The following is a 144179-nucleotide window of genomic DNA, read 5'->3' as shown; positions in this document are numbered from 1 at the left end:
AGTCGGACCAGTTTCAAAGTCCCTGCCGATTAAAAACATCCCCACAGCATGATGCTGCCACCACCATGCTTCACTGTGGGAACTGAACGGCACCTCCGTACCTTCAGGCTCTGATCAGTCCCTACACCCAAAGAAGGGCACTGCGTTCATCCACCTCTGGCCTGCTCGCCTCCCTACCTCTGCGGAAGCACAGTTCCCGCTCAGCCCAGTCAAAACTGTTCGCTGCTCTGGCACCCCAATGGTGGAACAAGCTCCCTCACGACGCCAGGACAGCGGAGTCAATCACCACCTTCCGGAGACACCTGAAACCCCACCTCTTTAAGGAATACCTGGGATAGGATTAAGTAATCCTTCTAACCCTCCCCCTACCCTCCCCCCCCAAAAAAGATATAGATGTACTATTGTAAATTGGTTGTTCCACTGGATATCATATGGTGAATGCACCAATTTGTAAGTCGCTCTGGATAAGAGCATCTGCTAAATGACGTAAATGTGTTCTCGGGGCGATGAGAGGTGTTGGGATTGCGCCAAACATGCGTTTTCCTTGATGGCCAAAAAGCAAAATTTTTGTCTGATCTGACCAGAGTACCTTCTTCCATACATTTGGTGAGTCTCCCACATGCCTTTTGGTGAACACCAAATGTGTTTGCTTATTTTTTTTCTTTAAGCAATGGCTTTTTTTCTGGCGACTCTTCAGTAAAGCCCAGCTCTGTGGAGTGTACGGCTTAAAGTGATCCTATGGACAGATACTCCAATCTCCGCAGCTCCTTCAGGGTTATCTTTGGTCTCTTTGTTGCCTCTCTGATTAATGCCCTTTTTGCCTGGTCTGTGAGTTTTGGTGGGCGGCCCGCTCCTGGCAGGTTTGTTGTGGTGCTATATTCTTAAACATTTTTAAAAGGACCATTCACTGTTATGACTGCAGGGAACCAGACCCCAGGACCACTCAGTGTTATGACTTAGGGGACCGGACCCCAGGACGAGGAATGATGATGTGGGCCGGAAATAGGAATGAATGAATGAATGAATGACACAGGCAGGAAGACAACAGGAAAAGAATCACTTGTAATGTTGCCAATGCTCCGATGAAAGAAGCAACCATAACTGTTAATTAACACAGGAGTCACTGTCTCCTATTGGTGTTGGAGGTATTTTTTATTTTTTATTCAGTCAGTTAAGAATACATTTTTATTTACAATGATGGCCTACCCCGGTCAAACCCGGATAACTGTGCGCCGCCCTATGGGTCTCCCAATCACGGCTGCATGTGACACAGCCTGGATTCGAACCAGGGACTGTAGGGACGCCTCTATCACTGAGATGCAGTTCCTTAGACTGCTGTGCCACTCCAGAGCCCCAAGGTTAATAACTGTTGCCCCTCTAAATACAGTACTATCTTCATATTACCTACAGGACAGTAGAAAAGGGCATGTTTAGGCCCATTGAAGAGAAAATAATCATGAAAATCACCAGACCTTGTATTGTTGTTATTTTATTGTGTTACTTTATTCTATTTTTTACTTTAGTTTATTTAGTAAATATTTTCTTAACTCTATTTCATGAACTGCATTGTTGGTTAAGGGCTTGTAAGTAAGCATTTCACAGTAAGGTCTACACCTGTTGTATTCGGTGCATGTGACAAATAAAATTTGATTTGATCAGACGCAGGTACTAGCAGACAGGATGTAGTTTTATTGGCCTGGCACAGACATGTGGGTGTCAGCATTCACCCATAAAGGCACCAGATTAAATGACATAATTATCTTCACCTGTTTGGAATAGAAACAGTTGTTGTTTCTGTTATTGTTTTTGTAGGGGATATCCTGTTTTCATAAAACCCACATTTCTTAGGGCAAACGTTTGCTCCGATTTCGCCATGGTGAAGGAGTTTTGGTTTGGTATTCTAAAAAGAACATTGTGATCTTATCTTACATAACCTCCCGAACCATCTGTCTGTGTCCCAAAAGGCACCCTATTCCCTACATAGTGCACTACTTTTGACCAGAGCCTCATATGTTCTAGTGCACTATGTAGGGAATAGGGTGCCATTTGGGATGGGAGCTGTGCATGTTTACGTGAGCTATGTTGACAATGTGTGCTCAATTCTATTTCCACATCTGCTATTGTTTAGCTGAAGCGTCTTCTGAATAAATGATATCACCTTAGAGGTATTCTTTAAAAGATGCTCCAGTTTAGCAATGATATTACACTACACACACATGTGGTTGTGCCCAGAGGACATCCTATATTTCTGATTGATTGTTATGAAATCTAATTGGGTTGGTATCTACTAGAGGAAAGTCTCACGACCTTGTAACACTACATTTCTGTCCCTCTGTGTGTTTCTCTCTCTCTCCCTCCTTCTCTACCTCCCTTCAACTCTCCATCCTTCTCCACCTCCCTCCAACTCTCCATCCTTCTCTACCTCCCTCCTCCATCTCTCCCTGACATCCAATGACCTTGCACCTCAGTGTGTTCCATATAAAGCCATGTATGGTGCATGTGTGGATAACTTCTCCCTCTCTATACATGCATGATGTCAACCACTGAACCACCTGAGAGTTGAGGAAATTACAGAATGTAAAAGATAGGCAACAACTCAACCAGGGTCAAACAGTGCTCAGTGCAAGGCTGCTGTCATTCCACATACAGCACTCTTGTCCATTCACACTCATACTGTATCAGTGATGCAAACCATCTGTCTGCGAGCTGCGACGACATATCCCGTGTGGCTCAGTTGGTAGAGCATGGTGTTTGCAACGCCAGGGTTGTGGGTTCGATTCCCACGGGGGACCAGTATGGGGAATTTCTTTTCATGAAATGTATGCATTAACTACTGTAAGTTGCTCTGGATAAGAGCGTCTGCTAAATTACTAAAATGTAAATATTTTGGAGAACCTAAATATGCATGTATTTTCAGTATGCATGACCAAAAAAGTTTCAGAAAGAGGGATGTTGATGTTTTCAATTCCTGTTGTCCAGAATGACGGTCCGATATTGATTAATATCTGTTGTCCAGAATGGTATTGTATGCCTGACATCGTGTAGACTCCTAGAGCATGTCCAGATTTTCCAGATTGTCTTCAAATAACATACAGGGTGCTGGCACCAAATGAAATGGAAAGCCAAACAATTAATTCACTCCTTTCTGATTACCTGCGTCCAAAACACACTCATTGTTACGGCAGTCATATTTTCCATAGCACCTTGTCAATCATGCTAGGAAATGATTCGATTGTATACAATGATGAATTTCATGAAACAGTTGTCAAAGACAGCCTCCTATCCCAGATTGGCATAAATGTGTAAATAAACATGTCAAAATTAATTTAAAACATGAACACAGAAATGGATCGAATTTACATTTAAAAACATTTCTTACATTTTTGGAAGCGAGGGGCGGTTGGAGAATATTCATGCATACTGTACATCTCTCAATATATTTTACAAACAGACAATTCAATGTGTATCTTATTAATCTTATTTTATTTTAAAATCAAAGATACATACAACTCAATGTCTTAAGCATCGCATAAAACACCACAGTCGATGTATTTTAGTAGCAAATCAAAACCTTCGTAAAGGATTGTCACATTGTTATCTATTTTACTTGAGAGAATGTAAATCACTGGAACTGTTAATATCTATTCATTAACAATTTTACTGAATAAAAAATCTGAAATTTGACTTGGTAATCAAATGCACATTTTTGCTAACAATTGTTACTCTGCTTCCTAAGTGCAGATCAGAAAGCCGGTGAAGGTGGTATGGTGAGCCCCGTCATCATAGACCTGATGTTCTGCTTTAAGACGTGTGTAGACCTCTTCACCTTCCTCCAGCTGCAGGGTGACACCATTGGATCCACTGTCTTCTCCATCATGTGGTGTGCTATGGTCAGTCACAGTCACCATAACTTGTCCTCCTTTGTACAGGGACACTCTTCTATGTTTGGAGGTGAATCCAAAGGCAGTGTATCTGAAGTAGTAGATTCCACTCACCGGCGCCTTAAAGATGCCAGTCACCGGACTGTAAGCATTGCCAGTGTTGGTGAAGACATGCTTGTAGACCAGGGTGATGTCAGTATTGTATGGTCCTTTGGTTTCAGACAGTGAAGCTGAGAAGGCTACCTTCGGTCTCTCTCTGTTCTCTCTCTTCAGTTCCTCCACGGTGGCTCTCAGCTCTTGGAGTGCAGAACTCTGTTTCTCCACTGTGGCTCTCAGTGATAGCAGTAGGTCTTTCTGTTCCTCTACCTGGCACTCACTGGCTGTCAGGGTGGCTTCCACGACTGTTTTAGATAGAGACCTTCAGGAACAAGTTGACTCTAAAGGTAAAGGAGAAGAGTTGAGTCTGTGGTTGTGGTTGAGGTAACAGCTTTATGCAGAGTGCTCTGGGGTACAAGCAGTCACATCAAAATGCAAAGGCTAGTACAAATGGAAACTTCTTCGATCTTGAGGTTATATGCGTTGACTTAATTAAGTATGCATTCATCACTTCAGTGTCACAATTATGTAAATTCTCTGTCATAAAACATGAGTTTCGTGGAAACAGGATGAACTTCTGGTGACCGTTTTTCTGCCTATTAGGTAAAATGGTCTGTCTCTGTTGCATTGTGTCCTGTACATGTTCTGCATTTAGGGTAGAACAGACATTTTGGGGTTTTCTCATAAGGCCCATGATCTTCTTTCAAATCATCTGATCCTTAGCGCCAGAAAATACACAGTAACCTCGGCACACTATGAGCGGGTCGCCCTCCTCTGGGTTGACTTTAGCCCATAGACACCCTCCCTACGACTCCTACCAATGCACTCAGTACCTATAGTTGGGTTTCAGGCTAGGTTCCTTTATACCAGCCACATGGGTCCCCAATAAACGAATTAACCAGATGTTAATAAATCCTCAATCAATCCAGTCTATTTCAGAAAGAGTAAAACGACATGCACTTGTATGACTCTTTGATGACACAGGGTTTCAGAACAATAAAGCGAGTTTATTTAAAATTCCAGAAACAGGCATAATTAATCCCAGATCAATCATTCACAAATCAATGATAAGCAAACATTTACAGTAAATTAAGTTGATAGACAACCTTCAGCGCACTTAACTATGCCCTTCTTGGGGTGTACCAATAAAATATTTTTGGTCTGTTACAATTTTATAAGACACACACTATTTAATAACAAGAAAAACGGTTTCTTACCTTCTACAACTCTATAAACAGAGTCTGATCAGTCCGTCAGACGTCTTCTAGAAACTAACCGCTAACTTACCACACCTCTATCAATGAGGTACCATTAAGGATTCCTCCTAGAATTTTACTTTAACTGAGTATAATGCAAATTTAAATATGAGTATAATAAAAATCGAAATATATTGTAGGCTAAAAAGCCGCAGCAAAAAAAATCTTCCAGCAGTCCACAGGCTCTTCTGGCAAGCTCAAAGAGAGTACTCCCTTTCAAAAATCATGGCTCTTTTATACCCTCTGTTCTTCTTTCTGCTAACTCATCGTGAATAACACCTGCTCCAATGATGTGTTCAGTGGTTGACATCTAATGTGCCCATCATTCTAAAAATATGCTTTTTCCACCCACTCAACTCCCACCTGATTCTCAGCTAAGCAGGAAGTCCATCCACTTCAAACCCTAACCGTTTTAACCTGAGGATTTCCAGATCAAGCTAACATCCTTAATGTACCTTATTAACAACTTTTAAAACATTCATTTTTAAACATTACCATTCCCCACTTGGCCCCCCAAAATTCTATTTAATCAATTTTGAATTCAGGCTGTAACAACAACATGTTGAGTACGAATACTTTCTCAAGGCACTGTATATCTTTTAGCAAGAATTTTGGAATCAGTGGCTGCTTATTGCATCTGTCATGGAGCAAATTACCACACTGTGTTTGTGCTAACGTTGAGCACACAATTATGACCTTCAGTACTTTTTTTATTTCTAATAAGTAACCCAACAGCCTCTATTCACTTTCAAGTCATTTTATTGTCCCGATACTGTACATGCACATTGTGATAACCACAAATGTGATACCATAAATCCATTGCATTCTTGGGTAATAAAATACCATAAGACCCTTGTGATGTGTTATCAGGAATGCTCTGGTTGGGGTGTAGGGTTTGAGCATAACCTTAAGGTAGGGAGGGGCAGATCTCAGATAATGGAAATATAGATCATGTATTGGAAATGGAGTAAGCAATAAGCATATCTTTAGTTGTTATACACTAGTTGTTGTTACCTCTGAATCACTCTCTGACATGATGCTGTCATGAGGCACACAATGTGACCTTACCTTCAAATAAGTAACCCAGTGCCTCGACAAACTCCTGTCTCGGAGGTCTACGGACAATTCCTTCGACCTCATTGCTTGGTTTTTGCTGTGGAATCTTATATAAACAGGTGTGTGCCTTTCCAAATCATGTCCAATCAATTTAATTTGCCACAGTTGAACTCCAATCAAGTTGTAGAAACATCTCAAGGATGATCAATGGAAACAGGATGCACCTGAGCTCAATTTCGAGTCTCATAGCAAAGAGTCTGAACACTTATGCAAATAAGGTATTTCTGTTTTTTCCTTTTTTTCTTGTGGAAATTCTTACACAGGGACAAGTCAATCTTATATGAATCATTGTTTATTGTCAGCGCGCAGGAGAGGTTCCAACAATCTTGATGCACGGTGCATCACTATGGTGGCAGACAAGTCATATTTGCATGATTTAGCTCATTCAAAATGAATTCATCATTAACGTTTGCTTCATTCATGTGACCGACCAACGCTGGGTCATGCATGTGACAGACCAATGCCTCACAAGGCTTCTTCTCTCTAAGCTGAGACCTTGAAACTGAGATATTGCTTTCTGAAAACAAGGCTCTGGGCGGACTGCCAAATTGCAGATACTGATAGTGAGGATTCGTCAGTAATTTCCATGAACACAGAAATTGGTTTATAGAAAAGCAAACAGAGAACACAGAAATGTATAAATAGAAAAGCACCAACATAACATTTTCCATCACATATAGTGTATATATATATATTTTTCACTTTGTCGTTATGGGGTATTGTGTGTAGATTGATGAGGAATGTTTTTTTTTATCCCTTTTAGAATAAGGCTGTAATGTAATAAAATGTGGGAAAAGTGAACGGTCTGAATCATTTCCGAATGCACTGTAAGTGGCTTTTTATCTGATGTTCTGAAGACATTTAAATTTAGCATTTCTAGTATATTTACATTTTTGTAATCCAACAGACGCTCTTATCCAGAATGACTTACACAACCACATATCACAGTCATAGTAAAGTAAAACATTTCCTCAATAAAGCAGCTATCAGCAAAGTCAGTTGTAGTGTTCACATAGAGTGGGGTTAGAAATTATTGACACCCTTGACAAAGATGAGCAGAAATGACTGTATAAAATACAGAGCTGTATATATATATATATATATATATATAGATATATATATATTTTTTTTTAATTATTATATTATTTTATACTAATACAATTGCAGAGAGAAAGACATTTTGTAATGACAAGTAATACTTTTTTCTGAAAGGTAGGGGTCAAAATTATTGACAGCCCTGTTTTCAGTACCTTTCAATACCTCACCTTGCGAGGATAAATGTTTTATGAGTTAGAGAACACATTGGGAGGGATCTTAGACCATTCCTCCATACAGAATCCATCCAGATCCTTCATCTGAGCTTATGGACTGCCCTCTTCAATTCAAACCACAGGTTTGAGGTGGCCATTACAAAATGTTGATTTTGTGGCCAATTAACAATTTCTTTGTGGATTTTTGTGTGCTTGGGGTTAGTGTCTTGCTGGAAGACCAACTTGCGGACAAGTTTCAGCCTCCTGGCAGAGGCAAACAGGTATTTGGCAAAAAATCTCCTGGTACTGTATAAAGTTCATGTTGCTGTAGACCTTAACAGGGGCCCAGGACCTGTGGAAGCAAAATATCCCCATAACATAAAGATCCACCACCACATTTTACAGTAGGTATGGGGTTCTTTTCTGCTCAGTCATTCTCATTTTGACGCCAAACCCATCACTGGTGTGGCTGGCCAAAGAGCTCTATTTTCAGTACATACTAAATAAATACACTCAGCATATCAGAGAAAGGAACAAGGGAGGAGAAACCACTGTCCTCTCTTTTTTCATAGCTATACATCTCCTATTGTCAGTACTAAATGTTCTAGCAACAGAAAACAAGTGTCTTTGCTATCAGATTTTTTTGTTTAAGGCTCAATGGGGACTGCATTTGTTTTTGGTTTAGAGCGGAGTGTTCTTGCAGCTATCAGAGAATGGAAATAGAGTAGGCATACCTTTAGTTGTTGTTACCCATTGGTTGCTGTGACCTCTGAATCACTGTCTAACATGATGCTGTCATGAGGCACACAATATGACCACCCATACTTTTTATCTTTAAATAAGTAACCCAACAGCTTATAATAACTTCTAATCAGTTTGTGTATCCAATCTGATACATGTACATTACCTTTGGAAAGTATTCAGATCCCTTGACTTACATTCTGACTTACATAACATTCTGTTATGTTACAGCCTTATTCTAAAATGGATTAAAAATACATTTAAAAAATCCTCAGAAATCTACACACAATACCCCATAATGAAGAAGCAAAAACAGGTTTGTAGAAATGTTAGCAAATTTATAAAAAATAAAAACAGGTACCTATTTACATAAGTATTCAGACCCTTTGCTATGAGACTCAAAATTGAGTTCAGATGTATCCTGTTTCCATTGATCATCCTTGAGATGTTTCTACAACTTGATTGGAGTCCACCTGTGGTAAATTCAATTGATTGGACATGATTTGAAAAGGCACACACCTGTCTATATAAGGTCCCACGGTTGATGTCAGAGCAAAAACCAAGCCATGAGGTCGAATGAATTGTCCGCAGAGCTCCGAGACAGGATTGTGTCGAGGCACAGATCTGGGGAAGGGTACCAAAACAATTTTTGCAGCATTGAAGGTCCCCAAGAACACAGTGGCCTCCATCATTCTTAAATGGAAGAAGTTTGGAACCACAAAGACTCTTCCTAGAGCTGGCCGCCCGGCCAAACTGAGCAATCGGGGGAGAAGGGCCTTGGTCAGGGAAGCCTTGGTCAGGGAACCTGATGGTCACTCTGACAGAGCTCCAGAGTTCCTCTGTGGAGATGGCAGAACCTTCCAGAAGGACAACCATCTCTGCAGCACTCCACCAATCAGGCCTTTATAGCAGTGGCCAGACGGAAGCCACTCCTCAGTAAAAGGCACACGACAGCGTGCTTGGAGTTTGCCAAAAGGCACCTAAAGACTCTCAGACCATAAGAAACAAGATTCTCTGGTCTGATGAAACAAAGATTGAACTCTTTGGTCTGAATCCAAGTGTCACTTCTGGAAGAAACCTGGCACCATCCCTGCGGTGAAGTATGGTAGTGGCAGCATCATGCTGTGGCAATGTTTTTCAGTGGCAGGGACTGGGAGACTAGTCAGGATCGAGGTAAAGATGAACGGAGCAAAGTGCAGAGAGATCCTTGATGAAAACCTGCTCCAGAGCGCTCAGGACCTCACACTGGGGCGAAGGTTCACCTTCCAACAGGACAACGACCCTAAGCACACAGCCAAGACAACGGTGGAGTGGCTTTGGGACAAGTCTCTGAATGTCCTTGAGAGGCCCAGCCAGAGCCCGGACTTGAACCCGATCGAACATCTCTGAAAATAGTTGTGCAGCAACGATCTCAATCCAACCTGACAGAGCTTGAGAGGATCTGCAGGGAAAAATGGAAGAGAAACTCCCCCAAATACAGGTGTGCCAAGCTTGTAGCGTCATACCCAAGACTCAAGGCTGTAATCGCTGCCAAAGGTGCTTCAACAAAGTACTGAGTAAAGGGTATGAATACTTATGTAAATGTCCTATTTCAGGTTACATTTATTTTTAAATTAGCGAATATTTTGAAAAACCTGTTTTTGGGCTATTGTTTGTAGATTGATGAGGGGGGAAAAAATGTTGTAATAAATTTTAGAATAAGACTAACATAACATAATGTGGAAAAAGTGAAGGGGTCTGAATACATTCCGAATGCACTGTACTATATACATTTTACGGACACGGTATATTTTACAATAGTTATATTTTGTTTGTTTCTAGTCCCATCCTTCAGCTCCACTCAACCCCCTCCCATCTATCTCGGAACACCATCCAGTTTCGATTTATATTTGCCATATATTTTTCAACAGTGCTTTGATGTTTCACAAATGTTCTGAACCTTTCTATTCTCATAGATTCTACATATTATAAAATCAAATTAATCATTTTTGCTAAGAGTATTATTATATTATTGATCGATTGACTATGACTTTTTAAATCACCCAGCAGTGTTATCTGCAGAGGGGGACATAACATATTTACTGCATTTCTACACAATCTAATATGACCCATGGACCTTCTAGCCATCTTAGAACATCAGAAGTAAGCAAAACTGCCCACAGTCTTCAAGCTTGGTAAGAGATTATTTAAAATGTTTAAGTGATTGATAAGACTGAACTAGATCCATGATAATTCAATTATTGTGTTGCAATAAAGATGCAAAACAATAATATTGTGTCGCATCTTTAACCAATAGCCTAACAAATGAACAACTCTTACAAATAAAGATTGTCTTTAAGACATCCTCTATATCAGCCAGACTGCCAAGCCAAACCGAGCCGCCTACACGCCCGACCCCCACCAGTCTAGTCAATAACTCAACTCTCTCCCCAACACAACTTCCTTCCCACCTTTTTATGTCTCAAGGGAAAGGTTTGGAAAACAAAAGTTGAATGAAAACACACATACACCTACACATTAACAGACAGAAACAGTATAACCTCCATGTAATTCATATCATAGGCCTAATAGTACTAGAGAGTACTTGCACACAATATAGCTGGGTCACCCCGTCCTGCCCCTAGGGGTCCACGGCCCTGTAGCGCCCCAACCCAACACACCCCACTAAGCTTTAGGATCTTAGTGAAATGTTCATTATTGGTTTCAGGTGTGTTAGGCCAAGGCCAGACTGACAACAGTACAGCAGACCCCCAGGGCCAGGACTGAGCAGCCCAGCAGCTAGGGATTGCCTAATTCTCCCCTGACATGGGCCTGTTTTCAATACAGACTCCTTTTGTTGTACAGTATTCCATATAAGGCATCCAGACCTTATGAAAGTTGCACAGTATACCCTTCATCTTAAAACAAATCTAGTGATACTGTACACAACTTGACATTTCTTCCATACATTGTGGGAGGATAACCAACCTTCCAATTAATGGCAATGCATTTATTAGCCACTACAAATGCTAGGTTACACAGTTTCTTCTGATAACAGTCTCCAGTATCAACATTTCCAAGCAAACAAAAACAGGGAGAAGAGACAATCTGTGGACATGCTGAGATAAAAGAACATACTCTTTGCCAGAATTCAGCCAGCCTTCACAAGACTAGAACATATGCTAATATGTCCCCTTTTGTGCTTTACACCTCCAACAGAATAATACAATTTCTGAGTGCATGATATTCAGTTTCACTGACATATAAACTCAGAAAAAAAGAAGTGTCCTCTCACTGTCAACTGCGTTTTATTTTCAGCAAACTTAACATAACAAAATATTTGTATGAACATAACAAGATTCAACAACTGAGACATAAACTGAACAAGTTCCACAGACATGTGACTAACAGAAATGGAATAATGTGTCCCTGAACAAAGGTAGGGTCAAAATCAAAAGTAACAGTCAGTATCTGGTGTGGTCACCAGCTACATTAACTACTGCAGTGCACCTCATCCTCATGGACTGCACCAGATTTGCCAGTTCTTGCTGTGAGATGTTACCCCACTCTTCCACCAAGGCACCTGCAAGTTCCCAGACATTTCTGGGGGGAATGGCCCTATCTCTCACCCTCTGATCCAACAGGTCCCAGACGTGCTCAATGGGATTGAGATCTGGGCTCTTCGCTGGCCATGGCAGAACACTGACATTCCTGTCTTGCAGGAAATCATGCACAGAACAAGCAGTATGGCTGGTGGCATTGTCATGCTGGAGGGTCATGTCAGGATGAGCCTGCAGGAAGGGTACCACATGAGGGAGGAGGATGTCTTTCCTGTAACGCACAGCGTTGAGATTGAAGGCAATGACAACAAGCTCAGTCCGATGATGCTGTGACACACCGCCCCAGACCATGACGGACCCTCCACCTCCAAATCGATCTCTCTTCAGAGTACAGGCCTCGGTGTAACGCTCATTCCTTCAACGATAAACGCGAATCCGACCATCACCCCTGGTGAGACAAAACCGCGACTCGTCAGTGAAGAGCACTTTTTGCCAGTCCTGTCAGGTCCAGCGATGGTGGGTTTGTGCCCATAGGCGACATTGTTGCCAGTCATGTCTGGTGAGGACCTGCCTTACAACAGGCCTAGAGGCCCTCAGTCCAGCCTCTCTCAGCCTATTGCGGACAGTCTAAGCACTGATGGAGAGATTGTACCACATCTGCAGTCCTCATGCCTCCTTGCAGCATGCCTAAGGAACATTCACTCAGATGAGCAGAGACCCTCGGCATCTTTCTTTTCCGTGCGAAATACAACTACCCACAATTAACAACCCCAAACACATACCTATATATAGGACTCTCAATCAGAGGAAAATAGAAACACCTGCCTCCAATTGAGAGTCCACACCCAAACCTAAACATAGAAAAACTAAACTAGACAGAACGTAGAAAATACAACCTAGAATATACCCAACACCCAGAACTAACAAATCACACACCCTAAACACAACCAACCACCCCGAACCAACCAAAACAAATACCCTCTGCCACGTCCTGACCAAACTACAATACAAATAATACCTAAACTGGTCAGGACGTGACACTGTAGCTTTAAGGATAAGCTGCTTTCCTCTAGCTACTGTAGGTCTACCCATCAATTCAAAATTGAACTTTGTATCATTCACTGAATATACTGCAAGATTCACCTGAGCTCCGTAGACTGGTCTTCCCTTGCTGACTGACCATGCTGGGACCCCTGTCACCATCTGATCCTGCTAAGACATGATGACCATAGTGTTGTGTACTGACTGCATTAGAGGGCTGCATTCCTGTAGGATGCAAGCTGGACCTGGGTCCTGACAGAGATCATTGCAGCACAGTCTGCATTTTTCATTGGGACTAGTTCTTGCGAGTGGGAGAAGGACAGAAAGCCAGCAGAGGATGAAGAAATCGGTCCTGCGCAAACCTGTACTGTGCACCATGACAGTGAATCAACGTTACAGCTGTTTATTACTGTGTCAGTGTGAAAACATGCCAAATTTTTTCAGTCTCCTGAAGTGGAATGGGCATTGTCATGCCCTTTTCACGACGGTCTTGGTGTTTTTGGACCATGATAGTTCTTAGTGATGTGGACACCAAGGAACTTGAAGCTCTCGACCCGCTCCACTACAGCCCCGCTGATATGAATGGGGTTGTGCTCGGCCCTCCTTTTCCTGTAGTCTACGATCAGCTCCTTTGTCTTGCTCATGTGCAGGGGAGGTTGTTGTGCTGGCACCACACTGCCAGGACTCTGACCTCCTCCCTATAGGCTGTCTCATTGTTTGGCGGTGATTAGGCCGACTACTGTTGTGTCAGCAAACTTAATGATGGTGTTGGCGTCGTGCGTGGCCATGCAGTCATGGGTGAACAGGGTGTACAGGAGGGGACTAAGCACACACCCCTGAGGGGCCCTGTGTTGAGTGTCAGTGTGGCAGATGTGTTGTTGCCTACCCTTACCATCTGGGTGCAGCCCGGCAGGAATTCCAGGACCCAGTTGCAGAGGGAGGTGTTCAGTCCTAGGTTCTTTAGCTTAGGACTGAGCTGTAGTCAATGAACAGCATTCTCACGTAGGTATTCCATTTATCCACGTGGGAAAGTGCACTGTGGAATGCAATAGAGATTGCATCATCTGTGGATCTGTTGGGGCGGTATGCAAATTGGAGTGGGTCCGGGCTCTCTGGGATGATGGTGTTGATGTGAGCCACGAACAGCCTTTCATGGCTACGGGGCGGTAGGCATTTGGGCAGGTTACCTTGGCATTCTTGGGCACAAGACTATGGTGGTCTGCTTGAAACATGTAGGTATTACAGAATGGGTCAGGGAGAGGTTGAAAATGTCAGTCAAGACACTTGCCAGCTGGTCAGCGCATGTTCTGAGTATGTGTCCTGGAATTCTGTCTGGCTCTGCAGCCTATTGAATGTTAACCAGTTTGAAGGTCTTACTCACATCGGCCACGAAGAGCGTGATCACACAGTCGTCGGAACATTGCTCTCTTTTCATTTATAAAACTCTTTCACAAACACTCCCGCTGTACCTCACATCATTAATAACCTTTAGACGTACGAGTTACCACAACCAGGCTCAGTGATAGCTTACTCAGGAAATTCCTTTGGTCTGTACAGAGTTAGGTAAATAAGCTTTTTGCACTTTACTTGTGGAACAATCTCCAAAATTCTCTAAAACATGATCTTTTGATGCCTCTAGGACAGGGCTCTCCAAACCTGTTCCTGGAGCGCTACCGTCCTGTAGGTTTCCGCTCCAACCCTAATCTAGTGCACCTGATTCTAATAAATAGCTGGTTGATAAACTGATTGAGATTAGTTACAACTGGGGTTGGATTGAAAACCTACAGGACTGTAGCTCTCCAGGAACAGGGTTGGAGAGCCCTTCTCTAGGACAATTCAGACTGCTGATTGAGGACCTATTTACTAAAGAATGTGTTTTATTTGTTATGCTTGTGTGGCTTCAGAAAGTATTCACAACCCGTGACTATTTCCACATTTTGTTTTGTTACAGCCTGATTGTAAAATTGATTAAATTGTATGTTTTTTGTCACTGGCCTAAACACAATACCCATAACATCAAAGTGGAATTATGTTTTTTGAAGGTTTTAAGAATTAATTAATAATGAAAAGCTGAAATGTCTTGAGTCAATAAGTATTCCATTTCTTTGTTATGGCAAGCCTACATAAATTCAGGAGTAGAAATGTGCTTAACAAGTCACTAAATAAGTTGCATAGACTCAATAATTGTGATTAACTTAAGGATCGGACCCTGTTTTTCAATTTGCGCCTAAAATGACATACCCAAATCTAACTGCCTGTAGCTCAGGACCTGAAGCAAGGATATGCATATTCATGATACCATTTGAAAGGAAACACTTTGAAGTTTATGGAAATGTGAAATTAATGTAGGCGAATAACACATTATATCTGGTAAAAGATAATCCAAAGAAAAAAACCTGCGTTTTATTTTTTATTCCATCATCTCTGAAATGCAAGAGAAATAGCCAATATATGACTTAAGATTATAGGCGCAATTTAGATATTGGCCACTAGATGGCAGCAGTGTATGTGCAAAGTTTTAGACTGATTCAATGAACCATTGCATTTCTGTTCAAAATGTTGTATCAAGACTGCCCAAATGTGCCTAATTGGTTTATTCATATATTTTCAAGATCATACCTGTGCACTCTCCTCAAACAATAGCATGGTATTCTTTCACTGTAATAGCTACTGTAAATTGGACTGTGCAGTTAGATTAACAAGAATGTAAGCTTTCTGCCAATATCAGATATGTCTTTGTCCTGGGAAATGTTACTTACAACCTCATGCTAATCACATTAGACTACGTTAGCGCAACCGTCCCGTGGGGTGGACACCGATCCTGTAGAGGGTATCACTACATTCCTAAAGAAAATAATGTACTTTTTACTCCATACATTTTCCCTGACACCCAAAAGTTCTCGTTGCATTTTTTATGCAGGACAAGAAAATGCTCCAATTCACAGACTTATCAAGAGAACGTCCTGGTCATCCCTCTGCATCTGATCTGGTGGACTCACTAAACACATGCTTCATTTGTAAATGATGCTGGAGTGTACCAAAACAAGAAAATGGTGCTGACAAGTTTGCTTAATATAACGAATTTTAATGATTTATACTTTTACTTTTGATACTTGAGTATATTTGACCAGTTGCTGTGGAACCAGGACCATGAGGGATTTGGATCTCAACTAAGATCAACAGTTGATAAGGTGAAGTATATATCAGTCATTATCATTTCTACACACTTTCTACCTGGTTTTAGTCGTTTAAGTTCAGACTGGAGTATTTGTCATAAAATAATGACACACGTGACACATTCAAAATCTCCAGCAACCCAAATTTGGCTCGTGACCCACCTGTTTAGAATCGCTGCTCTAAAGTAACAGGTAATATAGAGATCCTGTTTGTTAATGCCTCTACCCCTGTCCCTTTTCTACAGACTTGGGAGCTAAACAATTTTTCTCAGGGAGTGAGAGAGATAAGGGGAAGATGAGGGGAAAGGGAAGACCAGGGGGAGGGGAAGACCAGGAGAAAGGGGAGACAAGGAGAAGGGGAGACAAGGATAAGGGGAAGTACAGTAGTGTTTTACATAACTCCCCCCATACACATAGACACACACAAACACATACACAGACACGCACAAACTTCAAGGTGCACCATTCCCACAGTAACTCTCCCCTACATGCACATATGACAGCCACACACACCCTCGACCATACTCTCCCTGACTCCAGTGACTCACATTCCCCCGTCACATTTTCATTCCTCTCCTCTAAGGCATCTGATCTTCCCTTAGACCTCCCACAAGTGAGAACCCAGTGTGTGTGTGGACCTCCCAGGTAGCTGGGTCTTTGTGTTCCAGACAGTGCTGAGTTCAATGGGTCATGTGAAGTGTCTGCTAGACTAGAACAGCTGACCCCTCTGTACCTGCAGTTGTGTGACACACACACACACACACACACACACACACACACACACACACACACACACACACACACACACACACACACACACACACACACACACACACAATTGTCTGTGATACTTGAGGATCTTGGCTCTAGTTTAAAGCCTGATACTTCTTACTCCTGTCTCTGGTTCGAGCCCACTCTCTACTCTGTCTTAGTACAACCTAGTCTCAGGGCAATTCATATTATTCTGCACGTAAATCTGTGACACAATTTCCTATGGTACGTTAGGTTACATTATGAATGGAATAGCGGTCGTACAATATCATATAGGACGTATAGTATCATAATATATTACACAGTCGTACAATAGCATACAAATTGGATAACGTACCTTATCATACTACTTGGAGGATATATAATATTATCGACTTTCTCTGAGACCTGGTTGCTTGATGCACTGTAACGACAAAGGACAATTACGGGGAGAATACCTGATACATAGCATAGCGTCAGGATTACTGGAGGTTACTTCCTGCATAGCGTCAGGATTACTGGAGGTTACTTCCTGCATAGCATAGCGTCAGGATTACTGGAGGTTACTTCCTGCATAGCGTCAGGATTAATGGAGGTTACTTCCTGCATAGCGTCAGTATTACTGGAGGTTACTTCCTGCAAAGCGTCAGGATTACTGGAGGTTACTTCCTGCATAGCATAGCGTCAGGATTACTGGAGGTTACTTCCTGCATAGCGTCAGTATTACTGGAGGTTACTTCCTGCATAGCATAGCGTCAGGATTACTGGAGGTTACTTCCTGCATAGCGTCAGGATTAATGGAGGTTACTTCCTGCATAGCATCAGGATTACTGGAGGTTACTTCCTGCAAAGCGTCAGTATTACTGGAGGTTATTTCTTGCATAGCGTCAGTATTACTGGAGGTTGCTTCCTGCATAGCGTCAGCATGACTGGAGGTTACTTACTGCATAGCGTCAGTCTTACTGGATGTTACTTCCTGCATAGCGTCAGTATTACTGGAGGTTACTTCATGCATAGCGTCAGTCTTACTGGATGTTACTTCCTGCATAGCGTCAGCATTACTGGAGGTTACTTCCTGCATAGCGTCAGCATTACTGGAGGTTACTTCCTGCATAGCGTCAGTATTACTGGAGATGACTTCCTGCATAGTGTCAATATTACTGGAGATGACTTCCTGCATAGCGTCAGTATTACTGGAGGTTACTTACTGCATAGCGTCAGTATTACTGGAGGTTACTTCCTGCATAGCATCAGTCGGGCCCAGTCCCAGATCCTTGACGTAAGCACACGCATGCACCACACACACACCCCAGCACTCAGGTGGGAGAAGTATAGGTACACCGTGACAGGGTTATAGCATCCCTGGGCAGAGCTAGGACAAGAAGCCAGTGTCACAGACACACGTCATTGGCAGGTGACTGATGAAGGCATGACAGGGGTTCAGACGGAGGTCAACATTAAACACAGTAAAGGGGGTTTGTTCAGGAGAGGGCAAATGTCAGAGGATTTTGTAATAACAGGGTATCAATAGACCAATTAAAACAATCCGGCTCTTGAATATGATCTTGTCTTTAAATTGTTGGAGAAAAAAAGCCAGACAGAGATTATACGAGTTCTTCTTTATAGATTATGATTTTTCTTAAATTAATAAAATCAATGAGGTTATTTACAGTATATGGAGACGCAGAACTCATCTTTCGCCAACGTTATCACATCTGTCTGGTATTAGTCGTTTACTGCAGGAGTTATTACACCATAATACATTCAGAGACTTTAACCACTAGCCAGTAGCCGTAGGTGTCTTCCCCTCCACCTCCATTCTGTCCACACAGCTAGCTAGTACAACACTACTGAGACAGACCAGAGAGGCCCTGTCTGTCTGACTGACAGTGAACCAGTAGCAGCATGTTGAAACAGGCTGAGTGACTGACAGTGGACCAAAGACCTTTATCAGGAGACCATGGTTAATGCTCCAGTCTAAAGATTACATAATACTCATCTCAGGTCAAAACAAGGTGTTTTCCTAGCTGATACACACAAACACACACACACACACACACACACACACACACACACACACACACACACACACACACACACACACACACACACACACACTACACTTTTTTTTTCATCTTCAACTCTGTGAAGTTGGTTGTTTATCATTGCTAGATAGACATTTTCAAGCTGATTTAAGTCAAAACTGGAACTAGGCCAATCAGGAACGATCAATGTCGTCTTGATAAGCAACACCAGTGTAATTTTGGCCTCGTGTTTTAGGTAATTTTCCTGCTGAAAGGTGAATTTATCTCCCAGTGTCTGTTGGAAAGCAGACTGAACCAAGTTTTCCTCTGCCTGTGCTTAGCTCTCTTCCGTTTCTTTTTATCAACAAAAAAACTCCCTAGTCCTTGCCGATGACAAGCATGCCCATATCATGATGCAGCCATGTGGTACTCAGTGATGTGTTGTGTTGGATTTGCCCCAAACATAATGCTTTTTATTCAGGAGAAAATGTGAATTTCTTTGCCACATTGTTTTGGAGTATTACTTTAGTGCCTTCCTGCAAACAGGATGCATGTTTTGGATATTTTTATTCAGTACAGGCTTCCTTATTTTCACTCTAATTTAAGTTAGTACTGTGGAGTAGCTACAATGTTGTTGATTCATCCTCAGTTATCTCCTACCGCAGCCATTAAACTCTAACTGTTTTAAAATCACCATTGGCCTCATGGTGAAATCCTTGAGTGGTTTCCTTCCTCTACGGTAACTGAGTTATGATGGGTGGCTTTACCTTTGTAGTGACTGTATTGATACACCTTCCAAAGTGTAATTAATAACTGCACCATGCTCAAAGAGATATTCAATGTCTGCTTTATTTTTTTACCCATCTACCAATAGGTGCCTTTCTTTGCAAGGCATTGGAAAACCTCCCTGGTCTTTGTGGTTGAATCTGTGCTTGAAATTCACTGCTCGACTGAGGGACCTTACAGATAATTGTATATGTGGGGTACAGAGGTGGGGTAGTAATTTAAAAATCATGTTAAGCGCTATTATTGCACATAGAGTGAGTCCATGCAACTTATTATGTGACTTGTTAAGCAAATGTTTACTCCTGAACGGTTTTAGGCCTGCCATAACAAAAGGGTTGAATACTTATTGACTCATTTAAGCTTTTAATTTTTTATTAATTTGTAAACATTTATAAAAACACTGACATTCTGGGGTATTGTGTGTAGATCAGTGACACAAAATCTCAATTTACTCAATTATAATTTCAGGCTGTACCAACAAAATGTGAAAATAAATGTAGGCGTGTGAATACTTTCTGAAGGCACTGTATCATCCAGCTAACCTCAGCAGTCTTGTCTTCTGTCTCCTGGATATGTAAGTAACCTCAATATGACCTATATTGATGACCAATACCTGTCAGCAGTTTTTCAAAAACCTAAAACAGTTTTTCCTGCAATCTAGAGCCATAACCATAAAAACATCTGCAATGGTCATCTAAGTATACCTCCTTACCTGCTCAATTGTCATTTTAATGAGGGTGTCATTCTGACTGTTGTCAAGCACACATCTCAATATACAGCACTAACATGCCTAGGATAGTACATCCACATCAGTACAGTACAAGGGGTCATAACACACATCCTCAGTACAGGCCACTATTGGGAAAGATACTCTGAAATATACTGTATAGTTTACCAAGCTACCAATCACTTCACACTGGAAGAAGTTATGCTACCCTTAAGAATAATATAGTTTTTTTCACTAAAGTTACTTTGAAAAAGTAGTTAACATTGCTGCGGGGATTTGCTTCCGAACAGCCACAAGAGCATTAGTGAGGTCGAGCACTAATGCTGGGCGATTAGGCCTGGCTTGCAGTCGGCATTCCAACTCATCCCAAAGGTGTTCGATGGGATTGAGGTCAAGGCTCTGTGCAAGCCAGTCAAGTTCTTCCACACTGATCTCGACAAACCATTTCTGTATGGACCTAGCTTTGTGCACGGAGGCATTGTCATTCTGAAACAGGAAAGGGCCTTCCCCAAACTGTTTTTTTCATTTCTTTTATATATATATATATATATATTTTTTTTTTTTTTAATTGTAGGGGTGGATCAGCTTAATATTGCGGAAAGAATATTGCTTCCATCAATGTAATTGTCTGGATCATTTCCAATCTCCCATTTCTTTTTTTGGTAAATATATATATCCATACACGCATGCATACATATACACACATATACATACACATACCTATATAGACATACATACTTTTTTAAAGAATATACTTTTATTATTATTCCCCGCATCCCTACCACCGATCGCCCAGTTGGGGTAAACTAATAAACACTTCGGCTTTTACCTTCAATTTATTCATCTTATACACATTTTACAGACACAGTCTATTTTACAATAGTTATTTTTGGTTTGTTTTTAGTCCTTCCACTATTTCTTATGTCCATCCAGTTTGATTTGTATTTGTAACTGTGCTATATCACAACATTTCTGAACTTATATACATTTTAAAGACCCCGTATGTTTTACATTGTTTATCTTGTTATTAGTCCCACCCTTCAGCTCCATTCAACCCCTCCCATCCATCCATCAACATCATCCATTTTGGATTTCTATTTGCCATATATTTTTCAACTGTGCTGTGATGCTTCACAAAACAATTGAACCTTTCTATTCTCATAGCTTCTACAGATTGTAAATTAAAAATAAACATTTTTGCTAAAATAATTATTATATTATTGATTGATTGACTATGGCTTTTCAAATCACCCAGTATTGCTATCTGCAGCGTTAGTTCTAGGCAAATGTTGCAATTCTTCAGCCATTCCTGGACCTTTGACCAAAAACGAGCTACATATGGACATTACCAAAATAAATGATCTAATGACTCTGCCTCCTCACAGCAGAATCTGCAGAGCTGGGAAGATTGTGTCCCCCATATATATAACATTCTATTAGTTGCAAGAATTTTGTATAGTAATTTAAATTGAAAAATTCTAAGTTTTGAATCCGGCGTTGTTTTGCGTATCAATTCATAAACCATGTGCCATGGAATGGGTACATCGAAAATCTCTTCCCAACTATTTTGCAATTTATATGGCACAGCTATCCGTTTTTTGGTCCTTAAATGAAATTGGTATATGTTTTTATTTATCACACTTTTCTTTAACCATTTATGTTCTTTAATACAGGGCCGACATACAAGTTCCTTACTTTTTTCCCCTTCTACTTGCCTCTTCCATTTTTGTGGTAATGCTGCAATTAATTGGTTGTAATTTTGGGTAGAGCAGACATTTCCATATGTCTGTGTTAGCTGCATGTGTGACATCACTCCACCAGTCCTATTTATAATATCATTCACTAAAATTATACCTTTTTTAAACATTTCTTCGAAAAATACAGTTTTTTTAATCAATTACTATATTTGAATTTAACCACAATATTTGTTGTATTATTTGTTCTGTCTTTTCAGGTGGATTAAACTGAAATTGCAACCAACTTTCTAAGACTTGTTTAAAAAAATAAAGATATTTTGGAGATTATTTCCTTTTCAAACAACCGAAAGTGGGCAGGTGTAATCTGAATAAAGGGAAAAAGGCCCTTCTTGAACATAGGATGAGACATTTGTACCAATTTACTAGAAAACCAGTTTGGATTTAAATATAACTTCGGTATGACTGATGCCTTTAGTGAGAGGTCTAATGCTTTAATATTTAATCATTTCTGCCCTCCGAAATCATATTCGTTATATAAATAGGCCCTTTTAATTTTATCTGGCTTGCCGTTCCAAATAAAATGTAAGATTTTTTGTTCATATAATTTAAAAAGTAGGTCACTAGGTGTAGGCAAAACCATAAGCAAATAGGTAAACTGTGATATGATAAAAGAGTTAATCAGGGTGATTTTTCCACAAATAGACAGGTATTTTCCTTTCCATGGTAGCAAGATCTTATCTATTTTTGCTAACTTTCTATAAATATTTATTGGAGTGAGATCATTTCTTTCTTTTGGGATTTGTATACCGAGTATGTCCACATCTACGTCAGACCATTTAATTGGTAAACTACATGGTAATGAAAAATTTGCATTTTTTTGTGATCCAATACGTAATATCATAATTTGGTTTAAATCCAGAGAGGATAGCAAAAGTATCTAGATCCTCTATGAGGCCGTGGAGAGACTCTAATTGTGGTTTTAAAAGAAAACATGAATCATCGGCGTACAATGACACCTTGGTTTTTAAGCCACGGATTTCTAATCCCTTAATTGGGGCTAGGTGGGACGCTAGCGTGCCACCCGTGGTGCACTCCATCAACAGCAGGTGCATTTCAAGAGCGGCAAATTTGAATCCAAATAAATGTCAAAATTCAAATTTTTCAAAAATACAACTATGTTACACCATTTGAAAGATAAACATCTCCTTAATCTAACCACGTTTTACGATTTCAAAAAGGTTTTACGGCGAAAGCATAAATTTAGAGTATGTTAGGACAGTACATTTACAAGAGTTGTGTGTAATGTTTTGTCAAGTCAAAGACAGGGTCACCAAAACCATAAAACCAGCTAAAATGATACACTAACCTTTTACAATCTCCATCAGATGACACTCCTAGGACATTATGTTAGACAATGCATGCATTTTTAGTTCTATCAAGTTGATATTTATATCCAAAAACAGCGTTTTACTATGGCATTGATGTTGAGGAAATCGTTTCCCTCCAATAACCGGCAGTCAAGTCAGCGTCACAAATTAAATAATTAAAATTAGAAAACATTGGTAAAATATTATATTGTCATTTAAAGAATTATAGATTTACATCTTTTGAACGCAATCAACTTGCCAGATTTAAAAATAACCTTACTGGGAAATCACACTTTGCAATAATCTGAGCACTGTGCCCAGAAAAATACGCGTTGCGATACAGACTAGACGTCATGTTGGGGAGATCTAAAATCGAAAATACTATGTAAATAATCCATTACCTTTGATTCTCTTCATCAGATGTCACTTCCAGGTATCACAGGTCCATAACGAATGTAGTTTTGTTCAAAAAAGCTCATCATTTATGTCCAAAAATCTCCGTCTCGTTAGCACATGATGTAAGCCAGCCGGACTTCTCGTCATGAACGAGGGGAAAAAATATATTTCCGTTCGTTCAAACATGTCAAACGTTGTATAGCATAAATCATTAGGGCCTTTTTAACCAGAACATGAATAATATTCAAGGTGGACGAATGCATAGTCTTTTATAACGTATTGGAACGAGGGTACCCAACATGAAGTAGCGCCAGGTGTCTAATGGGACATCATCGTTCCATGGCTCTTGTTCGGTCAGATCTCCCTCCAGAAGACTCAAAACACTTTGTAAAGGCTGGTGACATCTAGTGGAAGCAATAGGAAGTGCCAAAATATTCCTAAACCCCTGTGTTTTTCAATGGGATAGGTTTAAAGTCAATACAACACATCAGGTATCCACTTCCTGTCAGAAAATGTCTCAGGGTTTTGCCTGCCAAATGAGTTCTGTTATACTCACAGACACCATTCAAACAGTTTTGGAAACTTTAGAGTGTTTTCTATCCATATATAATAAGTATATGCATATTCTAGTTACTGGGTAGGATTAGTAACCAGATTAAATCGGGTACATTTTTTTTATCCAGACGTGCAAATGCTGCCCCCTAGACCCAACAGGTTAAAATTATTGTTTGATCTAATCTTAACAGCTAACATTTCAATGGCAATAATAAATAAATATGCCGATAATGGTCAACCTTGTTTTGCTCCTCTAGATAGTTTAAAACTTTCTGAGATGTAGCCATTATTTACTATTTTACACCTAGGGATACTATACATAACTTTAACCCATTTTATAAGAGATTCCCCAAAATTGAAATATTCTAGGCATTTATATATAAACTCCAGTCGTACTTTATCAAAAGCCTTTTCAAAATCAGCTATGAAAACCAGGCCTGGTGTCCCCGATATTTCTTTGTGTACGGAGGCATTGTCATGCTGAAACAGGAAAGGGCCTTCCCCAAACTGTTGCCACAAAGTTGGAAACACAGAATCATCTAGAATGTCATTGTATGCTGTATCGTTACGATTTACATTATCAGTCAAAAGATTGGACAAACCTACTCATTAAAGGGTTTTTCTTTATTTTAACTATTTTCTACATTGTAGAATAATAGTGAAGAGTTCACAACTATGTAATAACACATATGGAATCATGTAGTAACCAAAAAAGTTAAACAAATCAAAATATATTTTAGATTTTAGATTCTTCAAAGTAGCCACCCTTTGCCTTGATGACAGCTTTGCACACTCTTGGCATTCTCTCAACCAGCTTCACCTGGAATGCTTTTCCAACAGTCTTGAAGGAGTTCCCACATATGTTGAGCACTTGTTGGCTGCTTTTCCTTCCCTCTGCAGTCCAACTCATCCCAAACCATCTCAATTGGATTGAGGTCGGGTGATTGTGGAGGCCAGATCATCTGATGCAGCACTCCATCACTCTCCTTTTTGGTCAAATAGCCCTTACACAGCCTGGAGGTGTGTTGGGTCATTGTCATACTGAAAAACAAATTATAGTCCCACTAAGCGCAAACCAGATGGGATGGCGTATTGCTGCAGAATGCTGTGTTAGCCATGCTGGTTAAGTGTGCATTGAATTCTAAATAAATCACAGACAGTGTCAACAGCAAAGCACCCCCACACCACCTCCTCCATGCTTCACGGTGGGAACCACAAATGCGGTGATCATCCGTTCACCTAATCTGCGTCTCACAAAGACATGGCGGTTGGAACCAAAAATCTCAAATTTGGACTCATCAGACAAAGAACAGATTTCCACTAGTCATGTCCATTGCTCATGTTTCTTGGACCAAGCAAGTTTCTTCTTATTATTGGTGTCCTTTATTTGTGGTTTCTTTACAGTAATTTGACAATGAAGGCCTGATTCACGCAGTCTCCTCTTAACAGTTGATGTTGAGATATGTCTGTTACTTGAACTCTGTGAAGCATTTATTTGGGCTGCAATCTGAGGTGTAGTTAACTCTAATGAACTTATCCTCTGCAGCAGAGGCAACTCTGGATCTTCCTTTCCTGTGGCGGTCCTCATGAGAGCCAGTTTCATCATAGCGCTTGATGGTTTTTGCAACTGCACTTGAAGAAATGTTCCAGATTGACTGATCTTCATGTCTTAAAGTAATGGACTGTCAATTCTCTTTGCTTATTTGAGCAGTTCTTTCCATAATATGGACTATGTCTTTTACCAAATAGGGCTATCTTCTGTATACCACCCCTACCTTTTCACAACACAACTGATTGGCTCAAACGCATTAAGAACGAAATAAATTCTACAAATTAACTTTTAACAAGGTACACCTGTTAATTGAAATGCATTCCAGGTGACTACCCCATGAAGCTGGTTGAGAGAATGCCAAGAGTGTGCAAAGCTGTTATCAAGGCAAATGATGGCTACTTCGAAGAATCTCAAATATAAAATATATTTTGATTTGTTTAACACTTTTTTGGTTACTACATAATTCCATATGTGTTATTTCATAGTTTTGATGTCTTCACTATTATTCTACAATGTAGAAAATAGTAAAAATAAAGAAAGTGAATGAGTAGGTGTGTCCAAACGTTTGACTGGTACTGTACATCCAAACTACTTTGTGATAAAGGATCATATCTACATCTGAAATGTTATAGACTACAAATTGCAAAAACAAATCAGTCTGGAGTCAGATGTTCATAGAATATATAATTTGGCCGATAAACACAAAACTATATTTCAAGGGAGAATTAGGCAGGTCTGATGCTGAAAAAGAAAGGAATTCTTGCCTATATTTCACCCATATTTTCTTTTTTTGTTGCAAAAAAAGTAGGGTGTAGTTCTGGTAGTTAGCTACACCGCTACATGGAAAAAAGTAACTACTGAAAACACTACTGAAAACACCAAGCTTCTGCAAAATGCAGTTCAATTACTAGTTGAACTGTATGTAGTTCCCTACTCCCCAACACTGATACAGGCAAATATCATGACATCATAATTAATACACAAATATCATGATATTATCATAAGGTGCCAGATTCCATTTAAACAAAAGCATACATCCTGAGCTGTATCCTCCTGACTGGTGGTTCTTTTTCTAAAGAAACAGAATATGTTTCTCTGCATCACTGAAAGAATCTGGGTTAACGATTGAAAGGAATGTGAGTCTGATTCAGTACAGTAATTGCTTGCTTTTCTAAAGTCTAGAAACCTTGCCAGCAGGCGTGCCAGCTAAGATAGTTAAACAAGCTACTCCAACTTGATTTATAGCCTGAAATGACTTGGTAGCTAATTATGAGGTTAGGAGATTGGGAACTGCTAGCTGGCTAGCTAAAGCTAAATTCATAAAATTGCAGGTGGCTAGTATTACAGAGAAACAAAACATTTTTGTTTTATTTATTCATCAAGAAGGAATCAATAGGCTACATAGCTCGATCAAATTTATTTACAAACAATCCTCCTGAGTCCTGCCCATCAGCGGCAGCTAAAATCAAATCAAATAGTGTGTGTCACTCGACACTCTCTCACTCCTCCTCCACTGATGATACTGTCTTAAAACACTAGGGTATCTAGCATCCTGCCTAGCGTATCTTTGCTCCATGCTGCATACTCCCTCCATGCTCTTTATACATACAGTACCAGTCAATAGTTTGAACACACCTACTCATTCAAGGGTTTTTCTTTATTTGTACTATTTTCTACATTGTCGAATAATAGTGAAGACATCAAAACTATTAAATAACAGATATGCAATCATGTATTAACCGTGTATTAACAAAAAAAGTGTTTAACATATCAAAATATATTTTATATTTGAGATTCTTTAAAGTAGCCACCCTTTGCCTTGATGACAGCTTTGGTACTGTATATATATTTTTTTAACAAGATCAGTTTTGAAAACATTTTTCTCTTTGTCTGGCCCAGTCAGGGGGGGTGGGGGTCTGTGCATATTTGTAAACAACAGATGGTGCACAAAATCTAAGGAAGTCTCTAGATTTTGCTCGCCTGAAGTAGAGTATATTGTGATAAATTGCAGGCAACACTACTTGCCTAGACAGTTTTCAGATATACTTTTCGTGGCTGTTTATTTACCACTACAGACAGATGCTGGCACTAAGACGGCACTCAGTCAGCTCTATAAGGAAATAAGAAAACAGGAAACCACTCACCCAGAGGCGGCGCTCCTAGTGGCCGGAGACTTTAATGCAGGGAAGCTTAAATCAGTTCTACCCAAATTTCTATCAACATGTTAAATGTGCAACCAGAGGGCAAAAAAATCTAGATCACCTGTACCACTCACAGAGACACGTACAAAGCTCTCCCTTGCCCTCCATTTGGTAAATCTGACCACAACTCTATCCTCCTGATTCCCGCTTACAAGCAAAAATTAAAGCAGGAAGCAGCAGTGACTCGGTCTATAAAAAAGTGGTCAGATGAAGCAGATACTAAACTACAGGACTGTTTTCCTATCACAGACTGGAACATGTTCCGGGATTCTTCTGATGGCATTGAGGAGTACACCACATCAGTCCCTGGCTTTATCAACAAGTGCATCGAGGACGTTGTCCCCACAGTGACTGTACGTACAGTGAGGGAAAAAAGTATTTGATCCCCTGCTGATTTTGTATGTTTGCCCACTGACAAAGAAAGGATCAGTCTATAATTTTAATGGTAGGTTTATTTGAACAGTGAGAGACAGAATAACAACAACAAAATCCAGAAAAACGCATGTCAAAAATTTTATAAATTGACTTGCATTTTAATGCTGGAAATAAGTATTTGACCCCTCTCAATCAGAAAGATTTCTGGCTCCCAGGTGTCTTTTATACAGGTAACGAGCTGAGATTAGGAGCACACGCTTAAAGGGAGTGCTCCTAATCTCAGTTTGTTACTTGTATAAAAGACACCTGTCCACAGAAGCAATCAATCAATCAGATTCCAAACTCTCCACCATGGCCAAGACCAATGAGCTCTCCAAGGATGTCAGGGACAAGATTGTAGACCTACACAAGACTGGAATGGGCTACAAGACCATCGCCAAGCAGCTTGGTGAGAAGGTGACAACAGTTGGTGTGATTATTAACAAATGGAAGAAACACAAAAGAACTGTCAATCTCCCTCGGCCTGGGGCTCCATGCAAGATCTCACCTCGTGGAGTTGCAATGATCATGAGAACGGTGAGGAATCAGCCCAGAACTACACGAGAGGATCTTGTCAATGATCTCAAGGCAGCTGGGACCATAGTCACCAAGAAAACAATTGGTAACACACTACACCGTGAAGGACTGAAATCCTGCAGCGCCCGAAAGGTCCCCCTGCTCAAGAAAGCACATATACATGCCCGTCTGAAGTTTGCCGATGAACATCTGAATGATTCAGAGGACAACTGGGTGAAAGTGTTGTGGTCAGATGAGACCAAAATGGAGCTCTTTGGCATCAACTCAACTCGCCGTGTTTGGAGGAGGAGGAATGCTGCCTATGACCCCAAGAACCCCATCCCCACCGTCAATCATGGAGGTGGAAACATTATGCTTTGGGGATGTTTTTCTGCTAAGGGGACAGGACAACTTCACCGCATCAAGGGGACGATGGACGGGGCCATGTACCATCAAATCTTGGGTGAGAACCTCCTTCCCTCAGCCAGGGCATTGAAAATGGGTCGTGGATGGGTATTCCAGCATGACAATGACACAAAACACACGGCCAAGGCAACAAAGGAGTGGCTCAAGAAGAAGCACATTAAGGTCCTGGAGTGGCCTAGCCAGTCTCCAGACCTAAATCCCATAGAAAATCTGTGGAGGGAGCTGAAGGTTCGAGTTGACAAACGTAAGCCTCAAAACCTTAATGACTTGGAGAAGATCTGCAAAGAGGAGTGGGACAATATCCCTCCTGAGATGTGTGCAAACCTGGTGGCCAACTACAAGAAACGTCTGACCTCTGTGATTGCCAACAAGGGTTTTGCCACCAAGTACTAAGTCATGTTTTGCAGAGGGGTAAAACACTTATTTCCCTCATTAAAACGCAAATCAATTTCTAACATTTTTGACATGCGTTTTTCTGGATTTTTTTGTTGTTATTCTGTCTCTCACTGTTCAAATAAACCTACCATTAAAATTATAGACTGATCATTTCTTTGTCAGTGGACAAACACACAAAATCAGCAGGGGATCAAATACTTTTTTCCCTCACTGTACATACCCCAACCAGAAGCCATGGATTACAGGCAACATTCGCACTGAGCTAAAGGGTAGAGCTGCCGCTTTCAAGGTGCGGGACTCTAACCCGGAAGCTTACAAGAAATCCTGCTATGCCCAGCGACGAACCATCAAACAGGCAAAGCGTCAATACATGGCTAAGATTGAATCATACTACACCGGCTCCGACGCTCGTCTTATGTGGTAGGGCTTGCAAACTATTACAGACTACAAAGGGAAGCACAGCCGTGAGCTGCTCAGTGACACGAGCCAACCAGATGAGCTAAATCACTTCTATACTCACTTTGAGGCAAGCAACACTGAAGTATGCATGAGAGCATCAGCTGTTCTGGACGACTGTGTGATCACACTCTCCATAGCCGACGTGAGTAAGACCTTTAAACAGGTCAACATACACAAGGCTGCGGGGCCAGACGGATTACCAGGACGTGTGCTCCGGGCATGTGCTGACCAACTGGCAGGTGTCTTCACTGACATTTTCAACATGTCCCTGATTGAGTCTGTAATACCAACATGTTTCAAGCAGACCACCATAGTCCCTGTGCCCAAGAACACAAAGACAACCTGTCTAAATGACTACAGACCCGTAGCACTCACGTCCATAGTCATGAAGTGCTTTGAAAGGCTGGTAATGGCTCACATCAACATCGTTATCCCAGAAACCCTAGACCCACTCCAATTTGCATACCGCCCAAACAGCTCCACAGATGATGCAATCTACATTGCATTCCACACTGCCCTTTCCCACCTGGACAAAAGGAACAGTTATGTGAGAATGCTATTCATTGACTACAGCTCAGCGTTCAACACCATAGTACCCTCAAAGCTCATCACTAAGCTAAGGATCCTGGGACTAAACACCTCCCTCTGCAACTGGATTCTGGACTTCCTGACGGGTGGTGAGGGTAGGTAGCAACACATCTGCCATTCTGATCCTCAACACTGGAGCTCCCCAGGGGTGTGTGCTCAGTCCCCTGTCCAACCACGGCTGCATGGCCATGCACGACTCCAACACCATCATTAAGTTTGCAGACGACACAACAGTGGTAGGCCTGATCACCAACAACGACGAGACAGCCTATAGGGAGGAGGTCAGAGACCTGGCAGGGTGGTGCCAGAATAACAACGTATCCCTCAACGTAACCAAGACTAAGGAGATGATTGTGGGCTACAGGAAAAGGAGGACCGAGCACGCCCCCATTCTCATCGACGTATTGGAGCAGGTTGAGAGCTTCAAGTTCCTTGGTGTCTACATCAACAACAAACTAGAATTTTCCAAAAACACCAAGACAGTTGTGAAGAGGGCACAACAAAGCCTATTTCCCCTCAGGAAACTAGAAAGATTTGGCATGGGTCCTGAGATCCTCAAAAGGTTCTACAGCTGCAACATCGAGAGCATCCTGACTGGTTGCGTCACTGCCTGGTACGGCAATTGCTCGGCCTCTGACCGCAAGGCACTACAGAGGGTAGTGCGTACGGCCCAGTACATCACTGGGGCAAAGCTGCCTGCCATCCAGGACCTCTACACCTGGCGGTGTCAGAGGAAGGCCCTAAATATTGTCAAAGACCCCAGCCACCCCAGTCATAGACTATTCTCTCTACTACCGCATGGCAAGCGGTACCAGAGTTCCAAGTCTAGGACAAAAAGGCTTCTCAACAGTTTTTACCCCCAAACCATAAGACTCCTGAACAGGTAATCAAATGGCTACCCGAACTATTTGCATTGTGCCCCCCCCAACCCTTATTTTACGCTGCTGCTACTCTCTGTTCATCATATATGCATAGTCACTTTAACAATATCTACATGTACATACTACCTCAATCAGCCTGACTAACCGGTGTCTGTATGTAGCCTCGCTACTTTTATAGCCTCGCTACTGTATATAGCCTCTCTACTGTTATTTTTCACTGTCTTGTTACTGTTGTTTATTTCTTTACTTACCTATTGTTCACCTAATACCTTTTTTTTGTGCTATTGGTTAGAGTCTGTAAGTAAGCATTTCACTATAAGGTCTACACCTGTTGTATTCAGCGCACGTAACAAATAAACTTTGATTTGATTAACTCTCCATGCTCTCATAAACTAGATGATTCAGTGATCTTGATTATCCAGAGGAAGGGTAGCAAATAGAGAAGCACTGATTGCTGTGTGTATACTGGTATCACATTCTGCTGTTTCACTGGTATCACATTCTGCTGTTTCACTGGTATAACAGTCTGCTGTTTCACTGGTATAACAGTCTGCTCTTTCACTGGAATCACATTCTGCTATTTCACCAGAATCACATTCTGCTGTTTCACCGGTATCACATTCTGCTGTTTCACCGGTATCACATTCTGCTGTTTCACCGGTATCACATTCTGCTGTTTCACCGGTATCACATTCTGCTGTTTCACCTGTATCACATTCTGCTGTTTCACCGGTACAACAGGCTGCTGTTTCACCGGTATCACAGGCTGCTGTTTCACCGGTATCACAGTCTGCTGTTTCACCTGTATCACAGTCTGCTGTTTCACCTGTATCACATTCTGCTGTTTCACCGGTATCACATTCTGCTGTTTCACCGGTATCACATTCTGCTGTTTCACCGGTATCACAGTCTGCTGTTTCACCGGTATCACATTCTGCTGTTTCACCGGTATCACATTCTGCTGTTTCACCGGTATCACATTCTGCTGTTTCACTGGTATCACATTCTGGAGATCTGGAGAGGGATGGGCTTACTATTGCCTGGTGACGGGTTGACGGAGTGACTCCTTTTCAGCAGTGTGTGTGTGTGTGTGTGTGTGTGTGTGTGAGAGAGAGAGGAGAGAGATACATACAGGCAGAGAGCTGCTGTGTGCTTGCTACAATCTAATGGTAAGTCTAATGGTCTATAATAGTCTGTTTCCTGATACAAACCACAATCAACGGTCAATGTGCTCAGCAACAACTCTTTTTTTTATACATGAAGGGAAATCATTTAAGAAGGGCTTTGAATAGCTTCTGCTGCACAAAAAAAGGATAATGGGAATATAAATAATGGGATAGGGAAGAGGGGTGAAGGGTTGGAGACAAAAGTACAGCCAAACAACTGCCAATGGCTACCAATGAAGAGAGGATAAGAGAGGATTCCTGCCTAAATTCCCATAAATACTACATTATGAAGTCAATCAAGTTGATGCTGTTAGAGGATAAGTAAGCATCCATGGCTCATCTTTAATGAGGTCACTGCTATGTTTACTGAGATGCATCCAGAAGAAACAACATGCCTCCCGGTTAAAACACAATGAAGCATTTCCTCTTCTCTTCACTAAACCAAACACACCTGCTCTTCACCACACCTGGGAGATACCAGTGGATGTGCATGCTGGCTATCCCTACCCTGGGGTACAATACACTGGCTACACCTACCCTGGGGTACAATACACTGGCCACATCTACCCTGGGGTACAACACACTGGGTATATCTAGCCTGTGGTACAATACACTGGGTATATATCTACCCTGGGGTACAATACACTGGCCACCTCTACCCTGGCCAAAACTACCCTGGGGTACAATACACTGGCTATATCTACCCTGGGTAACAATACACTGGCCACCTCTACCCTGGCCATAACTACCCTGGGGTACAATACACTGGCCAACTCTACCCTGGGGTACAATACACTGGCCACATCTACCCTGGGGTACAATAGACTGGCCACATCTACCCTGGGGTACAATAGACTGGCCACATCTACCCTGGGGTACAATAGACTGGCCACCGCTACCCTGGGGTACAATACACTGGCCACCTCTACCCTGGGGTACAATACACTGGCCACCTCTATCCTGGCAGTATCTTCCCTGGGGTACAATACACTGGCCACATCTACCCTGGGGTACAATACACTGGCCACATCTACCCTGGGGTACAATAGCCTGGCCACATCTACCCTGGGGTACAATAGACTGGCCACATCTACCCTGGGGTACAATACACTGGCCACCTCTAAACCTGGTGTACAATACACTGGCCACCTCTACCCTGGGGTACAATACACTGGCCACCTCTACCCTGGGGTACAATACACTGGCCACCTCTACCCTGGGGTACAATACACTGGCCACCTCTATCCTGGCAGTATCTTCCCTGGGGTACAATACACTGGCCACATCTACCCTGGGGTACAATACACTGGCCACATCTACCCTGGGGTACAATACACTGGCCAGCTCTACCCTGGCAGTATCTTCCCTGGGGTACAATACACTGGCCACATCTACCCTGGGGTACAATACACTGGCCACCTCTATCCTGGCAGTATCTTCCCTGGGGTACAATACACTGGCCAGCTCTACCCTGGGGTACAATAGACTGGCCACACCTACCCTGGGGTACAATACACTGGCCAGCTCTACCCTGGGGTACAATACACTGGCCACATCTACCCTGGGGTACAATACACTGGCCACATTTACCCTGGGGTACAATACACTGGCCACAGCTACGCTGGGGTACAATACACTAGCCACCTCTACCCTGGCAGTATCTTCCCTGGGGTACAATAAACTAGCCATATATGCCCTGGGGTAAAATAAACTAACCATATCTACCCCGGGGTACAATAAACTAACCATATCTACCCTGGGGTACCATAAACTAGCTATTTAACCCAGTTTATCAAAAGTAAACTAGCCATATCTACAATACACTGTCATAGAGCACTCTAAATAACCTAAACAAAAGCCACAACACAAAAGTATTTGGGAGACATCTTGTTTAGTATAGGTAGCTATAACCTATAGTAACACAAGGCATTCATTGGTGTCAATGGGAGACTTTAGTGTCAGACTGGAGCACAGCCACTAATGAAGTAGTGGAGGAGAGGAGACCAACTCTGAATGACCTCAAAACTGTGGCTTCTCTTTGATAACTTTACTTTAGATAAAGTGGGTTAACAGGCCGACCACTAGCCTGCTGTTGGTCATCCACGTCCATGTCTTCATACTCTCTGTCCCTGAAGGATCCAGAGGTCCTGGAAACTAAATTTAGACCTCTGGTATGACAGAAAAAATACATAAATCATACTCTTAACTAACCGCCTCCCCAGACGGTGCTCATATGTAGGTTGGTTGTGACTGTGAGATGAGGTAGGTTAATGTTCACATACTTTACTCCAGAGGAGGCTGGTGGGAGGAGCTGTAGAAGGGCAGGCTCTTTATAACGGCTGGAATGGAATAGATGGAACAGCATCAAACATATAGAAACAACATATTTTATTCTGTTCCATGTATTTTATTCCAGCCATTACAATTAGCCCGTCCTCCTATAGCTCTTCCCACTGGTGGGTTTATGTATAGGCGTCATGGGCAGCCGCCCAGGGCGGTATCTTGCCAGGGGCGGCACGGGGCACCCGCACAACAAAAATTCGGAATGGTGACATTGGTTTTCTATCTCTCATTTGCACGTCACGTCAATGATATCATGTCACCATGTGGGACTGTGGGTCAATTAACCTTGTCGGAGTGGGCGCCCTGATTCTAGTTTGTGAGCTAGGCAGGCTACTGGGAAGGTCTCCCACTCAGAAGTACGAGATGGGGAGGGGGCATGTTGACCTCAGGTCAGTCAGGTTTCAAGACTGGTCATTCAACTGAGACTGCTCTTCTCTGTGTCACGGAGGCTCTCCGCACTGCTAAAGCTAACTCTCTCTCCTCTGCTCTCATCCTCCTAGACCTATCTGCTGCCTTTGATACGGTGAACCATCAGATCCTCCTCTCCACCCTCTCCGAGTTGGGCATCTCCGACGCGGCCCACGCTTGGATTGCGTCCTACCTGACAGGTCGCTCCTACCAGGTGGCGTGGCGAGAATCTGTCTGCGCACCACGTGCTCTCACCACTGGTGTCCCCCAGGGCTCTGTTCTAGGCCCTCTCCTATTCTCGCTATACACCAAGTCACTTGGCTCTGTCATATCCTCACATGGTCTCTCCTATCATTGCTATGCAGACGACACACAATGAATCTTCTCCTTTCCCCCTTCTGATAACCAGGTGGTGAATCGCGTCTCTGCATGTCTGGCAGACATATCAGTGTGGATGACGGATCACCACCTCAAGCTGAACCTCGGCAAGACAGAGCTGCTCTTCCTCCCGGGGAAGGACTGCCCGTTCCATGATCTCGCCATCACGGTTGACAACTCCATTGTGTCCTCCTCCCAGAGTGCTAAGAACCTTGGCGTGACCCTGGACAACACTCTGTCGTTCTCTACTAACATCAAGGTGGTGACCCGATCCTGTAGGTTCATGCTCTACAACATTCGCAGAGTACGACCCTGCCTCACACTGGAAGCGGCGCAGGTCCTAATCCAGGCACTTGTCATCTCCCGTCTGGATTACTGCAACTCGCTGTTGGCTGGCCTCCCTGCCTGTGCCATTAAACCCCTACAACTCATCCAGAACGCCGCAGCCCGTCTGGTGTTCAACCTTCCCAAGTTCTCTCACGTCACCCCGCTCCTCCGCTCTCTCCACTGGCTTCCTGTTGAAGCTCGCATCCGCTACAAGACCATGGTGCTTGCCTACGGAGCTGTGAGGGGAACGGCACCTCCGTACCTTCAGGCTCTGATCAGCCCCTACACCAAAACAAGGGCACTGCGTTCATCCACCTCTGGCCTGCTCGCCTCCCTACCTCCGAGGAAGCACAGTTCCCGCTCAGCCCAGTCAAAACTGTTCGCTGCTCTGGCACCCCAATGGTGGAACAAGCTCCCTCACGACGCCAGGACAGCGGAGTCAATCACCACCTTCCCGGAGACACCTGAAACCCCACCTCTTTAAGGAATACCTAGGATAGGATAAAGTAATCCTTCTAACCCCCCCCCCCCCCTTAAAAGATTTAGATGCACTATTGTAAAGTGGTTGTTCCACTGGATATCATAAGGTGAATCCACCAATTTGTAAGTCGCTCTGGATAAGAGCGTCTGCTAAATGACTTAAATGTCTCCCCACTGGAAGACAGAGGTAGGGGGACGGGGGTATGTCGACCTCAGGTCTCCCCACTGGAAGACAGAGGTAGGGGGACGGGGGTAGGTCGACCTCAGGTCTCCCCACTGGAAGACAGAGGTAGGGGGACGGGGGTAGGTCGACCTCAGGTCTCCCCACTGGAAGACAGAGGTAGGGGGACGGGGGTAGGTCGACCTCAGGTCTCCCCACTGGAAGACAGAGGTAGGGGGACGGGGGTAGGTCGACCTCAGGTCTCCCCACTGGAAGACAGAGGTAGGGGGACGGGGTAGGTCGACCTCAGGTCTCCCCACTGGAAGACAGAGGTAGGGGGACGGGGGTAGGTCGACCTCAGGTCTCCCCACTGGAAGACAGAGGTAGGGGGACGGGGGTAGGTCGACCTCAGGTCTCCCAACTGGAAGACAGAGGTATGGGGAGCGGGGGTAGGTCGACCTCAGGTCTCCCCACTGGAAGACAGAGGTAGGGGGACAGGGGTATGTTGACCTCAGGTCTCCCCACTGGAAGACAGAGGTAGAGAGATGGGGGAATCTATCAAATAGCGCATCTCTAACTGTGTACAGTACTAATGCAATTAGTAAAATCAGTCACACAACAAAATGCTACCAAATAAACCACAATTCATTCATAATACTGTGAATATATAGTTTCACAGACATATTATTGTTTGTTTTTCTGGTTTGTGCGAAATGGTTAAGAATAATATAAAACCAGTCTGCACACCACCAAGGTGAATTGTTTTAGTCTTGACTCTTGGTTGACAGTGTTGGGGGATGGGTAATGGGTGATGCTCGAGTGAAGGGGGGGGGGTTGCCCAGGGAGCCGTACAAGCTAGAACCGCCACTGCCCTCTTCCCACCAGCCTCCTCTGCTTTACACAGCATAGAAGGCCGGCATTGAAACAACTGTAATGCGATTTCTCCTCTGGAATAACACTGACATCTGGTGGCAGATAGTGGAACAGCAAGACACTTCCGTTTTCGACTCTACTGTTACATCCAACTGAACAACTACCATCAAAACTGCTCTTCTTTCAACATGAAATACTACACATAGTTATATTTCCTATTACCCCATCATTTAGTTGTTTTTTTAAATCTAGTCATGGGTTAGGAGAATCCTTTATTAAAACGGCCCATCCTGTTAAGTGTAAATGAAATGCCCGTATTAATCGATCTGTGGACATGTACCATTTCATGTGTCACAGAAAGCAGCTTATTATGATTACAGTGTAGTTGATTGGCAGTGTTTGGCCTGCAGTTAATGCCACATCACCAGTCAGGAATCCACCATCAATCTACCTGAGAGATCATTCAACATCCCATCTACCCCTGCAGCCTCGGGCCAAACCCCAAGTGGCTCCTGGTAGAATATGCTCATAGGCACAGATCTAGGATCAGTTTACCCACCACAGTTTATTATCTGTACATTAGATCAGTGTCCAGGGGCAACTGCATCCTCTCTGTGATGAGATGTCCCAGCTGTGTTGTTCATGCTGTTCCAATGATGTTCTAAAGGCAATAGAACACAGTCATGTGACTACCATTGCCACTGATGATTCAGCGGAAGAGGTCTGCTTCGCATTGGTGTTTGTAACTAGCAGGGAGAAGTGTGTTGTGAGTCATTGGCCATGTAGGAATGGCATCCTATTCCCTAAATAGTGCACTACTTATGACCAAAGCCCTATTTGGGCCCTGGTCAAAAGTAGTGCTCTACATAGAAAACAGGGACGTAGACATTGTGTTATCACCCATTACCTGAGAGAACAGCAATTAGCTACACTGCTGAGACCAGAGGTACTGGTCTACACGCCATTTACTGTGACAAAGCGGTGCGGGTGTGTGTGTGTGTGTCAGTGGAGGCTGCTGAGGGGAGAACTGCTCATAATAATGGCCAGAACAGAGCAAATGGCATGGCGTCAAACATCTGTAAACCATCAAACATTTACGTTTACATTTACATCATTTAGCAGACGCTCTTATCCAGAGCGACTTACAAATTGGAAACCATGTGATTGATGAATTTGATACCATTCCGCTGATTCCTCTCCAGGCATTACCACAAACCCGTTCTCCCCAATTAAGGTGCCACCAACCTCCTGTGGTTTGTTTGTGTTTGTGTGTGTGTGTGTGTGTGTGTGTGTGTGTGTGTGTGTGTGTGTGTGTGTGTGTGTGTGTGTGTGTGTGTGTGTGGGTGTGTGGGTGTGTGGGTGTGTGTGTGTGTGTGTGGGTGTGTGTGTGTGTGTGTGGTTGTTGTTCCTGTCCATGTATTTAATCACCACAAATTAAAGATCTCGTTATTCTCTGGAACAAGGGAGGTAGCCTCATAGGACAATCTTGATCTCATGAGTTTACGTCATGTTTTGCCAATCCGTGTAGTGAAACAGAATGAAAACTCATGAGGCCAAGATGGTCGTACGAGGCTACATGGGAGGTGGAATCAAAACCAACAAGACAGTCAAGGTATACAGTGAGGAAAACTATTGTATGTGCATCAACCCATCTCATTGGTTTATTTGACATTTTGTTCCAACATAATCTGGACAACAAGCCTTAATGGAGCCCAGGAAGTAAAGATGAAGAGGATTGTGATGGACAGACACACCACACAGATGAGATGTTACCATAGAGACTGTGTATTCTGTGTCTTCTAGGTTGATAATAACAGAGTTGGTGATTATCCAATGTTCCTGGATTAGCCAGTGTTACTGAGAGGTGACTGACACACAACACCACACAACACAAAGGAAATTATGTCATGAAAAACCATCTCCTTTGAAAACACCAACTACTTCCTAAGAGCTCTACAACAGTACACAAGACACAGGTTCCATCCCAAATGGTACCGTTATAAATGGCACCGCAATACTTTTTACCGGCCCTGATCAAAAGCACAATATAAGGAATAGTGTTCCATTTGGAACGCATCCACAGTCCAACCAGTCCATAGGGCAAGTCAGTTCAATAGGGCCTGAACCATGTTACTGAAATCTGAAAGCTGATTGACTGATAACCAGACCACAGTTTTAGCTAGCTTGTTTTAGCTAACTACGGTCTCCAAGGAGTCGGTAGCGACGGTCTCCAAGGAGTCGGTAGCGACGGTCTCCAAGGAGTCGGTAGCTACGGTCTCCAAGGAGTCGGTAGCTACGGTCTCCACGGAGTCGGTAGTCACGGTCTCCACGGAATCGATAGTCACGGTCTCCAAGGAGTGGATAGTCACGGTCTCCAAGGAGTGGATAGTCACGGTCTCCAAGGAGTGGATAGTCACGGTCTCCAAGGAGTGGATAGTCACGGTCTCCAAGGAGTGGATAGCGACGGTCTCCAAGGAGTCGGTAGCGACGGTCCCCAAGGAGTCGGTAGCTACGGTCTCCAAGGAGTCGGTAGCTACGGTCTCCAAGGAGTCGGTAGCTACGGTCTCCACGGAGTCGGTAGTCACGGTCTCCACGGAATCGATAGTCACGGTCTCCAAGGAGTGGATAGTCACGGTCTCCAAGGAGTGGATAGTCACGGTCTCCAAGGAGTGGATAGTCACGGTCTCCAAGGAGTGGATAGCGACGGTCTCCAAGGAGTCGGTAGCGACGGTCTCCAAGGAGTCGGTAGCTACGGTCTCCAAGGAGTCGGTAGCTACGGTCTCCAAGGAGTCGGTAGCTACGGTCTCCAAGGAGTCGGTAGCTACGGTCTCCAAGGAGTCGGTAGCTACGGTCTCCAAGGAGTCGGTAGCTACGGTCTCCACGGAATTGATAGTCACGGTCTCCAAGGAGTCGATAGTTACGGTCTCCAAGGAGCTGATAGTTACGGTCTCCAAGGAGCTGATAGTTACGGTCTCCAAGGAGCTGATAGTTACGGTCTCCAAGGAGCTGATAGTTACGGTCTCCAAGGAGCTGATAGTTACGGTCTCCAAGGAGCTGATAGTTACGGTCTCCAAGGAGCTGATAGTTACGGTCTCCAAGGAGCTGATAGTTACGGTCTCCAAGAAGTGGATAGTTACGGTCTCCAAGGAGTGGATAGTTACGGTCTCCAAGGAGTGGATAGTTACGGTCTCCAAGGAGTGGATAGTTACGGTCTCCAAGAAGTGGATAGTTACGGTCTCCAAGAAGTCGATAGTTACGGTCTCCAAGAAGTCGATAGTTACGGTCTCCAAGAAGTCGATAGTTACGGTCTCCAAGAAGTGGATAGTTACGGTCTCCAAGAAGTGGATAGTTACGGTCTCCAAGAAGTGGATAGTTACGGTCTCCAAGGAGACAGATAGTTACGGTCTCCAAGGAGACAGATAGTTACGGTCTCCAAGGAGACAGATAGTTACGGTCTCCAAGGAGTGGATAGTTACGGTCTCCAAGGAGTGGATAGTTACGGTCTCCAAGGAGTGGATAGTTACGGTCTCCAAGGAGTGGATAGTTACGGTCTCCAAGGAGTGGATAGTTACGGTCTCCAAGGAGTGGATAGTTACGGTCTCCAAGGAGTGGATAGTTACGGTCTCCAAGGAGTTGATAGTTACGGTCTCCAAGGAGTTGATAGTTACTGTCTCCAAGGAGTTGATAGTTACGGTCTCCAAGGAGTTGATAGTTACTGTCTCCAAGGAGTTGATAGTTACGGTCTCCAAGGAGTTGATAGTTACGGTCTCCAAGGAGTTGGTAGCGACGGTCTCCAAGGAGTCGGTAGCTACGGTCTCCAAGGAATTGATAGTTACGGTCTCCAAGGAGTCGGTAGCTACGGTCTCCAAGGAATTGATAGTTACGGTCTCCAAGGAGTTGATAGTTACGGTCTCCAAGGAGTCAATCTAAAACTAGTTTATAGTCATTTGAAAAATCTCATTAGCACATAACAAGTAGACTGTAGATGAAGTGTAGGCTAGTCGTACTGAGTAGATGAACGGTGAGGAATAGGCTTTTCAATTACACGCAGAAAAAAAGACACAGAGAGAAAGACACACAACACATGCACGCACACATACAGAAAGCATACATTTCTGAAGACATATGCACACGAGCACACAATGCATTTCCACAAGATTTATTTAAGACTGTGGAAACTATGTTGTGAAAATAATTAACATGTTGGAATACATTCAAGAAAAGAAAACGTGGATGCTCCAAATACTGTACATATGCCTACATATTGAGTGAAGAAAGATTCTTCTCTATTCGACCAATGATACAAATGGGGAACATTTGATCCAGCTCCTATAGAGAGAATTTCTGAGAACTATTGACTCAGAGACAGAGAGAGAAAATCAAGAAATATTTGAATAGGAGTTCTGAGAGAGGTCTTGTCTTGTTTCTTGGTATTGCTGAGATCTGAATAGGCCTATCTGATCCAGTCTGACATTTAGTTCTGAGTAGAAGGTTGTCTTGTCTCATGATCCTGAGTGGTGAATGCCGACTCCAACATCCGTGATGCCCTTTAACCTGGGTCGTGTTCATTAGGGTGCATGTTTTCCAATTTTGTGTAACGCAAATGAAAACAAGTATTTGTTATTGGACAAGTTCAGATAGTACCTCCCCCTTTAATTTCGTTTTGGACTTTTTTCTTCCATTTGTGCCTATTTAACATAACGCTGATTCCTGATCAGTCACGTCCATGGAGAGCATATGACCCATTGTCTGATCATTCACCTTAGAAACTGATCCCAGTTCAGTTCCTATGGAGAGAGAGAGGGAGATGATTGGTCCCCCAGGGGTTCTACTGGGTCCTATGGAGCCAATCAGAGATCAAAGAAAACAATTCCTTCCTTCATGCTTGCTGACATCATCATTATCCTGTCTGTCTGTCTGTCTGTCTGTCTGTCTGTCTGTCTGTCTGTCTGTCTGTCTGTCTGTCTGTCTGTCTGTCTGTCTGTCTGTCTGTCTGTCTGTCTGTCTGTCTGTGTCTGTCTGTCTGTGTCTGTCTGTCTGTCTGTCTGTCTGTCTGTCTGTCTGTCTGTCTGTCTGTCTGTCGTGGGTGTGAGAGTCCCAAAAGATGAACTTCTGAGATTGAGGCAGAGAGTTTAACATAGGATATTGAGATCGGGGCCGTTGACATCATACCTTTAGTGAAAGGTGTTTCAATGATGCTTCACTTATCTGTGGAGAGAAAAGAGAAAATTACTAGGACTTGACGTTGACACACACATACACCTGCTGGTTCATTAAGGCTGTTTGCCCTAGCCTCCTTGAGGTGCTCATCACTTTAGCCAGTCCCTGGGGAGAGTGGCATTACCAATTACCTGCCACAGGATCCCAGTCTCCTCATTATAACACCCAACGGGACACACAAACACACACACGACCACACAAATGTGTACTCGCACGCACGCACGCAATTCCGTCCCAATCAAAATCCTATTTTCCCTAACCCCTAAACCTAACCCATTTTCTTACCCAAAAACTTAACCCTAAACCTAGCTCCTAATCCTAAACATAATTATAACCCTAACACTAATTCTAACCTTAAACTCCCTACAAATTGCATTTGACCTTGTGGGGACTAACAAAATGTCCCCAGTTGGTCCAATTTTTGATTGTTTACTATTCTTGTGGGGTCTTCCGGTCCCCACAAGAATAGTTAAACACCTCCACACACACACACACACACACACACACAATTGTCTGTGATACATCATCACTGTGTATAACCTGGAGCTGTAGCATCAGTATCACACACCACCAGATCACTCCGGCACCACCAGATCACTAACACACCACCCGATCACTCCCGCACCACCAGATCACTCCCGCACCACCAGATCACTCCCGCACCACCAGATCACTCCGGCACTACCAGATCACTAACGCACCACCAGATCACTCCGGCACCACCAGATCACTCCCGCACCACCAGATCACTTCCACAGCACCATATCCACATCCCTCTCTCTCAGAATGATCCTCCTCAGTCAGAAGTGTTTTAACCAGAACTCTCTCATGCTTCCTCCTGACCTCTAAGGCCTGACAGGAAATTGAGAGTCTTTGTGTCTATAACGGAGGCTGAGAAACACATTGAGACTTGGACATCCTCTCAAACTCATATCCAGACCCAGCACATCTTGTGTAAGAACAATACTCAGCCTATCTCTGTATGACTGTTACCTTGGTGTGTTCCCATCTGGATAGGAGGCATAGTGCTCTGTCTATCTGTGTAAGACTGTTACCTTGGTGTGTTCCCATCTGGATAGGAGGCATAGTGCTCTGTCTATCTGTGTAAGACTGTTACCTTGGTGTGTTCCCATCTGGATAGGAGGCATAGTGCTCTGTCTATCTGTGTAAGACTGTTACCTTGGTGTGTTCCCATCTGGATAGGAGGCATAGTGCTCTGTCTATCTGTGTAAGACTGTTACCTTGGTGTGTTCCCATCTGGATAGGAGGCATTGTGCTCTGTCTATCTGTGTAAGACTGTTACCTTGGTGTGTTCCCATCTGGATAGGAGGCATAGTGCTCTGTCTATCTGTGTATGACTGTTACCTTGGTGTGTTCCCATCTGGATAGGAGGCACAGTGCTCTGTCTATCTGTGTAAGACTGTTACCTTGGTGTGTTCCCATCTGGATAGGAGGCATAACGCTCAGGTCTGCTGGTAGTCCCACATACACACCTCCATAGTTCCTGGGAGAAGAGGACACACACAACCACACACACGCACACACACACGGTGAGAAAGACATAGATAGACAGGTCTTGATCACAGTGACCTTCGAGCAAACTCACACACACACACAGGCCATGTTACTCACATCCTTTTTTCTTCTTCTTGTGCAGACTCCTCTGTGCTGTAAATGACATCATCAGTCAGTAATAGTCAGTAACAACTCAGTCAGTCAGTAATAACTCAGTCAGTAAGTCAGTCAGTCATAACTCAGTCAGTAAGTCAGTCAGTCATAACTCAGTCAGTAAGTCAGTCAGTCATAACTCAGTCACTCAGTCAGTCATAACTCAGTCACTCAGTCAGTCATAACTCAGTCACTCAGTCAGTCATAACTCAGTCACTCAGTCAGTCATAACTCAGTCAGTCATAACTCAGTCAGTCATAACTCAGTCACTCAGTAGTCACTCAGTATTAACTCAGTCAGTAATAAGTCAGTCAGTAATAAGTCAGTCAGTCAGTCATAACTGAGTCAGTCAGTCATAACTGAGTCAGTCAGTCATAACTGAGTCAGTCAGTCATAACTCAGTCAGTCAGTCATAACTCAGTCAGTCAGTCATAACTCAGTCAGTCAGTCATAACTCAGTCAGTCAGTCATAACTCAGTCAGTCATAACTCAGTCAGTAATAACTCAGTCAGTAATAACTCAGTCAGTAATAAGTCAGTCAGTCAGTCATAAGTCAGCCAGTCATAACTCAGCCAGTAATAACTCAGCCAGTAATAACTCAGTCAGTAATAACTCAGTCACTCAGTAATAACTCAGTCACTCAGTAATAACTCAGTCACTCAGTAATAAGTCAGTCACTCAGTCAGTCATAAGTCAATCAGTCATAAGTCAGTCAGTAATAAGTCAGTGAGTCATAACTCAGTCAGTAAAATCTCAGCCAGTAATAACTCAGTCACTCAGTAATAACTCAGTCACAACTCAGTCACTCAGTCAGTCATTAGTCAGTCAGTCATTAGTCAGTCAGTAATATCTCAGCCAGTAATACCTCAGTCAGTCATAACTCAGTCAGTCATAACTCAGTCAGTCAGTATTAACTCAGTCAGTCATAACTCAGTCAGTCAGTATTAACTCAGTCAGTCATAACTCAGTCAGTCAGTATTAACTCAGTCAGTAATAACTCAGTCAGTAATAAGTCAGTCAGTCAGTAATAAGTCCATTACCCCCAGGAGCTCTGACTGTCCAGGTCAAACACACAGTCACATCAAACAAAGGTCAATGAATGGCATGGCTTGGAAGTAGTAATCAACTCAGGTCTGTCCAATATCTAAATGTGCGTGTGCATGGGTGTTCACCGTTTAGGGGTCTTTTCCCCACCAGAGACCTGTTTATTCTGAAGCTCTGCTGCAGTGCCGAAACCAGTCTCATTAATGACCTGGCTATGATTATTTTCAGTCATTTAGCAGAGGCTCTTATCCAGAGCGACTTACAGTCATCATTTCTTTCTTTCGTACTGGTCCTCCGTGGGAATCGAACCCACAACTCCGGCATTGCAAGCACCATGCTCTACCAACTAAGCCACACGGGACCCGCTAGGTTTGTCGAGAACTTGGCCTGCCTGTCAATATGTTCATCAGGAAGCTTGTTGAGAACCCTGCCTGTCAAAATGTTTATCAGGCAGTGTGTTGAGAACTCTGCCTAACTGTCGATATGTTTATCAGGAAGTAGTCCACAGTATTTGACTAATGTCTGACTCATTAATTCCAGGAAATTGTGTTTTTCCTTTCATAGTTGAGAGGCAGGGCCATGTGTGCAAGGTGAGGACTGAATGTGAGTGAGACCGGATGGGGATGTTTGTGGTGCCTGGCTGGGATAAACAGAGCAGTGACGTGGAAAGTTCTTCACCTTTAATGAAAGAACATGACCTATTAGCTTACAACGACCACATATTCTCCAACTACGGCTGTCATACTGACAACGACCACATATTCTCCACCTACAGCTGTCATACTGACAACAACACATTCTCCAACTACGGCTGTCATACTGACAACAACACATTCTCCACCTACGGCTGTCATACTGACAACAACACATTCTCCAACTACGGCTGTCATACTGACAACAACACATTCTCCACCTACGGCTGTCATACTGACAACAACACATTCTCCACCTACGGCTGTCATACTGACAACAACAGCATATTCTCCACCTACAGCTGTCATACTGACAACAACAACACATTCTCCATCTACAGCTGTCATACTGACAACAACAGCATATTCACCACCTACAGCTGTCATACTGACAACAACAGCATATTCTCCATCTACAGCTGTCATACTGACAACAACAACATATTCTCCATCTACAGCTGTCATACTGACAACAACAGCATATTCTCCACCTACAGCTGTCATACTGACAACAACAGCATATTCTCCACCTACAGCTGTCATACTGACAACAACAGCATATTCTCCACCTACAGCTGTCATACTGACAACAACACATTCTCCACCTACAGCTGTCATACTGACAACAACAGCATATTCTCCACCTACAGCTGTCATACTGACAACAACAGCATATTCTCCACCTACAGCTGTCATACTGACAACAACAGCATATTCTCCACCTACAGCTGTCATACTGACAACAACAGCATATTCTCCACCTACAGCTGTCATACTGACAACAACACATTCTCCACCTACAGCTGTCATACTGACAACAACAGCATATTCTCCACCTACAGCTGTCATACTGACAACAACACATTCTCCACCTACAGCTGTCATACTGACAACAGCATATTCACCACCTACAGCTGTCATACTGACAACAACACATTCACCACCTACAGCTGTCATACTGACAACAACAGCATATTCTCCACCTACGGCTGTCATACTGACAACAACAACACATTCTCCACCTACAGCTGTCATACTGACAACAACAACACATTCTCCATCTACAGCTGTCATACTGACAACAACAACACATTCTCCACCTACGGCTGTCATACTGACAACAACAACACATTCTCCACCTACGGCTGTCATACTGACAACAACAGCATATTCTCCACCTACAGCTGTCATACTGACAACAACAGCATATTCTCCACCTACAGCTGTCATACTGACAACAACAGCATATTCTCCACCTACGGCTGTCATACTGACAACAACAACATATTCTCCACCTACAGCTGTCATACTAACAACAACATATTCTCCACCTACAGCTGTCATACTGACAACAACACATTCTCCACCTACAGCTGTCATACTGACAACAACAACACATTCTCCAACTACAGCTGTCATACTGACAACAACAGCATATTCTCCACCTACGGCTGTCATACTGACAACAACAGCATATTCTCCACCTACAGCTGTCATACTGACAGCAACAACAGCATATTCTCCACCTACAGCTGTCATACTGACAACAAGAACACAATCTCCATCTACAGCTGTCATACTGACAACAACAGCACATTCTCCATCTACAGCTGTCATACTGACAACAACAACACATTCTCCACCTACAGCTGTCATACTGACAACAACAACACATTCTCCACCTACAGCTGTCATACTGACAACAACAACACATTCTCCATCTACAGCTGTCATACTGACAACAACAACACATTCTCCATCTACAGCTGTCATACTGACAACAACAACAACACGGGCTCAATGCCGATTCCCCCTACTCCCCAAATATAGTGTACACTCGTTCGTGCCCCCTTAAGAATTGAAAAGCAGTGGATTAGTGAGAGAAAAATGGGCTTGGGGCCAGAGAGAGACAATCATACTCACACTTCTTCTTTGGAGGCTTCAGCTGGACCTGTAAGAACAAAGATATATTAATTTAAGATGATTGAACGGTCCTCTAATACAGCACCAGTAAAGGTCTGTTAATACAGGACTAGTAAAGGTCTGTTAATACAGGACTAGTAAAGGTCTGTTAATACAGGACTAGTAAAGGTCTGTTAATACAGGACTAGTAAAGGTCTGTTAATACAGGACTAGTAAAGGTCTGTTAATACAGCACCAGTAAAGGTCTGTTAATACAAGACTAGTAAAGGTCTGTTAATACAAGACTAGTAAAGGTCTGTTAATACAGGACTAGTAAAGGTCTGTTTATAAAGGACTAGAAAAGGACCAGTGTTACAGACGTCTATATAGGTCTGTTAATACAGGACTAGTAAAGGTCTATTAATGCAGGACTAGTAAAGGTCTGTTAATACAGGACTAGTAAAGGTCTGTTAATACAAGACTAGTAAAGGTCTGTTAATACAGGACTATTAAAGGTATGTTAATACAGGACTAGTAAAGGTCTGTTAATACAGGACTAGTAAAGGTCTGTTTATAAAGGACTAGAAAAGGCCCAGTGTTACAGACGTCTATATAGGTCTGTTAATACAGGACTAGTAAAGACCCAGTGTTACAGACGTCTATATAGGTCTGTTAATACAGGACTAGTAAAGGTCTATTAATGCAGGACTAGTAAAGGTCTGTTAATACAGGACTAGTAAAGGTCTGTTAATACAGGACTAGTAAAGGTCTGTTAATACAGGACGACTAGTAAAGGTCTGTTAATACAGGACTAGTAAAGGTCTGTTAATGCAGGACTAGTAAAGGTCTGTTAATACAGGACTATTAAAGGTCTGTTAATACAGGACTAGTAAAGACCCAGTGTTACAGACGTCTATATAGGTCTGTTAATACAGGACTAGAAAAGGTCTGTTAATACAGGACTAGTAAAGGCCCAGTGTTACAGACGTCTATATAGGTCTGTTAATACAGGACTAGTAAAGGTCTGTTAATGCAGGACTAGTAAAGGTCTGTTAATGCAGGACTAGTAAAGGTCTGTTAATGCAGGACTAGAAAATACCCAGTGTTACAGACGTCTATATAGGTCTGTTAATACAGGACTAGTAAAGGCCCAGTGTTACAGACGTCTATATAGGTCTGTTAATGCAGGACTAGTAAAGGTCTGTTAATGCAGGACTAGTAAAGACCCAGTGTTACAGACGTCTATATAGGTCTGTTAATACAGGACTAGTAAAGGTCTGTTAATACAGGACTAGTAAAGGTCTGTTAGTACAGGACTAGTAAAGGTCTGTTAGTACAGGACTAGTAAAGGTCTGTTAGTACAGGACTAGTAAAGGTCTGTTAATACAGGACTAGTAAAGGTCTGTTAATACAGGACTAGTAAAGGTCTGTTAATACAGGACTAGTAAAGGTCTGTTAATACAGGACTAGTAAAGGTCTGTTAATACAGGACTAGTAAAGGTCTGTTAATACAGGACTAGTAAAGGCCCAGTGTTACAGACGTCTATATAGGTCTGTTAATGCAGGACTAGTAAAGGTCTGTTAATGCAGGACTAGTAAAGACCCAGTGTTACAGAAGTCTATATAGGTCTGTTAATACAGGACTAGTAAAGGTCTGTTAATACAGGACTAGTAAAGGTCTGTTAATACAGGACTAGTAAAGGTCTGTTAATACAGGACTAGTAAAGGTCCAGTGTTACAGACGTCTATATAGGTCTGTTAATACAGGACTAGTAAAGTCTGTTAATACAGGACTAGTAAAGGTCTGTTAATACAGGACTAGCAAAGGCCCAGTGTTACAGACGTCTATAGAGGTCTGTTAATACAGGACTAGTAAAGGTCTGTTAATACAGGACTAGTAAAGGTCTGTTAGTACAGGACTAGTAAAGGTCTGTTAGTACAGGACTAGTAAAGGTCTGTTAGTACAGGACTAGTAAAGGTCTGTTAATACAGGACTAGTAAATGTCTGTTAATACAGGACTAGTAAAGGTCTGTTAATGCAGGACTAGTAAAGACCCAGTGTTACAGACGTCTATATAGGTCTGTTAATACAGGACTAGTAAAGGTCTATTAATGCAGGACTAGTAAAGGTCTGTTAATACAGGACTAGTAAAGGTCTGTTAATACAGGACTAGTAAAGACCCAGTGTTACAGACGTCTATATAGGTCTGTTAATACAGGACTAGTAAAGGTCTGTTAATACAGGATAGAAAAGGTCTGTTAATACAGGACTAGTAAAGACCCAGTGTTAGAGACGTCTATATAGGTCTGTTAATGCAGGACTAGTAAAGGTCTGTTAATACAGGACTAGTAAAGGCCCAGTGTTACAGACGTCTATACAGGTCTGTTAATACAGGACTAGTAAAGGTCTGTTAATACAGGACTAGTAATGGTCTGTTAATACAGGACTAGTAATGGTCTGTTAATACAGGAATAGTAATGGTCTGTTAATACAGGACTAGTAATGGTCTGTTAATACAGGACTAGTAATGGTCTGTTAATACAGGACTAGTAATGGTCTGTTAATACAGGACTAGTAATGGTCTGTTAATACAGGACTAGTAATGGTCTGTTAATGCAGGACTAGTAAAGGTCTGTTAATACAGGACTAGTAAAGGTCTGTTAGTACAGGACTAGTAAAGGTCTGTTAGTACAGGACTAGTAAAGGTCTGTTAATACAGGACTAGTAAATGTCTGTTAATACAGGACTAGTAAAGGTCTGTTAATGCAGGACTAGTAAAGACCCAGTGTTACAGACGTCTATATAGGTCTGTTAATACAGGACTAGTAAAGGTCTATTAATGCAGGACTAGTAAAGGTCTGTTAATACAGGACTAGTAAAGGTCTGTTAATGCAGGACTAGTAAAGACCCAGTGTTACAGACGTCTATATAGGTCTGTTAATACAGGACTAGTAAAGGTCTATTAATGCAGGACTAGTAAAGGTCTGTTAATACAGGACTAGTAAAGGTCTGTTAATACAGGACTAGTAAAGGTCTGTTAATACAGGACTAGTAAAGGTCTGTTAATACAGGACTAGTAAAGGTCTGTTAATACAGGACTAGTAAAGGTCTGTTAATACAGGACTAGTAAAGGTCTGTTAATACAGGACTAGTAAAGGTCTGTTAATACAGGACTAGTAAAGGCCCAGTGTTACAGACGTCTATATAGGTCTGTTAATGCAGGACTAGTAAAGGTCTGTTAATGCAGGACTAGTAAAGACCCAGTGTTACAGACGTCTATATAGGTCTGTTAATACAGGACTAGTAAAGGTCTGTTAATACAGGACTAGTAAAGGTCTGTTAATACAGGACTAGTAAAGGTCTGTTAATACAGGACTAGTAAAGGTCCAGTGTTACAGACGTCTATATAGGTCTGTTAATACAGGACTAGTAAAGTCTGTTAATACAGGACTAGTAAAGGTCTGTTAATACAGGACTAGTAAAGGCCCAGTGTTACAGACGTCTATAGAGGTCTGTTAATACAGGACTAGTAAAGGTCTGTTAATACAGGACTAGTAAAGGTCTGTTAGTACAGGACTAGTAAAGGTCTGTTAGTACAGGACTAGTAAAGGTCTGTTAGTACAGGACTAGTAAAGGTCTGTTAATACAGGACTAGTAAATGTCTGTTAATACAGGACTAGTAAAGGTCTGTTAACGCAGGACTAGTAAAGACCCAGTGTTACAGACGTCTATATAGGTCTGTTAATACAGGACTAGTAAAGGTCTATTAATGCAGGACTAGTAAAGGTCTGTTAATACAGGACTAGTAAAGGTCTGTTAATACAGGACTAGTAAAGACCCAGTGTTACAGACGTCTATATAGGTCTGTTAATACAGGACTAGTAAAGGTCTGTTAATACAGGACTAGTAAAGACCCAGTGTTACAGACGTCTATATAGGTCTGTTAATGCAGGACTAGTAAAGGTCTGTTAATACAGGACTAGAAAAGGTCTGTTAATACAGGACTAGTAAAGGCCCAGTGTTACAGACGTCTATACAGGTCTGTTAATACAGGACTAGTAAAGGTCTGTTAATACAGGACTAGTAATGGTCTGTTAATACAGGAATAGTAATGGTCTGTTAATACAGGACTAGTAATGGTCTGTTAATACAGGACTAGTAATGGTCTGTTAATACAGGACTAGTAATGGTCTGTTAATACAGGACTAGTAATGGTCTGTTAATACAGGACTAGTAATGGTCTGTTAATACAGGACTAGTAATGGTCTGTTAATGCAGGACTAGTAAAGGTCTGTTAATACAGGACTAGTAAAGGTCTGTTAGTACAGGACTAGTAAAGGTCTGTTAGTACAGGACTAGTAAAGGTCTGTTAATACAGGACTAGTAAATATCTGTTAATACAGGACTAGTAAAGGTCTGTTAATGCAGGACTAGTAAAGGTCTGTTAATGCAGGACTAGTAAAGACCCAGTGTTACAGACGTCTATATAGGTCTGTTAATACAGGACTAGTAAAGGTCTATTAATGCAGGACTAGTAAAGGTCTGTTAATACAGGACTAGTAAAAGTCTGTTAATGCAGGACTAGTAAAGACCCAGTGTTACAGACGTCTATATAGGTCTGTTAATACAGGACTAGTAAAGGTCTATTAATGCAGGACTAGTAAAGGTCTGTTAATACAGGACTAGTAAAGGTCTGTTAATACAGGACTAGTAAAGGTCTGTTAATACAGGACTAGTAAAGGTCTTTTAATACAGGACTAATAAAGGTCTGTTAATACAGGACTAGTAATGGTCTGTTAATGCAGGACTAGTAAAGGTCTGTTAATACAGGACTAGTAAAGGTCTGTTAATGCAGGACTAGTAAAGACCCAGTGTTACAGACGTCTATATAGGTCTGTTAATACAGGACTAGTAAAGGTCTATTAATGCAGGACTAGTAAAGGTCTGTTAATACAGGACTAGTAAAGGTCTGTTAATACAGGACTAGTAAAGGTCTGTTAATACAGGACTAGTAAAGGTCTGTTAATACAGGACTAGTAAAGGTCTGTTAATACAGGACTAGTAATGGTCTGTTAATGCAGGACTAGTAAAGGTCTGTTAATACAGGACTAGTAAAGGTCTGTTAATACAGGACTAGTAAAGGTCTGTTAATACAGGACTAGTAAAGGTCTGTTAATACAGGACTAGTAAAGGCCTGTTAATACAGGACTAGTAAAGGCCTGTTAATACAGGACTAGTAAAGGTCTGTTAATACAGGACTAGTAAAGACCCAGTGTTACAGACGTCTATATAGGTCTGTTAATACAGGACTAGTAAAGGTCTGTTAATACAGGACTAGTAAAGGCCCAGTGTTACAGACGTCTATATAGGTCTGTTAATGCAGGACTAGTAAAGGTCTGTTAATGCAGGACTAGTAAAGACCCAGTGTTACAGACGTCTATATAGGTCTGTTAATACAGCACTAGTAAAGGTCTGTTAATACAGGACTAGTAAAGGTCTGTTAATACAGGACTAGTAAAGGTCTGTTAATACAGGACTAGTAAAGGTCCAGTGTTACAGACGTCTATATAGGTCTGTTAATACAGGACTAGTAAAGTCTGTTAATACAGGACTAGTAAAGGTCTGTTAATACAGGACTAGTAAAGGCCCAGTGTTACAGACGTCTATAGAGGTCTGTTAATACAGGACTAGTAAAGGTCTGTTAATACAGGACTAGTAAAGGTCTGTTAGTACAGGACTAGTAAAGGTCTGTTAGTACAGGACTAGTAAAGGTCTGTTAGTACAGGACTAGTAAAGGTCTGTTAATACAGGACTAGTAAATGTCTGTTAATACAGGACTAGTAAAGGTCTGTTAATGCAGGACTAGTAAAGACCCAGTGTTACAGACGTCTATATAGGTCTGTTAATACAGGACTAGTAAAGGTCTATTAATGCAGGACTAGTAAAGGTCTGTTAATACAGGACTAGTAAAGGTCTGTTAATGCAGCACTAGTAAAGACCCAGTGTTACAGACGTCTATATAGGTCTGTTAATACAGGACTAGTAAAGGTCTATTAATGCAGGACTAGTAAAGGTCTGTTAATACAGGACTAGTAAAGGTCTGTTAATACAGGACTAGTAAAGACCCAGTGTTACAGACGTCTATATAGGTCTGTTAATACAGGACTAGTAAAGGTCTGTTAATACAGGATAGAAAAGGTCTGTTAATACAGGACTAGTAAAGACCCAGTGTTACAGACGTCTATATAGGTCTGTTAATGCAGGACTAGTAAAGGTATGTTAATACAGGACTAGAAAAGGTCTGTTAATACAGGACTAGTAAAGGCCCAGTGTTACAGACGTCTATACAGGTCTGTTAATACAGGACTAGTAAAGGTCTGTTAATACAGGACTAGTAATGGTCTGTTAATACAGGACTAGTAATGGTCTGTTAATACAGGACTAGTAATGGTCTGTTAATACAGGACTAGTAATGGTCTGTTAATACAGGACTAGTAATGGTCTGTTAATACAGGACTAGTAATGGTCTGTTAATGCAGGACTAGTAAAGGTCTGTTAATACAGGACTAGTAAAGGTCTGTTAGTACAGGACTAGTAAAGGTCTGTTAGTACAGGACTAGTAAAGGTCTGTTAGTACAGGACTAGTAAAGGTCTGTTAATACAGGACTAGTAAATGTCTGTTAATACAGGACTAGTAAAGGTCTGTTAATGCAGGACTAGTAAAGACCCAGTGTTACAGACGTCTATATAGGTCTGTTAATACAGGACTAGTAAAGGTCTATTAATGCAGGACTAGTAAAGGTCTGTTAATACAGGACTAGTAAAGGTCTGTTAATGCAGGACTAGTAAAGACCCAGTGTTACAGACGTCTATATAGGTCTGTTAATACAGGACTAGTAAAGGTCTATTAATGCAGGACTAGTAAAGGTCTGTTAATACAGGACTAGTAAAGGTCTGTTAATACAGGACTAGTAAAGGTCTGTTAATACAGGACTAGTAAAGGTCTGTTAATACAGGACTAGTAATGGTCTGTTAATGCAGGACTAGTAAAGGTCTGTTAATACAGGACTAGTAAAGGTCTGTTAATGCAGGACTAGTAAAGAGACAGTGTTACAGACGTCTATATAGGTCTGTTAATACAGGACTAGTAAAGGTCTATTAATGCAGGACTAGTAAAGGTCTGTTAATACAGGACTAGTAAAGGTCTGTTAATACAGGACTAGTAAAGGTCTGTTAATACAGGACTAGTAAAGGTCTGTTAATACAGGACTAGTAAAGGTCTGTTAATACAGGACTAGTAATGGTCTGTTAATACAGGACTAGTAATGGTCTGTTAATGCAGGACTAGTAAAGGTCTGTTAATACAGGACTAGTAAAGGTCTGTTAATACAGGACTAGTAAAGACCCAGTGTTACAGACGTCTATATAGGTCTGTTAATACAGGACTAGTTAAGGTCTGTTAATACAGGACTAGTAAAGACCCAGTGTTACAGACGTCTATATAGGTCTGTTAATGCAGTACTAGTAAAGGTCTGTTAATACAGGACTAGAAAAGGTCTGTTAATACAGGACTAGTAAAGGCCCAGTGTTACAGACGTCTATATAGGTCTGTTAATACAGGACTAGTAAAGGTCTGTTAATGCAGGACTAGTAAAGGTCTGTTAATGCAGGACTAGAAAATACCCAGTGTTACAGACGTCTATATAGGTCTGTTAATACAGGACTAGTAAAGGCCCAGTGTTACAGACGTCTATATAGGTCTGTTAATACAGGACTAGTAAAGGTCTGTTAATACAGGACTAGTAAAGGTCTGTTAGTACAGGACTAGTAAAGGTCTGTTAGTACAGGACTAGTAAAGGTCTGTTAGTACAGGACTAGTAAAGGTCTGTTAGTACAGGACTAGTAAAGGTCTGTTAATACAGGACTAGTAAAGGTCTGTTAATACAGGACTAGTAAAGGTCTGTTAATACAGGACTAGTAAAGGTCTGTTAATACAGGACTAGTAAAGGTCTGTTAATACAGGACTAGTAAAGGTCTGTTAATACAGGACTAGTAAAGGTCTGTTAATACAGGACTAGTAAAGGTCTGTTAACACAGGACTAGTAAAGGTCTGTTAATACAGGACTAGTAAAGGTCTGTTAATACAGGACTAGTAAAGGTCTGTTAATACAGGACTAGAAAAGGCCTGTTAATACAGGACTAGTAAAGGCCTGTTAATACAGGACTAGTAAAGGCCTGTTAATACAGGACTAGTAAAGGTCTGTTAATACAGGACTAGTAAAGGTCTGTTAGTACAGGACTAGTAAAGGTCTGTTAGTACAGGACTAGTAAAGGTCTGTTAATACAGGACTAGTAAAGGTCCAGTGTTACAGACGTCTATATAGGTCTGTTAATACAGGACTAGTAAAGGTCTGTTAATACAGGACTCGTAAAGGTCCAGTGTTACAGACGTTTATACAGGTCTGTTAATACAGGACTAGTAAATGTCTGTTAATACAGGACTAGTAAAGGTCTGTTAATACAGGACTAGTAAAGGTCTGTTAATACAGGACTAGTAAAGGTCTGTTAGTACAGGACTAGTAAAGGTCTGTTAGTACAGGACTAGTAAAGGTCTGTTAGCACAGGACTAGTAAAGGTCTGTTAGTACAGGACTAGTAAAGGTCTGTTAGTACAGGACTAGTAAAGGTCTGTTAGTACAGGACTAGTAAAGGTCTGTTAGTACAGGACTAGTAAAGGTCTGTTAGTACAGGACTAGTAAAGGTCTGTTAATACAGGACTAGTAAAGGTCTGTTAATGCAGGACTAGTAAAGACCCAGTGTTACAGACGTCTATATAGTTCTGTTAATACAGGACTAGTAAAGGTCTGTTAATACAGGACTAGTAAAGGTCTGTTAATGCAGGGCTAGTAAAGACCCAGTGTTACAGACGTCTATATAGGTCTGTTAATACAAGACTAGTAAAGGTCTATTAATGCAGGACTAGTAAAGGTCTGTTAATACAGGACTAGTAAAGGCCCAGTGTTACAGACGTCTATATAGGTCTGTTAATACAGGACTAGTAAAGGTCTGTTAATACAGGACTAGTAAAGGTCTGTTAATACAGGACTAGTAAAGGTCTGTTAATACAGGACTAGTAAAGGTCTGTTAATACAGGACTAGTAAAGGTCTGTTAATACAGGACTAGTAAAGGTCTGTTAATACAGGACTAGTAAAGGCCCAGTTTTACAGACGTCTATATAGGTCTGTTAGTACAGGACTAGTAAAGGTCTGTTAGTACAGGACTAGTAAAGGTCTGTTAGTACAGGACTAGTAAAAGTCTTAATACAGGACTAGTAAAGGTCTGTTAATACAGGACTAGTAAAGGTCTGTTAATACAGGACTAGTAAAGGTCTGTTAATACAGGACTAGTAAAGGTCTGTTAATACAGGACTAGTAATGGTCTGTTAATGCAGGACTAGTAAAGGTCTGTTAATGCAGGACTAGTAAAGGTCTGTTAATACAGGACTAGTAAAGGTCTGTTAATACAGGACTAGTAAAGGTCTGTTAATACAGGACTAGTAAAGGTCTGTTAATACAGGACTAGTAAAGGCCTGTTAATACAGGACTAGTAAAGGCCTGTTAATACAGGACTAGTAAAGGTCTGTTAATACAGGACTAGTAAAGACCCAGTGTTACAGACGTCTATATAGGTCTGTTAATACAGGACTAGTAAAGGTCTGTTAATACAGGACTAGTAAAGGCCCAGTGTTACAGACGTCTATATAGGTCTGTTAATGCAGGACTAGTAAAGGTCTGTTAATGCAGGACTAGTAAAGACCCAGTGTTACAGACGTCTATATAGGTCTGTTAATACAGGACTAGTAAAGGTCTGTTAATACAGGACTAGTAAAGGTCTGTTAATACAGGACTAGTAAAGGTCTGTTAATACAGGACTAGTAAAGGTCCAGTGTTACAGACGTCTATATAGGTCTGTTAATACAGGACTAGTAAAGTCTGTTAATACAGGACTAGTAAAGGTCTGTTAATACAGGACTAGTAAAGGCCCAGTGTTACAGACGTCTATAGAGGTCTGTTAATACAGGACTAGTAAAGGTCTGTTAATACAGGACTAGTAAAGGTCTGTTAGTACAGGACTAGTAAAGGTCTGTTAGTACAGGACTAGTAAAGGTCTGTTAGTACAGGACTAGTAAAGGTCTGTTAATACAGGACTAGTAAATGTCTGTTAATACAGGACTAGTAAAGGTCTGTTAATGCAGGACTAGTAAAGACCCAGTGTTACAGACGTCTATATAGGTCTGTTAATACAGGACTAGTAAAGGTCTATTAATGCAGGACTAGTAAAGGTCTGTTAATACAGGACTAGTAAAGGTCTGTTAATGCAGGACTAGTAAAGACCCAGTGTTACAGACGTCTATATAGGTCTGTTAATACAGGACTAGTAAAGGTCTATTAATGCAGGACTAGTAAAGGTCTGTTAATACAGGACTAGTAAAGGTCTGTTAATACAGGACTAGTAAAGACCCAGTGTTACAGACGTCTATATAGGTCTGTTAATACAGGACTAGTAAAGGTCTGTTAATACAGGATAGAAAAGGTCTGTTAATACAGGACTAGTAAAGACCCAGTGTTACAGACGTCTATATAGGTCTGTTAATGCAGGACTAGTAAAGGTCTGTTAATACAGGACTAGAAAAGGTCTGTTAATACAGGACTAGTAAAGGCCCAGTGTTACAGACGTCTATACAGGTCTGTTAATACAGGACTAGTAAAGGTCTGTTAATACAGGACTAGTAATGGTCTGTTAATACAGGACTAGTAATGGTCTGTTAATACAGGACTAGTAATGGTCTGTTAATACAGGACTAGTAATGGTCTGTTAATACAGGACTAGTAATGGTCTGTTAATACAGGACTAGTAATGGTCTGTTAATGCAGGACTAGTAAAGGTCTGTTAATACAGGACTAGTAAAGGTCTGTTAGTACAGGACTAGTAAAGGTCTGTTAGTACAGGACTAGTAAAGGTCTGTTAATACAGGACTAGTAAATGTCTGTTAATACAGGACTAGTAAAGGTCTGTTAATGCAGGACTAGTAAAGACCCAGTGTTACAGACGTCTATATAGGTCTGTTAATACAGGACTAGTAAAGGTCTATTAATGCAGGACTAGTAAAGGTCTGTTAATACAGGACTAGTAAAGGTCTGTTAATGCAGGACTAGTAAAGACCCAGTGTTACAGACGTCTATATAGGTCTGTTAATACAGGACTAGTAAAGGTCTATTAATGCAGGACTAGTAAAGGTCTGTTAATACAGGACTAGTAAAGGTCTGTTAATACAGGACTAGTAAAGGTCTGTTAATACAGGACTAGTAAAGGTCTGTTAATACAGGACTAATAAAGGTCTGTTAATACAGGACTAGTAATGGTCTGTTAATGCAGGACTAGTAAAGGTCTGTTAATACAGGACTAGTAAAGGTCTGTTAATGCAGGACTAGTAAAGACCCAGTGTTACAGACGTCTATATAGGTCTGTTAATACAGGACTAGTAAAGGTCTATTAATGCAGGACTAGTAAAGGTCTGTTAATACAGGACTAGTAAAGGTCTGTTAATACAGGACTAGTAAAGGTCTGTTAATACAGGACTAGTAAAGGTCTGTTAATACAGGACTAGTAAAGGTCTGTTAATACAGGACTAGTAATGGTCTGTTAATACAGGACTAGTAATGGTCTGTTAATGCAGGACTAGTAAAGGTCTGTTAATACAGGACTAGTAAAGGTCTGTTAATACAGGACTAGTAAAGACCCAGTGTTACAGACGTCTATATAGGTCTGTTAATACAGGACTAGTTAAGGTCTGTTAATACAGGACTAGTAAAGACCCAGTGTTACTGACGTCTATATAGGTCTGTTAATGCAGTACTAGTAAAGGTCTGTTAATACAGGACTAGAAAAGGTCTGTTAATACAGGACTAGTAAAGGCCCAGTGTTACAGACGTCTATATAGGTCTGTTAATACAGGACTAGTAAAGGTCTGTTAATGCAGGACTAGTAAAGGTCTGTTAATGCAGGACTAGTAAAGGTCTGTTAATGCAGGACTAGAAAATACCCAGTGTTACAGACGTCTATATAGGTCTGTTAATACAGGACTAGTAAAGGCCCAGTGTTACAGACGTCTATATAGGTCTGTTAATACAGGACTAGTAAAGGTCTGTTAATACAGGACTAGTAAAGGTCTGTTAATACAGGACTAGTAAAGGTCTGTTAGTACAGGACTAGTAAAGGTCTGTTAGTACAGGACTAGTAAAGGTCTGTTAATACAGGACTAGTAAAGGTCTGTTAATACAGGACTAGTAAAGGTCTGTTAATACAGGACTAGTAAAGGTCTGTTAATACAGGACTAGTAAAGGTCTGTTAATACAGGACTAGTAAAGGTCTGTTAATACAGGACTAGTAAAGGTCTGTTAACACAGGACTAGTAAAGGTCTGTTAATACAGGACTAGTAAAGGTCTGTTAATACAGGACTAGTAAAGGTCTGTTAATACAGGACTAGAAAAGGCCTGTTAATACAGGACTAGTAAAGGCCTGTTAATACAGGACTAGTAAAGGCCTGTTAATACAGGACTAGTAAAGGTCTGTTAATACAGGACTAGTAAAGGTCTGTTAGTACAGGACTAGTAAAGGTCTGTTAGTACAGGACTAGTAAAGGTCTGTTAATACAGGACTAGTAAAGGTCCAGTGTTACAGACGTCTATATAGGTCTGTTAATACAGGACTAGTAAAGGTCTGTTAATACAGGACTCGTAAAGGTCCAGCGTTACAGACGTTTATACAGGTCTGTTAATACAGGACTAGTAAATGTCTGTTAATACAGGACTAGTAAAGGTCTGTTAATACAGGACTAGTAAAGGTCTGTTAATACAGGACTAGTAAAGGTCTGTTAATACAGGACTAGTAAAGGTCTGTTAATACAGGACTAGTAAAGGTCTGTTAGTACAGGACTAGTAAAGGTCTGTTAGTACAGGACTAGTAAAGGTCTGTTAGCACAGGACTAGTAAAGGTCTGTTAGTACAGGACTAGTAAAGGTCTGTTAGTACAGGACTAGTAAAGGTCTGTTAGTACAGGACTAGTAAAGGTCTGTTAGTACAGGACTAGTAAAGGTCTGTTAGTACAGGACTAGTAAAGGTCTGTTAATACAGGACTAGTAAAGGTCTGTTAATGCAGGACTAGTAAAGACCCAGTGTTACAGACGTCTATATAGTTCTGTTAATACAGGACTAGTAAAGGTCTGTTAATACAGGACTAGTAAAGGTCTGTTAATGCAGGGCTAGTAAAGACCCAGTGTTACAGACGTCTATATAGGTCTGTTAATACAAGACTAGTAAAGGTCTATTAATGCAGGACTAGTAAAGGTCTGTTAATACAGGACTAGTAAAGGCCCAGTGTTACAGACGTCTATATAGGTCTGTTAATGCAGGACTAGTAAAGGTCTGTTAATGCAGGACTAGTAAAGGTCTGTTAATACAGGACTAGTAAAGGTCTGTTAATACAGGACTAGTAAAGGTCTGTTAATACAGGACTAGTAAAGGTCTGTTAATGCAGGACTAGTAAAGACCCAGTGTTACAGACGTCTATATGGGTCTGTTAATACAGGACTAGTAATGGCCCAGTGTTACAGACATCTATATAGCTCTGTTAATACAGGACTAGTAAAGGTCTGTTAATACAGGACTAGTAAAGGTCTGTTAATACAGGACTAGTAAAGGTCCAGTGTTACAGACGTCTATATAGGTCTGTTAATACAGGACTAGTAAAGGTCTGTTAATACAGGACTCGTAAAGGTCCAGTGTTACAGACGTTTATACAGGTCTGTTAATACAGGACTAGTAAATGTCTGTTAATACAGGACTAGTAAAGGTCTGTTAATACAGGACTAGTAAAGGTCTGTTAATACAGGACTAGTAAAGGTCTGTTAATACAGGACTAGTAAAGGTCTGTTAGTACAGGACTAGTAAAGGTCTGTTAGCACAGGACTAGTAAAGGTCTGTTAGTACAGGACTAGTAAAGGTCTGTTAGTACAGGACTAGTAAAGGTCTGTTAGTACAGGACTAGTAAAGGTCTGTTAGTACAGGACTAGTAAAGGTCTGTTAGTACAGGACTAGTAAAGGTCTGTTAATACAGGACTAGTAAAGGTCTGTTAATGCAGGACTAGTAAAGACCCAGTGTTACAGACGTCTATATAGTTCTGTTAATACAGGACTAGTTAAGGTCTGTTAATACAGGACTAGTAATGGTCTGTTAATGCAGGGCTAGTAAAGACCCAGTGTTACAGACGTCTATATAGGTCTGTTAATACAAGACTAGTAAAGGTCTATTAATGCAGGACTAGTAAAGGTCTGTTAATACAGGACTAGTAAAGGTCTGTTAATACAGGACTAGTAAAGGTCTGTTAATACAGGACTAGTAAAGGTCTGTTAATGCAGGACTAGTAAAGACCCAGTGTTACAGACGTCTATATAGGTCTGTTAATACAGGACTAGTATAGGTCTGTTAATACAGGACTAGTAAAGGTCTGTTAGTACAGGACTAGTAAAGGTCTGTTAGTACAGGACTAGTAAAGGTCTGTTAGTACAGGACTAGTAAAGGTCTGTTAGTACAGGACTAGTAAAGGTCTGTTAGTACAGGACTAGTAAAGGTCTGTTAGTACAGGACTAGTAAAGGTCTGTTAATACAGGACTAGTAAAGGTCTGTTAATGCAGGACTAGTAAAGACCCAGTGTTACAGACGTCTATATAGTTCTGTTAATACAGGACTAGTAAAGGTCTGTTAATACAGGACTAGTAATGGTCTGTTAATGCAGGGCTAGTAAAGACCCAGTGTTACAGACGTCTATATAGGTCTGTTAATACAAGACTAGTAAAGGTCTATTAATGCAGGACTAGTAAAGGTCTGTTAATACAGGACTAGTAAAGGTCTGTTAATACAGGACTAGTAAAGGTCTGTTAATACAGGACTAGTAAAGGTCTGTTAATGCAGGACTAGTAAAGACCCAGTGTTACAGACGTCTATATAGGTCTGTTAATACAGGACTAGTATAGGTCTGTTAATACAGGACTAGTATAGGTCTGTTAATACAGGACTAGTAAAGGTCTGTTAATACAGGACTAGTAAAGGTCTGTTAATACAGGACTAGTAAAGGTCTGTTAATACAGGACTAGTAAAGGTCTGTTAATACAGGACTAGTAAAGGTCTGTTAATACAGGACTAGTAAAGGTCTGTTAATACAGGACTAGTAAAGGCCCAGTTTTACAGACGTCTATATAGGTCTGTTAGTACAGGACTAGTAAAGGTCTGTTAGTACAGGACTAGTAAAGGTCTGTTAGTACAGGACTAGTAAAGGTCTGTTAGTACAGGACTAGTAAAGGTCTGTTAGTACAGGACTAGTAAAGGTCTGTTAATACAGGACTAGTAAAGGTCTGTTAATGCAGGACTAGTAAAGACCCAGTGTTACAGACGTCTATATAGTTCTGTTAATACAGGACTAGTAAAGGTCTGTTAGTACAGGACTAGTAAAGGTCTGTTAGTACAGGACTAGTAAAGGTCTGTTAATACAGGACTAGTAAAGGTCCAGTGTTACAGACGTCTATATAGGTCTGTTAATACAGGACTAGTAAAGGTCTGTTAATACAGGACTCGTAAAGGTCCAGCGTTACAGACGTTTATACAGGTCTGTTAATACAGGACTAGTAAATGTCTGTTAATACAGGACTAGTAAAGGTCTGTTAATACAGGACTAGTAAAGGTCTGTTAATACAGGACTAGTAAAGGTCTGTTAATACAGGACTAGTAAAGGTCTGTTAATACAGGACTAGTAAAGGTCTGTTAGTACAGGACTAGTAAAGGTCTGTTAGTACAGGACTAGTAAAGGTCTGTTAGCACAGGACTAGTAAAGGTCTGTTAGTACAGGACTAGTAAAGGTCTGTTAGTACAGGACTAGTAAAGGTCTGTTAGTACAGGACTAGTAAAGGTCTGTTAGTACAGGACTAGTAAAGGTCTGTTAGTACAGGACTAGTAAAGGTCTGTTAATACAGGACTAGTAAAGGTCTGTTAATGCAGGACTAGTAAAGACCCAGTGTTACAGACGTCTATATAGTTCTGTTAATACAGGACTAGTAAAGGTCTGTTAATACAGGACTAGTAAAGGTCTGTTAATGCAGGGCTAGTAAAGACCCAGTGTTACAGACGTCTATATAGGTCTGTTAATACAAGACTAGTAAAGGTCTATTAATGCAGGACTAGTAAAGGTCTGTTAATACAGGACTAGTAAAGGCCCAGTGTTACAGACGTCTATATAGGTCTGTTAATGCAGGACTAGTAAAGGTCTGTTAATGCAGGACTAGTAAAGGTCTGTTAATACAGGACTAGTAAAGGTCTGTTAATACAGGACTAGTAAAGGTCTGTTAATACAGGACTAGTAAAGGTCTGTTAATGCAGGACTAGTAAAGACCCAGTGTTACAGACGTCTATATGGGTCTGTTAATACAGGACTAGTAATGGCCCAGTGTTACAGACATCTATATAGCTCTGTTAATACAGGACTAGTAAAGGTCTGTTAATACAGGACTAGTAAAGGTCTGTTAATACAGGACTAGTAAAGGTCCAGTGTTACAGACGTCTATATAGGTCTGTTAATACAGGACTAGTAAAGGTCTGTTAATACAGGACTCGTAAAGGTCCAGTGTTACAGACGTTTATACAGGTCTGTTAATACAGGACTAGTAAATGTCTGTTAATACAGGACTAGTAAAGGTCTGTTAATACAGGACTAGTAAAGGTCTGTTAATACAGGACTAGTAAAGGTCTGTTAATACAGGACTAGTAAAGGTCTGTTAGTACAGGACTAGTAAAGGTCTGTTAGCACAGGACTAGTAAAGGTCTGTTAGTACAGGACTAGTAAAGGTCTGTTAGTACAGGACTAGTAAAGGTCTGTTAGTACAGGACTAGTAAAGGTCTGTTAGTACAGGACTAGTAAAGGTCTGTTAGTACAGGACTAGTAAAGGTCTGTTAATACAGGACTAGTAAAGGTCTGTTAATGCAGGACTAGTAAAGACCCAGTGTTACAGACGTCTATATAGTTCTGTTAATACAGGACTAGTTAAGGTCTGTTAATACAGGACTAGTAATGGTCTGTTAATGCAGGGCTAGTAAAGACCCAGTGTTACAGACGTCTATATAGGTCTGTTAATACAAGACTAGTAAAGGTCTATTAATGCAGGACTAGTAAAGGTCTGTTAATACAGGACTAGTAAAGGTCTGTTAATACAGGACTAGTAAAGGTCTGTTAATACAGGACTAGTAAAGGTCTGTTAATGCAGGACTAGTAAAGACCCAGTGTTACAGACGTCTATATAGGTCTGTTAATACAGGACTAGTATAGGTCTGTTAATACAGGACTAGTAAAGGTCTGTTAGTACAGGACTAGTAAAGGTCTGTTAGTACAGGACTAGTAAAGGTCTGTTAGTACAGGACTAGTAAAGGTCTGTTAGTACAGGACTAGTAAAGGTCTGTTAGTACAGGACTAGTAAAGGTCTGTTAGTACAGGACTAGTAAAGGTCTGTTAATACAGGACTAGTAAAGGTCTGTTAATGCAGGACTAGTAAAGACCCAGTGTTACAGACGTCTATATAGTTCTGTTAATACAGGACTAGTAAAGGTCTGTTAATACAGGACTAGTAATGGTCTGTTAATGCAGGGCTAGTAAAGACCCAGTGTTACAGACGTCTATATAGGTCTGTTAATACAAGACTAGTAAAGGTCTATTAATGCAGGACTAGTAAAGGTCTGTTAATACAGGACTAGTAAAGGTCTGTTAATACAGGACTAGTAAAGGTCTGTTAATACAGGACTAGTAAAGGTCTGTTAATGCAGGACTAGTAAAGACCCAGTGTTACAGACGTCTATATAGGTCTGTTAATACAGGACTAGTATAGGTCTGTTAATACAGGACTAGTATAGGTCTGTTAATACAGGACTAGTAAAGGTCTGTTAATACAGGACTAGTAAAGGTCTGTTAATACAGGACTAGTAAAGGTCTGTTAATACAGGACTAGTAAAGGTCTGTTAATACAGGACTAGTAAAGGTCTGTTAATACAGGACTAGTAAAGGTCTGTTAGTACAGGACTAGTAAAGGTCTGTTAGCACAGGACTAGTAAAGGTCTGTTAGTACAGGACTAGTAAAGGTCTGTTAGTACAGGACTAGTAAAGGTCTGTTAGTACAGGACTAGTAAAGGTCTGTTAGTACAGGACTAGTAAAGGTCTGTTAGTACAGGACTAGTAAAGGTCTGTTAATACAGGACTAGTAAAGGTCTGTTAATGCAGGACTAGTAAAGACCCAGTGTTACAGACGTCTATATAGTTCTGTTAATACAGGACTAGTTAAGGTCTGTTAATACAGGACTAGTAATGGTCTGTTAGTACAGGACTAGTAAAGGTCTGTTAATACAGGACTAGTAAAGGTCTGTTAATGCAGGACTAGTAAAGACCCAGTGTTACAGACGTCTATATAGTTCTGTTAATACAGGACTAGTAAAGGTCTGTTAATACAGGACTAGTAATGGTCTGTTAATGCAGGGCTAGTAAAGACCCAGTGTTACAGACGTCTATATAGGTCTGTTAATACAAGACTAGTAAAGGTCTATTAATGCAGGACTAGTAAAGGTCTGTTAATACAGGACTAGTAAAGGTCTGTTAATACAGGACTAGTAAAGGTCTGTTAATACAGGACTAGTAAAGGTCTGTTAATGCAGGACTAGTAAAGACCCAGTGTTACAGACGTCTATATAGGTCTGTTAATACAGGACTAGTATAGGTCTGTTAATACAGGACTAGTATAGGTCTGTTAATACAGGACTAGTAAAGGTCTGTTAATACAGGACTAGTAAAGGTCTGTTAATACAGGACTAGTAAAGGTCTGTTAATACAGGACTAGTAAAGGTCTGTTAATACAGGACTAGTAAAGGTCTGTTAATACAGGACTAGTAAAGGTCTGTTAATACAGGACTAGTAAAGGCCCAGTTTTACAGACGTCTATATAGGTCTGTTAGTACAGGACTAGTAAAGGTCTGTTAGTACAGGACTAGTAAAGGTCTGTTAGTACAGGACTAGTAAAGGTCTGTTAGTACAGGACTAGTAAAGGTCTGTTAGTACAGGACTAGTAAAGGTCTGTTAATACAGGACTAGTAAAGGTCTGTTAATGCAGGACTAGTAAAGACCCAGTGTTACAGACGTCTATATAGTTCTGTTAATACAGGACTAGTAAAGGTCTGTTAATACAGGACTAGTAATGGTCTGTTAATGCAGGGCTAGTAAAGACCCAGTGTTACAGACGTCTATATAGGTCTGTTAATACAAGACTAGTAAAGGTCTATTAATGCAGGACTAGTAAAGGTCTGTTAATACAGGACTAGTAAAGGTCTGTTAATACAGGACTAGTAAAGGTCTGTTAATACAGGACTAGTAAAGGTCTGTTAATGCAGGACTAGTAAAGACCCAGTGTTACAGACGTCTATATAGGTCTGTTAATACAGGACTAGTATAGGTCTGTTAATACAGGACTAGTAAAGGTCTGTTAGTACAGGACTAGTAAAGGTCTGTTAGTACAGGACTAGTAAAGGTCTGTTAGTACAGGACTAGTAAAGGTCTGTTAGTACAGGACTAGTAAAGGTCTGTTAGTACAGGACTAGTAAAGGTCTGTTAGTACAGGACTAGTAAAGGTCTGTTAATACAGGACTAGTAAAGGTCTGTTAATGCAGGACTAGTAAAGACCCAGTGTTACAGACGTCTATATAGTTCTGTTAATACAGGACTAGTAAAGGTCTGTTAATACAGGACTAGTAATGGTCTGTTAATGCAGGGCTAGTAAAGACCCAGTGTTACAGACGTCTATATAGGTCTGTTAATACAAGACTAGTAAAGGTCTATTAATGCAGGACTAGTAAAGGTCTGTTAATACAGGACTAGTAAAGGTCTGTTAATACAGGACTAGTAAAGGTCTGTTAATACAGGACTAGTAAAGGTCTGTTAATGCAGGACTAGTAAAGACCCAGTGTTACAGACGTCTATATAGGTCTGTTAATACAGGACTAGTATAGGTCTGTTAATACAGGACTAGTATAGGTCTGTTAATACAGGACTAGTAAAGGTCTGTTAATACAGGACTAGTAAAGGTCTGTTAATACAGGACTAGTAAAGGTCTGTTAATACAGGACTAGTAAAGGTCTGTTAATACAGGACTAGTAAAGGTCTGTTAATACAGGACTAGTAAAGGTCTGTTAATACAGGACTAGTAAAGGCCCAGTTTTACAGACGTCTATATAGGTCTGTTAGTACAGGACTAGTAAAGGTCTGTTAGTACAGGACTAGTAAAGGTCTGTTAGTACAGGACTAGTAAAAGTCTTAATACAGGACTAGTAAAGGTCTGTTAATACAGGACTAGTAAAGGTCTGTTAATACAGGACTAGTAAAGGTCTGTTAATACAGGACTAGTAAAGACCCAGTGTTACAGACATCTATATAGGTCTGTCAATACAGGACTAGTAAAGGTCTGTCAATACAGGACTAGTAAAGGTCTGTTAATACTGGACTAGTAAATTTCTGTTAATACAGGACTAGTAAAGGTCTGTTAATACAGGACTAGTAAAGGCCCAGTGTTACAGACGTCTATAGAGGTCTGTTAATACAGGACTAGTAAAGGTCTGTTAATACAGGACTAGTAAAAGTCTTAATACAGGACTAGTAAAGGTCTGTTAATACAGGACTAGTAAAGGTCTGTTAATACAGGACTAGTAAAGGTCTGTTAATACAGGACTAGTAAAGGTCTGTTAATACAGGACTAGTAAAGACCCAGTGTTACAGACATCTATATAGGTCTGTCAATACAGGACTAGTAAAGGTCTGTCAATACAGGACTAGTAAAGGTCTGTTAATACTGGACTAGTAAATTCTGTTAATACAGGACTAGTAAAGGTCTGTTAATACAGGACTAGTAAAGGCCCAGTGTTACAGACGTCTATATAGGTCTGTTAATGCAGGACTAGTAAAGGTCTGTTAATGCAGGACTAGTAAAGGTCTGTTAATACAGGACTAGTAAAGGTCTGTTAATACAGGACTAGTAAAGGTCTGTTAATACAGGACTAGTAAAGGTCTGTTAATGCAGGACTAGTAAAGACCCAGTGTTACAGACGTCTATATGGGTCTGTTAATACAGGACTAGTAATGGCCCAGTGTTACAGACGTCTATATAGCTCTGTTAATACAGGACTAGTAAAGGTCTGTTAATACAGGACTAGTAAAGGTCTGTTAATACAGGACTAGTAAAGGTCCAGTGTTACAGACGTCTATATAGGTCTGTTAATACAGGACTAGTAAAGGTCTGTTAATACAGGACTCGTAAAGGTCCAGTGTTACAGACGTTTATACAGGTCTGTTAATACAGGACTAGTAAATGTCTGTTAATACAGGACTAGTAAAGGTCTGTTAATACAGGACTAGTAAAGGTCTGTTAATACAGGACTAGTAAAGGTCTGTTAATACAGGACTAGTAAAGGTCTGTTAGTACAGGACTAGTAAAGGTCTGTTAGCACAGGACTAGTAAAGGTCTGTTAGTACAGGACTAGTAAAGGTCTGTTAGTACAGGACTAGTAAAGGTCTGTTAGTACAGGACAAGTAAAGGTCTGTTAGTACAGGACTAGTAAAGGTCTGTTAGTACAGGACTAGTAAAGGTCTGTTAATACAGGACTAGTAAAGGTCTGTTAATGCAGGACTAGTAAAGACCCAGTGTTACAGACGTCTATATAGTTCTGTTAATACAGGACTAGTAAAGGTCTGTTAATACAGGACTAGTAAAGGTCTGTTAATGCAGGGCTAGTAAAGACCCAGTGTTACAGACGTCTATATAGGTCTGTTAATACAAGACTAGTAAAGGTCTATTAATGCAGGACTAGTAAAGGTCTGTTAATACAGGACTAGTAAAGGCCCAGTGTTACAGACGTCTATATAGGTCTGTTAATGCAGGACTAGTAAAGGTCTGTTAATGCAGGACTAGTAAAGGTCTGTTAATACAGGACTAGTAAAGGTCTGTTAATACAGGACTAGTAAAGGTCTGTTAATACAGGACTAGTAAAGGTCTGTTAATGCAGGACTAGTAAAGACCCAGTGTTACAGACGTCTATATAGGTCTGTTAATACAGGACTAGTATAGGTCTGTTAATACAGGACTAGTATAGGTCTGTTAATACAGGACTAGTAAAGGTCTGTTAATACAGGACTAGTAAAGGTCTGTTAATACAGGACTAGTAAAGGTCTGTTAATACAGGACTAGTAAAGGTCTGTTAATACAGGACTAGTAAAGGTCTGTTAATACAGGACTAGTAAAGGTCTGTTAATACAGGACTAGTAAAGGCCCAGTTTTACAGACGTCTATATAGGTCTGTTAGTACAGGACTAGTAAAGGTCTGTTAGTACAGGACTAGTAAAGGTCTGTTAGTACAGGACTAGTAAAAGTCTTAATACAGGACTAGTAAAGGTCTGTTAATACAGGACTAGTAAAGGTCTGTTAATACAGGACTAGTAAAGGTCTGTTAATACAGGACTAGTAAAGACCCAGTGTTACAGACATCTATATAGGTCTGTCAATACAGGACTAGTAAAGGTCTGTCAATACAGGACTAGTAAAGGTTTGTTAATACTGGACTAGTAAATTTCTGTTAATACAGGACTAGTAAAGGTCTGTTAATACAGGACTAGTAAAGGCCCAGTGTTACAGACGTCTATAGAGGTCTGTTAATACAGGACTAGTAAAGGTCTGTTAATACAGGACTAGTAAAAGTCTGTTAATACAGTACGAGTAAAGATCTGTTAATACAGGACTAGTAAAGACCCAGTGTTACAGACGTCTATATAGGTCTGTTAATACAGGACTAGTAAAGGTTTGTTAATGCAGGACTAGTAAAGACCCAGTGTTACAGACGTCTATATAGGTCTGTTAATACAGGACTAGTAAAGGTCTGTTAATACAGGACTAGTAAAGGCCCAGTGTTACAGACGTCTATATAGGTCTGTTAATGCAGGACTAGTAAAGGTCTGTTAATGCAGGACTAGTAAAGACCCAGTGTTACAGACGTCTATATAGGTCTGTTAATACAGGACTAGTAAAGGTCTGTTAATACAGGACTAGTAAAGGTCTGTTAATACAGGACTAGTAAAGGTCTGTTAATACAGGACTAGTAAAGGTCCAGTGTTACAGACGTCTATATAGGTCTGTTAATACAGGACTAGTAAAGTCTGTTAATACAGGACTAGTAAAGGTCTGTTAATACAGGACTAGTAAAGGCCCAGTGTTACAGACGTCTATAGAGGTCTGTTAATACAGGACTAGTAAAGGTCTGTTAATACAGGACTAGTAAAGACCCAGTGTTACAGACGTCTATATAGGTCTATTAATACAGGACTAGTAAAGGTCTGTTAATACAGGACTAGTAAAGGTCTGTTAATACTGGACTAGTAAATTTCTGTTAATACAGGACTAGTAAAGGTCTGTTAATACAGGACTAGTAAAGGCCCAGTGTTACAGACGTCTATAGAGGTCTGTTAATACAGGACTAGTAAAGGTCTGTTAATACAGGACTAGTAAAGGTCTGTTAATACAGTACGAGTAAAGATCTGTTAATACAGGACTAGTAAAGACCCAGTGTTACAGACGTCTATATAGGTCTGTTAATACAGGACTAGTAAAGGTTTGTTAATGCAGGACTAGTAAAGACCCAGTGTTACAGACGTCTATATAGGTCTGTTAATACAGGACTAGTAAAGGTCTGTTAATACAGGACTAGTAAAGGCCCAGTGTTACAGACGTCTATATAGGTCTGTTAATGCAGGACTAGTAAAGGTCTGTTAATGCAGGACTAGTAAAGACCCAGTGTTACAGACGTCTATATAGGTCTGTTAATACAGGACTAGTAAAGGTCTGTTAATACAGGACTAGTAAAGGTCTGTTAATACAGGACTAGTAAAGGTCTGTTAATACAGGACTAGTAAAGGTCCAGTGTTACAGACGTCTATATAGGTCTGTTAATACAGGACTAGTAAAGTCTGTTAATACAGGACTAGTAAAGGTCTGTTAATACAGGACTAGTAAAGGCCCAGTGTTACAGACGTCTATAGAGGTCTGTTAATACAGGACTAGTAAAGGTCTGTTAATACAGGACTAGTAAAGGCCCAGTGTTACAGACGTCTATATAGGTCTGTTAATACAGGACTAGTAAAGGTCTGTTAATACAGGACTAGTAAAGACCCAGTGTTACAGACGTCTATATAGGTCTGTTAGTACAGGACTAGTAAAGGTCTGTTAATACAGGACTAGTAAAGGTCTGTTAATACAGGACTAGTAAAGACCCAGTGTTACAGATTTCTATATAGGTCTGTTAGTACAGGACTAGTAAAGGTCTGTTAATACAGGACTAGTAAAGGTCTGTTAATACAGGACTAGTAAAGGCCCAGTGTTACAGACGTCTATATAGGTCTGTTAATACAGGACGAGTAAAGGTCTGTTAATACAGGACTAGTAAAGGTCTGTTAATACAGGACTAGTAAAGGTCTGTTAATACAGGACTAGTAAAAGTCTGTTAATACAGGACTAGTAAAAGTCTGTTAATACAGGACTAGTAAAAGTCTGTTAATACAGGACTAGTAAAAGTCTGTTAATACAGGACTAGTAAAAGTCTGTTAATACAGGACTAGTAAAGGTCTGTTAATACAGGACTAGTAAAGGTCTGTTAATACAGGACTAGTAAAAATCTGTTAATACAGGACTAGTAAAAGTCTGTTAATACAGGACTAGTAAAGGTCTGTTAATACAGGACTAGTAAAGGTCTGTTAATACAGGACTAGTAAAGGTCTGTTAATACAGGACTAGTAAAGGTCTGTTAATACAGTACTAGTAAAGGCCCAGTGTTACAGACGTCTATATAGGTCTGTTAATACAGGACTAGTAAAGGTCTGTTAATACAGGACTAGTAAAGACCCAGTGTTACAGACGTCTATATAGGTCTGTTAATACAGGACTAGTAAAGGTCTGTTAATACAGGACTAGTAAAGGCCCAGTGTTACAGACGTCTATATAGGTCTGTTAATACAGGACTAGTAAAGGTCTGTTAATACAGGACTAGTAAAGACCCAGTGTTACAGACGTCTATATAGGTCTGTTAGTACAGGACTAGTAAAGGTCTGTTAATACAGGACTAGTAAAGGTCTGTTAATACAGGACTAGTAAAGGCCCAGTGTTACAGACGTCTATATAGGTCTGTTAATACAGGACGAGTAAAGTTCTGTTAATACAGGACTAGTAAAGACCCAGTGTTACAGACGTCTATATAGGTCTGTTAATACAGGACTAGTAAAGGTCTGTTAATACAGGACTAGTAAAGGTCTGTTAATACAGGACTAGTAAAGACCCAGTGTTACAGACGTCTATATAGGTCTGTTAGTACAGGACTAGTAAAGGTCTGTTAATACAGGACTAGTAAAGGTCTGTTAATACAGGACTAGTAAAGACCCAGTGTTACAGACGTCTATATAGGTCTGTTAATACAGGACTAGTAAAGGTTTGTTAATGCAGGACTAGTAAAGACCCAGTGTTACAGACGTCTATATAGGTCTGTTAATACAGGACTAGTAAAGGTCTGTTAATACAGGACTAGTAAAGGCCCAGTGTTACAGACGTCTATATAGGTCTGTTAATGCAGGACTAGTAAAGGTCTGTTAATGCAGGACTAGTAAAGACCCAGTGTTACAGACGTCTATATAGGTCTGTTAATACAGGACTAGTAAAGGTCTGTTAATACAGGACTAGTAAAGGTCTGTTAATACAGGACTAGTAAAGGTCTGTTAATACAGGACTAGTAAAGGTCCAGTGTTACAGACGTCTATATAGGTCTGTTAATACAGGACTAGTAAAGTCTGTTAATACAGGACTAGTAAAGGTCTGTTAATACAGGACTAGTAAAGGCCCAGTGTTACAGACGTCTATAGAGGTCTGTTAATACAGGACTAGTAAAGGTCTGTTAATACAGGACTAGTAAAGACCCAGTGTTACAGACGTCTATATAGGTCTATTAATACAGGACTAGTAAAGGTCTGTTAATACAGGACTAGTAAAGGTCTGTTAATACTGGACTAGTAAATTTCTGTTAATACAGGACTAGTAAAGGTCTGTTAATACAGGACTAGTAAAGGCCCAGTGTTACAGACGTCTATAGAGGTCTGTTAATACAGGACTAGTAAAGGTCTGTTAATACAGGACTAGTAAAGGTCTGTTAATACAGTACGAGTAAAGATCTGTTAATACAGGACTAGTAAAGACCCAGTGTTACAGACGTCTATATAGGTCTGTTAATACAGGACTAGTAAAGGTTTGTTAATGCAGGACTAGTAAAGACCCAGTGTTACAGACGTCTATATAGGTCTGTTAATACAGGACTAGTAAAGGTCTGTTAATACAGGACTAGTAAAGGCCCAGTGTTACAGACGTCTATATAGGTCTGTTAATGCAGGACTAGTAAAGGTCTGTTAATGCAGGACTAGTAAAGACCCAGTGTTACAGACGTCTATATAGGTCTGTTAATACAGGACTAGTAAAGGTCTGTTAATACAGGACTAGTAAAGGTCTGTTAATACAGGACTAGTAAAGGTCTGTTAATACAGGACTAGTAAAGGTCCAGTGTTACAGACGTCTATATAGGTCTGTTAATACAGGACTAGTAAAGTCTGTTAATACAGGACTAGTAAAGGTCTGTTAATACAGGACTAGTAAAGGCCCAGTGTTACAGACGTCTATAGAGGTCTGTTAATACAGGACTAGTAAAGGTCTGTTAATACAGGACTAGTAAAGGCCCAGTGTTACAGACGTCTATATAGGTCTGTTAATACAGGACTAGTAAAGGTCTGTTAATACAGGACTAGTAAAGACCCAGTGTTACAGACGTCTATATAGGTCTGTTAGTACAGGACTAGTAAAGGTCTGTTAATACAGGACTAGTAAAGGTCTGTTAATACAGGACTAGTAAAGACCCAGTGTTACAGATTTCTATATAGGTCTGTTAGTACAGGACTAGTAAAGGTCTGTTAATACAGGACTAGTAAAGGTCTGTTAATACAGGACTAGTAAAGGCCCAGTGTTACAGACGTCTATATAGGTCTGTTAATACAGGACGAGTAAAGGTCTGTTAATACAGGACTAGTAAAGGTCTGTTAATACAGGACTAGTAAAGGTCTGTTAATACAGGACTAGTAAAAGTCTGTTAATACAGGACTAGTAAAAGTCTGTTAATACAGGACTAGTAAAAGTCTGTTAATACAGGACTAGTAAAAGTCTGTTAATACAGGACTAGTAAAAGTCTGTTAATACAGGACTAGTAAAGGTCTGTTAATACAGGACTAGTAAAGGTCTGTTAATACAGGACTAGTAAAAATCTGTTAATACAGGACTAGTAAAAGTCTGTTAATACAGGACTAGTAAAGGTCTGTTAATACAGGACTAGTAAAGGTCTGTTAATACAGGACTAGTAAAGGTCTGTTAATACAGGACTAGTAAAGGTCTGTTAATACAGTACTAGTAAAGGCCCAGTGTTACAGACGTCTATATAGGTCTGTTAATACAGGACTAGTAAAGGTCTGTTAATACAGGACTAGTAAAGACCCAGTGTTACAGACGTCTATATAGGTCTGTTAATACAGGACTAGTAAAGGTCTGTTAATACAGGACTAGTAAAGGCCCAGTGTTACAGACGTCTATATAGGTCTGTTAATACAGGACTAGTAAAGGTCTGTTAATACAGGACTAGTAAAGACCCAGTGTTACAGACGTCTATATAGGTCTGTTAGTACAGGACTAGTAAAGGTCTGTTAATACAGGACTAGTAAAGGTCTGTTAATACAGGACTAGTAAAGGCCCAGTGTTACAGACGTCTATATAGGTCTGTTAATACAGGACGAGTAAAGTTCTGTTAATACAGGACTAGTAAAGACCCAGTGTTACAGACGTCTATATAGGTCTGTTAATACAGGACTAGTAAAGGTCTGTTAATACAGGACTAGTAAAGGTCCGTTTAATACAGGACTAGTAAAGACCCAGTGTTACAGACGTCTATATAGGTCTGTTAGTACAGGACTAGTAAAGGTCTGTTAATACAGGACTAGTAAAGGTCTGTTAATACAGGACTAGTAAAGACCCAGTGTTACAGATTTCTATATAGGTCTGTTAGTACAGGACTAGTAAAGGTCTGTTAATACAGGACTAGTAAAGGTCTGTTAATACAGGACTAGTAAAGGCCCAGTGTTACAGACGTCTATATAGGTCTGTTAATACAGGACGAGTAAAGGTCTGTTAATACAGGACTAGTAAAGGTCTGTTAATACAGGACTAGTAAAGGTCTGTTAATACAGGACTAGTAAAGGTCTGTTAATACAGGACTAGTAAAAGTCTGTTAATACAGGACTAGTAAAAGTCTGTTAATACAGGACTAGTAAAAGTCTGTTAATACAGGACTAGTAAAAGTCTGTTAATACAGGACTAGTAAAGGTCTGTTAATACAGGACTAGTAAAGGTCTGTTAATACAGGACTAGTAAAAATCTGTTAATACAGGACTAGTAAAAGTCTGTTAATACAGGACTAGTAAAGGTCTGTTAATACAGGACTAGTAAAGGTCTGTTAATACAGGACTAGTAAAGGTCTGTTAATACAGGACTAGTAAAGGTCTGTTAATACAGTACTAGCAAAGGCCCAGTGTTACAGACGTCTATATAGGTCTGTTAATACAGGACTAGTAAAGGTCTGTTAATACAGGACTAGTAAAGACCCAGTGTTACAGACGTCTATATAGGTCTGTTAATACAGGACTAGTAAAGGTCTGTTAATACAGGACTAGTAAAGGCCCAGTGTTACAGACGTCTATATAGGTCTGTTAATACAGGACTAGTAAAGGTCTGTTAATACAGGACTAGTAAAGACCCAGTGTTACAGACGTCTATATAGGTCTGTTAGTACAGGACTAGTAAAGGTCTGTTAATACAGGACTAGTAAAGGTCTGTTAATACAGGACTAGTAATGGCCCAGTGTTACAGACGTCTATATAGGTCTGTTAATACAGGACGAGTAAAGTTCTGTTAATACAGGACTAGTAAAGACCCAGTGTTACAGACGTCTATATAGGTCTGTTAATACAGGACTAGTAAAGGTCTGTTAATACAGGACTAGTAAAGGTCTGTTAATACAGGACTAGTAAAGACCCAGTGTTACAGACGTCTATATAGGTCTGTTAGTACAGGACTAGTAAAGGTCTGTTAATACAGGACGAGTAAAGGTCTGTTAATACAGGACTAGTAAAGGTCTGTTAATACAGGACTAGTAAAGGTCTGTTAATACAGGACTAGTAAAGGTCTGTTAATACAGGACTAGTAAAAGTCTGTTAATACAGGACTAGTAAAAGTCTGTTAATACAGGACTAGTAAAAGTCTGTTAATACAGGACTAGTAAAGGTCTGTTAATACAGGACTAGTAAAGGTCTGTTAATACAGGACTAGTAAAAGTCTGTTAATACAGGACTAGTAAAGGTCCAGTGTTACAGACGTCTATATAGGTCTGTTAATACAGGACTAGTAAAGTTCTGTTAATACAGGACTAGTAAAGGTCCAGTGTTACAGACGTCTATACAGGTCTGTTAATACAGGAATAGTTAAAGTCTGTTAATACAGGACTAGTAAAGGTCTGTTAATACAGGACTAGTAAAGGTCTGTTAATACAGGACTAGTAAAGGTCTGTTAATACAGGACTAGTAAAGGTCTGTTAATACAGGACTAGTAAATTCCCAGTGTTACAGACGTCTATATAGGTCTGTTAATACAGGACTAGTAAAGGTCTGTTAATACAGGACTAGTAAAGGCCCAGTGTTACAGACGTCTATATAGGTCTGTTAATACAGGACTAGTAAAGGTCTGTTAATACAGGACTAGTAAAGGTAGGTTAATACAGGACTAGTAAAGGTCTGTTAATACAGGACTAGTAAAGGTCTGTTAATACAGGACTAGTAAAGGTCTGTTAATACAGGACTAGTAAAGGCCCAGTGTTACAGACGTCTATAGAGGTCTGTTAATACAGGACTAGTAAAGGTCTGTTAATACAGGACTAGTAAAGTTCTGTTAATACAGGACTAGTAAAGACCCAGTGTTACAGACATCTATATAGGTCTGTTAATACAGGACGAGTAAAGGTCTGTTAATACAGGACTAGTAAAGGTCTGTTAATACAGGACTAGTAAAGACCCAGTGTTACAGACGTCTATATAGGTCTGTTAATACAGGACTAGTAAAGGTCTGTTAATACAGGACTAGTAAAGGTCTGTTAATACAGGACTAGTAAAGGCCCAGTGTTACAGACTTCTATATAGGTCTGTTAATACAGGACTAGTAAAGGTCTATTAATACAGGACTAGTAAAGACCCAGTGTTACAGACGTCTATATAGGTCTGTTAATACAGGACTAGTAAAGGTCTGTTAATACAGGACTAGTAAAGGCCCAGTGTTACAGACGTCTATATAGGTCTGTTAATACAGGACTAGTAAAGGTCTGTTAATACAGGACTAGTAAAGACCCAGTGTTACAGACGTCTATATAGGTCTGTTAGTACAGGACTAGTAAAGGTCTGTTAATACAGGACTAGTAAAGGTCTGTTAATACAGGACTAGTAAAGGCCCAGTGTTACAGACGTCTATATAGGTCTGTTAATACAGGACGAGTAAAGTTCTGTTAATACAGGACTAGTAAAGACCCAGTGTTACAGACGTCTATATAGGTCTGTTAATACAGGACTAGTAAAGGTCTGTTAATACAGGACTAGTAAAGGTCTGTTAATACAGGACTAGTAAAGACCCAGTGTTACATACGTCTATATAGGTCTGTTAGTACAGGACTAGTAAAGGTCTGTTAATACAGGACTAGTAAAGGTCTGTTAATACAGGACTAGTAAAGGCCCAGTGTTACAGACGTCTATAGAGTTCTGTTAATACAGGACTAGTAAAGGTCTGTTAATACAGGATTAGTAAAGTTCTGTTAATACAGGACTAGTAAAGACCCAGTGTTACAGACATCTATATAGGTCTGTTAATACAGGACGAGTAAAGGTCTGTTAATACAGGACTAGTAAAGGTCTGTTAATACAGGACTAGTAAAGACCCAGTGTTACAGACGTCTATATAGGTCTGTTAATACAGGACTAGTAAAAGTCTGTTAATACAGGACTAGTAAAGGTCTGTTAATACAGGACTAGTAAAGGTCTGTTAATACAGGACTAGTAAAAGTCTGTTAATACAGGACTAGTAAAGGTCTGTTAATACAGGACTAGTAAAGGTCTGTTAATACAGGACTAGTAAAGGTCTGTTAATACAGGACTAGTAAAGGTCTGTTAATACAGGACTAGTAAAAGTCTGTTAATACAGGACTAGTAAAAGTCTGTTAATACAGGACTAGTAAAGGTCTGTTAATACAGGACTAGTAAAGGTCTGTTAATACAGGACTAGTAAAAGTCTGTTAATACAGGACTAGTAAAAGTCTGTTAATACAGGACTAGTAAAGGTCTGTTAATACAGGACTAGTAAAGGCCCAGTGTTACAGACGTCTATAGAGGTCTGTTAATACAGGACGAGTAAAGGTCTGTTAATACAGGAATGGTAAAGGTCTGTTAATACAGGACTAGTAAAGACCCAGTGTTACAGACGTCTATATAGGTCTGTTAATACAGGACTAGTAAAGGTCTGTTAATACAGGACTAGTAAAGGTCTGTTAATACAGGACTAGTAAAGGCCCAGTGTTACAGACGTCTATATAGGTCTGTTAATACAGGACTAGTAAAGGTCTATTAATACAGGACTAGTAAAGACCCAGTGTTACAGACGTCTATATAGGTCTGTTAATACAGGACTAGTAAAGGTCTGTTAATACAGGACTAGTAAAGACCCAGTGTTACAGACGTCTATATAGGTCTGTTAGTACAGGACTAGTAAAGGTCTGTTAATACAGGACTAGTAAAGGTCTGTTAATACAGGACTAGTAAAGGCCCAGTGTTACAGACGTCTATATAGGTCTGTTAATACAGGACGAGTAAAGTTCTGTTAATACAGGACTAGTAAAGACCCAGTGTTACAGACGTCTATATAGGTCTGTTAATACAGGACTAGTAAAGGTCTGTTAATACAGGACTAGTAAAGGTCTGTTAATACAGGACTAGTAAAGACCCAGTGTTACATACGTCTATATAGGTCTGTTAGTACAGGACTAGTAAAGGTCTGTTAATACAGGACTAGTAAAGGTCTGTTAATACAGGACTAGTAAAGGCCCAGTGTTACAGACGTCTATAGAGTTCTGTTAATACAGGACTAGTAAAGGTCTGTTAATACAGGACTAGTAAAGTTCTGTTAATACAGGACTAGTAAAGACCCAGTGTTACAGACATCTATATAGGTCTGTTAATACAGGACGAGTAAAGGTCTGTTAATACAGGACTAGTAAAGGTCTGTTAATACAGGACTAGTAAAGACCCAGTGTTACAGACGTCTATATAGGTCTGTTAATACAGGACTAGTAAAGGTCTGTTAATACAGGACTAGTAAAGGTCTGTTAATACAGGACTAGTAAAGGCCCAGTGTTACAGACGTCTATATAGGTCTGTTAATACAGGACTAGTAAAGGTCTGTTAATACAGGACTAGTAAAGGCCCAGTGTTACAGACGTCTATATAGGTCTGTTAATACAGGACGAGTAAAGTTCTGTTAATACAGGACTAGTAAAGACCCAGTGTTACAGACGTCTATATAGGTCTGTTAATACAGGACTAGTAAAGGTCTGTTAATACAGGACTAGTAAAGACCCAGTGTTACATACGTCTATATAGGTCTGTTAGTACAGGACTAGTAAAGGTCTGTTAATACAGGACTAGTAAAGGTCTGTTAATACAGGACTAGTAAAGGCCCAGTGTTACAGACGTCTATATAGGTCTGTTAATACAGGACGAGTAAAGTTCTGTTAATACAGGACTAGTAAAGACCCAGTGTTACAGACGTCTATATAGGTCTGTTAATACAGGACTAGTAAAGGTCTGTTAATACAGGACTAGTAAAGGTCTGTTAATACAGGACTAGTAAAAGTCTGTTAATACAGGACTAGTAAAGGTCTGTTAATACAGGACTAGTAAAGGTCTGTTAATACAGGACTAGTAAAGGTCTGTTAATACAGGACTAGTAAAGGTCTGTTAATACAGGACTAGTAAAGGTCTGTTAATACAGGACTAGTAAAAGTCTGTTAATACAGGACTAGTAAAGGTCTGTTAATACAGGACTAGTAAAGGTCTGTTAATACAGGACTAGTAAAAGTCTGTTAATACAGGACTAGTAAAAGTCTGTTAATACAGGACTAGTAAAGGTCTGTTAATACAGGACTAGTAAAGGTCTGTTAATACAGGACTAGTAAAGGTCTGTTAATACAGGACTAGTAAAGGTCTGTTAATACAGGACTAGTAAAGGCCCAGTGCAATACTTCGTGATTTTTTTTACTAAATGTATTTGAGTGTTTACCTACATTTGTAACTTGAGTCTGATAATTATTTGTACAAAACAATTAATCTGATAATGCTTGCGGAATATAAAAATACTTGCTTGTTATATGTTTCCAGTTTTTTGAAATACTTTGCAAATTCAACTTATTTCTATGTGAAAACTGAAATGGTCTATTCATTCAATTTCCGTAGACACTCTTATCCAGAGTAACTTACAGTAGTGAGTGCATACATTTTCATACTTTTTCGTACTGGTCCCCCGTGGGAAATGAACCCACAACTCTACTAACTGAGCCAAATCATCACAGGGGGTGCTGCAGCACACTCAGCACCCCTACTTCCCAAGGCTATGCCTACCTCTACCTACCTACAGTGCCTTCAGAATGTATTCACACCCCTTAACTTTTTTTCCCACATTTTGTTGTGTTACAGCCTGAATGTAAAATTGATTAAATTAAGATTTTTTTGTCACTGGCCTTCAAGGTGTTATGTTTAGGACCAATGCAATACAACACATTGCTGAGTACCACTCTCCATATTTTCAAGCATAGTGGTGGCTGCATCATGTTATGTGTATGCTTGTAATCGTTAAGGACGAGGGAGGTTTTCAGGATAAAAAATAAAAGGAATGGGCCTCCTGAGTGGCTCAGCGGTGTAAGGCACTTCATCACAGTGCTTGAGGCGTCACTACAGACCCGGCTTTGATCCCAGGCTGTGTCACAACCGGCCATGACAGGGAGTCTCATAGGGCGCGCACAATTGGCCCAGCGTCGTCCGGGTTAGGGGAGGGTTTGGCCGGGGGGCTTTACTTGGCTCATCGCTCTCTAGTGACTCCTTGTGGCGGGCCGGGCACCTGCAGGCTGACCCCAGTCATCAGTTGAACAGTGTTTCCTCCGACACATTGGTGCGGCTGGCTTCTGGGTCAAGCAGGTGGGCGTTAAGAAGCGTGGTTTGGCGGGTCATGTTTTGGAGGACTCATGACTTGACCTTCGCCTCTGCTGAGCCCGTTGGGGAGTTGCAGCTATGAGAGAAAATCGCAATTGGATATTGCAGCACGCGTGCGTGTGTGTGTGTGTGCGTGTGTGCGTGTGTGCGTGTGTGTGTGTGTGTCTGAAATCTCTCCCATCCACTGCCTTTTCTTTTAAAAAAACAGAGCAACAGAGAAGCCTTGACTGCTTTCAGCGTTCATGAGCTTGGCCATTGTGAGTGCTGTTGAAAGCATCTTGTCCCTGAGTCACCCATCTATTCTGTACTCAGGCTGTCATTAGAGCACCACTCTCCCCAGTCATAACAGATATATCTGGTCAGGTAGTCATCAGAGCACCACTCTCCCCAGTCATAACAGATATATCTGGTCAGGTAGTCATCAGAGCACCACTCTCCCCAGTCATAACAGATATATCTGGAGACTAACAAATGCTGTGATAGATCAAATCAGATCACGAGCGCGCACACACACACACACACACACACACACACACACACACACACACACACACACACACACACACACACACACACACACACACACACACAAAAGGAGGAAACAGCTGAAACTAGTGGTCTACTGTTAGTCAAGGTAAACAAGTCATATCCTCAACCTCAGCTATACTAGTGGTCTACTGTTAGTGAAGGTAAACAAGTCATATCCTCAGCTATACTAGTGGTCTACTGTTAGTCAAGGTAAACAAGTCATATCCTCAGCTATACTAGTGGTCTACTGTTAGTCCAGGTAAACAAGTCATATCCTCAACCTCAGCTATACTAGTGGTCTATTGTTAGTCCAGGTAAACAAGTCATCTCCTCAGCTATACTAGTGGTCTACTGTTAGTCAAGGTAAACAAGTCATATCCTCAACCTCAGCTATACTAGTGGTCTACTGTTAGTCAAGGTAAACAAGTCATATCCTCAACCTCAGCTATACTAGTGGTCTACTGTTAGTCAAGGTAAACAAGTCATATCCTCAGCTATACTAGTGGTCTACTGTTAGTCAAGGTAAACAAGTCATATCCTCAGCTATACTAGTGGTCTACTGTTAGTCCAGGTAAACAAGCCATATCCTCAGCTATACTAGTGGTCTACTGTTAGTCAAGGTAAACAAGTCATATCCTCAACCTCAGCTATACTAGTGGTCTACTGTTAGTCAAGGTAAACAAGTCATATCCTCAGCTATACTAGTGGTTTACTGTTAGTCAAGGTAAACAAGTCATATCCTCAGCTATACTAGTGGTTTACTGTTAGTCAAGGTAAACAAGTCGTATCCTCAGCTATACTAGTGGTCTACTGTTAGTCAAGGTAAACAAGTCATATCCTCAGCTATACTAGTGGTCTACTGTTAGTCAAGGTAAACAAGCCGTATCCTCAACCTCAGCTATACTAGTGGTCTACTGTTAGTCAAGGTAAACAAGCCGTATCCTCAGCTATACTAGTGGTCTACTGTTAGTCAAGGTAAACAAGTCATATCCTCAGCTATACTAGTGGTCAACTGTTAGTCAAGGTAAACAAGTCGTATCCTCAGCTATACTAGTGGTCTACTGTTAGTCAAGGTAAACAAGTCATATCCTCAGCTATACTAGTGGTCTACTGTTAGTCAAGGTAAACAAGTCATATCCTCAGCTATACTAGTGGTCTACTGTTAGTCAAGGTAAACAAGTCATATCCTCAGCTATACTAGTGGTCTACTGTTAGTCCAGGTAAACACGCCGTATCCTCAGCTATACTAGTGGTCTACTGTTAGTCCAGGTAAACAAGTCATATCCTCAACCTCAGCTATACTAGTGGTCTACTGTTAGTCAAGGTAAACAAGTCATATCCTCAGCTATACTAGTGGTCTACTGTTAGTCCAGGTAAACAAGCCATATCCTCAGCTATACTAGTGGTCTACTGTTAGTCAAGGTAAACAAGTCATATCCTCAACTGTACTAGTGGTCTACTGTTAGTCAAGGTAAACAAGTCATATCCTCAGCTATACTAGTGGTCTACTGTTAGTCAAGGTAAACAAGCCGTATCCTCAGCTATACTAGTGGTCGACTGTTAGTCAAGGTAAACAAGTCATATCCTCAGCTATACTAGTGGTCTACTGTTAGTCAAGGTAAACAAGTCATATCCTCAACTATACTAGTGGTCTACTGTTAGTCAAGGTAAACAAGCCGTATCCTCAGCTATACTAGTGGTCTACTGTTAGTCAAGGTAAACAAGTCATATCCTCAGCTATACTAGTGGTCTACTGTTAGTCAAGGTAAACAAGTCATATCCTCAGCTATACTAGTAGTCTACTGTTAGTCCAGGTAAACAAGTCATATCCTCAGCTATACTAGTGGTCTACTGTTAGTCAAGGTAAACAAGTCATATCCTCAACTATACTAGTGGTCTACTGTTAGTCAAAGTAAACAAGCCGTATCCTCAGCTATACTAGTGGTCTACTGTTAGTCCAGGTAAACAAGCCGTATCCTCAGCTATACTAGTGGTCTACTGTTAGTCCAGGTAAACAAGCCATATCCTCAGCTATACTAGTGGTCTACTGTTAGTCAAGGTAAACAAGCCGTATCCTCAGCTATACTAGTGGTCTACTGTTAGTCCAGGTAAACAAGTCATATCCTCAGCTATACTAGTGGTCTACTGTTAGTCAAGGTAAACAAGTCATATCCTCAACCTCAGCTATACTAGTGGTCTACTGTTAGTCAAGGTAAACAAGTCATATCCTCAACCTCAGCTATACTAGTGGTCTACTGTTAGTCAAGGTAAACAAGTCATATCCTCAGCTGTACTAGTGGTCTACTGTTAGTCAAGGTAAACAAGTCATATCCTCAGCTGTACTAGTGGTCGACTGTTAGTCAAGGTAAACAAGTCATATCCTCAGCTGTACTAGTGGTCTACTGTTAGTCAAGGTAAACAAGTCATATCCTCAGCTATACTAGTGGTCTACTGTTAGTCAAGGTAAACAAGTCATATCCTCAGCTATACTAGTGGTCTACTGTTAGTCAAGGTAAACAAGCCGTATCCTCAGCTATACTAGTGGTCTACTGTTAGTCCAGGTAAACAAGTCATATCCTCAGCTATACTAGTGGTCTACTGTTAGTCAAGGTAAACAAGTCGTATCCTCAGCTATACTAGTGGTCTACTGTTAGTCAAGGTAAACAAGTCGTATCCTCAGCTATACTAGTGGTCTACTGTTAGTCCAGGTAAACAAGTCATATCCTCAGCTATACTAGTGGTCTACTGTTAGTCCAGGTAAACAAGTCATATCCTCAGCTATACTAGTGGTCTACTGTTAGTCAAGGTAAACAAGTCGTATCCTCAGCTATACTAGTGGTCTACTGTTAGTCAAGGTAAACAAGCCGTATCCTCAACCTCAGCTATACTAGTGGTCTACTGTTAGTCCAGGTAAACAAGCCGTATCCTCAGCTATACTAGTGGTCTAATGTTAGTCCAGGTAAACATGTCATATCCTCAGCTATACTAGTGGTCTACTGTTAGTCCAGGTAAACATGTCATATCCTCAGCTATACTAGTGGTCTACTGTTAGTCAAGGTAAACAAGTCATATCCTCAGCTATACTAGTGGTCTACTGTTAGTCCAGGTAAACAAGTCATATCCTCAACCTCAGCTATACTAGTGGTCTATTGTTAGTCCAGGTAAACAAGTCATCTCCTCAGCTATACTAGTGGTCTACTGTTAGTCAAGGTAAACAAGTCATATCCTCAACCTCAGCTATACTAGTGGTCTACTGTTAGTCAAGGTAAACAAGTCATATCCTCAGCTATACTAGTGGTCTACTGTTAGTCAAGGTAAACAAGTCATATCCTCAGCTATACTAGTGGTCTACTGTTAGTCCAGGTAAACAAGCCATATCCTCAGCTATACTAGTGGTCTACTGTTAGTCAAGGTAAACAAGTCATATCCTCAACCTCAGCTATACTAGTGGTCTACTGTTAGTCAAGGTAAACAAGTCATATCCTCAGCTATACTAGTGGTTTACTGTTAGTCAAGGTAAACAAGTCATATCCTCAGCTATACTAGTGGTCTACTGTTAGTCAAGGTAAACAAGCCATATCCTCAGCTATACTAGTGGTCTACTGTTAGTCAAGGTAAACAAGTCATATCCTCAACCTCAGCTATACTAGTGGTCTACTGTTAGTCAAGGTAAACAAGTCATATCCTCAGCTATACTAGTGGTTTACTGTTAGTCAAGGTAAACAAGTCATATCCTCAGCTATACTAGTGGTTTACTGTTAGTCAAGGTAAACAAGTCGTATCCTCAGCTATACTAGTGGTCTACTGTTAGTCAAGGTAAACAAGTCATATCCTCAGCTATACTAGTGGTCTACTGTTAGTCAAGGTAAACAAGTCATATCCTCAGCTATACTAGTAGTCTACTGTTAGTCCAGGTAAACAAGTCATATCCTCAGCTATACTAGTGGTCTACTGTTAGTCAAGGTAAACAAGTCATATCCTCAACTATACTAGTGGTCTACTGTTAGTCAAAGTAAACAAGCCGTATCCTCAGCTATACTAGTGGTCTACTGTTAGTCCAGGTAAACAAGCCGTATCCTCAGCTATACTAGTGGTCTACTGTTAGTCCAGGTAAACAAGCCATATCCTCAGCTATACTAGTGGTCTACTGTTAGTCAAGGTAAACAAGCCGTATCCTCAGCTATACTAGTGGTCTACTGTTAGTCCAGGTAAACAAGTCATATCCTCAGCTATACTAGTGGTCTACTGTTAGTCAAGGTAAACAAGTCATATCCTCAACCTCAGCTATACTAGTGGTCTACTGTTAGTCAAGGTAAACAAGTCATATCCTCAGCTATACTAGTGGTCTACTGTTAGTCAAGGTAAACAAGTCATATCCTCAACCTCAGCTATACTAGTGGTCTACTGTTAGTCAAGGTAAACAAGTCATATCCTCAGCTGTACTAGTGGTCTACTGTTAGTCAAGGTAAACAAGTCATATCCTCAGCTGTACTAGTGGTCGACTGTTAGTCAAGGTAAACAAGTCATATCCTCAGCTGTACTAGTGGTCTACTGTTAGTCAAGGTAAACAAGTCATATCCTCAGCTATACTAGTGGTCTACTGTTAGTCAAGGTAAACAAGTCATATCCTCAGCTATACTAGTGGTCTACTGTTAGTCAAGGTAAACAAGCCGTATCCTCAGCTATACTAGTGGTCTACTGTTAGTCCAGGTAAACAAGTCATATCCTCAGCTATACTAGTGGTCTACTGTTAGTCAAGGTAAACAAGTCGTATCCTCAGCTATACTAGTGGTCTACTGTTAGTCAAGGTAAACAAGTCGTATCCTCAGCTATACTAGTGGTCTACTGTTAGTCCAGGTAAACAAGTCATATCCTCAGCTGTACTAGTGGTCGACTGTTAGTCAAGGTAAACAAGTCATATCCTCAGCTGTACTAGTGGTCTACTGTTAGTCAAGGTAAACAAGTCATATCCTCAGCTATACTAGTGGTCTACTGTTAGTCAAGGTAAACAAGTCATATCCTCAGCTATACTAGTGGTCTACTGTTAGTCCAGGTAAACAAGTCATATCCTCAGCTATACTAGTGGTCTACTGTTAGTCAAGGTAAACAAGTCATATCCTCAGCTGTACTAGTGGTCTACTGTTAGTCAAGGTAAACAAGTCATATCCTAAACCTCAGCTATACTAGTGGTCTACTGTTAGTCCAGGTAAACAAGTCATATCCTCAGCTATACTAGTGGTCTACTGTTAGTCAAGGTAAACAAGTCGTATCCTCAGCTATACTAGTGGTCTACTGTTAGTCAAGGTAAACAAGCCGTATCCTCAACCTCAGCTATACTAGTGGTCTACTGTTAGTCCAGGTAAACAAGCCGTATCCTCAGCTATACTAGTGGTCTAATGTTAGTCCAGGTAAACATGTCATATCCTCAGCTATACTAGTGGTCTACTGTTAGTCCAGGTAAACATGTCATATCCTCAGCTATACTAGTGGTCTACTGTTAGTCAAGGTAAACAAGTCATATCCTCAGCTATACTAGTGGTCTACTGTTAGTCAAGGTCAACAAGTCATATCCTCAGCTATACTAGTGGTCTACTGTTAGTCCAGGTAAACAAGTCATATCCTCAACCTCAGCTATACTAGTGGTCTATTGTTAGTCCAGGTAAACAAGTCATCTCCTCAGCTATACTAGTGGTCTACTGTTAGTCAAGGTAAACAAGTCATATCCTCAACCTCAGCTATACTAGTGGTCTACTGTTAGTCAAGGTAAACAAGTCATATCCTCAGCTATACTAGTGGTCTACTGTTAGTCAAGGTAAACAAGTCATATCCTCAGCTATACTAGTGGTCTACTGTTAGTCCAGGTAAACAAGCCATATCCTCAGCTATACTAGTGGTCTACTGTTAGTCAAGGTAAACAAGTCATATCCTCAACCTCAGCTATACTAGTGGTCTACTGTTAGTCAAGGTAAACAAGTCATATCCTCAGCTATACTAGTGGTTTACTGTTAGTCAAGGTAAACAAGTCATATCCTCAGCTATACTAGTGGTCTACTGTTAGTCAAGGTAAACAAGCCATATCCTCAGCTATACTAGTGGTCTACTGTTAGTCAAGGTAAACAAGTCATATCCTCAACTGTACTAGTGGTCTACTGTTAGTCAAGGTAAACAAGTCATATCCTCAGCTATACTAGTGGTCTACTGTTAGTCAAGGTAAACAAGCCGTATCCTCAGCTATACTAGTGGTCGACTGTTAGTCAAGGTAAACAAGTCATATCCTCAGCTATACTAGTGGTCTACTGTTAGTCAAGGTAAACAAGTCATATCCTCAACTATACTAGTGGTCTACTGTTAGTCAAGGTAAACAAGCCGTATCCTCAGCTATACTAGTGGTCTACTGTTAGTCAAGGTAAACAAGTCAGATCCTCAGCTATACTAGTGGTCTACTGTTAGTCAAGGTAAACAAGTCATATCCTCAGCTATACTAGTGGTCTACTGTTAGTCAAGGTAAACAAGTCATATCCTCAGCTATACTAGTGGTCTACTGTTAGTCCAGGTAAACAAGCCATATCCTCAGCTATACTAGTGGTCTACTGTTAGTCAAGGTAAACAAGTCATATCCTCAACCTCAGCTATACTAGTGGTCTACTGTTAGTCAAGGTAAACAAGTCATATCCTCAGCTATACTAGTGGTTTACTGTTAGTCAAGGTAAACAAGTCATATCCTCAGCTATACTAGTGGTCTACTGTTAGTCAAGGTAAACAAGCCGTATCCTCAACCTCAGCTATACTAGTGGTCTACTGTTAGTCAAGGTAAACAAGCCGTATCCTCAGCTATACTAGTGGTCTACTGTTAGTCAAGGTAAACAAGTCATATCCTCAGCTATACTAGTGGTCGACTGTTAGTCAAGGTAAACAAGTCGTATCCTCAGCTATACTAGTGGTCTACTGTTAGTCAAGGTAAACAACTCATATCCTCAGCTATACTAGTGGTCTACTGTTAGTCAAGGTAAACAAGTCATATCCTCAGCTATACTAGTGGTCTACTGTTAGTCCAGGTAAACACGCCGTATCCTCAGCTATACTAGTGGTCTACTGTTAGTCCAGGTAAACAAGTCATATCCTCAACCTCAGCTATACTAGTGGTCTACTGTTAGTCAAGGTAAACAAGTCATATCCTCAGCTATACTAGTGGTCTACTGTTAGTCCAGGTAAACAAGCCATATCCTCAGCTATACTAGTGGTCTACTGTTAGTCAAGGTAAACAAGTCATATCCTCAACTGTACTAGTGGTCTACTGTTAGTCAAGGTAAACAAGTCATATCCTCAGCTATACTAGTGGTCTACTGTTAGTCAAGGTAAACAAGCCGTATCCTCAGCTATACTAGTGGTCGACTGTTAGTCAAGGTAAACAAGTCATATCCTCAGCTATACTAGTGGTCTACTGTTAGTCAAGGTAAACAAGTCATATCCTCAACTATACTAGTGGTCTACTGTTAGTCAAGGTAAACAAGCCGTATCCTCAGCTATACTAGTGGTCTACTGTTAGTCAAGGTAAACAAGTCGTATCCTCAGCTATACTAGTGGTCTACTTTTAGTCAAGGTAAACAAGTCATATCCTCAGCTATACTAGTGGTCTACTGTTAGTCCAGGTAAACAAGTCATATCCTCAGCTATACTAGTGGTCTACTGTTAGTCAAGGTAAACAAGTCATATCCTCAACTATACTAGTGGTCTACTGTTAGTCAAAGTAAACAAGCCGTATCCTCAGCTATACTAGTGGTCTACTGTTAGTCCAGGTAAACAAGCCGTATCCTCAGCTATACTAGTGGTCTACTGTTAGTCCAGGTAAACAAGCCATATCCTCAGCTATACTAGTGGTCTACTGTTAGTCAAGGTAAACAAGCCGTATCCTCAGCTATACTAGTGGTCTACTGTTAGTCCAGGTAAACAAGTCATATCCTCAGCTATACTAGTGGTCTACTGTTAGTCAAGGTAAACAAGTCATATCCTCAACCTCAGCTATACTAGTGGTTTACTGTTAGTCAAGGTAAACAAGTCATATCCTCAGCTATACTAGTGGTCTACTGTTAGTCAAGGTAAACAAGTCATATCCTCAACCTCAGCTATACTAGTGGTCTACTGTTAGTCAAGGTAAACAAGTCATATCCTCAGCTGTACTAGTGGTCTACTGTTAGTCAAGGTAAACAAGTCATATCCTCAGCTGTACTAGTGGTCGACTGTTAGTCAAGGTAAACAAGTCATATCCTCAGCTGTACTAGTGGTCTACTGTTAGTCAAGGTAAACAAGTCATATCCTCAGCTATACTAGTGGTCTACTGTTAGTCAAGGTAAACAAGTCATATCCTCAGCTGTACTAGTGGTCGACTGTTAGTCAAGGTAAACAAGTCATATCCTCAGCTGTACTAGTGGTCTACTGTTAGTCAAGGTAAACAAGTCATATCCTCAGCTATACTAGTGGTCTACTGTTAGTCAAGGTAAACAAGTCGTATCCTCAGCTATACTAGTGGTCTACTGTTAGTCAAGGTAAACAAGTCGTATCCTCAGCTATACTAGTGGTCTACTGTTAGTCCAGGTAAACAAGTCATATCCTCAGCTATACTAGTGGTCTACTGTTAGTCAAGGTAAACAAGTCGTATCCTCAGCTATACTAGTGGTCTACTGTTAGTCAAGGTAAACAAGTCGTATCCTCAGCTATACTAGTGGTCTACTGTTAGTCCAGGTAAACAAGTCATATCCTCAGCTGTACTAGTGGTCGACTGTTAGTCAAGGTAAACAAGTCATATCCTCAGCTGTACTAGTGGTCTACTGTTAGTCAAGGTAAACAAGTCATATCCTCAGCTATACTAGTGGTCTACTGTTAGTCAAGGTAAACAAGTCATATCCTCAGCTATACTAGTGGTCTACTGTTAGTCCAGGTAAACAAGTCATATCCTCAGCTATACTAGTGGTCTACTGTTAGTCAAGGTAAACAAGTCATATCCTCAGCTGTACTAGTGGTCTACTGTTAGTCAAGGTAAACAAGTCATATCCTAAACCTCAGCTATACTAGTGGTCTACTGTTAGTCCAGGTAAACAAGCCGTATCCTCAGCTATACTAGTGGTCTAATGTTAGTCCAGGTAAACATGTCATATCCTCAGCTATACTAGTGGTCTACTGTTAGTCCAGGTAAACATTTCATATCCTCAGCTATACTAGTGGTCTACTGTTAGTCAAGGTAAACAAGTCATATCCTCAGCTATACTAGTGGTCTACTGTTAGTCAAGGTAAACATGTCATATCCTCAGCTATACTAGTGGTCTACTGTTAGTCAAGGTAAACAAGTCATATCCTCAGCTATACTAGTGGTCTACTGTTAGTCCAGGTAAACAAGCCATATCCTCAGCTATACTAGTGGTCTACTGTTAGTCAAGGTAAACAAGCCGTATCCTCAGCTATACTAGTGGTCTACTGTTAGTCAAGGTAAACAAGTCATATCCTCAGCTATACTAGTGGTCTACTGTTAGTCAAGGTAAACATGTCATATCCTCAGCTATACTAGTGGTCTACTGTTAGTCAAGGTAAACAAGCCATATCCTCAGCTGTACTAGTGGTCGACTGTTAGTCCAGGTAAACAAGCCATATCCTCAGCTATACTAGTGGTCTACTGTTAGTCAAGGTAAACAAGTCATATCCTCAGCTATACTAGTGGTCTACTGTTAGTCCAGGTAAACACGCCGTATCCTCAGCTATACTAGTGGTCTACTGTTAGTCCAGGTAAACAAGTCATATCCTCAACCTCAGCTATACTAGTGGTCTACTGTTAGTCAAGGTAAACAAGTCATATCCTCAGCTATACTAGTGGTCTACTGTTAGTCCAGGTAAACAAGCCATATCCTCAGCTATACTAGTGGTCTACTGTTAGTCAAGGTAAACAAGCCGTATCCTCAGCTATACTAGTGGTCGACTGTTAGTCAAGGTAAACAAGTCATATCCTCAGCTATACTAGTGGTCTACTGTTAGTCAAGGTAAACAAGTCATATCCTCAACTATACTAGTGGTCTACTGTTAGTCAAGGTAAACAAGCCGTATCCTCAACCTCAGCTATACTAGTGGTCTACTGTTAGTCAAGGTAAACAAGTCATATCCTCAACCTCAGCTATACTATTGGTCTACTGTTAGTCAAGGTAAACAAGTCATATCCTCAGCTGTACTAGTGGTCTACTGTTAGTCAAGGTAAACAAGTCATATCCTCAGCTGTACTAGTGGTCTACTGTTAGTCAAGGTAAACAAGTCATATCCTCAGCTATACTAGTGGTCTACTGTTAGTCAAGGTAAACAAGTCATATCCTCAGCTGTACTAGTGGTCGACTGTTAGTCAAGGTAAACAAGTCATATCCTCAGCTGTACTAGTGGTCTACTGTTAGTCAAGGTAAACAAGTCATATCCTCAGCTATACTAGTGGTCTACTGTTAGTCAAGGTAAACAAGCCGTATCCTCAGCTATACTAGTGGTCTACTGTTAGTCCAGGTAAACAAGCCGTATCCTCAGCTATACTAGTGGTCTACTGTTAGTCAAGGTAAACAAGTCATATCCTCAACCTCAGCTATACTAGTGGTCTACTGTTAGTCAAGGTAAACAAGTCATATCCTCAGCTGTACTAGTGGTCTACTGTTAGTCAAGGTAAACAAGTCATATCCTCAGCTGTACTAGTGGTCTACTGTTAGTCAAGGTAAACAAGTCATATCCTCAGCTGTACTAGTGGTCTACTGTTAGTCCAGGTAAACAAGTCATATCCTCAGCTATACTAGTGGTCTACTGTTAGTCAAGGTAAACAAGTCATATCCTCAGCTATACTAGTGGTCTACTGTTAGTCCAGGTAAACAAGTCATATCCTCAGCTATACTAGTGGTCTACTGTTAGTCAAGGTAAACAAGTCATATCCTCAGCTGTACTAGTGGTCTACTGTTAGTCAAGGTAAACAAGTCATATCCTCAGCTATACTAGTGGTCTACTGTTAGTCAAGGTAAACAAGTCATATCCTCAGCTATACTAGTGGTCTACTGTTAGTCAAGGTAAACAAGTCATATCCTCAGCTATACTAGTGGTCTACTGTTAGTCAAGGTAAACAAGTCATATCCTCAGCTATACTAGTGGTCTACTGTTAGTCAAGGTAAACAAGTCATATCCTCAGCTATACTAGTGGTCTACTGTTAGTCAAGGTAAACAAGTCATATCCTCAGCTATACTAGTGGTCTACTGTTAGTCAAGGTAAACAAGTCATATCCTCAGCTATACTAGTGGTCTACTGTTAGTCAAGGTAAACAAGTCATATCCTCAGCTATACTAGTGGTCTACTGTTAGTCAAGGTAAACAAGTCATATCCTCAGCTGTACTAGTGGTCTACTGTTAGTCAAGGTAAACAAGTCATATCCTCAGCTATACTAGTGGTCTACTGTTAGTCAAGGTAAACAAGTCATATCCTCAGCTATACTAGTGGTCTACTGTTAGTCCAGGTAAACAAGCCATATCCTCAGCTATACTAGTGGTCTACTGTTAGTCAAGGTAAACAAGTCATATCCTCAACCTCAGCTATACTAGTGGTCTACTGTTAGTCAAGGTAAACAAGTCATATCCTCAGCTATACTAGTGGTTTACTGTTAGTCAAGGTAAACAAGTCATATCCTCAGCTATACTAGTGGTTTACTGTTAGTCAAGGTAAACAAGTCGTATCCTCAGCTATACTAGTGGTCTACTGTTAGTCAAGGTAAACAAGCCGTATCCTCAACCTCAGCTATACTAGTGGTCTACTGTTAGTCAAGGTAAACAAGCCGTATCCTCAGCTATACTAGTGGTCTACTGTTAGTCAAGGTAAACAAGTCATATCCTCAGCTATACTAGTGGTCGACTGTTAGTCAAGGTAAACAAGTCGTATCCTCAGCTATACTAGTGGTCTACTGTTAGTCAAGGTAAACAACTCATATCCTCAGCTATACTAGTGGTCTACTGTTAGTCAAGGTAAACAAGTCATATCCTCAGCTATACTAGTGGTCTACTGTTAGTCCAGGTAAACACGCCGTATCCTCAGCTATACTAGTGGTCTACTGTTAGTCCAGGTAAACAAGTCATATCCTCAACCTCAGCTATACTAGTGGTCTACTGTTAGTCAAGGTAAACAAGTCATATCCTCAGCTATACTAGTGGTCTACTGTTAGTCCAGGTAAACAAGCCATATCCTCAGCTATACTAGTGGTCTACTGTTAGTCAAGGTAAACAAGTCATATCCTCAACTGTACTAGTGGTCTACTGTTAGTCAAGGTAAACAAGTCATATCCTCAGCTATACTAGTGGTCTACTGTTAGTCAAGGTAAACAAGCCGTATCCTCAGCTATACTAGTGGTCGACTGTTAGTCAAGGTAAACAAGTCATATCCTCAGCTATACTAGTGGTCTACTGTTAGTCAAGGTAAACAAGTCATATCCTCAACTATACTAGTGGTCTACTGTTAGTCAAGGTAAACAAGCCGTATCCTCAGCTATACTAGTGGTCTACTGTTAGTCAAGGTAAACAAGTCATATCCTCAGCTATACTAGTGGTCTACTTTTAGTCAAGGTAAACAAGTCATATCCTCAGCTATACTAGTGGTCTACTGTTAGTCCAGGTAAACAAGTCATATCCTCAGCTATACTAGTGGTCTACTGTTAGTCAAGGTAAACAAGTCATATCCTCAACTATACTAGTGGTCTACTGTTAGTCAAAGTAAACAAGCCGTATCCTCAGCTATACTAGTGGTCTACTGTTAGTCCAGGTAAACAAGCCGTATCCTCAGCTATACTAGTGGTCTACTGTTAGTCCAGGTAAACAAGCCATATCCTCAGCTATACTAGTGGTCTACTGTTAGTCAAGGTAAACAAGCCGTATCCTCAGCTATACTAGTGGTCTACTGTTAGTCCAGGTAAACAAGTCATATCCTCAGCTATACTAGTGGTCTACTGTTAGTCAAGGTAAACAAGTCATATCCTCAACCTCAGCTATACTAGTGGTTTACTGTTAGTCAAGGTAAAAAAGTCATATCCTCAGCTATACTAGTGGTCTACTGTTAGTCAAGGTAAACAAGTCATATCCTCAACCTCAGCTATACTAGTGGTCTACTGTTAGTCAAGGTAAACAAGTCATATCCTCAGCTGTACTAGTGGTCTACTGTTAGTCAAGGTAAACAAGTCATATCCTCAGCTGTACTAGTGGTCGACTGTTAGTCAAGGTAAACAAGTCATATCCTCAGCTGTACTAGTGGTCTACTGTTAGTCAAGGTAAACAAGTCATATCCTCAGCTATACTAGTGGTCTACTGTTAGTCAAGGTAAACAAGTCATATCCTCAGCTATACTAGTGGTCTACTGTTAGTCAAGGTAAACAAGCCGTATCCTCAGCTATACTAGTGGTCTACTGTTAGTCCAGGTAAACAAGTCATATCCTCAGCTATACTAGTGGTCTACTGTTAGTCAAGGTAAACAAGTCGTATCCTCAGCTATACTAGTGGTCTACTGTTAGTCAAGGTAAACAAGTCGTATCCTCAGCTATACTAGTGGTCTACTGTTAGTCCAGGTAAACAAGTCATATCCTCAGCTATACTAGTGGTCTACTGTTAGTCAAGGTAAACAAGTCGTATCCTCAGCTATACTAGTGGTCTACTGTTAGTCAAGGTAAACAAGTCGTATCCTCAGCTATACTAGTGGTCTACTGTTAGTCCAGGTAAACATGTCATATCCTCAGCTGTACTAGTGGTCGACTGTTAGTCAAGGTAAACAAGTCATATCCTCAGCTGTACTAGTGGTCTACTGTTAGTCAAGGTAAACAAGTCATATCCTCAGCTATACTAGTGGTCTACTGTTAGTCAAGGTAAACAAGTCATATCCTCAGCTATACTAGTGGTCTACAGTTAGTCCAGGTAAACAAGTCATATCCTCAGCTATACTAGTGGTCTACTGTTAGTCAAGGTAAACAAGTCATATCCTCAGCTGTACTAGTGGTCTACTGTTAGTCAAGGTAAACAAGTCATATCCTAAACCTCAGCTATAATAGTGGTCTACTGTTAGTCCAGGTAAACAAGCCGTATCCTCAGCTATACTAGTGGTCTAATGTTAGTCCAGGTAAACATGTCATATCCTCAGCTATACTAGTGGTCTACTGTTAGTCCAGGTAAACATAACATATCCTCAGCTATACTAGTGGTCTACTGTTAGTCAAGGTAAACAAGTCATATCCTCAGCTATACTAGTGGTCTACTGTTAGTCAAGGTAAACATGTCATATCCTCAGCTATACTAGTGGTCTACTGTTAGTCAAGGTAAACAAGTCATATCCTCAGCTATACTAGTGGTCTACTGTTAGTCCAGGTAAACAAGCCATATCCTCAGCTATACTAGTGGTCTACTGTTAGTCAAGGTAAACAAGCCGTATCCTCAGCTATACTAGTGGTCTACTGTTAGTCAAGGTAAACAAGTCATATCCTCAGCTATACTAGTGGTCTACTGTTAGTCAAGGTAAACAAGTCATATCCTCAGCTATACTAGTGGTCTACTGTTAGTCAAGGTAAACAAGCCATATCCTCAGCTGTACTAGTGGTCGACTGTTAGTCCAGGTAAACAAGCCATATCCTCAGCTATACTAGTGGTCTACTGTTAGTCAAGGTAAACAAGTCATATCCTCAGCTATACTAGTGGTCTACTGTTAGTCCAGGTAAACACGCCGTATCCTCAGCTATACTAGTGGTCTACTGTTAGTCCAGGTAAACAAGTCATATCCTCAACCTCAGCTATACTAGTGGTCTACTGTTAGTCAAGGTAAACAAGTCATATCCTCAGCTATACTAGTGGTCTACTGTTAGTCCAGGTAAACAAGCCATATCCTCAGCTATACTAGTGGTCTACTGTTAGTCAAGGTAAACAAGCCGTATCCTCAGCTATACTAGTGGTCGACTGTTAGTCAAGGTAAACAAGTCATATCCTCAGCTATACTAGTGGTCTACTGTTAGTCAAGGTAAACAAGTCATATCCTCAACTATACTAGTGGTCTACTGTTAGTCAAGGTAAACAAGCCGTATCCTCAACCTCAGCTATACTAGTGGTCTACTGTTAGTCAAGGTAAACAAGTCATATCCTCAACCTCAGCTATACTATTGGTCTACTGTTAGTCAAGGTAAACAAGTCATATCCTCAGCTGTACTAGTGGTCTACTGTTAGTCAAGGTAAACAAGTCATATCCTCAGCTGTACTAGTGGTCTACTGTTAGTCAAGGTAAACAAGTCATATCCTCAGCTATACTAGTGGTCTACTGTTAGTCAAGGTAAACAAGTCATATCCTCAGCTGTACTAGTGGTCGACTGTTAGTCAAGGTAAACAAGTCATATCCTCAGCTGTACTAGTGGTCTACTGTTAGTCAAGGTAAACAAGTCATATCCTCAGCTATACTAGTGGTCTACTGTTAGTCAAGGTAAACAAGCCGTATCCTCAGCTATACTAGTGGTCTACTGTTAGTCCAGGTAAACAAGCCGTATCCTCAGCTATACTAGTGGTCTACTGTTAGTCAAGGTAAACAAGTCATATCCTCAACCTCAGCTATACTAGTGGTCTACTGTTAGTCAAGGTAAACAAGTCATATCCTCAGCTGTACTAGTGGTCTACTGTTAGTCAAGGTAAACAAGTCATATCCTCAGCTGTACTAGTGGTCTACTGTTAGTCAAGGTAAACAAGTCATATCCTCAGCTGTACTAGTGGTCTACTGTTAGTCCAGGTAAACAAGTCATATCCTCAGCTATACTAGTGGTCTACTGTTAGTCAAGGTAAACAAGTCATATCCTCAGCTATACTAGTGGTCTACTGTTAGTCCAGGTAAACAAGTCATATCCTCAGCTATACTAGTGGTCTACTGTTAGTCAAGGTAAACAAGTCATATCCTCAGCTGTACTAGTGGTCTACTGTTAGTCAAGGTAAACAAGTCATATCCTCAGCTATACTAGTGGTCTACTGTTAGTCAAGGTAAACAAGTCATATCCTCAGCTATACTAGTGGTCTACTGTTAGTCAAGGTAAACAAGTCATATCCTCAGCTATACTAGTGGTCTACTGTTAGTCAAGGTAAACAAGTCATATCCTCAGCTATACTAGTGGTCTACTGTTAGTCAAGGTAAACAAGTCATATCCTCAGCTATACTAGTGGTCTACTGTTAGTCAAGGTAAACAAGTCATATCCTCAGCTATACTAGTGGTCTACTGTTAGTCAAGGTAAACAAGTCATATCCTCAGCTATACTAGTGGTCTACTGTTAGTCAAGGTAAACAAGTCATATCCTCAGCTATACTAGTGGTCTACTGTTAGTCAAGGTAAACAAGTCATATCCTCAGCTGTACTAGTGGTCTACTGTTAGTCAAGGTAAACAAGTCATATCCTCAGCTATACTAGTGGTCTACTGTTAGTCAAGGTAAACAAGTCATATCCTCAGCTATACTAGTGGTCTACTGTTAGTCAAGGTAAACAAGTCATATCCTCAGCTGTACTAGTGGTCTACTGTTAGTCAAGGTAAACAAGTCGTATCCTCAGCTATACTAGTGGTCTACTGTTAGTCAAGGTAAACAAGTCATATCCTCAGCTATACTAGTGGTCTACTGTTAGTCAAGGTCAACAAGCCGTATCCTCAGTTGTACTAGTGGTCTACTGTTAGTCAAGGTAAACAAGTCATATCCTCAGCTATACTAGTGGTCTACTGTTAGTCAAGGTAAACAAGTCATATCCTCAGCTATACTAGTGGTCTACTGTTAGTCAAGGTAAACAAGTCATATCCTCAGCTATACTAGTGGTCTACTGTTAGTCAAGGTAAACAAGTCATATCCTCAGCTATACTAGTGGTCTACTGTTAGTCAAGGTAAACAAGTCATATCCTCAGCTATACTAGTGGTCTACTGTTAGTCAAGGTAAACAAGTCATATCCTCAGCTATACTAGTGGTCTACTGTTAGTCAAGGTAAACAAGTCATATCCTCAGCTGTACTAGTGGTCTACTGTTAGTCAAGGTAAACAAGTCATATCCTCAGCTATACTAGTGGTCTACTGTTAGTCCAGGTAAACAAGTCATATCCTCAGTTGTACTAGTGGTCTACTGTTAGTCCAGGTAAACAAGTCATATCCTCAGCTGTACTAGTGGTCTACTGTTAGTCAAGGTAAACAAGTCATATCCTCAGCTATACTAGTGGTCTACTGTTAGTCAAGGTAAACAAGTCATATCCTCAGCTATACTAGTGGTCTACTGTTAGTCAAGGTAAACAAGTCATATCCTCAGCTATACTAGTGGTCTACTGTTAGTCAAGGTAAACAAGTCATATCCTCAGCTATACTAGTGGTCTACTGTTAGTCAAGGTAAACAAGTCATATCCTCAGCTATACTAGTGGTCTACTGTTAGTCCAGGTAAACAAGCCATATCCTCAGCTATACTAGTGGTCTACTGTTAGTCAAGGTAAACAAGTCATATCCTCAACCTCAGCTATACTAGTGGTCTACTGTTAGTCAAGGTAAACAAGTCATATCCTCAGCTATACTAGTGGTTTACTGTTAGTCAAGGTAAACAAGTCATATCCTCAGCTATACTAGTGGTTTACTGTTAGTCAAGGTAAACAAGTCGTATCCTCAGCTATACTAGTGGTCTACTGTTAGTCAAGGTAAACAAGCCGTATCCTCAACCTCAGCTATACTAGTGGTCTACTGTTAGTCAAGGTAAACAAGCCGTATCCTCAGCTATACTAGTGGTCTACTGTTAGTCAAGGTAAACAAGTCATATCCTCAGCTATACTAGTGGTCGACTGTTAGTCAAGGTAAACAAGTCGTATCCTCAGCTATACTAGTGGTCTACTGTTAGTCAAGGTAAACAACTCATATCCTCAGCTATACTAGTGGTCTACTGTTAGTCAAGGTAAACAAGTCATATCCTCAGCTATACTAGTGGTCTACTGTTAGTCCAGGTAAACACGCCGTATCCTCAGCTATACTAGTGGTCTACTGTTAGTCCAGGTAAACAAGTCATATCCTCAACCTCAGCTATACTAGTGGTCTACTGTTAGTCAAGGTAAACAAGTCATATCCTCAGCTATACTAGTGGTCTACTGTTAGTCCAGGTAAACAAGCCATATCCTCAGCTATACTAGTGGTCTACTGTTAGTCAAGGTAAACAAGTCATATCCTCAACTGTACTAGTGGTCTACTGTTAGTCAAGGTAAACAAGTCATATCCTCAGCTATACTAGTGGTCTACTGTTAGTCAAGGTAAACAAGCCGTATCCTCAGCTATACTAGTGGTCGACTGTTAGTCAAGGTAAACAAGTCATATCCTCAGCTATACTAGTGGTCTACTGTTAGTCAAGGTAAACAAGTCATATCCTCAACTATACTAGTGGTCTACTGTTAGTCAAGGTAAACAAGCCGTATCCTCAGCTATACTAGTGGTCTACTGTTAGTCAAGGTAAACAAGTCATATCCTCAGCTATACTAGTGGTCTACTTTTAGTCAAGGTAAACAAGTCATATCCTCAGCTATACTAGTGGTCTACTGTTAGTCCAGGTAAACAAGTCATATCCTCAGCTATACTAGTGGTCTACTGTTAGTCAAGGTAAACAAGTCATATCCTCAACTATACTAGTGGTCTACTGTTAGTCAAAGTAAACAAGCCGTATCCTCAGCTATACTAGTGGTCTACTGTTAGTCCAGGTAAACAAGCCGTATCCTCAGCTATACTAGTGGTCTACTGTTAGTCCAGGTAAACAAGCCATATCCTCAGCTATACTAGTGGTCTACTGTTAGTCCAGGTAAACACGCCGTATCCTCAGCTATACTAGTGGTCTACTGTTAGTCCAGGTAAACAAGTCATATCCTCAACCTCAGCTATACTAGTGGTCTACTGTTAGTCAAGGTAAACAAGTCATATCCTCAGCTATACTAGTGGTCTACTGTTAGTCCAGGTAAACAAGCCATATCCTCAGCTATACTAGTGGTCTACTGTTAGTCAAGGTAAACAAGCCGTATCCTCAGCTATACTAGTGGTCGAACTGTTAGTCAAGGTAAACAAGTCATATCCTCAGCTATACTAGTGGTCTACTGTTAGTCAAGGTAAACAAGTCATATCCTCAACTATACTAGTGGTCTACTGTTAGTCAAGGTAAACAAGCCGTATCCTCAACCTCAGCTATACTAGTGGTCTACTGTTAGTCAAGGTAAACAAGTCATATCCTCAACCTCAGCTATACTATTGGTCTACTGTTAGTCAAGGTAAACAAGTCATATCCTCAGCTGTACTAGTGGTCTACTGTTAGTCAAGGTAAACAAGTCATATCCTCAGCTGTACTAGTGGTCTACTGTTAGTCAAGGTAAACAAGTCATATCCTCAGCTATACTAGTGGTCTACTGTTAGTCAAGGTAAACAAGTCATATCCTCAGCTGTACTAGTGGTCGACTGTTAGTCAAGGTAAACAAGTCATATCCTCAGCTGTACTAGTGGTCTACTGTTAGTCAAGGTAAACAAGTCATATCCTCAGCTATACTAGTGGTCTACTGTTAGTCAAGGTAAACAAGCCGTATCCTCAGCTATACTAGTGGTCTACTGTTAGTCCAGGTAAACAAGCCGTATCCTCAGCTATACTAGTGGTCTACTGTTAGTCAAGGTAAACAAGTCATATCCTCAACCTCAGCTATACTAGTGGTCTACTGTTAGTCAAGGTAAACAAGTCATATCCTCAGCTGTACTAGTGGTCTACTGTTAGTCAAGGTAAACAAGTCATATCCTCAGCTGTACTAGTGGTCTACTGTTAGTCAAGGTAAACAAGTCATATCCTCAGCTGTACTAGTGGTCTACTGTTAGTCCAGGTAAACAAGTCATATCCTCAGCTATACTAGTGGTCTACTGTTAGTCAAGGTAAACAAGTCATATCCTCAGCTATACTAGTGGTCTACTGTTAGTCCAGGTAAACAAGTCATATCCTCAGCTATACTAGTGGTCTACTGTTAGTCAAGGTAAACAAGTCATATCCTCAGCTGTACTAGTGGTCTACTGTTAGTCAAGGTAAACAAGTCATATCCTCAGCTATACTAGTGGTCTACTGTTAGTCAAGGTAAACAAGTCATATCCTCAGCTATACTAGTGGTCTACTGTTAGTCAAGGTAAACAAGTCATATCCTCAGCTATACTAGTGGTCTACTGTTAGTCAAGGTAAACAAGTCATATCCTCAGCTATACTAGTGGTCTACTGTTAGTCAAGGTAAACAAGTCATATCCTCAGCTATACTAGTGGTCTACTGTTAGTCAAGGTAAACAAGTCATATCCTCAGCTATACTAGTGGTCTACTGTTAGTCAAGGTAAACAAGTCATATCCTCAGCTATACTAGTGGTCTACTGTTAGTCAAGGTAAACAAGTCATATCCTCAGCTATACTAGTGGTCTACTGTTAGTCAAGGTAAACAAGTCATATCCTCAGCTGTACTAGTGGTCTACTGTTAGTCAAGGTAAACAAGTCATATCCTCAGCTATACTAGTGGTCTACTGTTAGTCAAGGTAAACAAGTCATATCCTCAGCTATACTAGTGGTCTACTGTTAGTCAAGGTAAACAAGTCATATCCTCAGCTGTACTAGTGGTCTACTGTTAGTCAAGGTAAACAAGTCGTATCCTCAGCTATACTAGTGGTCTACTGTTAGTCAAGGTAAACAAGTCATATCCTCAGCTATACTAGTGGTCTACTGTTAGTCAAGGTCAACAAGCCGTATCCTCAGTTGTACTAGTGGTCTACTGTTAGTCAAGGTAAACAAGTCATATCCTCAGCTATACTAGTGGTCTACTGTTAGTCAAGGTAAACAAGTCATATCCTCAGCTATACTAGTGGTCTACTGTTAGTCAAGGTAAACAAGTCATATCCTCAGCTATACTAGTGGTCTACTGTTAGTCAAGGTAAACAAGTCATATCCTCAGCTATACTAGTGGTCTACTGTTAGTCAAGGTAAACAAGTCATATCCTCAGCTATACTAGTGGTCTACTGTTAGTCAAGGTAAACAAGTCATATCCTCAGCTATACTAGTGGTCTACTGTTAGTCAAGGTAAACAAGTCATATCCTCAGCTGTACTAGTGGTCTACTGTTAGTCAAGGTAAACAAGTCATATCCTCAGCTATACTAGTGGTCTACTGTTAGTCCAGGTAAACAAGTCATATCCTCAGTTGTACTAGTGGTCTACTGTTAGTCCAGGTAAACAAGTCATATCCTCAGCTGTACTAGTGGTCTACTGTTAGTCAAGGTAAACAAGTCATATCCTCAGCTATACTAGTGGTCTACTGTTAGTCAAGGTAAACAAGTCATATCCTCAGCTATACTAGTGGTCTACTGTTAGTCAAGGTAAACAAGTCATATCCTCAGCTATACTAGTGGTCTACTGTTAGTCAAGGTAAACAAGTCATATCCTCAGCTATACTAGTGGTCTACTGTTAGTCAAGGTAAACAAGTCATATCCTCAGCTATACTAGTGGTCTACTGTTAGTCAAGGTAAACAAGTCATATCCTCAGCTATACTAGTGGTCTACTGTTAGTCAAGGTAAACAAGTCATATCCTCAGCTATACTAGTGGTCTACTGTTAGTCAAGGTAAACAAGTCATATCCTCAGCTATACTAGTGGTCTACTGTTAGTCAAGGTAAACAAGTCATATCCTCAGCTATACTAGTGGTCTACTGTTAGTCAAGGTAAACAAGTCATATCCTCAGCTATACTAGTGGTCTACTGTTAGTCAAGGTAAACAAGTCATATCCTCAGCTATACTAGTGGTCTACTGTTAGTCCAGGTAAACAGGCTGTATGATGGTGTTGTTCATGTGACAGTTGATAATATGTTAACTGTAGTAGCTATACTAGTGGTCTACTGTTAGTCCAGGTAAACAAGTCATATCCTCAGCTATACTAGTGGTCTACTGTTAGTCAAGGTAAACAAGCCGTATCCTCAACCTCAGCTATACTAGTGGTCTACTGTTAGTCCAGGTAAACAAGTCATATCCTCAGCTATACTAGTGGTCTACTGTTAGTCAAGGTAAACAAGCCGTATCCTCAGCTATACTAGTGGTCTACTGTTAGTCAAGGTAAACAAGTCATATCCTCAGCTATACTAGTGGTCTACTGTTAGTCAAGGTAAACAAGTCATATCCTCAGCTATACTAGTGGTCTACTGTTAGTCAAGGTAAACAAGTCATATCCTCAGCTATACTAGTGGTCTACTGTTAGTCAAGGTAAACAAGCCGTATCCTCAGCTATACTAGTGGTCTACTGTTAGTCCAGGTGAACAGGCTGTATGATGGTGTTGTTCATGTGACAGTTGATAATATGTTAACTGTAGTAGACGTTAACCAGTACATCAGTAGGACATGGTGTCTGTCTACATACTCTCGTTACCTGTTGATTTTCACTAGTATCCATTTTCCATACACAGCATTACATGTTGAATTACAGGTTGAAAATGCCTTGTATTGAACATCAAACCAAAGACACATCGGCCAAACATATTGAATATGACTGACTAACATAGAACATCTCCTTTCATTCCTCCCAGGGTTTCTCTTTTCATAATGATCATGTCAGGGGAAAGCATTTCAAGGGTAATGTCTATTGGCTTTGATTTCTGAAACTCTCTCTATCCCTCCCTCCCTCCCTCAGAGTGTTGACGTATCAATGACATCAAAACTGCTGCTTTGATTCAAACTGACAGTGTCTGATTCAACTAGTTTAGCTTCAGATCAACACACACACACTCACACACGCCAGGCAAGCAGGCACACACACCGTTGCACTTGAATGAGAGAGCGAGCGACCGCACACTCTCTATTGTAAACCCCTGGTTCCACATCTCTATTGTAATGCCCTGTTTCTATAACTTTCTATTGTAAATCCCTGTTTCCACAACGCTCTATTGTAATGCCCTGTTTCTATAACTTTCTATTGTAAATCCCTGTTTCCACAACGCTCTATTGTAATGCCCTGTTTCTATAACTTTCTATTGTAAATCCCTGTTTCCACAACTCTCTATTGTAAAGCCCTGTTTCCATAACTATCTCATGTAAAACCCTGTTTCCATAACTTTCTATTGTAAAACCCTGTTTCCATAACTTTCTATTGTAAAGCCCTGTTTCCATAACTTTCTATTGTAAAGCCCTGTTTCCATAACTTTCTATTGTAAAGCCCTGTTTCCATAACTTTCTATTGTAAAGCCCAGTTTCCATAACTTTCTATTGTAAAGCCCACTCATTCATTGTTGCTGTGACAGTTAGCTCAGTATGAGAGGCTAGAATGAGAGTTTGGCAGAAAAACTAAATATAATTCCTTATGCCCTCAGAAAGACAAATACATCAACATAAATAACTCACATGTAAAGAATACACACATACACATGCAAACACACACATAAAGTTTACACACACATATACACTCACACTAGAATACACACTGTTCACATACACATATACACACACTGTACACACACATTCACCACCTTTTAGCAGCGCTAGGTCTATGGCACACTCACCTCCTCCAGCCATGCTGGTCGTCGAGGAATATCCACAACCCATCTCACATCCACACTGACCTGACAAGGTGAACAAGGGAGACACAGAGAGAGAAGAAGTAGAGAAGAGGTGGAGAGGAGGACAGTAGTAGTGGAGAGGAGGTGGAGAGGGGGATAGTAGTAGTGGAGAGAAGAGGTGGAGAGGGGGATAGTAGTAGTGGAGAGAAGAGGTGGAGAGAGGGATAGTAGTAGTGCTGTCTGTGGTTTGCTGCTGCTGTCCCTCTCTGTGGTGCTCTCTGAGTGTCTCCACTGTGAGACTGAAGCAGCATGTTAAGTCAAGGAATGGGGGAGGAAACTTAAAGAGAGGGGAGGAGGAGAGAGTGAGGAAGAGAGAGGGCGACAGTTGTAACACTGTGTGTGTGTGTGTGTGTGTGTGTGTGTGTGTGTGTGTGAGAGAGAGAGAGAGGTGGCGATGGAGAAGAGGGGAGAGTGGGTATATTCCTCTCCTGGTGGGGTTGCCCAGGTAACAAGGAGTGGGCATGTCAGGGAGGGGGCTCAGCCAATGAGAGGGCTGTCTGTGTGTGTGTGTGTGTGTGTGTGTGTGTGTACGTGTTTCCTTGTTCTCTACTTCCGTCTTGAGACAACCAGCCCGTTGAAGCAACTTAATCTATTTCAACCAAAAAGCTCAACACAACAAAAGCTCCGTTGCAGAATAACTCTCTTCAAAGGACTACATCCCCATCTGTACAGGTCTGATGGCCATATAATCTGACTGAACCGTGCTACATCATCAATATAATCTTACTGAACCATGCTACGTCGTCAATATAATCTTACTGAACCATGCTACGTCGTCAATATAATCTTACTGAACCGTGCTACATCGTCAATATAATCTTACTGAACCGTGCTACGTCGTCAATATAATCTTACTGAACCTTGCTACATCGTCAATATAATCTTACTGAACCGTGCTACATCGTCAATATAATCTTACTGAACCGTGCTACGTCGTCAATATAATCTTACTGAACCGTGGTACGTCGTCAATATAATCTTACTGAACCGTGGTACGTCGTCAATATAATCTTACTGAACCGTGGTACGTCGTCAATATAATCTTACTGAACCGTGCTACATCGTCAATATAATCTTACTGAACCGTGCTACGTCGTCAATATAATCTTACTGAACCGTGGTACGTCGTCAATATAATCTTACTGAACCGTGCTACATCGTCAATATAATCTTACTGAACCGTGCTACATCGTCAATATAATCTTACTGAACCGTGCTACGTCATCAATATAATCTTCCTGAATCGTGCTACATCACCAATATAATCTTACTGAACTGTGCTACATCACCAATATAATCTTACTGAACTGTGCTACATCACCAATATAATCTTACTGAACCGTGCTACATCATCAATATAATCTTACTGAACCATGCTACATCATCAATATAATCTTACTGAACCATGCTACGTCGTCAATATAATCTTACTGAATCTTACTGAACCATGCTACGTCGTCAATATAATCTTACTGAACCGTGCTACATCATCAATATAATCTTACTGAACCGTGCTACATCATCAATATAATCTTACTGAACCGTGCTACATCATCAATATAATCTTACTGAACCGTGCTACATCGTCAATATAATCTTACTGAACCATGCTACATCGTCAATATAATCTTACTGAACCGTGCTACGTCGTCAATATAATCTTACTGAACCGTGCTACATCGTCAATATAATCTTACTGAACCGTGCTACATCGTCAATATAATCTTACTGAACCGTGCTACGTCGTCAATATAACCTTACTGAACCGTGCTACATCGTCAATATAATCTTACTGAACCGTGCTACATCGTCAATATAATCTTACTGAACCGTGCTACGTCGTCAATATAATCTTACTGAACCGTGCTACGTCGTCAATATAATCTTACTGAACCGTGCTACGTCGTCAATATAATCTTACTGAACCGTGCTACGTCGTCAATATAATCTTACTGAACCGTGCTACGTCGTCAATATAATCTTACTGAACCGTGCTACATCGTCAATATAATCTTACTGAACCTTGCTACGTCGTCAATATAATCTTACTGAACCGTGCTACATCGTCAATATAATCTTACTGAACCGTGCTACATCGTCAATATAATCTTACTGAACCATGCTACATCGTCAATATAATCTTACTGAACCATGCTATGTCGTCAATATAATCTTACTGAATCTTACTGAACCATGCTATATCATCAATATAATCTTACTGAACCATGCTACGTCGTCAATATAATCTCAAATCAAATCAAATCTTATTTGTCACATGCGCTGAATACAACAGGTGTAAACCTTACCGTGAAATGCTTACTTACAAGTCCTTTACAAACAATGCAGTTTTATGAAAAATACCACAAAAAAAGAAATAAAAGTTATAAATAATTAAAAAGCAGCAGTAAAATAACAATAACGAGGCTATATACAGGGGTACCGGTACAGAGTCAATGTGCGGGGTAACCGGTTAGTCGAGGTAATTGATGTAATATGTACATGTAGGTAGAGTTATTAAAGTGACTATGCATAGATAATATCAGAGAGTAGCAGCAGTGTAAAAGAAAGGGGGGAGGGCAATGCAAATGGTCTGGGTAGCCATTTGATTAGATGTTCAGGAGTCTTATGGCTTGGCGGTAGAAGCTGTTTAGAAGCCTCTTGGACCTAGACTTGGCACTCCGGTACCGCTTGCCCTGCAGTAGCACAGAAAACAGTCTACTAGGGTGGCTGGAGTCTGACAATTTTTACATCCTTCCTCTGGCCTGGTATAGAGGTCCTGGATGGCAGGAAGCTTGGCCCCAATGATGTATTGGGCCGTACGCATTACACTCTGTAGTGCCTTGCGGTCGGAGGCCGAGCAGTTGCCATACCAGGCAGTGATGCAACCCGTCAGGATGCTCTCGATGGTGCAGCTGTAGAACCTTTTGAGGATCTGAGGGCCCATGCTAAATCTTTTTAGTCTCCTGAGGGGGAATAGGTTTTGTCGTGCCCTCTCATGATGGTCTTGGTGTGCTTGGACCATGTTAGTGTGTTGGTGATGTGGACACCAAGGAACTTGAAGCTCTCAACCTGCTCCACTACAGCCCTGTCCATGAGAATGGGGGCGAACTCGGTCCTCCTTTTCTTGTAGTCCACAATCATCTCCTTTGTCTTGATCATGTTGAGGGAGAGGTTGTTGTCCTTACACCACACGGCCAGGTCTCAGACCTCCTCCCCATTGGCTGTCTCATTGTTGTCGGTGATCAGGCCTACCACTGTTGTGTTATTGGCAAACTTAATGATGGTATTGGAGTCGTGCCTGGCCGTGCAGTCATGGGTGAACAGGGAGTACAGGAGGGGACTGAGCACTTACCTCTGAGGGGCCCCGGTGTTGAGGATCAGCGTGGCGGATGTGTTGTTACCTACCCTTACCACCTGGGGGCGGCCCGTCAGAAAGTCCAGGATCCAGTTGCAGAGGGAGGTGTTCAGTCCCAGGGTCCTTAGCTTACTGATGAGCTTTGAGGGCACTATGATGTTGAACGCTGAGCTGTAGTCAACGAATAGCATTCTCACATAGGTGTTCCTTTTGTTCTGGTGGGAAAGGGCAGTGTGGAATGCAATAGAGATTGCATCATCAGCGGCCTCCCGAGTAGCGCAGTGGTCTAAGGCAATGCATCGCAGTGCTAGCTGTGCCACTAGAGATTCTGGGTTGGAGTCCAGGCTCTGTCGCAGCTGGCCGCGACCGGGAGACCCATGGGGCGGCGCACAATTGGCCCAGCATCGTCCAGGTTAGGGGAGGGTTTGGGCAGGCAGGGATGTCCTTGTCCCATCGCGCACTGGTGACTCCTGTGGCTGGCCGGGCACAGTGCACGCTGACACGGTCGCCAGGTGTATGGTGTTTCCTCCGACACATTGGTGTCCGTACGGGAGTTGCAGCGATGAGACATGACTGTAACTACCAACTGGATACAAAAAAAAAAAATAATAATGGGGTAAAAAAAAAAAATTATAAGAAAAGATTGCATCATCTGTGGGGCGGTATGCAAATTGAGTGGGTCTGTGGTTTCTGGGATAATGGTGTTGATGTGAGCCATGACCAGCCTTTCAAGGCACTTCATGGCTACAGACATGAGTGCTACTTGTCAGTAGTCATTTAGGCAGGTTACCTTTGTGTTCTTGGGCACAGGGACTAATCTTAAACATAATGTGCTTTAAATGTTTGGGTCTCCAGCCCTCCCTGAGCATACCTTTCTGACACAGTTCACTGTTTATGAAGCACGTGCTGCTGATTGCGTCAGGGGAAGGTTGCGGGAAAGTTGAAGGAGGGTTGAGGGAAGGTTACTAGGGCATTAGCTACTGGATGCAGCCGTGGATGGGCCCTGAGTGTCGTCAAGATCGAAAGTTTAAAATGAAGTCCAGACATAATTGGAGAAAACATGTCAAGCACGAGCACGCACACACAACTGCTGTATTGTCTTCAATTAAGAGTCTTTCAGAAGATTCAAAGAAAAAAGTTCATTTCTAAGAAATCAGAAAGACGGATCTTCAGAAAACGTCATGCGTGTGACTAGATTCTGCATAACTAGATTCTGAATATCCGGTTGTCTATCATTAGTCTATTTCAGGAGCACATGGTAGTCATGCAGTCACGGCTGTTTGGTTGTTCATGTTATCCATTCTAACCAGTAATGGCTATGACTCAGAAACATCCTGTGTATGTGCTTTCACAGTACCCTGTCATCGAGGTTTTAGTACTTAATCTGACCAGGATGAAGACGTCCTACTGGCACCGGAACAACCATGATGACAACAATTGGAGCTATTTGCCTCAGTTCATTAATTGCATATATATTTAACGGACCGGAACTCCATACTTTCAGACAATAACACTGTTATTTTCCACATTTTCTACAAAGACCAAGACTAGCAGCAGGACAGCGATTATGACTTGTGTGTCCTTGCTTTAGCTCTTATAGTGCTATATATATATATATATATATATATATCTGACCATAACTCTACAATTTCACAAAACAAACAAAAAACACTTGGAGGAATGAGTCATTCTTTGCAGTAAAATTGTGTACCATACTCCAAGCAGGGACAGAGACAGAGACATAAGCCCAATGTCCCCCCCTCACATTGGTCCTGTTAAAAAAAAAAAATATATATATATATATATATATATATATATATATATAAAATATAAAATGGTGCAATTTTTTTATAATAGTACCATTAGCCACTTAGCAATGTTACAAAGTTAGATTTAGCTAGCCCAGACAGGTTACCAATCTCCCAACCTCATAACTAGAAACCAAGAAGCCATTTCAGGCTATTAATCAAGTTAGAGTAGCTAGCTTGTCTAACTATCTTAGCTGGCATGCCTGCTGGCAAGGTTGGTAGACATTAGAATTTTTTTTTGCTGAATAAGACTCAAAGCCTTTCAATCTTTTACACAGATTTTAGCAGATGTGCAGAGAAGCATATTTAGTTTCTTTAAAAAAAGAACCAAGATGAATGCTTAGATATGTCGAAAAATACATTTTTTACATAGAATTAAGCATAATGATTATGGCTCCAGATTGCAGGAATAAGTGTTTGAGTTTCAGGTGTTTGAAAAAGGCAAAATTATAACATTTACAACAGGGGGCCTAGCCCCCATATGGACCACCCCCCAACCATCATGTACTTTATGACCTGTCAGATTTTTAAGGTGCGTGACGCCCCTGGTTGGGACTGCTTCCAGTCAAAGCTCGCATCCACTTTAAGACCCTGGGAAACTGCCTTTCTCTACCTACAGGCTATACTCAAACACTACATCCCAACTCGAGCACTCCATTCTGCCATCTCTGGTCTACTGGCCCTTCCTACCCTACAGGGGTTTAACTCCCAGACAGCCCAGTCAAAGCTCTTCTCTGTCCTGGCACCCCAATGGTGGAACAAGGTTCCCCTTACGTCAGGACAGCGGAGTCCCTGCCCATCTTCCGTAACCCTACCTCTTTGAAGAGTATCTTAAATAAATTCCACGGCGCCCCCTGCAGTTGTACTTAACCACATCACAGTTGTATTGTCTCAACTAGCTATCTTAAAGCGCCAATCAGCAGTTGAAACAATAACAAAGTGAACTCCCTGCCACTGTTTTGCTAAAAAGCTGAGGCATAGGGCTAGAGAAATGTAACCCCTCTCAAATTCATAGACAGAGCCATGTCAAAAATGTATTTAGCTACCGCAGATTGCCCCTTTAAGATGAATGCACTAACTGTAGGGGAGAGTGGGGTACGTTTTTACATACAGCATCACTCCGTCAAAGGAAATATACTATTCTTTCTAACAAGGGTATCTACATATATTTCACAATGTTGTGTGTCTCTGGAAATAATCAGAATTCATGTAAACATTACAGTTTAGAAAATTGCCCAAAAAAAGAGTGGTCTCTTGGCACAACTTACCCCGGGTATGGGGTTGAGCCCGTGAGACCGGGTAAGTTGTGAGCCCGTGAGACCGGGTAAGTTGTGAGCCCGTGAGACCGGGTAAGTTGTGAGCCCGTGAGACCGGGTAAGTTGTGAGCCGTGAGACAGGGTAAGTTGAGCCGTGAGACAGGGTAAGTTGAGCCGTGAGACAGGGTAAGTTGAGCCGTGAGACAGGGTAAGTTGAGCCGTGAGACAGGGTAAGTTGAGCCGTGAGACAGGGTAAGTTGAGCCGTGAGACAGGGTAAGTTGTGAGCCGTGAGACAGGGTAAGTTGTGAGCCGTGAGACAGGGTAAGTTGTGAGCCGTGAGACAGGGTAAGTTGTGAGCCGTGAGACAGGGTAAGTTGTGAGCCGTGAGACAGGGTAAGTTGTGAGCCGTGAGACAGGGTAAGTTGTGAGCCGTGAGACAGGGTAAGTTGTGAGCCGTGAGACAGGGTAAGTTGAGCCGTGAGACAGGGTAAGTTGAGCCGTGAGACAGGGTAAGTTGAGCCGTGAGACAGGGTAAGTTGTGAGCCGTGAGACAGGGTAAGTTGTGAGCCGTGAGACAGGGTAAGTTGTGAGCCGTGAGACAGGGTAAGTTGTGAGCCGTGAGACAGGGTAAGTTGAGCCGTGAGACAGGGTAAGTTGAGCCGTGAGACAGGGTAAGTTGAGCCGTGAGACAGGGTAAGTTGAGCCGTGAGACAGGGTAAGTTGAGCCGTGAGACAGGGTAAGTTAAGCTGCCTACACATTTCTGTACTTAAGGAAATATTACCACTACCTTTTTAAAACCAGGTCTCTCTTTATTTCCCAAAGACAATTCAACACAATCGTTTTCTTGTATTTTAATCATTTAAAACACTTAACATAGGCCAGGCCTTGTTGTTACCTCATATCCCAGAGCCTGGGAAGAAAACCCTTTCATTTGCTCATGTAAAATGGTCTTGGAGTATGTATGTCCATGGCAGTGATTGTTGGTGGAGTTGTTATTCTACTTTTGACCATGTGAGGGCAGCATTGTCAAGCAACTACATCTACACCCACACCAGCCCTACTGAGAGAGACCCACACACAATCACCTCTATGTCCTCCTGACCACCTGACATAAACCCCTCAGCTAAAATCAAATCACATTTAATTTGTCACGTCTCATAAAAAACAGGTAACTAACAGTGAAATACTTATTAACGAGACCTTTTCAACAATGCAGTTAAATAGATTAAAAATAATAATAGAAATAGCAACACAAGGAAAATATACACAGTAATAACATGGCTATATACAGAGAGTACCAGGTAATAACATGGCTATATATATAGGGAGTACCAGGTAATAACATGGCTATATATACAGGGAGTACCAGGTAATAACATGGCTATATGCAGGGAGTACCAGGTAATAACATGGCTATATACAGAGAGTACCAGGTAATAACATGGCTATATATATATATATATATATATATATATATATACACATATATACATACATACATACATATACATATGGAGTACCAGGTAATAACATGGCTATATATATAGGGAGTACCAGGTAATAACATGGCTATATGCAGGGAGTACCAGGTAATAACATGGCTATATACAGGGAGTACCAGGTAATAACATGGCTATATACAGGGAGTACCAGGTAATAACATGGCTATATGCAGGGAGTACCAGGTAATAACATGGCTATATATATAGGGAGTACCAGGTAATAACATGGCTATATGCAGGAAGTACCAGGTAATAACATGGCTATATATATAGGGAGTACCAGGTAATAACATGGCTATATATATATATAGGGAGTACCAGGTAATAATAACATGACTATATATATAGAGAGAGTACTAGGTAATAACATGGCTATATACAGGGAGTACCAGGTAATAACATGGCTATATGCAGGGAGTACCAGGTAATAACATGGCTACATATATAGGGAGTACCAGGTAATAACATGGCTATATACAGGGAGTACCAGGTAATAACATGGCTATATACAGGGAGTACCAGGTAATAACATGGCTATATATATATATAGAGAGAGAGAGTTCCAGGTAATAACATGGCTATATATATATATATATATATATATATATAGAGAGAGAGAGTACCAGGTAATAACATGGCTATATGCAGGGAGTACCAGGTGTCGTGGACGAATCAGAATTAGTTGGGTAACATAGATAATTAAGATGTTTTATTAGTATAATATGCTTATTTGAGGTACTTGTCATTAGAAAGTGTCCATTGGACTCTGGTGTCTTTTCAGTTGCATGTCTACCTTAGCTGGGGCTCAGACACTTGGGGCCCAGAGAGGGGAGAGGTCAGACTTGTTGTCATGGGAATGTCTCTTTACCTATGCTTAAACCATGTGAAGGGATGGTGTGATTACTGGGGAACCAATGACTTGTCTCCACAATGTCTGTGAGCAAGTCACACCCTCCTTTTCCTTATTGTGGGGAGGTTTATGGCAGTGTCTGGGACCATGGTCTCTTAGATCTCACACTTATCCTGTGATAATATATGGCCTAGAGGCTCACTCCCTCCAGTGAGCCTGTCCAGGAGTGGGGTCAAGAGGGGGTTTGCTTGAGATGGGAGTATCTAGAGTTGACAATTGATATATGCCATTGGATGAAATAGTTCTGTTCAATACCGTACCAGGGAGGGACGGTTCTAAGGAGACCAGATACTGGGCTATACCATTAATCCTGTTGACATAGCAGTTACTGTCTGATGTGTTTTATTGATATCTGTCATACAAAACGTAACCTTTGTGAACTGTTACTAAGTATCTGTGGTTTGTCAATGTACGTTGAAGGGGCTGTATCGTTGCTATAAAAGATCCCTGTAGCCATTCTGTAATCACCTCATTAAATGATTCATTCGAGAGAGTGCATTATTGGGGGTCAAGAACTTTTGCAAAAGTATCTTAAGTATTAAAGATGTAGTTTTAACTCAGACTGGTGTGTTTGTAAATCCTCATTTGGTAATGCGGAAATTAGCCACCACACAGGTAATAACATGGCTATATGCAGGGAGTACCAGGTAATAACATGGCTATATACAGGGAGTACCAGGTAATAACATGGCTATATGCAGGGAGTACCAGGTAATAACATGGCTATATACAGGGAGTACCAGGTAATAACATGGCTATATGCAGGGAGTACCAGGTAATAACATGGCTATATACAGGGAGTACCAGGTAATAACATGGCTATATACAGGGAGTACCAGGTAATAACATGGCTATATACAGGGAGTACCAGGTAATAACATGGCTATATATACAGGGAGTACCAGGTAATAACATGGCTATATATACAGGGAGTACCAGGTAATAACATGGCTATATGCAGGAAGTACCAGGTAAAAACATGGCTATATATATATAGGGAGTACCAGGTAAAAACATGGCTATATATATATAGGGAGTACCAGGTAATAACATGGCTATATATATAGGGAGTACCAGGTAATAACATGGTATATATATAGGGAGTACCAGGTAATAACATGGCTATATATATAGGGAGTACCAGGTAATAACATGGCTATATATACAGGGAGTACCAGGTAATAACATGGCTATATATACAGGGAGTACCAGGTAATAACATGGCTATATGCAGGGAGTACCAGGTAATAACATGGCTATATATACAGGGAGTACCAGGTAATAACATGGCTATATATACAGGGAGTACCAGGTAATAACATGGCTATATATACAGGGAGTACCAGGTAATAACATGGCTATATATACAGGGAGTACCAGGTAATAACATGGCTATATATACAGGGAGTACCAGGTAATAACATGGCTATATATATATATAGGGAGTACCAGGTAATAACATGGCTATATATACAGGGAGTACCAGGTAATAACATGGCTATATATACAGTGAGTACCAGGTAATAACATGGCTATATATACAGGGAGTACCAGGTAATAACATGGCTATATATACAGGGAGTACCAGGTAATAACATGGCTATATGCAGGGAGTACCAGGTAATAACATGGCTATATACAGGGAGTACCAGGTAATAACATGGCTATATACAGGGAGTACCAGGTAATAACATGGCTATATATATATATATAGGGAGTACCAGGTAATAACATGGCTATATATACAGGGAGTACCAGGTAATAACATGGCTATATATACAGGGAGTACCAGGTAATAACATGGCTATATATACAGGGAGTACCAGGTAATAACATGGCTATATATACAGGGAGTACCAGGTAATAACATGGCTATATATATAGGGAGTACCAGGTAATAACATGGCTATATATATATATAGGGAGTACCAGGTAATAACATGGCTATATATACAGGGAGTACCAGGTAATAACATGGCTATATATATATATAGGGAGTACCAGGTAAAAACATGGCTATATATATATAGGGAGTACCAGGTAATAACATGGCTATATACAGGGAGTACCAGGTAATAACATGGCTATATATACAGGGAGTACCAGGTAATAACATGGCTATATATATAGGGAGTACCAGGTAATAACATGGCTATATATATATATAGGGAGTACCAGGTAATAACATGGCTATATATATATATAGGGAGTACCAGGTAATAACATGGCTATATATATATATAGGGAGTACCAGGTAATAACATGGCTATATATACAGGGAGTACCAGGTAATAACATGGCTATATATATATATAGGGAGTACCAGGTAATAACATGGCTATATATATAGGGAGTACCATATGGCTTGGCTTCATCATAACAGCAGCACTGTGTGCGTGGACACCTAGAGTCACGTGGACAGGACAAGTCATAAGACTGATAAGTAGCTAATCAAATGGCTACCCACTGCTGCTTATTATCTGTTACCTATTCACTTTACCCCTACCTATATGTCCATACTGTAGCTACCTTAATTACCTCGTACCCCTGCACATCACCTCGCTACTGGTACTATATAGCCATGTTATTACCTGGTACTCTCTCTGGCCATCTCCCATCAGATCAGTGTCCACCCCTCTCTCTGGCCATCTCCCATCAGATCAGTGTCCACCCCTCCCTCTGGCCATCTCCCATCAGATCAGTGTCCACCCCTCCCTCTGGCCATCTCCCATTAGATCAGTGTCCACCCCTCTCTCTGGCCATCTCCCATCAGATCAGTGTCCACCCCTCCCTCTGGCCATCTCCCATCAGATCAGTGTCCACCCCTCCCTCTGGCCATCTCCCATTAGATCAGTGTCCACACGTCTCTCTGGTCATCTCCCATCAGATCAGTGTCCACCCCTCTCTCTGGCCATCTCCCATCAGATCAGTGTCCACCCCTCCCTCTGGCCATCTCCCATTAGATCAGTGTCCACCCCTCCCTCTGGCCATCTCCCATCAGATCAGTGTCCACCCCTCTCTCTGGCCATCTCCCATCAGATCAGTGTCCACCCCTCCCTCTGGCCATCTCCCATTAGATCAGTGTCCACACATCTCTCTGGTCATCTCCCATTAGATCAGTGTCCACCCCTCTCTCTGGCCATCTCCCATTAGATCAGTGTCCACACGTCTCTCTGGTCATCTCCCATTAGATCAGTGTCCACCCCTCTCTCTGGCCATCTCCCATCAGATCAGTGTCCACCCCTCTCTCTGGCCATCTCCCATTAGATCAGTGTCCACACGTCTCTGGCAGGATAGAGTTTGGGAAACCTACTATAGTGTACTGTCATGACGTTGGCCTTTTTGAGTACAGGGAGGACAGTTGACCCCCTCCCCCTTTGCACCATCCCCCAACCTACCTTCCCCCACCCAGGCCCTGTGTGAAAGGGTTGTAAAAACTCTAAGAGGAGAATCTCTTGCCACATGGCCCATAGAGAGAGACAGGAAATTCTTCCAACTCACAGAATTGGGGAGCCAAGCGACATTTGTGTTCTCGAGAAGGTATGAAAGATTGGTGAAGAATCCAGCTACGAACTGGTCCGCTTGGTACAATTTTGTGATACTCAGAAGAGACAATATAGCCATTTTACCATAAAACGGTTTATATAATAGCCTCAGCCTTGAGAATTGCATCCGCATGGTTGTATAGAATGTATTAATAAGGATAAAGCTTTTGTAATACATTGAGATGCTATGTACTGATGTTAATGTGATAGAATTGTATTTCTGTACCAAGTCTAACTCAGTCATCGGCACGCCCCCAGGGACACAGACAGGACCAGGCGTCATTTGACAAGTCTGTTCTATGTTCACTATAAAAAAAAACCTGACTTTACTTTCTTCAGACCCGGCCTCCACTCCATTGCGAGTTGGCCAATAGGTTTGACTATCCAAGTACTCTACTGAAAGTGAACTATACCACGTGGTTAACTTTTAGACTATTGATACTGACAGAATAAGAACAAGTCTTTGATGTTAATTATTAGTCTGCAGCTAAGTAAATTATATCATTGAACGCGAAGACCAACGAAACATCCATTCTATGACGACATTAATGAATGTCGCTTTGAAAGATCCATTCTAACCGAGAGAGAGAGAGAGAGAGAACGCGGACAAAACTCTCCAACCGAACGACGCTCCAACAAGGATCCCGACGACACACTGAGCGTAAATATATATTGATTGCAATTGTTCCCGAATGAGTGAGCGTTCAATTGTCAATGGTTAATATTAATGAACTCTGCAGGGTCTTCTCAGCTGCCCTTTATGACCCATTGTTTAACAAGACACCAGCCATGCCTGTTTAGACCACTAGGGCACATTACTCTACCAATTCTTTGTGATGATAATTACTGTTTGTATACTTTCTGTGAATTAATTAGTTTAGTAAATAAATTATTTTAAGACAATTGATGTATGGATGACTCTTAGTAAAGACTGGGTTCGTGCAGATACAACAATTTGCGACGTTTGGAATGAGACTGGACGTGAGGTAAAATACACCATTTAAATCAGAAGATAATCGGCCTATACTATAATAGAATAGAATATATAATGTTATAATATAGGAAAGTTATATTAGGAAAATTATAACTTTGTAATCTGACTATTTTCCTTGGTGCCCCGATCTCCTAGTTAATTACAATTAAACGATGAATCAGTTTGATCGCGTGATAATAATTACAGGGAGTTAATTGATAAACATGTCTTCAGTTTAATGGTACCCCAAAGACACGACAGTACTCTACTATACTGTACAGCAGGGGTCACCAACCTTTTTGAAACACAGCTACTTCATGGGTACTGAGTCATACGAAGGGCTACCAGTTTGATACGCTCTTCTGAAATAACACATTTGCTCAGTTTGCCTTTAGTTATACGTTATTAATAATGATTAATGATACTCATCTATGTGAAGACACTGATCACGTTAATCATTTCTCACAATAATTATCAACAATGACAATAAGGTGGGAAACAGATATCAATATTCAGCACTTTAATCTCAGTAATTGTTAAATTTTCAGATGACATCACTACATTTCGTAGGAAAAATGTCCCATTTTCACTAGCCACTGACAAACTCTTTTAACAAATCATGAACTATGTTTCAAAAAGTTATCAATTATGTAATGTTAGAAAAATCAACTTATTTTAAAATAAATCTTGTCACATTTTGAACTAATGACCAAATCTGCTGCATTTTTTAACAACACTTTTAAATTGAACACAAAACTTCAATATTTTAATTCAACTTCGCCATGGCACGGCCATGTTGCCACTGACAATATCTGGTATCTGTTTCTTTGTTAGTGGGAAGACTGGCATTGCATGCTGTTCACCAGTGTATTGTAATCTGGTGTGTAACTTGACACTGCAAGTGTTCCGTGTTTGTTCTTGATGAAGTTCATGTCAGAAAACGCTGATTCACAGAGATTGGTTGAACCAAACAGGCTAGCAACCTTCATAGCTGCTGTGCATACTCCACTGTACTTCTCTGTGTCAACAAGGCACCAAAAGTTTGGTGCAGCCTGGTAGGCTTTGAGGTGGAGGTCATTTTGCAATGTTATGATTTCAATCTCCACCTGTCCAGCATCCAAGTTGAAAGTTGCACTTAGTTGCTCAGCAAAGAATGTTGTGTCCACATTCATGAAAGGATTGGAAATGAACGACACACATGGCTCAAGCTGATGAAGGTCACAAAACCTATTCTCAAACTCTTGCCCAAGTCTGTTTATGACTTCAAAGTACTTTTCTGCAACTTTGTCAAATGTCTCAGATGCAGAAGCATTGTCTTTCAGCACAGACTGCACAGAGGGAAAGTGCAGCACCTTTTTTTCTGTAAATCCACAGAGAAAATGTTCATCTTGGCTTTAAATGCATTTAAAGCACTTATCAGATCAACAACAGTCTTACCTTTGCCTTGCAGCTTGCAGTTCAAGTCGTTTAGTTTCCCAGTAATGTCCGTCAAAAATGCAAGGTCAAGTGTCCACTCTGTGTCCTCTAGCAGTGAGACGTCTTCGCCTTTGGACTGCTTGAACTCTTTGATTTCACCCAAAAGTGACAAAAAACGAAGTAAAACTCGTCCTCTGCTGAGCCATCGGATTTCTGTGTGTAGCAGCAGGTCACCATATTCAGCTGACATCTCCTCCAATAGCACCTTGAAAATCCTGTACTGTTTTGCTTTGGAGTGGATGTTGTTTATGATTTTTACAACGGGAGTCATCACGTGCTCAAAGCCTATCACTTGTGCACATAACGCCTGCTGGTGAATGATGCAGTGGTAATGCAGGGATTTTGGGAGGTCTGGGTCACCTTTACAGCGTCTGGGTTACTTTTACAGTGTCTGGGTCACTTTTACAGTGAGCGATGAAACCTGTATGTCGGCCGATCATAGCAGGAGCCCCGTCTGTAGTCACCGCTACCAGCGTTTCCAATGGTACCTTTTTCTGCATGAAAAACTCCTTCACCGTGTTATAAATGTCAACTCCCCTCGTAGTTGTCTTTAAGGGCAGTAGTGCCAGGAGTTCTTCTCTTGTGGAGAAATCTTCAAACACCATCCGGATAAAAACTAACAGCTGCGCTATACTGCTGCTGTCCACGGACTCGTCGCACTGGATGTTAAACCAGCTGCACTTCGCCAGATCCCGGTCCAGCTGATCGGCCAAGTTACCAGACATAGCTGACAGTCGTCTAACCATCGTAGATGCACCCAGTTGGACGTCGGAGAGAGTGGAGATTAGATCGGTTCCATTTTTCTCGTCTTTAAGTACAGTGTTAGCAATTATCATCATTGCTTCTTTGACAACTTCTCCGTCTGAAAATGCCTTCTTCTTCTTGATCAGAAAATGTGTAGCTCTAAACGAGGCTTCGGTTGCTTTTTGTGACTTTTTCGCCATCCTCGTGAAAAAAAGACTGTTGCTTACCCAAAGCTGCCTTTAGCTCACGGGCTTTTTCTGCCCGTAGTGCACTCCCCGGTGGGTAGTTAGCATGGTAGCTTTTGTGACACGAAGTGAAGTGTCTCTCCACATTGTGCTGTTTTGCCGTCGCCACAGTCGCCCCGCAAATGAGACACACGCAGGTTTCTTTCACAGTCGTAAAAAATAATTCCTCCTCCCAATCGTTGTGAAAGTGATACGTTTTCTTCCTTTTTTCTGCCTGTTTTTGGGGCAAGAAACTGCATTCAGCTTCCATCTTCGCTGCGCCCGCTAGCTTACTCTCCACGAGCACTGGTTTTTTCACGCGCACAATACTGACCTTTAAACTAGAGTAGGTCAGAGTTCACCTAAACTTATCTAAACTCATGTATAATGAAAATATTTTTAAGATAGTCATTTTTAAATATATATAAATGTAAGTGTGATTAAAAAGAATAGCAACAGAATACAATTCAATTTCAGAAGCAGCTCACTAGTGAGTTGTGCCATTTTTAGACCAGGCCTGAGGGCGACTCATGTGGTCCCTGGGGGCGACCTGGTGCCCGCGGGCACCGTGTTGGTGACCCCTGCTGTACAGTAACATTGATGCAGTGTGTGTGGGCTTCGATACACCCTCTGCTACGAGGGGCTTGTTAACGAGACAAGAACCCAAACGCTTTCATAGTTTTTTATTTCATTTTAGCAGAGCCGTTAGTGCTCTGGGCTAACGAGGATGTCTTTACAGAGCTCTTGCCCCAACTGTTTGGAGGTTCTCTCAACAGAATACCAGTGTTTACACTCAAATATACAGAACAGACTGGAATACATTCAGGACAATGTCTTCTGAACAGACTGTATTGTATAGCAAAGGGTTCTGTATGTGGTGTTGAACAGACTGTATTGTATAGCAAAGGGTTCTGTATGTGGTGTTGAACAGAGTGGATTGTATAGCAAAGGGTTCTGTATGGTGTTGAACAGAGTGGATTGTATAGCAAAGGGTTCTGTATGTGGTGTTGAACAGACTGTATTGTATAGCAAAGGGTTCTGTATGGTGTTGAACAGAGTGGATTGTATAGCAAAGGGTTCTGTATGTGGTGTTGAACAGACTGTATTGTATAGCAAAGGGTTCTGTATGTGGTGTTGAACAGACTGTATTGTATCGCGAAGGGTTCTGTATGTGGTGTTGAACAGAGTGGATTGTATCGCGAAGGGTTCTGTATGGTGTTGAACAGAGTGGATTGTATAGCAAAGGGTTCTGTATGTGGTGTTGAACAGACTGTATTGTATCGCGAAGGGTTCTGTATGGTGTTGAACAGAGTGGATTGTATCGCAAAGGGTTCTGTATGTGGTGTTGAACAGACTGTATTGTATAGCAAAGGGTTCTGTATGTGGTGTTGAACAGACTGGATTGAATACCAAAGGGTTATGTATGTTGGGGCTTTAAGAGATGTAGAGGAATGGAAGAATGGCCTGGCTGTTGGACCAGTGTTGGCCAGAGTTCAGTCAGTCATGACTGAGATTGCAGAGGAGAGGAGCCCCAGACCAGACCTGAAAGGGGCTGGGGTATCTGGCTGGCATTCTCTAAATGTGTTGCCCACTTCTCCTCTGCTAGGCAGGCAAGGCAAGGCAGGGCAGGGCTGAGGCATTTGGTTAGAAGTCTAGTTTCCACACAGCCAGCAGATTCACTAACGTGGGCAGTCGGACATCTCACCACTCTTCATGCCAACCCAGTCCAGGCCACAGTCAGGACACCAACAGGCTTAACAGACAGAGGAGGAATCAGATCTGTCTCAGTCAGAAGAGTTTACATAGACCTGCTCAGCAGCATGGTGACAAACATTGCTCGGAACTACACATGGAAGGACGCACACACAGGCACACACAGACTAGCTTATCTGTTGAATAAAATGAGTCTGGATCAACATTCTCTGACTACAAAACACTCATGTTGAGTGTGGGTGGCTTCATAAAGCACTCCACCAACCTCTCCTTTCTGAACCATTAAGAAGTGCAGAGTATTGGGTTTGTCCTCATTGGAATTTATTAAACAGTTGTTGCTACAACCCATCTGCAGCCCAACAAAGCTTTCATCTGTAGTCCAAAACACACCGTTAGGGTGTAGGGAGGAAAACACTGGTGCGCTGTGTTCAGTCAGTCAACACACACATCACTTACCAATTACAGTGTTGACCGTGTCATGGTTTTACCCATTACAGTGCTGACAGGGTCATGGTTTTACCCATTACAGTGTTGACCGGGTCATGGTTTTACCCATTACAGTGTTGACAGGTTCATGGTTTTACCCATTACAGTGTTGACAGGGTCATGGTTTTACCCATTACAGTGCTGACAGGGTCATGGTTTTACCCATTACAGTGCTGACCGGGTCATGGTTTTACCCATTACAGTGTTGACCGGGTCATGGTTTTACCCATTACAGTGTTGACCGTGTCATGGTTTTACCCATTACAGTGTTGACCGTGTCATGGTTTTACCCATTACAGTGCTGACAGGGTCATGGTTTTACCCATTACAGTGTTGACAGGGTCATGGTTTTACCCATTACAGTGCTGACCGGGTCATGGTTTTACCCATTAGTGTTGACCGTGTCATGGGTTTTCCCATTACAGTGCTGACCGTGTCATGGTTTTACCCATTAGTGTTGACCGTGTCATGGGTTTTCCCATTACAGTGCTGACAGGGTCATGGTTTTACCCATTACAGTGCTGACCGTGTCATGGTTTTACCCATTACAGTGTTGACCGTGTCATGGTTTTACCCATTACAGTGTTGACCGTGTCATGGTTTTACCCATTACAGTGCTGTCAGGGTCATGGTTTTACCCATTACAGTGCTGTCAGGGTCATGGTTTTACCCATTACAGTGCTGTCAGGGTCATGGTTTTATCCATTACAGTGTTGACCGGGTCATGGTTTTACCCATTACAGTGCTGTCAGGGTCATGGTTTTACCCATTACAGTGCTGACCGTGTCATGGTTTTACCCATTACAGTGCTGACCGTGTCATGGTTTTACCCATTACAGTGTTGACCGTGTCATGGTTTTACCCATTACAGTGTTGACCGTGTCATGGTTTTACCCATTACAGTGTTGACCGGGTCATGGTTTTACCCATTACAGTGTTGACAGGGTCATGGTTTTACCCATTACAGTGCTGACAGGGTCATGGTTTTACCCATTACAGTGTTGACCGGGTCATGGTTTTACCCATTACAGTGCTGACAGGTTCATGGTTTTACCCATTACAGTGCTGTCAGGGTCATGGTTTTATCCATTACAGTGCTGACCGTGTCATGGTTTTACCCATTACAGTGCTGACCGGGTCATGGTTTTACCCATTACAGTGCTGACCGTGTCATGGTTTTACCCATTACAGTGTTGACCGTGTCATGGTTTTACCCATTACAGTGCTGACCGGGTCATGGTTTTACCCATTACAGTGTTGACAGGGTCATGGTTTTACCCATTACAGTGCTGACAGGTTCATGGTTTTACCCATTACAGTGTTGACAGGGTCATGGTTTTACCCATTACAGTGCTGACAGGGTCATGGTTTTACCCATTACAGTGTTGACCGGGTCATGGTTTTACCCATTACAGTGCTGACCGTGTCATGGTTTTACCCATTACAGTGCTGACAGGGTCATGGTTTTACCCATTACAGTGCTGACCGTGTCATGGTTTTACCCATTACAGTGTTGACCGTGTCATGGTTTTACCCATTACAGTGTTGACCGTGTCATGGTTTTACCCATTACAGTGTTGACAGGGTCATGGTTTTACCCATTACAGTGCTGACAGGTTCATGGTTTTACCCATTACAGTGTTGACAGGGTCATGGTTTTACCCATTACAGTGCTGACAGGGTCATGGTTTTACCCATTACAGTGTTGACCGGGTCATGGTTTTACCCATTACAGTGTTGACCGGGTCATGGTTTTACCCATTACAGTGTTGACCGTGTCATGGTTTTACCCATTACAGTGCTGACCGGGTCATGGTTTTACCCATTACAGTGCTGACCGTGTCATGGTTTTACCCATTACAGTGCTGACCGTGTCATGGTTTTACCCATTACAGTGTTGACAGGGTCATGGTTTTACCCATTACAGTGCTGACCGTGTCATGGTTTTACCCATTACAGTGCTGACCGTGTCATGGTTTTACCCATTACAGTGTTGACAGGGTCATGGTTTTACCCATTACAGTGTTGACCGTGTCATGGTTTTACTATTAGGTTGTGTCCCAAATGACACCCTATTCCCTACATTGTACTCTACTTTTGACCATTTTGACAAATGTAGGGAACAGGGTACCATTTGAGGGACACCCTAATTCTCTGATAATAAATCAAATAAGCATATCTTCCCTTTTCTCCTCCCATCATCACTACCTTTTCATTATTACCTCCAATTCTCTATTCATTAAGAGAATTAAAGCTCTGCAATAGACTGTCAGCATGAGAGCGAGACAAAATGAGGAGAGAACGAGTGAGGAGAGAGAACGAGAGAGGAGAGAGAACGAGTGAGGAGAGAGAGAACGAGTGAGGAGAGAGAGAACGAGTGAGGAGAGAGAGTACGAGTGAGGAGAGAGAGAACGAGTGAGGAGAGAGAGAACGAGAGGAGAGAGAGAACGAGAGAGAGAGAACGAGAACCGAGAACGAGAGAGAGAACGAGAAGAGAGAACGAGAGAGGAGAGAACGAGAGAGGAGAGAGAGAACGAGAGAGAGAGAACGAGAGAGGAGCGAGAACGAGAGAGGAGCGAGAACGAGAGAGGAGAGAGAACGAGAGAGGAGAGAGAACGAGAGAGGAGAGAGAACGAGAGAGGAGAGAGAACGAGAGGGACATACATAAGAGAAGAGTGAGAAAGAACCATGGAGAACAAGAGAGAAAGTGACAAAGAAAATGAAAAAGAGAATGCATAAATGAGTCAGTCCGTGATGACTTGTGCAGTCTGGTTGTAATTACAGATCAAAGGAGTTCCCCTGCTGTGTCCGTCTGTCTGGCTGGTGTGGGTCCTCTAGAGTGGGCAGAGACTGGGTATGCGACTGGCAGCCATAGCAACACCAGACAGTCTGCTGATGCCATCTACCCCCTAGGCACACTATTCCCTATATAGGGCACTACTTTTACATTTTTTTACCAGGGCCCTATAGGGAATAGGGTGCCGTTTGAGATGTATTCTCAGTCATAGCCACCTGCTATGGTAACCGAGGGGTTCTGAGACTAATCACAACCTGAGGAAAGTCTCACAATTCCCTCTCAATTCCTGTTAATATTCATGACAGAGTTGTGCAAGTGTCTGAGTTAGGTGCTAAGTCATATCCCATATTAGGATTGGTCCTCATTCATCCAAGTGTCTGAGTTAGGTGCTAAATCATATCCCATATTAGGATTAGTCCTCATTCATCCAAGTGTCTGAGTTAGGTGCTAAGTCATATCCCATATTAGGATTAGTCCTCATTCATCCAAGTGTCTGAGTTAGGTGCTAAGTCATATCCCATATTAGGATTAGTCCTCATTCACCCATATAGCTGGCAAGCAAGGAGAACCCAGCATCCTCAGATGAACTGAGACTAATCCTGTAGTTGAGGAAAGACTCGAATTTCAATTCAAAAGACGCATCAATATTTATCAGAGAGTTGCACAAGTGTCCCCATTTGACCCTATGAGTGGTGAACGCAGTAAGGAGCAACCTAACAATGCTCAGATGAACTCAGACACACTTAGGTAGCGCCCCAAATACCACTATTGCCTTTATAGTGCACTTTTTTGGGGGCCCCGCTTGCCCTGGTCAAAGGTAGCGCACATATAAGGAACATTTGGGATGCACATTAAATACATCACCAGGTCAGTATGTGAGGATATATGCAGCATCACATCATGTACCATAGAGACATTCTATTCATCTACCCCCCTATAGCTTCAGGATGACAACACATCATGTACCATATAGACATTCTATTCATCTACTCCCCTATAGCTTCAGGATGACAACACATCATGTACCATATATAAATTCTATTCATCTACCCCCTATAGCTTCAGGATGACAACACATCATGTACCATAGAGACATTCTATTCATCTACCCCCCTATAGCTTCTGGATGACAACACATCATGTACCATATATAAATTCTATTCATCTACCCCCCTATAGCTTCAGGATGACAACACATCATGTACCATATATAAATTCTATTCATCTACCCCCCTATAGCTTCAGGATGACAACACATCATGTACCATATATAAATTCTATTCATCTACCCCCCTATAGCTTCAGGATGACAACACATCATGTACCATATATAAATTCTATTCATCTACCCCCTATAGCTTCAGGATGACAACACATCATGTACCATATATAAATTATATTCATCTACCCCCCTATAGCTTCTGGATGACAACACACCATGTACCATATATAAATTATATTCATCTACCCCCCTATAGCTTCAGGATGACAACACATCATGTACCATATATAAATTATATTCATCTACCCCCTATAGCTTCAGGATGACAACACATCATGTACCATATATAAATTCTATTCATCTACCCCCTATAGCTTCAGGATGACAACACATCATGTACCATATATACATTCTATTCATCTACCCCCCTATAGCTTCAGGATGACAACACATCATGTACCATATATACATTCTATTCATCTACCCCCCCTATAGCTTCAGGATGACAACACATCATGTACCATATATAAATTCTATTCATCTACCCCCCTATAGCTTCAGGATGACAACACATCATGTACCATATATACATTCTATTCATCTACCCCCCTATAGCTTCAGGATGACAACACATCAACACATTGGTTTAGTATTAAAATATATTTGAGGAGTGATTCAAAATGATGAAGCAGTTGCATAGCAGATAAAACAAACGAGCTGATGACGACGTGAAAACTATTTGGCAAATGATTTAAGGATGATGTTTGAAATCCATTGAAATGGTTTCAGAAGAATTGACAGTTGTGACAGGGATCACTAGATAAAGGCAGTACCAGTACTGTTGACAACTTCCACAAGTCATGGTGGTTCACAGCTCAATGATTTATAAAAGTACCATTCAATTATATACATATGTAATGATCATTTTAGCATTTCTCTTTTCAATATCTAGTCTCATGTTTCACACACAGGCAATGGTCTACAATGACAATAAGAGCCATTTTGAAATAAACTGTTTAAAAAAATTATACAGAAAAACAATTATGGCATAACACATACCAGCAAACATGATATACTATCAGCATTGAGCTAAAGTGGTTACATTTCAGATTAACAGAACCCTGATTCATCTATCCACATATGTACTATTTCTGGACTCACGATGGAAAAATGAAGGCAAATGGTTTATTTCTTGTATAAAAATGAGATGTTCAACTTCAGCTCTACTGTGTATTGGCACTTAGTCAAGCCAAAGCCTAACAGGTGACAGCTCTAACTTGGTCCACCAGTTAGTTTCAGTGAGACGTTGATATCAATGGTACAGTATGAATGTGCTTCATCTTTTAGTCTAATACAAATCATGACAAAAACAAAGTTCGGCCATTTTTAGAACAACATGATTAACCAGTCATAACTAGCCAATGGCAATGCAGATTACACAGTAAGCAACCAATCAATTAAACACAGGATATGACATCATGGAACACCCTGCTTCTTCGCTTCTAGAAATGTTTTAAAAACACAAATTAACAAACATATTGTGCCCATCCATCCTTTTAAAAAATAATTTCATCTTGGTATGTAAAGCGTCTTTTGCATAAAGCCTGTGCCATAAAAATATATTTACATACAACACTACTCTCCTAACTCTGGTCTACTCTGGAGCACATTAAACATCTGATTATCTGTACAAGCTGTAAGTCATCAACACCAGGTTGTATATCATGAGACTGACAGGTATAGTTGCTATGGTTGGTCAGTGGTGGTGTACCGTATATCCTCTGTAGGCTGGGTTTACAGTCTGCTAGCTCACTCAGGGACTATACTGTAGGCTGGGTTTACAGTCTGCTAGCTCACTCAGGGACTATACTGTAGGCTGGGTTTACAGTCTGCTAGCTCACTCAGGGACTATACTGTAGGCTGGGTTTACAGTCTGCTAGCTCACTCAGGGACTATACTGTAGGCTGGGTTTACAGTCTGCTAGCTCACTCAGGGACTATACTGTAGGCTGGGTTTACAGTCTGCTAGCTCACTCAGGGACTATAATATAGGCTGGGTTTACAGTCTGCTAGCTCACTCAGGGACTATACTATAGGCTGGGTTTACAGTCTGCTAGCTCACTCAGGGACTATACTATAGGCTGGGTTTACAGTTTGCTAGCTCACTCAGGGACTATACTGTAGGCCCTTGCTCATACAGTCTATATGATCCATAGAGTCAGAGAGAGAGAGGGAGACAGATAGATTAGGGATCATCCAGTCCCACTTTGGCCCAGTAGCTCTGCTCCTTCACAAGTATTTTCGCCAAAACACAATAGTTTCCCACAGTTTCTCATGTCTCTAAGGGGAAGAGATATGTGTAACTCTTCATGGTTGATGCTGTAATAGTCTGAAGTCTGCCTCAGTCTCTGGTCCCCCTCATCTTGGTCTACAGAGTGGTCCCATAGCTCCTCCCCCCTCTCTCTTGGGGTCAGAGGTTAAAGGTCGGTGACTTTGTTCTCGAGGGCGGCGGCTATCTGCTGCAGCCGCAGGGTCAGCTGTTTACTCTGGGCGGCTGGGTCCTCATCTAAAGACTGGATGATCTGGAGGGAGGGAGGGAGGGGAAAAATGAGAGAGGACACAGAAGAGACAGTGGTAAACAGATTTTCCTGCAACAGCAAGTGACATTAATTTGTCTAATTTCCTACAGGACATAGAGACAATGCAGAGGTAGTCAACCAAGAGGATAAGGCCTTCAAACCACCAAACAAGGAAGTGAGTCCTAAGGTTCTTAACCAAGTGGATAGGGCCTTCAAACCTCCAAACAAGGAAGTGAGTCCTAAGGTTCTTAACCAAGTGGATAGGGCCTTCAAACCTCCAAACAAGGAAGTGAGTCCTAAGGTTCTTAACCAAGTGGATAGGGCCTTCAAACCTCCAAACAAGGAAGTGAGTCCTAAGGTTCTTAACCAAGTGGATAGGGCCTTCAAACCTCCAAACAAGGAAGTGAGTCCTAAGGTTTTTACCCCGTCATAGTATTTGCTGGCATACTGGTAGAGCTGGTGCAAGGCTGCCTGGGTATTCAGCGTGTCTGTGTGTTCCTGGAGAGCACAAAGAAGGAAGGATGAACCTTATTGTTGTATTCTGATGATGCAATAGAAGACTGCCCACACACAAGCAGATGTGAGGTCACTTGGTACGTACCCTGGACACCTCAGCCAGGTGTGTGTTCATGTCCTGATCACTGACTGGGACCATCTGCTTGATTCCCTTGTAGTAACTGAGGAGAGACAGAATGATAGAGAGATGAGATGTCTGATTGGCTGCCAGGTCCTACAACCTATCCCCTGTGTTGTTTCTGATGCACTAGAAGAGACAGTAGTACTTCTGGTGTGTTCTGACTGCAACCTATTCTCTATATTGGCCAAGAGTACTGCAGTATCGGCTCATTTGATAGGCAGTCAATCATGAAAAGGGAAGAATATGAGAGAACTCACTCGTCCACCATCTTCTTATAGGTGGAGATCTCCTTTGCATAGAGCAGCTTGTTGCTGGGAGATTCCCGGCTCAGTTTGTGTTCCGTCTTGGTGCAGGCGTCCATGAAGGTCTGAGCGATGACGGACAGCGACGCGTCCACCACCTCCGTCACGTGCACGTCAAAGATGAAGTGAGGGTTCTTCAGGATGTTCACCCAGAAACGCATGGGCAGGCTGGGGATACAGAACACACACATTAGTATACACACCAACACACACACACACACACACCGAGCAACCCAGCATGAGAGCAAGGTGAAACAGTTGCAGGTTGTCCAAACTAAAAGCCAACTCCTTCCATTCTAATTTAACAAGATAACAGATCCCTTTTCCTTCTACCTCACAGACAAGCTGAGTCACTCAAACCCAGACATCTTAAGTCAACCCAGGAAAGCACAACTAACCAGGTGTGAGTAAGGCTGAATAAAGCCTAATAAAGCTGCCTCAGTCCTAAAAGAAATCCTGGTACAGTGATGTGATCCTAATCCTTTGAGAAGGACGAGAGCTGTGTTATTAAAACGCTGACTGGAGGAGCCTACAGGGGTCATCTGATCTCCATCTACCTCTGAATCAGCCTTGGTCCAGTGAATTCCTAATGACTCTACGGTCTGTCTGTGAGAGAGAGAGTGTCTTATCCTCCAGGTCACATCGAGCTATAGCCTCATTAACAATTTATATTTGTTCGCTGGATGCTCACTCTCCCGCTCAAGGTCTTACTTTCTCTCCCTCAAACCTCTTATTGAGAGAGAGAGAGAGAGAGAGAGAGAGAGAGAGAGAGAGAGAGAGAGAGAGAGAGAGAGAGAGAGAAGAGAAACAGGGAGAAACAGGGGAAGAAAGAGTTAGTGAGTGAAAGAGGAGACGATGGATAGTGAGAGAGACGTCTCTAGAGTCTAATGAATTCAGTCTTTCATCTCCTCATCCTGACTACAGCTCTTACTCTGCCACTCGTCCCCACCTGTCAATCCAATATACATCACAAGCAGTATCTATATTTAATAGTTCCCATTAACAGGAGTTCAATAATTCACTCTGATAACTTCCAGGGGTTTCAGGGGAGGTAAGACAGTCAGACCCTAGGCCTAGACCTCTGTAAGAAGGAGTCAGACCCAAGGACTACAACACGGTAAGAAGGAGTCAGACCCAAGGACTACAACACGGTAAGGAGGAGTCAGACCCAAGGACTACAACACGGTAAGAAGGAGTCAGACCCTAGGACTACAACACGGTAAGAAGGAGTCAGACCCTAGGACTACAACACGGTAAGAAGGAGTCAGACCCTAGGACTACAACACGGTAAGAAGGAGTCAGACCCAAGGACTACAACACGGTAAGAAGGAGTCAGACCCAAGGACTACAACACGGTGAGGAGGAGACAGACCCTAGGACTACAACACAGTGAGGAGGAGACAGACCCTAGGACTACAACACGGTGAGGAGGAGACAGACCCTAGGACTACAACACGGTGAGGAGGAGACAGACCCTAGGACTACAACACGGTAAGGAGTCAGACCCTAGGACTACAACACGGTGAGGAGGAGACAGACCCTAGGACTACAACACAGTGAGGAGGAGACAGACCCTAGGACTACAACACGGTAAGAAGGAGTCAGACCCTAGGACTACAACACGGTGAGGAGGAGACAGACCCTAGGACTACAACACGGTAAGAAGGAGTCAGACCCTAGGACTACAACACGGTGAGGAGGAGACAGACCCTAGGACTACAACACAGTGAGGAGGAGACAGACCCTAGGACTACAACACGGTGAGGAGGAGACAGACCCTAGGACTACAACACGGTGAGGAGGAGACAGACCCTAGGACTACAACACGGTGAGGAGGAGACAGACCCTAGGACTACAACACGGTAAGGAGTCAGACCCTAGGACTACAACACGGTAAGGAGGAAAAGTCAGACCCTAGGACTACAACACGGTAAGAAGGAGTCAGACCCTAGGACTACAACACGGTAAGGAGGAGTCAGACCCTAGGACTACAACACAGTGAGGAGGAGACAGACCCTAGGACTACAACACAGTGAGGAGGAGACAGACCCTAGGACTACAACACGGTGAGGAGGAGACAGACCCTAGGACTACAACACGGTGAGGAGGAGACAGACCCTAGGACTACAACACGGTAAGGAGTCAGACCCTAGGACTACAACACGGTGAGGAGGAGACAGACCCTAGGACTACAACACGGTGAGGAGGAGTCAGACCCTAGGACTACAACACGGTGAGGAGGAGACAGACCCTAGGACTACAACACGGTGAGGAGGAGACAGACCCTAGGACTACAACACGGTAAGAAGGAGTCAGACCCTAGGACTACAACACGGTGAGGAGGAGACAGACCCTAGGACTACAACACAGTGAGGAGGAGACAGACCCTAGGACTACAACACGGTGAGGAGGAGACAGACCCTAGGACTACAACACGGTGAGGAGGAGACAGACCCTAGGACTACAACACGGTGAGGAGGAGACAGACCCTAGGACTACAACACGGTAAGGAGTCAGACCCTAGGACTACAACACGGTGAGGAGGAGTCAGACCCTAGGACTACAACACGGTAAGAAGGAGTCAGACCCTAGGACTACAACACGGTAAGAAGGAGTCAGACCCAAGGACTACAACACGGTAAGGAGTCAGACCCTAGGACTACAACACAGTAAGGAGTCAGACCCTAGGACTACAACACAGTAAGGAGTCAGACCCTAGGACTACAACACGGTAAGGAGTCAGACCCTAGGACTACAACACGGTAAGGAGTCAGACCCTAGGACTACAACACGGTAAGGAGTCAGACCCTAGGACTACAACACGGTAAGGAGGAAAAGTCAGACCCTAGGACTACAACACGGTAAGGAGTCAGACCCTAGGACTACAACACGGTAAGGAGTCAGACCATAGGACTACAACACGGTAAGGAGGAAAAGTCAGACCCTAGGACTACAACACGGTGAGGAGGAGACAGACCCTAGGACTACAACACGGTGAGGAGGAGACAGACCCTAGGACTACAACACGGTAAGGAGTCAGACCATAGGACTACAACACGGTAAGGAGTCAGACCATAGGACTACAACACGGTAAGGAGGAAAAGTCAGACCCTAGGACTTCAACACGGTGAGAAGCAGTCAAGTGTAGAAGAAGGTTGGAGGTAGCGAACTATTGTGTGTATACAGTGTGCACATCTGTGCGTGTGGTTACGTGCATGCATATGTGTGTGTGTGTAGTGTTCATATGCGTGTGTGTTTTTGTGTCCGTGTGTGTGTGTACCTGTTGGTCTTCCAGATATGGACGGTCTCCTCCTCAACGTTGTCGTGTTTAAGAGCCTGCTCATCCAGGAAGTCAAAGAAGTATTTAACAGCAGGAGGAACCACCGCTCCAGAACACAACACACTGCGGAAGAAATCATCCACAAACTGCTGCAGAGTACCCTGCAACACACCGAGGACACACACACATTAGGACACACACAGTATGACATATCCAGAGCGACTTCATCTTAAGATAGCTAGGTGGGACAACCACATATCATATGAGGTAGACAGTATCTGACAGACACGGATAAAACATCAGCTCACATTAAGTACACCCACCCACCCAATCAGTGTGTCTCCTGTCCCCCCACCCAATCAGTGTGTCTCCTGTCCCCCCACCCAATCAGTGTGTCTCCTGTCCACCCACCCAATCAGTGCTACATCTTCTACATGTTCCGGGTCAAATCAGTAATGTAGGAGTAATTCTGCACTGTGCTAAAGGTGTTATAACCCTATTATAACTGCTATATGTAGTACTATAACTGTTAGTAGTGCTATACGTAGTGCTATAACAGCTGTAGGTAGTGTAGTTATCAGACTGACCTTGACAGAGAGCAGGCGTGTCAGGTAGATCTCAGCGATGGCTTTAGTCGTGGCCTTGGCCTTCAAACTTCCTCTCTTAGATTTGACCTCATCCAGCTCGTCTGCTGGCCGCACCAGGTGGAACACCTTGTCATCTTCCAACAGGGCGTTTTCTACAGGGACACCATGGACATGTTCAGTGGGCATCAAACAGAAGATAACAGACTCAAACAGGGTGGGACTACCTCAACTCTTTTTTGTTTCCTCTTGCAAAATGTTTGGCCATAATGAACACGACCCAAAGTTGAGAAGTCAGTAGCGCATTACCCACCCTTATAAATAAGGTTAGGATTGGAGGACAGGTAGGCTGATCCTAGATCTGTGCCTAGGGATAACATACTGAGGATATAATAAAATCGGACTCACTTTCTTCATGGCTGTCCTGGTTCTGGTAGAACTGGCGATGGGTGTAAAGCACTCTGGACAGCACCAGCGTGGCATTGTCTCTCACCTGAAACACACAGTACCACATATAGTTAACACCGTACCACATATAGTTAACACAGTACAGTACCACATATAGTTAACACAGTACCACATATAGTTAACACCGTACCACATATAGTTAACACCGTACCACATATAGTCAACACAGTACCACATATAGTCAACACAGTACCGTGCCACATATAGTTAACACAGTACCGTGCCACATATAGTTAACACAGTACCGTGCCACATATAGTTAACACAGTACCACATATAGTTAACACAGTACCACATATAGTTAATACAGTACCACATATAGTTAACACAGTACCACATATAGTTAACACAGTACCACATATAGTTAACACAGTACCACATATAGTTAACACAGTACCACATATAGTTAACACAGTACCGTGCCACATATAGTTAACACAGTACCACATATAGTTAACACAGTACCGTGCCACATATAAACTCAGCAAAAAAATAAACGTCCCTTTTTCAGGACCCTGTTTTTCAAAGATAATTCGTCAAAATCTAAATAACTTCACAGATCTTCATTGTAAAGGGTTTAAACACAGTTTCCCATGCTTGTTCAATGAACCATAAACAATTAATGAACATGCTCCTGTGGAACGGATGCTAAGACACTAACAGCTTACAGACGGTAGGCAATTAAGGTCACAGTTATGAAAACTAAGGACACTGACTACCGACTCTGAAAAACACCAAAATAAAGATGCCCAGGGTCCCTGCTCATCTGCGTGAACGTGCCTTAGGCATGCTGCAAGGAGGCATGAGGACTGCAGATGTGGCCCGGGCAATATATTGCAATGTTCGTACTGTGAGACGCCTAAGACAGTGCTACAGGGAGACAGGACGGAGTGCTGATCGTCCTCGCAGTGGCAGGCCACGTGTAACACCTGCACAGGATCGGTACATCCGAGCATCACACCTGCGGGACAGGTACATGATGGCAACAACAACTGCCCGAGTTACACCAGGAACGCACAATCCCTCCATCAGTGTTCAGACTGTCCTCAGTAGGGGGAGAGAGGCTGGACTGAGGGCTTGTAGGCCTGTTGTAAGGCAGGTCCTCACCAGGCATCACCGGCAACAACATCGCCTATGGGCACAAACCCAGCGTCGCTGGACCTGACAGGACTGGCGAAAAGTGCTCTTGGTCGGATTCGCGTTTATCGTTGAAGGAATGAGCGTTACACAGAGGCCTGTACTCGGTGCGGGATCGATTTGGAGGTGGAGGGTCCATCATGGTCTGGGGCGGTGTGTCACAACATCATCGGACTGAGCTTGATGTTTTGCAGGCAATCTCAACGCTGTGCGTTACAGGGAAGACATCCTCCTCCCTCATGTGGTACCCTTCCTGCAGGCTCATCCTGACATGACCCTCCAGCATGACAATGCCACCAGTCATACTGCTCGTTCTGTGCGTGATTTCCTACAAGACAGGAATGTCAGTGTTCTGCCATGGCCAGCAAAGAGAACAGATCTAAATCCCATTGAGCACATCTGGGACGTGTTGGATCGGAGGGTGAGGGCTAGGGCCATTCCCCCCAGAAATGTCCGGGAACTTGCAGGTGCCTTGGTGGAAGAGTGGGGTAACATCTCACAGCAAGAACTGGCAAATCTGGTGCAGTCCATGAGGAGGAAATGCACTGCAGTAATTAATGCAGCTGGTGGCCACACCAGATACTGACTGTTACTTTTGATTTTGACCCTACCTTTGTTCAGGGACACATTATTCCATTTCTGTTAGTCACATGTCTGTGGAACTTGTTCAGTTTATGTCTGTTGTTTAATCTTATGTTCATACAAATATTTACACATGTTAAGTTTACGGAAAATAAACACAGTTGACAGTGAGTACTTTTCTTTTTTTGCTGAGTTTAGTTAACACAGTACCACATATAGTTAACACTGTACCACAAATGTCTTTTTTATTTTACCTTTATTTAACTATATATATTTTACGGATTCTTGGACACCTCCCTGAACAAGGCCCTTCTCCCCCGACTGCTCAGTTTGGCTGGGCGGCCAGCTCTCGGAAGAGTCTTGGTGGTTCCAAACTTCTTGCATTTAAGAATTTTATTTTTACCTTTATTTAACTAGGCAAGTCAATTAAGAACAAATTCCTATTTTCAATGATGGCCTAGGAATAGTGGGTTAACTGCCTTGTTCAGGGGCAGAATGACAGATTTTTACCTTGTCAGCTCAGGGATTCGATCTAGCAACCTTTTGGTTACTAGCCCAATGCTCTAACCACTAGGTTACCTGCCGCCAGATATAGTGATCACCATACCACATATAGTCAACACCGTACCACACATAGTACCACATATAGTCAACACCATACCACATATAGTTAACACCATACATAGTACCACACATAGTCAACACCGTACCACACATAGTCAACACAGTACCACATATAGTTAACACAGTACCACATATAGTTAACACCGTACCACATATAGTTAACACCGTACCACATATAGTTAACACCGTACCACATATAGTTAACACCGTACCACATATAGTTAACACAGTACCACATATAGTTAACACCGTACCACATATAGTTAACACAGTACCACATATAGTTAACACCGTACCACATATAGTTAGCACCGTACCACATATAGTTAACACCGTACCACATATAGTTAACACCGTACCACATATAGTCAACACCGTACCACATATAGTCAACACCGTACCACATATAGTCAACACCGTACCACATATAGTCAACACCGTACCACAAATAGTCAACACCGTACCACAAATAGTCAACACCGTACCACAAATAGTCAACACCGTAACACATATAGTCATCACCATACCACATATAGTCAACACAGTACCACATATATTTTCGGTTCTCTCCAGAGATGTTCGATCGGGTTCAAGTCCAGGCTCTGGCTAGGCCACTCAAGGACATTGAAACTTGTTCCGAAGCCACTCCTATGTTGTCTTGGCTGTGTGCTTAGGGTTGTTGTTGCCCTAGTTTGAGGTCCTGAGCGCTCTGGAGCAGGTTTTCATCCAGGATCTCTCTGTACTTTGCTCCATTCATCTTCCCCTCGATCCTGACTAGTCTCCCAGTCCATGCCGCTGAGAAACATCCCTGCAGCATGATGCTGCCACAATGCTTCACCGAAGGGATGGCACCCCGGTTTCCTCCAGACGTGACACTTTGAACTCTTTGGCATGAATGCTATCTTGGTTTCATCAGACCAGAGAATCTTGTTTCTCATGATCTGAGAGTCCTTTAGGTGTCTTTTGGCAAACTCCAAGTGGGCTGTCATGTGCCTTTTACGGAGGAGTGGTTCTGTCTGGCCAATCTACCATAAAGGCCTGATTGTCCTTCTGGAAGGTTCTCCCATCTCCACAGAGGAACTACGTAGCTCTGTCAGGCCCTTCTCCCCGATTGCTCAGTTTGGCCAATGTGTTCTTGGGGACCTTCAATGCTGCATATTTTTTTTTCCCTGGTACCCTTCCTCAGATCTGTGCCTCGACACAATCCTGTCTCGGAGCTCTATAGACAATTTCTTAGACCTCATGGCTTAGTTTTTGCTCTGACATGCACTGTCAACTGTGTGACCTTATATAAACAGGAGTGTGCCTTTCCAAATCGTGTCTAATCAATTGAACTTACCACAGGTGGACTCCAATCAAGTTGTAGAAACATCTCAAGGATGATCAATGGAAACAGGATGCACCTGAGCTCAATTTCGAGACTCATAGCAAAGGGTCTGAATACTTATGTAAATAAGGTATTCAAATAAATAAACTTTACACACACACACACACACACACACACACACACACACACACACACACATACAAATGTTCAAAAATGTTTTTAAAAACTGTTTACGCTTTGTCATTACGGGATATTGTGTGTAGATTGTTTGGGGTATTTTAGCATTTTTTTATTATTTAAACCATTTTAGAATAAGTCAAGGGGTCTGAATACTTTCTGTATAGTTAACACAGTACATAAACATATAGTTGGCGTTTCACATAGTTTCATTAAAACTGTGAAATAGCAAAAGCCAACATTTCAATGGAATATCTGGCATGCTCAACTTTACACATCTGAAGCCCAGGAACAATTCAGCGTTAATGAATAAAGCCAGCCAGCACTGACAGATATTCACATTAACTACACAGTATGCTGAGAAGCTATTCAGACAGAACACGAATACAAGGCTGAAGTCCTCAGACAACCACTCACGTTGTAATGTGCCAGGGTGTTGAGTCTCTTCCACCTGCCCTCCTTCTGTGACGTCAGGTCCATGTCTGACAGAATCTGCCCTGTAGAGCCAGGACGCCACTCTGTGGACAGGGTGGGAAGTGCACCTTAACATTACAATATTACTGAAACCTACAGTTCACGTCAGAAGTTTACATACACCTTAGCCAAATAATTTAAACTCAGTTTTTCACAATTCCTGACATTTAATCCTAGTAAAAATTCCCTGTCTTAGGTCAGTTAGGATCACCACTTTATTTTAAGAATGTGAAATGTCCTTGCTGAGCAGGCTTTCAGGTTATGTCGATATAGGACTTGTTTTACTGTGGATATAGATACTTTTGTACCTGTTTCCTCCAGCATCTTCACAAGGTCCTTTGCTGTTGTTCTGGGATTTATTTGCACTTTTCGTACCAAAGTACGTTCATCTCTAGGAGACAGAACGCGTCTCCTTCCTGAGCGGTATGACTTCTGTGTGGTCCCATGGTGTTTATACTTGTGTAATATTGTTTGTACAGATGAACGTGGTACCTTCAGGCATTTGGAAATTGCTGCCAAGGATGAACCAGACTTGTGGAGGTCCACAATTTTTTTCTAAGGGCTTGGCTGATTTCTTTTGATTTTCCCATGATGTCAAGCAAAAAGGCACTGCAAAAAGGCAATTGACTCAAATGATGTCAATTAGCCTATCAGAAGCTTCTAAAGCCATGACATCATTTTCTGGAATTTTCCAAGCTGTTTAAAGGCACAGTCAACTTAGTGTATGTAAACTTCTGACCCACTGGAATTGTGATACAGTGAATTATAAGTGAAATAATCTGTCTGTAAACAATTGTTTGAAAAATTACTTGTGTCATGCACAAAGTAGATGTCCGAACAGACTTGCCAAAACTATAGTTTGTTAACAAGAGATCTGTGGAGTGGTTGAAAAAAGAGTTTTAATGACGCCAACCTAAGTGTATGTAAACTTCCGACTTCAACTGTATGTAGACTAACGTACATGCAAAAACATGAAACTCATGGTTGTTCCCCCAACTCTTAGCACAGGATAACAGTAGTAGAACCGTGTGTTCTCACCCAGAGCAACACTGTCCACCTTGGGTCTCTGTGAGTAGGGCAGGTTGCGGTACACCTGTTCAATGATCTTCTCCTTCACCTGAGAGATGGTGTCACAGTTTAGCACCTTCACCGGCGTCACGTCTGGTCCCTCCCCGTGCACCAGCACCTGCAGGGTCTGGTTGGACACACACAGCTGTCAATCATCTATCATCCAGAATCACACTGACCTCATGATTAGGTCACACCCATTTGTTTTGGTAGATGATAGCAACATGTTGGGTACAGCTGTCTAAAACAGCATTCTGTAGATGAATTTGCCTTGTGTGTATTGATTATTGGACTAAAATAGGGTTTATTGCCTAAATGAATGAAAAACAGCATGGGGAGAGAAGACGTGAAACATGATGTCTCTCTCTATCAGTTTTCCCATAAATCACTGAGCTGATTTCTCATCCAGATGATGACACGCTGTTTTCACAGAAGTCAATTACGAGAGCCAATCATATTACAGGGTCCGTTACGAAACCCAATCATATTAGAGGGTCCATTATGAGAGCCAATCATATTACAGGGTCCGTTACACCAACCTTATCAGTGGAGTCTGATGGAAACATTTACCTCTAGCCTGTCTCTGCTCCTTATTGAGCTCTCTCTCTCTCCGTCTCTCAACCTTATGAGTGGAGTCTGATGGAAACATTTACCTCTAGCCTGTCTCTGCTCCTTATTGAGCTCTCTCTCTCTCCGTCTCTCAACCTTATCAGTGGAGTCTGATGGAAACATTTACCTCTAGCCTGTCTCTGCTCCTTATTGAGCTCTCTCTCTCTCTCCGTCTCTCAACCTTATCAGTGGAGTCTGATGGAAACATTTACCTCTAGCCTGTCTCTGCTCCTTATTGAGCTCTCTCTCTCTCCGTCTCTCAACCTTATCAGTGGAGTCTGATGGAAACATTTACCTCTAGCCTGTCTCTGCTCCTTATTGAGCTCTCTCTCTCTCCGTCTCTCAACCTTATCAGTGGAGTCTGATGGAAACATTTACCTCTAGCCTGTCTCTGCTCCTTATTGAGCTCTCTCTCTCTCCGTCTCTCAACCTTATCAGTGGAGTCTGATGGAAACATTTACCTCTAGCCTGTCTCTGCTCCTTATTGAGCCTCTCTCTCTCCGTCTCTCAACCTTATCAGTGGAGTCTGATGGAAACATTTACCTCTAGCCTGTCTCTGCTCCTTATTGAGCTCTCTCTCTCTCCGTCTCTCAACCTTATCAGTGGAGTCTGATGGAAACATTTACCTCTAGCCTGTCTCTGCTCCTTATTGAGCTCTCTCTCTCTCCGTCTCTCAACCTTATCAGTGGAGTCTGATGGAAACATTTACCTCTAGCCTGTCTCTGCTCCTTATTGAGCTCTCTCTCTCTCTCCGTCTCTCAACCTTATCAGTGGAGTCTGATGGAAACATTTACCTCTAGCCTGTCTCTGCTCCTTATTGAACTCGCTCTCTCGCTCGCTCTCGCTCGCACGCACGCACGCTCGCTCGCACGCTCTCGCTCGCTCGCTCGCACTCTCTCGCTCGCCGCATTTTCTCGCCGCCGCACTCTCTCGCCGCTGCCGCACTCTCTCGCTCGGGCTCGCACTTTCTCGCCGCCGCGATTTCTTCTCGCCGCCGCCGCACTTTCTCGCCGCTTCTCTTCGCCGCCGCACTTTCTCGCCGCCGATTTTCTTCGCACT

General features: G+C 41.7%; 1 protein-coding gene and 2 long non-coding RNA genes across 4 annotated transcripts in view; all 3 read right to left on the bottom strand.

The window, feature by feature from the left end:
* Positions 1 to 3466: 3466 nt before the first annotated feature.
* On the bottom strand, positions 3467 to 5880 carry LOC106576485 (uncharacterized). The gene is made up of 2 exons (XR_001321949.2): positions 5195 to 5880; positions 3467 to 4318 (listed from the first exon to the last, which is right to left on the bottom strand). It is a non-coding gene; the product is annotated as an uncharacterized lncRNA (long non-coding RNA).
* A 37104-nt stretch (positions 5881 to 42984) lies between these two features.
* LOC123728275 (uncharacterized) lies at positions 42985 to 107595 on the bottom strand. The gene is made up of 5 exons (XR_006760184.1): positions 107204 to 107595; positions 48514 to 48541; positions 44819 to 44854; positions 44614 to 44690; positions 42985 to 43174 (listed from the first exon to the last, which is right to left on the bottom strand). It is a non-coding gene; the product is annotated as an uncharacterized lncRNA (long non-coding RNA).
* Positions 107596 to 129914: 22319 nt separating this feature from the next.
* The window catches only part of LOC106576570 (plexin-B2), a 280227-nt gene continuing 265962 nt past the window's right edge, over positions 129915 to 144179 (bottom strand). For both annotated transcript variants that reach the window (XM_045700160.1, XM_045700159.1), the window contains 9 exons: positions 142482 to 142638; positions 141387 to 141487; positions 137063 to 137147; positions 136658 to 136809; positions 136071 to 136231; positions 132746 to 132958; positions 132453 to 132528; positions 132275 to 132349; positions 129915 to 131854 (listed from right to left, as the gene is read on the bottom strand). In XM_045700160.1, the coding sequence (XP_045556116.1) occupies positions 131750 to 131854; positions 132275 to 132349; positions 132453 to 132528; positions 132746 to 132958; positions 136071 to 136231; positions 136658 to 136809; positions 137063 to 137147; positions 141387 to 141487; positions 142482 to 142638 (1125 nt within the window). In that variant the 3' untranslated portion in view covers positions 129915 to 131749. The remainder of the gene's footprint in view (positions 131855 to 132274; positions 132350 to 132452; positions 132529 to 132745; positions 132959 to 136070; positions 136232 to 136657; positions 136810 to 137062; positions 137148 to 141386; positions 141488 to 142481; positions 142639 to 144179) is intronic.

The sequence above is a fragment of the Salmo salar genome, chromosome ssa17, assembly GCF_905237065.1.
Source record: "Salmo salar chromosome ssa17, Ssal_v3.1, whole genome shotgun sequence".
NCBI classification, from domain to species: domain Eukaryota; kingdom Metazoa; phylum Chordata; class Actinopteri; order Salmoniformes; family Salmonidae; genus Salmo; species Salmo salar.
Note: the sequence above shows the minus strand (reverse complement) of the source record. Positions and strands in the feature narration are given on the sequence as shown.